This window comes from Lathamus discolor, chromosome 5 (genome assembly GCF_037157495.1).
Source record: "Lathamus discolor isolate bLatDis1 chromosome 5, bLatDis1.hap1, whole genome shotgun sequence".
Taxonomy (NCBI): Eukaryota; Metazoa; Chordata; class Aves; order Psittaciformes; family Psittacidae; genus Lathamus; species Lathamus discolor.
The window spans coordinates 105,732,170-105,854,065 of NC_088888.1; the positions used below are offsets into that span (position 1 = coordinate 105,732,170).

Consider the following 121,896-nt stretch of genomic DNA (forward strand, 5'->3'; position numbering starts at 1 on the left):
CACAACAGTATGCACTCTATTGAAGCAGCCAGCCAGACAAAACCCTGCATCCAGTTACAGTCTGGTTATCACAGCAGGTCCCAAATGGATTTTCAGGAGCTGGTTGCTGCAGCATAAAGCCTCCCATGAGCTAGTCAAAAACCTAAAGATTTTTAGCTCTTTTATTTGACACTATTGTGATTGAGTTGTCTTACTGTTGCTGGTTTCAGATGTCAGCCACTAATTTTTGTGAGTTTTATTCCTCTATTTGCAGCTTAAGTCTCAATAACTAAAAACTTTGTCTCAACTCTCCTTTTTTCTTGTAGGTTTTCACACACATTCATTACAGGGAAGAAGACTCAAATTCCTCTTAGTTTAACACAGCTTGTAACCTGAAGGAAGCATTTGTGTACTAAATTAATTCTGTCTGCTAGCAAAAATGGAAATCAATACAAGTTCAACACTACAACTTGTCTTTTGAGAGGAAAAAAGACAGGTCAATCTATCTAGCTTGCCCAAGAGAAGGCTGAATGGTGGTTTGATCACATCTGAGAGAAGGCAGCTCTGGTTAATCTCAGCAGTTTCTTCTGGTCTAAAAAATAAAAGCTTAAAAAATAATGTATCAGTGAATCTTTTCCCAAAGCAGACTTTCTCGTGACAATTTATGGCTTGGCAGCTCCTTTTAAAGTCAGTGGGAATTTTACCACTAATCAGCACACTTCAAAGTCAGCCTTCAAGTCTTGTCTTCAATAGATCTTTGGACAGGTCTTGACACATGTTATACTCTAGTAGCTTTACAGCTTACTGATACAAAGGTCAAAATCCTCTAGTCTACTAGCCTATTCTTGCTATGCCCAGCAGCTCCTACTCTTGCAGAGATAATGAGAAGATTTCTGCTGTACCCCTCCAGCTGGCTAGATGAATACCCTAAGCTCTGCAGCAAGCAAAGATTAAGATAACATTTTGTAATAATGTAGGAGCTAAGCAAGAAAACCAGCCTGTCCCAGAGCTCCCAAGCCAACCATCTCAGCAACATGGGAGATCTTCAGCTTCATCATGGCAGAAACAAAGATTGCATGAATAATTCTCATTGCCCAGAAAAAGTGAATCCTTTACTGTGGAAATAGCAATCTCTCAGAGGCACACAGCACTGTGATGGATCTGACACAATTTAAACACGTGAGAGTCCAATTCTGCTTCTAATGAGAAGCCAAGATTAACTACTGATGTCAATGGAGCGTTTCTGGAGGAAAACCACTCTAAGACCAAGGATAGGGACAAAGATATCACTCACAAATAGTAGGGGTTGTTAAAAAGGTTGGCACCAATGTAAGTATACTGATGCAATTTCTCTACCTTCATTTTCTTTACAATTGCCACCAAAGAGCCAGCTAAAGCAGAGAGCTGTGCCTGGGGATGACCACCCATAGTACTAAAAATTCACATTTGGCTACTGATAGCAAAATACTACAGTAGAAAGAAAGGCCTGGGATAGTTATTGACTGTTAAGGCCAGAAGGGACTGTTTCACAGGCAGGAGAACTGCTTTCACACCACTGTGCAGATCCCAGTAATTAGTGTTTCCTGAATGCCTTGTTTAGCAACACCAGAGAAAGGAAAGCACACTGCTTCTCAAAACACTAGCTCTCCTACTAACTTACCCTTCTTAAGGAAGAGTATTTAAAGCTAAGCAAATTCAAGCTAAATACGGTTCAATCTTCCAAAAGCCCAATAATTGTAATAGTCTGCCTGTTCCATGACCAGAGATGCTGCAGCATGAAGAAGTAGTAAATTACAAAACTCAGCTTGCACTCCCCAAGGGTTGGAATGATCATTATAATCAATCTGTTGTTCAACACTTAATCTTCAAACAGCCCAAACAAGTGATTTATTCCTAGTCTCCATCTGAAACAAAAGCACCCAAGGGGTACAGGTACATCTTTCATGTGGACTGAAGAGCTATAATTAAACACTGATGCTTAAGTAAGCAGGAGAGCACTGCTGAGCAAATAGAAGTGAAATTCCATTTACTAGTGGCAGCTAAGTAAATAAATTGACCTAAGATGACTTTTCCCAGTTGTGAAAAAGAATGACTTTTTGACCTTAGCACATGGCTGCAGTAATTAGGAGCAGATGAATCCTGTTTATAAAATCAGGAGAGGCATTCCCCTTTTCCCAAAGCGTGAACGAGCTTCAAGGCATCACTAAATACAGGCTGGGTTTCAGATGCAGTGGGAACCTGAGAGGCCTGAAGGAACACAGTGTCCAAACAAATTTGACCTGAAACGTAGATTGTATGTAAACAAGTTTCCAATTTTACACCATTAGAAAGGTTTCTCCATTACACCCAGACAGAATCTGTTCAAGAAAACTACCTCCAACTACAGTGTTTAGAGCAAAACCTTGGAAAGATTTGATTACATCAAAAGATAACAGAAATGTTCAAATTATAGACAATCCAAATAGCATTTGATATTGATTATGTCTCCCTTGAGAGAATTGAAGCAAATAAATCTGATTTATAGTGCAGAATATGTTAGAAATCATAAACTAAGTCATCACCATTGCAATGGCTACACAAATGGGATGTCTGACCTGAAGGTCAAGGAAGGAGAATACTGTTGGTTTTATAATTTTGACCTGATAATATTTACAGATATGCTAAAAATATGTTCACGTGGTACTATTAGCCTAATCAAAAACTTTGAATCTGGAGTCAGAGAAGGAGGTAGAGCTCCCAAGGGCTTTTCTCTTGGAAGCACATTCACCAGAGATACTAGGTGATTCTTCACTGTGGGGCCGGAGGTGAAAGAGTGCTGCATGTCAGAAACTGCTTTCCCCTATACCCCAAAATGAGATTTAACTTCTGGAGCATCTTACAAACCCTGCATGTCTAGCAACATGTACCATTAACACCTGAAACCAAACAGACTGACCACAGGGCATCAGACACTTCTCAACAGGGCAAAGCAGCAGCCGGAGCCACTCAATGCCTTTATGAAGGACCACAGGTCAAGCACTCGCTTGTTCTTGGAGCCATGGACAGCAGGTTGGAAGCAGGCCCAGAGCAGGCAGTGCAGAGCCTTGTGGTATAGGCAAGCATCTACCGCAAGAACCTCTTATGGGGCAGAGAAAAGGCGATAAACTGAGTGGCTCTGGAAAGGCAACATAAAACTTGCAGGATTTGAGGTAAATTAACGTTCTGCCAAGTAACTTGTTTCAGTGTCAACCCTGACACAAAAAAAGTTCAATTTTACCTGCCTGGCCAAGGAGCTGACACCTCTGCTTGCTTGGCCACATAAGCAATGCTGTAAGCCTGCAGAAAAAACACGGGTCATCCTATTAATTGTGACACCTTGTGAAGAAGAGCACTATGGATTTTCAAGTCTGACCACTTTGGCAGGGAGAGCGGAACAAGCTCCTGCACATAAAGAGGTCTGACACATTCAACACTGACATTAAGCTGTTGTTACACTGATAATTTGGAAAACTGGCAGAATTCTAACTCCAGTGATTTTCTTCAGGTTTTTTGCTAGCTGCAATAAGAACTGGGCCATCAGCCCACAGCATTTAGAGAAATACCAGTTCACAACAGGTTTCACCCCTCAAAAACATTTATTCATTAAATGCTCCAGGTCAATTTAATTTTGGGGTATTAAAAATAATGCTTCAGTGCTCATCCAAATCACATACCATTAACTGGTTCTCTGTAAGCCCTCAGTTATTCTGAGGCTTAAATGATCGCAAAACACTGGGTGAAACATGGTGTTGTGTGCCAGCTTCTGAAAATAAGCGCTATACTTCAAATGCTTTGATAAATGGCTTGGATGCATTCTCAGCAAACTGCAGATGAAAGATTTCTGGGCAAGACTCCTACTGAATTTCCTGGTATTTTGGAGAGGGTGTGTATAATATGGAAAGCCTCATCCAAGACTGTCTACAGATGCACAGTAAAGTACTGCAGTTCAACACACGTGTGTACACAGGAGAGAAGAGTAAGGTGTTAGGCTGAGGTGCTATGAAGAAAGAAATCCCAACATTTCATTATTAAAGTTTCATTGGTAACAGTAAAACTAACAAAGAAGAAGTTAATAACAAGCAAATTAAATGTGGGACTGAAAGTGGTGGAAAAGGGGGCTATTTTAAAATACATTGCAGCAAATTCAGGTGCAGAACAGTTGTTTTCTCCGTGCTGCAAACTACACAACACTGTCCCCTTCCTTCAGAGATTACAGAGGTACCTGGACAAAGTTCACGGCTGCAAAAGGCACACACTAAACACTGACCGACATCTTCACCTCACACCACACATCCTGTGCCAGTCTGAACCATTCTTTAAAATGCAGTAGCCAGTTCATAAATCAGGTTTACAATACTGCAGTGAAACAACCACCCTCCCCCACCGCCACCCGCAGCACAAGAGGCACATAGCTGTGATACTACATTGAAAAAGGTCATGCAGGAAGTTGGAGATGCTACTGATGCTGGAAAGGGTTTAACAGAGACAGCTCCAAGATAGATGTATCTTTTTAAAGGGAGGGGGAAGGAAAGGAAAGAAAGAACTGCTCTCAGCACTTCAAGAAGGAAGCTGAAGCACAGAAGATGCTGCTCAACACGAAGAAGCAGACTTTGGGGTAATGGTCTTTTAAAATTTGTTACAGAAGCATACAAGCCCCATTTCTCTCTATCTGATCAAAGCTCTCCAATGTACAAATGTGCTGTATGAAAGGAGCAGGAATAGTCTCTCGCAAAAAGGCTACAGTCTATGAGGAAAGAAATAGGGGAGGAAGACAGGAGGAAGGAAGACGTTCCTAAGGACAAGAACTGTCTCATGGCCCAGATCATCCCACCACAGACCCTGCTTCTCCCAGAACAGCTGACTGTGGGTTTTTCCATAGTACATATCCACCTGCCCCACATCCCTCACTTCATTTGCCAAGGTACTTTTCTCCCTCAGCATGACACTAAACAGTATTATTTTGATTAAATCTTCTACATTTCTAACTTATGCGAAGCCACAGAGGGGTAAGTGATGTCTGACTTGAGTAATACCAGCTAATATTAAAGGGCATTTATCTACTTTTTTTGTTAGAGGAGGATAAGGACCACTTACTAGAAACAGTGACAAAATTTCAACTTTATTTCCATCGTAAGTACTGAATCGTCCTGACAAGAGGCAATAGCATTTCTATCACAGCTTTCATTAACGAAGGGTTTCTCAGACCATGGACTGATTTTCTAACGGAACTAGATATACCACCTCACATGGATGAACCATTTCCTTTGTTCGCACACTGCACAGTACAAGCAAGATCTTCAGCCTCTTGATTCAACTCTGAAGCATACTCAAAGCTTGCTTCCCCACATCTAAAGAGGGAAGCTTTATCATTAGGGAAGCTAATTATTTGCAGAGTGCTCTTTCTTGTTTATCTCTGTCATTGTCTTGCAGGACTGGAAAGGGAATGAAAATTCTGTCCTAACAAAAAAGAGGCTTTTTACAAATCCTCTGACAGACAAGTACTGAGATGGAGAGAATAAATACTGAGGTGGAGAGAACAGCTGTAATGCAGAAATAGAATTACATTGTCCATCAGTCTGCGGGGACAAATGGAAATTATGAAAACAGTGACACCTAATAGAATCACTTTTCATTAAAGACAGCCAAAACCAGCTAGATAACACTTAACATCGGTACATCACATAAAAAATGAAATCATTTTAGAACAGCTCCTTGCTGCACTGACGTGGGAAAAACAGAAATGAAGCACTGAAATTGCAAATGAGGACAAACTCTCCTCATAGCAGTTTTCAAGAAGGTAAGAAACATCCTTTATGTATCAGCATGTTTCCTCCAAGCACTGCAGCAACACTGATGGTTTCCTGCTCCTGACAGCAAGGTCAGAGCCTTTTCTCTTCTGGTTTTCATGATGCTTCCTGTGGTTGTGCTCCAAGACAGTGCTGTCCATGCTCCGAGCTGGTCAGCCACTTCAGCTCATCTCAAACCAGGATCTTTGTGTAAGAAGTGCTCCTTTTTTCTCCTACTGGTCAAATCCACTGAAGACAACTGTCCACTGCTAGGACTAGGGGAAAAGAAATCAGCAGGTCATATTAGACATATCATCCATGAAAATGGAGGCTTCATTTCAAACGGGAGGTGCCTCAGGGTCTTGCAAGAAATGCCATTAGAAGGTAATCTTAAGATCTGATCCAGAAGAAAGGCTTTTATGTGTCTGGAGAAACTAGGAACCCTGAAGCAAGAGTCTGCATAACCCTTCTATATGTTTTACATAATCACCATTAAGCCCCCAGATACACACTCCCATTCTGAAGCTCTCCAAAACCAGATATTTTCATTTTGTGTTTTTAGCAGTCATTTCAGGTGTGACAAACTTTCCCAGCTGTCATGAGTCAAATTCCTTATTAACATCCAAGTTCGCAAAACTGGATGACTAACATTTTCCTCCTCTCTGTTATGCAATGGTAAACACCTACATATGGCCTCTTCCACCCAGGTGAGCAACAACATTGATTCAAGTTCTTAGGCACATGCAGGTTTTGCCCAGTGAGATCAGTACATACTCTAAGCAAACATTGCTGAGTCATGGGATTAGTGAAATTTCCTGCTGCTGTTTCCTGAATATTAAATTGGTGGTGACTTGAGAGAATTTGAACTTTCGAACTGTCAGTCCTCACCTAAAGCCTAGTAAGATGTGAAACATCTTCACAGCTATTTGGATCCTGGATCGGTAAAAGCAGGACTTGCAATCTCAGTTTATTAAATATGGAGCAGTTGCAAGCATTTCCTTTCTCTTTTTCCTCTGTTAGGTACAAAACAGTTTTTTAGCAGAAATCTGGGGGCTGGTCTTTTTGTTTGTTACTGGGTTTGGGGGTTTGTTTTGTTACTTGGGTTTTTTTGGTTGGCTGGTTTTCTTAAAGAGAGGACTTTCTGCACTGCATTTAAACTTACCTTGCAACAGCAGTGCTGGATGAAGCTGAAAACCAAATTCAAGAGGAAAGATGCAGAGGATCAGAAGCTGCACAAACAGGCAGCTTCTCTTGAGCCAGATGACCCAAAGCACACTAGGCAATGCTGACAGCAGAAGGGAGGTATAGTTTCCTTAACCCCCCTATTTTTACCCTTAAAGCCCACAAACAGGGTATATACTGAAACTGAAAGACACTTTGCAGCTTTCAGTACTAAAATCAGAACTAATAGTCTGAAGAAAAGCAAGTAAATAATTTTTCCAAACTCCAAACTGAACTGACAGGTTTTTTTGGCAGACAGCAGGATCACTGCAGGCGATTCTTCGTAGACAGCTAAAAGGGATTCCCTTGTGTAAGCATAGCATAAAAAAAACTGTTAAAGCCAGTGCCAGCTGGTACCAAAAGGAATCTAACAGCAGATGAAAGTTTTCCAGTAGAGGTAGGACACATTCAGTGATACCAACACACCAGTTCTGCCTGTATTTTCCTAGGAGGCTGCTGAAACAGTTTATTTTCTTAAGGTTTAAACATCTGCTTTCAATACATTACATTGATATTTATAAACACCTCAAGCTCTTATGAGTACACAACACTGACTAGCACTAAACACACTGGCTGGGTTCTGAGTGCTTTCCACCCTAAGCTCGTATTCAGCTAGGTACCTCTATTTCCTTCATCAAGCACTTGCCTTAGAAAAATGAGAAAGTAGGTAAGATTTAGTGGCTGGTTCCTTTCTTTCTGCGTACAAATCAGAAGACAACTTGGTAAATTACAATATTAAGGGGAAAGAACAAAAGAAAAGTCTTTACCTTTGCTAAACTACACTTCCGCCTTGATGAAAGGCAGCTCATCCTCAAGGCTTCTCTCGTCTGTAGATTTTAAAACACACGTTAAAGGCAACAGTTTCTCAGAGTGTAGAAAATAATCCAGAATAAGGGCTGAAGTGACCCAAGTACCTTTCTGTCCAGAAGTGTCCCAAACAAGAGGATGAAGAATCCCTGAAAAAATTGCAAAAGCGGTTAACAAAACCAGCATGACCACGTGATGTTCCTTAAATGCTTCTAGATCCTACTTTATACAGATATTGATTTCACCACTGACTTAGACAACAACAATGTGCAAAATGAGTTTATCCACCCAGGTCACACAGGCTCTCTGGGAATGTCAGGAATGGATATCTAACCCGTGCTAATTCTCATTAGGAACTGGACTGATGGGTTACATACCAGGACTTTCTCAACCCACTCAGTAGCAGTGTTAGCTAAGAAGAGCTAAGGCAGGCTGGGTATACAACAGCACATTAGGTAACAGTGGATGTTTATACTGATAAGTTAACCAAAACTATCTTCAATGCCAGTGAGAATTTTCTTCATACTGGTTAATTGAGAAGGATGAGACATCTTTGCAGTTACTGGACATTAACCAGTGTATTTTATGCTTAACATGAATTCATAGTCTTAATTCCTCATCACATTTCACACTAACTAGTTTGTTCCATTACCCATCTGAGTTTACTCTGCCAATGCAGCATGCCTAGTGCACACACCATGTGAAATAGTTGAGTCAAAAGGAAAGCTTAGATCTTGTTTTACATGCACAATGCATGCTGCCAGCCCCATTTTGACCTGCTACCTTTTCCCAGGCTCAAAATCTAGACACACACTTATGGTTTAAGCCCAGCTAGTAACTAAATCCCAACACTATTCCCAGTCTCAGAGAGTTTACCTGGAAAGCATTCAGTAGCGCAAACGTAACGTGGAATGCCAGAGAGCGACTGTCGACAATCGTTGCTAATCCAAACCCCCAGGTAAGACCCAGAAGAGGTGTCAGAAGGGCAACATTTTTGCTAATTCGGATCATGCTGCTCAAATCTTGTGACTTGCAGCCTCCTCCAACAGGGGATCGCCCAGTCTTCACCACAACCACTACCACCACCATCACATTCACAACAATGATACTCAGAGCAGGTACAACAAAGGCCAAAAGGGCTTTTGTCTCATACCAGTTGAGCCAGCAGGCTCCACTCCTTAAATACCCATTTTTTGGTTCAGTAATAGCAACAGTGAGGATAGATATGACCAAGGGACATCCGTATCCAATAAAGAATGCTGTAGCTATGAATGCAGATCTTGTTATCTTAAAAAAAATTAGTAATAATCCATAGAGAATCAAGAGGCCAAGGGTAAACATCCAAAAAAACAAGGCAAGATAAAAAAAGTGAAGGAAAAAAGTGGCTGCTACGCACAGCTTGTAGTTTAGTGCTGTATTGTGCACAATAGCAGCCAAGATGAACAAAACATCGGCAACGAGAAGTGATGTAGCAATGTTGATCAAACAAAAATGGCGCATGTAAGTTATTTCAGTTTTTGTTACATGATGCCAGACGACAGTCTCGATGATAAGGCAGAGAACCAAGCTGAAAATAGAAAGGCCTAACCCTACCCGTGTAATGTAATCCAGCACTGCATTTCGCAGCATGGTGGGGGACATCAAAATGGAGAAGGATTTGAATGTTCGATGGTGATGGTTGCAGATGCAAACAACACTGCTGATGTTGTCAGACTTCATTTTGCATGCCCTGTTATCCCATCTCCTTTCAGTAGAGTGCCACCCTACACACTGAGCCTTGACGTTCTCCAGTTTATTCACCTTTTCAAAGATGAGCAAAACGTGCCGGAGCTCTTCTGGCAGAGACACCGATAACACCATTCCATTCACAGAAATATGGTCCAACCGGTTGGTTTCTATGATGGCTCCAAGTGTTGGAAATGCAATGCTGATGGCCTTGGAAGTCTTGGGTAACTTCAAAAGCTCTTCTTCTGGAATGACCACGTGCCCAGTGATATTGGCTGTGGTATTAAACTCCATAGAAAAATGAAAGCTCTTTCCTGAAGTATTTTTATGTACACTGTAGCCTTTTGTAGAGATGAAGCGTTCCTGTATGCTCTCTGACCCATTCCGTAGAAGAAGTTTCCCAGCAAATAAATTCACCGAGTCCAGTAATATTGAACTGGCATTTCTGTCCTTTACAAAAGCCCAGTTGGAAATGACGGAGCTGTTCAAAATATGGTTTGCTATCCTGCTGTAGCTCTGAAACAAACAAGGAAAAAATTAGTTATTTTTTGTGTTAAAATAAACAATTTACTATTCTACTTACAGAGTCTCCAGAAAGGCTCCTCTAATTCAAAGTTATTCTTATAAAGGGAATAATTTTCTTCGACAATGGTCCATCCTAGTCAAACTGAAATATCTCATTGGCTTAAACACTAGCAAAATTGTCCTATTCTGTTCATATCATAGTTCAAAAGATGCTTGGAGAAGCAAGTATAAAGCAGGTGATCTTCATGTGACTTGCAGCCACCACTTCAGTGGATATTGAGTGTAAAGACAAAACACTGCATGGATGCTCTGGCAAGCTCAGAAACACCTCCTGAAAGACCATAAAAGTAAATACCTTCATTTTTCCTCTGTCAACATTCACTGATAAGAGCAGGGAAATCTTCTTCAGCAATTCCACTATGTCAGCAATATTTCCTGGAATGGCTGGTGAAGACAAGATATCTGGGATGATGCATGAAAAATCAGCTTGGCAGTTACTATTCCCAAGGTCGTCAGAACCAAAATATTTTCCTGCATCTCCAGGCTTCCCATGCACTGGCTTTCCTTTCCCTACAAAAGGAAGATGTCCTCCTGCAACACTAACATGTCCTCCAGAGCTTGGAAGGAGATCACGCAGAGAAATCCTCTGGAGGGAGGAAAATAAATTTGAGGAAAATTAATGAACAGAGTGAAAATGAAGCTATATTTATTTTGTAGCTAAACATGAGGTGCTTTCTTACTAGCACCTAAATATTTGTACATTTATTTTGCTCATTTCAACAGCCAGGTAAGAGGTACAGTGCTGGGGTATGCAATGACCATGCCAGGTGGCCTGAAACCCACCCAGAGACAAAGCTCACCTGAGAAGAATGTCTTGTACAACACACATGAAGGAAGGCGCAAGGACTAAATGCAGTGCCTCAGTCTTGAAGTGACTTGAATAAAGATCTTTATTTTGTTGTTGAGGAGAATTTACCATGAATCATATGATTATTACAGGTGTTAGCATTGCTCTCTTCTCAGGTTTATCCTAGCGTATCATTTCCTTGGTTTAGATCCCCGTGAGGAACATTAGCCAAGTGAACAAGGCAACTTCACTTCTGAATTATGTTTTCACACAAGAGTTTCCCAAATTTATTTCCTATTTCTTGATTTAAGATGAAGTCAAAGCTTCTTATCAAAGTAATCTGTGTTTTAGCATTCCCCCCTTCTTCCCTTTGCTTAGGGCTGACAGTGTATAGAGGGAGAGGCTATCTTTGCAAGAAATTAAGAGCATAGGCCAAAGTAGATGCATAACAGTTACCTAACCTGAAAAAGGGACTGAACGTCCAGGTTTGCACAGGCATCTGTGAACATTTGCCACCTTCTATCTTCACAGACAAAGCTTGTCTCCCCATGGAAGGAGGGAGAACAAGGCTGAATACAAATAGCTCCATTATCTTTGCAGGGAATAAGATTTATACAGTCTTCTGAAAAACAAATCAAGCAGATGTTGTTATAAAGTGTAAGACAGCATATCATGGTCTATGAGATATCACTGGCATAAAGTATTGATAACTGATAATATCTCACAAACAGCTAAGAAAGACACATAGCTATTCACTGTACCTTGCTGATTAGCAGTCTTTGATTCTTTACTGAGAACCTGAAAAGTAAGAAGTAGAATGAAGATTGAATGTTAAAATAAATATGTAAAAGATGACCCACTGGCACTAGCCAGAAAGATGTTTCCAAGGGCAAAATAGTCCTTTTGGGGTTCAGAAGTCTTTTCAAGGTCCAGAATGCAGAGCTCATGGCCCTTTGCTCATACAGACCAACTGACAACTCTACTAACAGTTTGTCTCTATATATTAAGCTTTCAGTTGCACTCTTCTACTGTGAAGTGACATACTTGGCTAGTGGACGGGATCACACATGCCTCCAGCAGTTATTCCTCCATCAGAAAGCCTGTATTAGGCTTAAGTTCTCCAGTTATTTCTCCTATTAATAAGAATGTGACTTTTGGTGAGAATATGCAATCTATGTGACTCTTGCCATAACATACAGTTCTACAAATGCACATACAGGCAGGACCACTTACTGGGACTGTGTGTCATACAGCCAGGCACAATCCAGAACAGGTCCCATCACTGCTTGCTCAAATCATCTACTGTCTACAACCAGCCAAACCTTGCCAGTCTAGAAACAAAGCCTGGCTATGCAATGCTTGGGAATCACACTGTTATTATTGGGTAGAGAGCAGGCTGAATAGCAGATTTCTAACATTACAAGAGTTGTGCTGGAAGTTGTTTGGCATATTGAACATATTGACTACCTCAAAGCATTTTCTCCTGTAGTAGCAGGACAAAGGGGAATGGTTTTATACTGAAAGAGGGGAAAATTAGATTAGATATAAAGAAGAAATTCTTCCCTGTGAGGGTGGTGAGGCACTGGCACAGGGTGCCCAGAGAAGCTGTGGCTGCCCCATCCTTGGCAGTGTTCAAGACCAGGCTGAATGGGGTTTTGACCCACCAGGTCTAATGAAGCTTACCCTGAGAGCAGTGTGTGATGCAGCTGGGAAGAAGTGCACAGCCCAGAGGAGCAGGCAGCGGGCTACGTGCACATCCATCACCTCACATTTACTGCTTTGTCCCTGGAAGAAAGATATGTTAAAGAGGCTTAGATATCTCTGTTTTCAATTTTGAACACAGTCTGGTTGTTAGTAATAAAGCACCAAAACCCATCACAAAGACTGCCCTTACTCAGCTGGCAAGGCGATTTTCAGACATTTATCATTTATTAATTTTTTTACTGAGAATAATTTGTGAAACTTTTATTGAAAAAGAAAATCTAACACTGGAAGTTGCTGCATTAATAATTTACTTGCATTACTGCGAGACGGAGAGCTTATTATAGCCATTCAAACCGCAGGGCCATTTTGAAGTCATTTAAGACAGCCTCCCTCTACTGGGTTCAACACTGCTACTCTCCTCAAGCACTTCCTGATGAAAGCAGCCATATGAGGTAGGAAAGCTGGAGCCCTGGGGGCTCAGATATCAAAATCTGAGAAAGAAGGACCAGGCTGAAATAAAGTGTTATTTGCTCTGCAGGAGGATTCAGGCTTCCACTCCCACCATCAATTTTCCCATGGTCCTCAGTTAAAGCTTAATATCCTGGGAAGCAACTTTTTGAGGTATATTTGCTTCAGGAAGACAATCCAGTAAAGGGAATGAGGGAAAAATAACGTGTCACATCAAATCTGATTATTAGATGCTATACATGTCCAAGGTAAGCATAACAGCTTCTGGGATTCAGAAATAGATTAAGTCGCGTACTTAAAAAAAACAAATAAAAATAAAAATAAAAGCAAAAGTAAAAATAAAAAATAGTGAGCTAAAACACTAAAGCAAGAAACAAATGCAAAGTGTCAAAGCAGGACAGTGGATGGATTTCAGGAAATGCACACATGAAAAGGCTCATCGCATCACCATGCCTTGACAAGAGCCAGTGAATTTTTCCCCTTAATACATAGTGATCAGCAGAGATGATGCTGAAATACAGGTGGCCCTGCACTGACAGAGCAAAGATGTGTTTTCCTAACCAGGAAACTCCAAGCTCTCAGTATCTGACAGCATGAAAGGGACAGGCTCACAGCTGGCTGCCCTTCATCTGTGACATCTGCTCTCCTTACTGTATTTTTAGATCGGCAGGTTTATTATTTATGAAAAGATCATAAAGGGAAGAGCTAGATCAATGTGCTAAATTTCTCTGCTAGCTCTAAAGGAGAGCCTTGTGCCAACCTCTTGAATTCAACTGGAATTAGTAAAAGCATTTTCTGGGTTTAAGGTAGCAAACATTAGTTCTTCTAAGGAAATGAAGTGGATAAGAAGTGAACTGAAAGACTCGGATCAATATTGCTTAAGAACAGGAGGTGGCTGGGAATCACCTACAGGTTTGAAGCAAAGGGTTGTATCAAATTATTTTCCAGTTTCCGCAGCCATTAAATGTTTACTGTGTGCTCGTAGCCCTAATCCCATTTCACAGCTGGGAATCCTTGAGCTCATCATGTTTCATCATTAATACATATTCAATCTGTATTTAATCACTGATGCAACTCCACCTAGGGCTGTTACCTTTACATGAGGTAGAAATCTGGGACAACTAAAGGTATTTAAGGCTCACCGAGTTACTGGCCCATGTTACCAGTAAAACACTGATCTCGCCCAGTTATGCTGCTTGACTCATTGTGGAAACCACTTGGCCTCACCACTACAAGAACATGCCAAGGTAACTACAGCACAGCAACAGAAACTTAGAGCAAAACAAGTATTACAGCAGCAAGTCACTGTTACTTCAGGGAAGAAAAAAAATGGATTTACTGACATAAGGCCATGTGGAAGCATATACAGCTATTTCTCTCCCTCCAAAACATCCAATCACAGTACTATATATATATTATATATAGATCATCCTCCCTCTAATCATAAACTACTGCCATTGATGTCTCCCTTTTCAAAAAAGCTGTAAACACATTACTCCTCTCTCCCAGAGATTTTTGTTCTATCAGGACACAGGCACATAAGCAACTAAGTTGTCAAAACCCTCTCACATGGAAGGGACTTTCTAGGAAGAGAACACTTCCATTCCCTCACATATCTTCCACTCAATTCCGGAGACTGTCACCAGCTGCCCATCCTCCTTCCCCAGCTCATTTCATTTGGTCACAGTCCCCCAGGGGGGCAAAGCCCTCAACAAGAGTGAAAGAGTGAGGAGTGAGGCAGTGCAGCTAGGCAGCGGTGAGGAGAGAGGGAAGAGCCCAATAAGCCAGTAAAAAATTAGTAAAAAGATCATGTATTTGAAAAGCAATCCTAATGTTGATTAACATATCACAGCCTGAAATTCGGAGACCTTGCTCCAGGACTTCTGTCAGTTTAAAATCAGTGGTTTGTATCACACCACAAAAATCCCTCCTTTTTCTCTACCTTAAGCACTTTCTTGTCTTTAATTCCCAGTTTAATTCACAGTTCTGAGAGGAGAGTGATCTTTACAGTAACTTTAGCTACAAAAAAAATTCCACATTTTCTTAAAAGTGACAACACTGTGGTTGGAGACCAGTTACAAAATGACAAGCAAAAGGATCAGAGGATAATTAAGATAGCTAATTATTTCCACAGACAAAAGAATATAGAACTGGAAAAATAAATGTAAATACAACCTAAGTAATTAAGTACGTTTTACATTATGAATAAATCAATTTCACAGAGCACCGATATATTTCAAGCTGTTCTGGAAGAATGTTGTTTTGGGATAGTACTCACTGTTTTGAGAAGTCTGGGTTCTGCTGTAAGCAAAATTAACACAGCCAGAGATCCTCAAGATATCCCCTGCAAGCATCTAACCATTCATCCATTGCCATCGTGCTCCAGCCTCACTCTCACGGTCTTACCCAGCATTGCTTGGGTGCTCTGATTCATTTAATTTTCCCATGAAGAAATAACCTTGGGCACCAGCCTACTTCTTTTCTTGCCCAACTGGATTAACACTGAGGAACCTTCATATGACAATAAAGTATTGCACTGCAAAATGACAAAACAAGTTACAAACACACCCACAAAGCTGCCAAATCACTGTCTTTGCCAGGAGTCCACACAGATTAATCATATCTGTGTGGTTTGTACCCTTCCTCCTGGTGGAGGCCACACCTTCTACTCTTCTGTATTTAACAGATCATAGAATCACAGAATGGTTTGGGTTGAAAGGAACCATCTAGTTCCAATCCTCCTGCCACTGAGGAAGGGACACCTTCTACTAGACCTGGTTGCTCCAAGCCCCATCCAACCTGGACTCTAATACCTCCAAGGATGGAGCAGCCACAGCTTCTCTGAGCAACCTATTCAAGTGCCTCACCACCCTCACAGTAAAGAACTTCCTAATGCCTAATTTAAATATCTCCTCTTCCAGTTTAAAGCCATTCCCCCTTGCCGTGTCACTACTTGTTCTCATAAAAAGTCCCTTTCCTTCTAAAGGCCAAAAAAAAAATCCATTATCAAAATCTGGTCAAGTTAACATATTACCCTTCATAAGCCAAAGATGACATTACTGACAATATTTTGCCCAGCTAAAAATCTCAATGAGCAAGTAATTTTGTTTAGGGGCTGCACCCATTAAAAGGGGAGAGATCTGTCTGCTGAACCTTGCGCTATGTTTGCTGTCAGCTTGCTTAATACCGACTCACCTCTAATAGGCACATTTTCAATTACCAGGAATTTACAGCAAATTGTTTATCCTAACAGAAGAGCAATTCTGAACATTCTCTCTAACTCATAGGGCTGCTTTGGAAGAGCTTTAGTCACTAATCTTTCCACAGTTCTGCAACGCGTTTGTCATGAGCTTACAGGATTTCCTGATATAACTCCCACCAGTCCTCAGACACAAGGTAGGTCTCCACTGTCAGTCCAAATGCAGATATTTACTGCTCTGTCTTGATACAGCCAGAACCAAGAAATTTTTCTGCATCGCACATTGGTATCAAGTAGGAATTAAGCACAATTAGGCACAGCCAACACAACCTGGAAAAGATATATGATCTGCGCTTGAAACAGTACTGGGGAGAGATGAATTAAAAGGTGGTACCTTAGTAATTTTTTAAGAAGGCTGAAAGACCAGATCATGTCAAGGTATGGATACCTGTTTAAAAGGCTTCTTCCCCAAACACCTAGGTTTGTGCTTCTACACAGTCCCTGAACCTTTGCTACAATGGCAAGACCGAATACCCCTCTATTCTGAAACAACTCCTCAACCTAAGCAACAGTTCCCTGAAGGACATGAAGGCTGGCATGCTTCAACACTCAGAGCATCCCAGAAAGAAGAGGTGTGAATCTGTGCTCCCCAGTGGGCTTAGAAAGAGATTCAAACCATGACTTCCAACAAGCAAGAAGCATACTCTAAAGCCTGAACCCAGCAGCAGCAGTCTCATACCTTACAAGCTGTAGAGGCAGCTTGCAATGGTTAAGGTGGTAGGTTATCTGCCTGGGCACCCAAAAGGAGTGGTGTGCCTTCTCAGCTCTTGCAAAATCCAATTACCCAAGATATATGACCAGCTGCTTTGTCACTGCTCTGAGAAAGCACTCAGCAAGCAGGAATGTCCCAGATAATTTTAGTAGCAGCTTAAAGTAAGGCAGGTGTGAATGATTTTATCATTTCCTTTGAAAAGCATTAACAGACTCCTGCTAATTTATGACTTTAATGAATATGAGGTATTTATTTGCAAGTTTAACAGCTACTTTGCTACACAGCTTATAATCAAATCTTGCTATATGTGCTACAGGTTTCCATCAGGAACTTCATTCCCCTGAAGCAATATTAATGAAAAAAATGTTATCTGCGTGGTGACTGTTTAGAAAGAAATAAGTAGACCTGTAGGATGGGGATTGTTTTTCTCCCCAAAAGCAAAAACAAAAAAAAAAAAGTACTTTATATGCAAACAAAAACTTTTTAGGGAATGTTATAAAGATTGAATAAAAACCTTGCAGTTTATAGATGCTCCATTGTTCTATTCTTCATTTTTCATTTCCTTCACTCATACTCCTTTTAAATATGCCTAAGAGTCTTCAGTTCTTCCCCACATATTTAAGAAGTGAATCAAACATGCATTTATCCCTGTTAGTCAGTGGAAATGATCTTAAAAACAGGCTCTGAAGATGCAGAGTAAGGGTAGTTCAGTAAGACCAACAATGGAAAATAAGTAAAAAAGGAATAAAGAGATAGTTTACCGAGTTAACTAAGATGTTAAGATTCCCAGTTACACTTGTAAAGAAAACCAGTAAGCATGCCATGATCCTAAGCCATCCTGACAGTAAAGAACCAAAGCACTCCAGTGAATAAATTAAAACTGAAAGTCTCAAAGGGGGACTATATAAATCATAATACATTTTGATTCTACCCCCCAAACTCCTGCAAAGAATTTAACAGCATAAGAAAGATTCCTGAACAGAACTGAGCAGACATTTCAACAGGTTTATAAACTGATTTTATTTGCTGAGTTTGGATAGCATGCATTATTTTACAGCACCGGAAAACAAGTCAGTGAAGCATACTGCTTATAGGAACTTGTCCTGTGGAATGTCTTCAAAACCATTACCCTTTACCCCTCCACTCTCGTACATAACACTAGCAGAAGAAAAGACAGACATATATGAGAGCAACTTCCTTATGGCTAAAAATACTCATAGCAGCGACTTTTAAGGAGGGTTTTATTAAATCAAGTCATTGCACTTTGGTCATTTATTGCTCTAGCTAACAAAGGCCATTAAATAACAAACATCTTTCATTTATTGTTTTAACTGATTGTCTTGCTCTGTTTGTCTGCTAGAAGCTTACACACAGACACAATTTCTGTAGAGCAATCCATTCCAAGATTTATTTCACGCTCTAATCAATCACAGTGAAGAGCTTGTGTAACAGAAATGTCTATTCCATTAGGCCCAATTCTTGCTTTTCATCACTTGACTTAGAGGCATGAATTCTAGGGTTTAGTGTCTGACAAGAAACATTACTGCTGCACATTATTCCTCAATATAAAAAGATCTGGCTCAAGTCTTCATTTATGATGCACTGCTGCAATTAAAAGTTGAAAGCATTAATATTGAATCAGCTTATTAGCAGTGTGACTAGCAAATATTACTTAATACCTGCATAGTATATGAATCAAATTTTTAAGAATAATTTATATTAGTAACTCACAAACATCATTCAATTGCCTTTTTGATGTCTGCATTTTAGGATGCATCAACCATGGAAAAATACACTCTCAAGTAATAATACTTCCATGTCACATGACATGCTAAATAATTACTATATTTATGACTATTCCCATTAATAGAAACATAATTACTTCTCTTACTGGTGAATTTGTCGAACTATGTGGCATGTTTTTGTCCTTCAAATTCTAGTAGAACAAAAGGAGATAAGGTGATTATTAACCAAAGTAATGCATTTGACTGGCTTTCTAAAGCTGTATGGTTTTTTATTCTTTAATGAAATGAATGCAGCAATAAACATTATTGTCCTTCATCACCTTTTTCTTTTTTTTCCCATATTGTTCTGGTGCACTGTGGTAAACTCAGGGGTTAAAGTTAACGGCAATCCACAAGATTTCAAAAGTTTTGCATAAAACATGAAAGACACTGTCTTGGACACTAGCACAATGCTGTCAAAGCAATTGTTCCAGTCACTCATTAAAATACAATGTTATTAAATTTAGAGGTACACAATATACGGCGAAAGTTTATAGCATAAATATATAAATATTGAGACATTTTGAGTATCAAAGTTCCAAAGGGATTTATTTGGAGACATATTATAAACAAAACCTGACTACTGTAAAAACAGATCATGATACATATTTAACCACTAGAAAGACTGATGACTTCAGTTTAGACATACAGAAGCACAGACATAACTTAAGGTTAACTTTCATGCTGTATGCTGCAATATTTTAGGCACAACAGGTTGAGTTAAGACTGGATTCTAGCCTTGTTTCTGTATTTCTCACATTTTTATGATTTTAAAAGTTAGTTTTGTCATAACTTCATGATTCAGTTCTAAATCCCTTTTTAATCCAATAGTGCAAGTTACAAAACGTTCTGTTAAACTATTCAGATTATATCATTCATTCTTACTGAAATGCATAGGAGTTTCACCTGCTTAATTGCATTAATTCCTATTTCATTACTCAGCATATCAGCATATTATTTATATTCTCACTGCAGACAGGCACAACAGCATAACCCTGGGTAAGACTGCCAAAATTATACAAACATCATATATTCCCTTTTGCGTGTAGGGGAGAAGTAGTGACTACAATTACAATACAGTTATTCAACCCCTTCCAATAGACTATTTTACAGATTAGTTGTAAAGATAGAACACCCTATTTATCGCATAGATCTCTTTAAAAATTAAGCTACAGGTATTCAATAAAAATCTATTAAGAATTCCCTCTCCTGTCTATACAGATTCAGTAGTATTTTCAAGCAAACCAAAAAATAAGGTCTGCAATTCCAGCACAGTAAGAAATAAGGCCTCTTTTATATTGGCAAAAAAATTACACCATTATTCTTCTTTGTTTTCTTAATCTCTCTGAATAAAAGATTATATTCCTTTTCTCACTATGTTTTTTTCTTGAAGACTATAAAACATCAGCATTCAATATTATGAAATAAGAGTCAGTTCTCCTTGTGTTCAGCTTTGAAATCCTGGTTAGTTAAAAACATTGAGTCCATAGCTGTCTCATGTAGACGTCATTGCTTTCTTCAGTTTTTCTATTTCAAGCTGAAAAATGGACATTTTGAAAAGAGAGAGACATATTAAAGTAATAATAATCTAAGGTTTTCAGAGCTTTCAATAAAATTACAACCTTTACATTCCAAGGACACTTAAGCAAATAAAATTGTAACACAGATATATTTGACAGGTTGATATTCACAGCTGATTTTATATTATTATATTTCTAAATAGACAAGAATTTAAAATCATTAAAAGTTTACCTATAGTTCCGGTTCATCTCATCAGATAAAGTCACTCTGAATATACCAGTCAAAGCTGGGTTGTGGAATCACTTGACATAACCCCATGTATTGCAGCATCATCACCTCAGACTAATCTCCTAAAGCAGCCTTCATGAAAATACCATGCCATGATTAATTTGTATTTCTTCAAACAGATTTAGAGGATACGTAGAAGCTGCCTCTTTTCCATTCCCAGTGTGTATTTAAGGCAACTTCATCAATTACTTTATAGATGCATTAAAAAGAAGACTCAGCAGGAGTTCTTCGGCAAGTTTAGAAAGTAACTTTGCAGTCAACAGGAAGTACTATTTCACAAATAAAATGCCTTTTTTTACCAAACTGAACTAGTTTTCTACAATGAGCTCATTCTACTAACTACTTAATGGCATCATATTGCAATGCAGGTAGCCTTCTTCATCAAATAATTGAGAGGAGTGGTGTTCATTCATAAAGACATTTTTCAGATGCATTCTGTTCTTTTGACAAACCCACTTAATAGTTAAATAGTTCATAAAAAAAAAAATCAGTAAAGTTTAATTTTGCCCTGTTTTTCTTTTATTACATAAACTTAATTTGCCCTTCAATTCTACAAAACAAAAGTATTGTATTAATCTTCTCTTTTGGAACATGTCCAGTTGGACATATTTCTAGCAAAGGGCAAAATCTAGCAACAGTAAACTGAACTCGCATCGCAACACCTATACACATATTGTCACAAATAATTTTCCAGATAAAGAAAGCTGAACTAAAATGAACTATGAATCTCCTGGATACATCCAACTGGCTCATGATGCATTCATTCAACCACACACTAACACAGCAATACAAACATATTGAGCAGGCTGGTTAAGACTGTCCTGTGAACCAAATTCCAAGAACACTGCCTACCTACTTCTAAATCTCTTTTCCCACCCCACTCCCCAAATTGCTAACATTACCTCCAGAATACTTCGCAACTGCTTCTCTTCTTCCAAATCCTTCTTTAGTTTTTCCAGTTCTCTCCTAACAGTAAAGGCAACAGAAATACAATTAGAGGGGGGAAAAACTTTCACATTACTGAGAACAGGAAGCACAGGCCTTGTATGAATTCCACTTGTAAAAATCAAACAATTCTCTGATGCTTCATCTTATAAATAAAACCTACATATAAGTACATGCCCACGAATGAACGAGTACTCCGATCTATTGGACCACAAGCTTCCACCAACTCTCAACACTTCTTGCCTATCACTATGCACCTATCCTTAATTTATAATCATAATTTTAAGTAGGCTACTTAAAAATTTGTATTGTCATTTTACTTGGAGAACTGAATTTAAGCTAAAATAGCCTGACAACTTCCACACAATGAACAGAACTTCTTTGGGAGAGAAGGTCCTTAAAAATTCCTACAATGTTTTACTTCATAACTATATTCAGTCAAGAAAGTGCTAAGAATTATCATCAAGTCACTGAAGAAAATCCAGAACACATAATTTACTAGTTTGCTTTAGAGACCAACTGATCCTTGGTTTTATAACCTCTAAAGAGGTATGTATCTCTAAAAGCTGGCTGGTTAGCACTAGTTATCATTTCAATAACAAAATTAATGCCTGTGTTGTAAAACTAAAATCAGAAAAGGGAAAATTTCCTCCAGATTGGTCTTTGCTGTTTTCTCAAACACCAATTACATTTTTATTCTACAAACATAACCCAACACACACACAAACATGTTGAGGCTGCCATGATCACAAGACAGAAAAGCTCAGTAATATCATTCCCTACTACCAGTCATGTCAATACTGCAATTACTTATGCACAGTGTTACATAAGGCCAGCACATGTACTTTTGTTTTATACCATGAAAATTATCTACTTTTCTTTACAGTGAAAGTACTACTGTTTAAGAAATATTTTCAAAAAGCTGTAATTAATGCAGGAGCACAAAGTAGGAAGGCAAAAATGTATGCAAATTCCAAGAAGACTTTGACATCAAATTTGTACTTATTTAGGATATTTACTTGGATCAACTTCTAAAGAAAGAAGTTCTGAATTAACATTAATACGGAATAGCTTTTTGTTATGAAGAAGTTTGGCATTAAAGACGTTTAGATTTCTATATATCCCTTTCCAGATTAAGAAGAAAATATTTACCCATGTTCTTTCCTCAGTGCATCTACTAAACCCATCAACTCATTAATCTGAGTCCTGAGCTCTTCCACAGAATTTTTTTCATCATCTGTTTCTCCTTTAAGTTGTATGTCTCCAGGAAAAAAGCTGAGTATAGCAGAACTTGGTCTCTGAGATGAAGATGGAGGTGGTGAACTGAATGCAGATGGCTGAAAACATAAATCAGTAGAAGGCTAAGAACTGAAATCTTTATGAACTGAACACTTACAGTGTACAGGTTGTACTGGTATGGGAGCTACGTGTGCACAAATTTCCCTAATTTTCTGCCCAAAAGGTAAAAAAGAATGTCCAGTTCCAATGGGCTACTGTAGTGTAGGAGAGTTATTTTATACAGCTCCCTATTAAGCATTTCCCTAAGGTTCCTGTAGCCACACTGCAGTTCTTTATGCTTACAAACACTCTATGTTTTAATGGAGCCCATTAGTTCATTATGAACATTATTTTGTGCACCTTTCTTATCTGCCCAGTTGTTCTGTCTGTCACGAGAATAAAGGCTGAGCTGCCATAAAGCTTATTTGAGAAATACCACCATAGTTTCATGGTATTCTATACAATCATTCTCATAAGATCTGATGTACTTTAATTATAAATGAGCTTTATACTAAAATTTCTATTATGAACTTTAAATGATATGACTCACTTGCATTTTAAGAAAACCATTTGTATTTAGATAGTTGCATCAATCTAAACTGGAAATACAAGCAAGATGAACAGAACACCCAGTTGCCTGGTACTTCTCTAGCTCCTTGGTATCATACCTTTTTTGTTTCAACTGGCTTTGGTTTGGCACTTTCTTCTTCTTTCGGGACCTTCAAATTTTTTTCTGGACTCACATTTTGACTTGCCTGGTAAACCATTCATAAAAAATGAAAAGGTTTTCAGACATTTTAAAAAAAGTAAATAAAAAAAAAACCCAAAAAACAAAAAACAAAAAACAAAAAACCTGTCAGATGTTTCTAAAGATGCAACAGTTTAAAAGCAAACAAACTCCACAAACAACATAAAACCACCCAAAACAAAAAGCCCAACAAAAAATCCCCCTCCAAAATAAAACCAGACTTAAGTTGCTAGACTATCAAAGTCTTCTTGCCCTGAAAGTCAGCACTTTCCTTCCCTGCAATATTCATTCGGCTGAATTTAAATCTAACATAGGAATCTTGGGCAGGTTTCCAATCATCTCTGCAGTACTTAAGTCCCTGATGCTTTTTGTGAGTCTGTAGGTACTTCCGTAAAACATTAACAAGGTTAATTAAGTGGCATGACTGAACTATATAACATCCCATGACAAACTGATTTCAAGGACTCTGCACCACCTGGTTCTCATGGTCTGACAATCTCGCATCTTAGCACATGAGAAGATAAGTCCCACATTACAACATTAAATTACAAATTTGTTGCGGCCAAAGACTATACATTGTTAGGCTTGTAAGGCACTGAAGGTACTTTCAGATCTGTGTGCACACAAAACACCTGTTTCATCATCTGTGATGCTAAAAGAACTGAGTACTTAACTACAGCAATACCCCACAGAACAGGAAAAACTCCTTAGCTGCAACACAGCCACATTGTTTCTCTTTGGTACACCTCCCTCCTGAGGATGGATATATTCCTGTAGACAAAATCTATAGGAACTGAACCTCATTTTTCACTCAGGCAAATGGTTCAGATGACTTTCCCAGTGCAGTCCTGTTGCCTGCGAAGTTAGTTTTTAGTTCACTACTAGGAAAACCCACCCATTATACTCACAGGACTACTGCAATTGAACCGTGAAGGTAGCCTCCTACCAGGCATCTTGGGTCGGTTTGCGGTAGGGTGTGATAGATTATCTGAGGTAGCTATTACATCATCAAAGCTTAGCAGATCTAGAAAAAGATGAAAATACAGACCAACATCAAGACCAGACGGTTTTGTGGAGTTCTTCTTTATCCTTTTGTTTCTTAATTAAAAAAAAAAAAAATCTGAATTTCAAGACAATCAGAATTGTTTCAAATATTCTTACTAATTGATTCAGCATACTCAACAGGAGCCATACAAAACAACTACATGACTGACATATCTCGAAACCATATCTTCCCCCTTGAAAACAATTCCCTTGAGAAAAAGTTCAAATTCATGTTCTGACAGAAAAATGCTGTAGTAACATGGCAGCAGAAAACAGACCTAACAAATACGTGCAGAAAAATATGACTGTTTGAGAGATGCTGTAGTCAACTATTTAAGAGAGCATATGTTCTTGTCGCTAAACTTGCATGAGAAGCATGAAAATCCAAGTTTTGGCTAAGACAAAAATAAAAGCAACATGGTAAAGTATATGTTCACACGTTGGTGAAAGTAAGTTAACAAGACATGAACAGCAAATAATCCTGTGCAGGATAGTTCTTCTACATTCAGTACTTAGTCTAAAGAAAATACATGACTCCATAAATTTCATAATATGTCCAAACTCCATTCTCATACTGTATTAAAACATAGAGAGCTCTTTGCTCGTTAGTCTCTCTATGCTCATAGCTCCAGGTAAAATCTCTCTTACATCAGCAGAAGGTTTTTATGTTATATGGGAAGAGGAAACATTAGGAAAAAAACTATTAATAGGAAGAATAGAACACACCTACTTAACAACAGAAGTACTTCATCTAGTTAACTGGACTTCTTAACTGTTTCTCCACAAAAATAACACTTACCTGCCAGCAGTTTTGTAATGAGATAGGGTTTTTATTTAAGCATCAAGATTAATGTTATTATATATCATTTTAAAACACAAATTCATTAGATTGTTCTAGAGACTCTAAATGTTTACCTACAATGCCATGCAACATTTACTATGGGCATCAAAACTGACATTGAAGGGTTTGGGTTTTGTCTTGGGGTTGGGTTTTTTTGATGACCCTTTATTTTTCAGGACATTATGATTTATCAAATAGAAGCTAAGACACCTCTTTCTCTATTTTCACATTTATTTTGAAGCTATAGCAAGAGGTCAGGTAAGTGAAAAAAAAAAAAAAGAAGCAGCCCTAAGAACACTGAGCCAGATCATTCATATCACTTCAGTGTTTGGATGATTTAAAATCATCTGATTAATCCAAGTTTTAATCACGCATTGTTAAAGCTGTATTTATAACTGTAGGAGCTAAGTATTCCACTGAATGTTTTAACTGATTTTATGTCTTCTACTCTGCCATACTATCCTTGAAGTCCTTAACATATTCATACCTTTTGTATGTCCCTGAACATACCTACTTTGTCATCTGATGCCTTATTGAAGTGCAAGCATTTATAACACTATCAGCTAACAATCAGTTTTGCTGCTTTTTAATCGTACTGGAGAGAATGTAAAGACAGTCTTTTGTAAACATGCACTCATATTTGCAATTAAAAAAAAAAAGCAGGGAAGGAAAATGAAGGAAGTAATAGAAGAGTGAATGAGTGGCAAGCAGCTGACGGACAAAGAGGATGAGTGAGAAATAGCTATGAAGATATTTCTGTTGTAGCCTGAGCCAAAAATATTTAACTTATTAGAAGCCAAGCAATAGTGACCAAGGGGTATATTTTCATGTTCTTTACTCAATCATCAGTAATCCCACAGCACTAACCCATGCCAAAACATACAACAGGATTTACATTAGTTAGTTACTATTGAAATGTTAACAAGAAGGCAGGAAATGTGCCTTTTCCCCCACCTCAGTAATTCTGGCCTGTAAGCAACCCTCCTGTTGTCATCCTGCAGAAATGGCAAATCATTTGGCATTACATTTACATAAGAATTGTAAGTGTAGTTGCTATTATGATAGTAATGCCAGCCCTGCCTCCATGAACAAAGTAAACATCAGGCATGTTAAGAATATTAAGAACATATTAAGAATAACATGCACTTCTGAAAAAAAAAAAAAAAAACATCCAAAAAACAAAACCACAGAATTTTACAAGGCTTGAAGATAAAGACTTCTACAGTCTCCAATTGGATACGATTTAAATATAGATAGTGGGATGACACTAAAATCAGGGTTTGCATTTGTTATCTGTAAGAGCTTCTAAAGGAAATTGTTACGGCACCTGAGACAATTGCTCAACTTTAAAATATTACCACCCCATTACAGCCAGAGCGAATTCTAACTGAACTTGCATTTTCCTTTTTACCTTTCCATTTTGTTGCTTTGGCATAAGAAAGAAAAAAACAGGCTGGTGGGGATTAGGGCTTGTGGGTTTGGTGGTGGTTTTGTTTGTGGATTTAAGGGGCTTGTCTTTCTTTTTAAACAGCATTCTTTGTTATTTTAGGAGAAAGCTTGGCCCCACTGAAACCCAATAGAAATACTGACAAAACCCACTGAAAGCTTATAATTTACACCCATTTCAATCAGTAAAAGTGATTTATCAGTTCACTTTCTTATGGACAGCCTGTGAGTAATTGTCAAAGGAAATCCCACCATGGTCCAAAAGAGCAATACCATACACCTGGGGATTAATTTCAGTCAAAAATATTTTGAGGCTGAGCAGAAGCACCTTTCTAGGAAGATGAGCTAAGTTTAAATGGTTACTTAGGACAGACTATTAGAAATTTCTCTTCTGCAAGCTTAACACTGATCCATAACAGAACTGTTAGGAGCTTTAACAAACACAATTAGGTGGGAGGTTTTGTTAAGATTTGTGAATGCTTCACACATATTCAAAGCAGTTTGGCTTAACAAAAATCTCCACAAAAAGAAGCAAAGCTGAAGGGGTGTCTAAAGAAATTGTGGTTCCAATAACTGATGTGGCTGGGGTTTAAAAACTTATGATAGAAATAAAACATATCCAATATTTTAGAAGACAAGATCTTCAATTACTCTGCAAAGTAAGAGAAGATGGCAGTTCTTTTTCCTATTACTCATCTTGTTGAGATTGCACTCAAAAAAATTAGGGGACAGATATAAGCTTTAGAATATTTAAATTTGCAGTCAAGCTATAGTAAGGTATTTGCTACAATTAAGCAAGTGCTTAACAACGTAATTTTCAAGAATACTGTTTTTCAAGGCTCATGATACTAAATAGTCAACATTGGTGGATTCAGTGCTGAAAGATTTCTTAAGAGCATAATTTGTGTGTACAGAAAGATAAAGCCATTCAACCTGCATACACCAGAAGTGCTATTGAACGCATTTCCCTATAAACATTAGGTTTGTCTTATCAACAGCTGGACTGTAAAGCTTTTCTTTCTTATTTTATCCCCACAAGTTCCTAATTGAAAAGCATACTTAAAGTAACTTCTGTAACAGCTAAGGAAAATAGGCATTCAAACAAACAAACAAACAAACAACAAAAAAGGCATTTTAAACTGAAAACCAAAAATTGTACTATAAATCATTGCAACTGAAAACTATGCTTACAAAGTTAAGAAGAGGCTATGTGTATGGCATAAAGCGTTTGGATTTCCTTATAGATTGTTATCTTACCAAAATGGAGAAGGGTAGGGTAATTTCCTGACACGTAAGAAGGGAAACATGGCAAACAGGATAGGAAACAAAATCTGGAAAGAAAAGTCAAGGAGAGGAATGTCTAGAAAAAGATTCTGAACAAAAAATCTATTTTACAAAGCAGGAAAAAGAAACATTTGTAGAAGAAACAGAATTGCTTTACATGTTCAGCATGCCAGTAGCACAGCTTTAGTCTTTTACAGTACTTTCATTCTAATTGAACAGAGAAACATTTATGCAACTTTTCAAATAAAGCTTCAAGAGGAGTTAGTTAAACATTATCAATATTTCTGAAAGGTTTTGAATATTTGTCCTTATCTGATGGCTGAGTGCCTAATTTTGGTGTGGGGTGCGTGTTTTATTTTCCTATAGATACAGAATAGGTACATCAGCTCCTCCGGCTAAATTGAAAGTGGTTCAACCTACACTACACTTCATTAGCCAAATAAGCTGAAAAAAAAAAAAAAAAACCCCACCCTGAAAATTAAAAAAAAAAAAAAAATTAAAAAAAAAGAAAAAGAGATTTATTTTCCAAAGATTCATTCACTTCAGGATCTCGGCCTAAAGGGGGGTGTGGAGGGAATAGACTGGTAATACAGTTGCCATACATTTTCCCCCATGTTTTAATATCTATCCTAGTTCTTGTAAGATTAAGCAATCTTGAACTTTATCTAAGGACTCAATATCTTTGGAACTTTACACAGCTGCTGCATGGAATATTCACATCTTTAGCAGCAGAATGCATACAGAGACACAAGCATTACGTTTTACTGGCAGGAGTTTGGACTAGTCTCTTTTCATAAGAGCAGTAAAACTACAGGTGCCTCAGACAGAGTGTTTTAAACAGGGGCAGTTTTGTGTAATAGAATTTTTGAAGTTTTCTGTAAAAAGCAGCTTCTTGACACTGTCAGTGCTGCATCCCTGCATGGACTGCCTGAGCCTCTTTTGCTGCTTTGCACCAAACAAGGACCCTTGAACAAACCTCTCCCACTTTCTTGTTATGCACCCCTGTCCCCTGCCCCATCTAGGTATCAAAATACTGAATTTCTCCATAAGCCTGTAATATCTTACGTTAGCAAATCAGAATTCATAGATTTATTTTTTTTCTAGATCTGTAGAAAATTAGGGGGGTTATATATACATGGATACCAAATATCACAGCTACTATGTTGTTACTCAGGTAAAAGTTGCCAAGATAATTGCATCTAAAAGAGGAAAAAAGTAGTTACATCTGTTTTCATGGGGAGTGTTTTCCTGTGGATAAATGATACAATGCTATACAGAAATATATCTAGCACAATCAGAGAGAAACACCTTGGTAGCAGGACAAAGCTGACATTTTTAAGGCTAGGTTGTGCATTGCCCATAAAAAAAAAAAGGCATACATCTCTCAAAAAAAAAAAAGAGGCATACATCTCTCAGCTTTCTTTGGCCTAAAAGTGTTTCTTTGGCACCCTCATTCAAATTCATCTTCAAATAGAGGCAAAAGTTAAACTGCCAATTAAAAACTTTTTCAAAAGGCATTTCAAGCACATGCATAGATTTTACTGGGGAATAAAAAAAACCCCAACATATAAACACTTTAGGAAAACACTGACGGTATTTGTAACATTTCCAGGATATTTTAATACCTGCTGAAGTCCAGCTTTTTGTGGCTCAGAAAAATATAATTCCATATTACATCCATATATGAAGTAACCTTTCCTTAAACAAAGTATTTAAGTTTAGAAGCACATTTAACAATGCTTAATGGAAGAATCAGGAGTATTCTTTTATATTCAGAAACTGCTTTAACTTTTTAATGCATTAGTTTTATCTCCCAAATGATTTTATTACACTTTAGGACCAACTATTCTACAAACTGGACATCATAATTGGCCTAAAATACTAAATCAAGTTAGACTATTTCAAAATCTATTCTTACCAAAACCTTTTCTGAGATGAAAGGGTTGCATTTGAGAGATGCAAGCCAAACGCTGCACATGAAGTTCACTAAAGCTTTTTCTACAGTGGTTAATCATACAAGAAAAATAATTTAGAGTTTAACAAAAATTTGCCGACAACAGATGATTTCTGCATAAAAGAGGCATACGCTGGACCAAACTCAGTTGTGCTGTCAGAAAAGGACAAAAGATAACTATGTAATAGCTCAGAGAGCCTGACCACCATTGCAGGTAGGTCAACCTGTATCAAGGTTTCTACTGGAAAAATTTAGACTCAAAAAGATGTTAGATTTGGCTCAAGGTGCATTAAGCAAAGCCATAAGAATGACATTCCCATGTACAGTACTCCATGCTGGCTCAATTTTAAGGCGTGATAAAGTCGCAACCTAGAATAACTATAAACTTAATCACAGAACGCTGAAGGTAATGGCATTACTAAAAATATGCAAGTTAGCTAGAAAAGCAAAAGTTATCTGAAATGCAAGAGCAGAACAGAACCAGTCAGTAAGGAAAACAACTTCATAAAAATGCAAGATAAAAGTGGCAGCAAAAAACATGCTTTCAAATCAGAAGAACAAACCACTACCTACATTTCTCCCTTCCTGTCACCTACTACAACACAGAGCTCATTGACTACCTCCCAACAGCCTACTTACGTCTACTCATTGCTTGCTGACTCTTACCTTCAGCTACCTACAGAAGTTCTAAAACCTCTACTTTCCACTGAACAGGGATAATTTCACTCTGTGTCATTTTAAGTAAATTACTTAAAAGGCTTATTCTAACCTTGTAAAACATTTCAATCAAAACAGAAAGGCCAGAAAAAGTATTGGGTTTGGTTTTTTTTTCTTCTCTTACCTGATTCTTTAGAGCTCTTTGCCACAAGTGAATCTACCTCTACTGATTTTGGTCTAAGTGGTAACAGTTCAGACTCTAGCTTTGGTTTTCCTACTGGCTCAACTTCAGATTTCGGTCGAAGACAAACAACTTCTCCATTAGATCTGTAGTAAGAAAAAAACCACCAAAATATACCTAGTCAATGGATTAAATAGTTACAACTGAAACATACCAAGAATTAGAAGTAAACTAAAAACTTTCAGTATATCTTATATTCTAAAGACTTGCTTAAAAATAAAGTCTTCTGGAGACCAACTCTAATTTTTTAAAAGCCAATTCTTCTGTTCCAGCTCTTCCAGAGTTGTCGAACATGCACAATCCCCTTGTAAAACCAGTCCAAAATTTTTACTACAGGGCACATTTTGGCACTTAAATCTAAAATAGTACACTACAGTGCAACAGAAATATAGTATCTTGTGAAATGTTCAGAAATATTACTCAGACTTTTTGACATTAAAATCTTCCTGTAAAGAAAAAAACTGCCAAGTTATTTCTTCCTACGTATAGAAGAAAGTAGTTTTTACACTTGGCTTTTATTCTACTGTGCATTCTCTGCATATCTGGTCACATCATCCAGGGACAAATAAACCCACCAAAACATACATATAAGAAAAGATTATCTTTTTCTTTACAATTCTTGGCGTAATTTATGTGACAGCATGAAGAAAAAAAAAAAAGACAAAATCTCTAAATCTTTACTTGGGAAACTCTCAAAAATACCAAGAGACAAAACACAATTATGTACTGAAACCCTAAACAGAAGTAATGTGGCAATGGCCTATTTCTTCAGTCAGACATCCAGTGTTCCCAGGGCTGTGCAGATAGGATCAGAGGCAGCTAAGCCTTGTTGGAGTCAACCACCCGAAGTGTGTGCCTTACCCACACTCCCTTTCCCTACTGCCCTCCTCCTCACTCTTTTATCTCTTCAGATATTCTTCCTTATGGTTCAGCTGTACAGGACCTGCTGTTAAAAAAAGATAAACCCTGACAAATGCTTGGTGCCACCCTGTATCTTGGTTGGTATTTAAGGTGCAAGCTCTCTGTTGTAGCAGCTATCTGCTTCTTTATTTGTACAAGGCCAAGTGCATCATGACATTACATTTTCATGGTTCTCTCAAGTTAACTAAGCATCCCAAAGGGATAGTTAACCATCAGCAGTTTATTTACAGTTTGGGGTAAGGATCTAGCAATTACGTTGATGGAGACAGAAAGTAAAACTTTGTGTGCGGGATTGTATTGATGCAAAATTAGTCTTTGTGAAACACCATAAGTAAATTGTTTCAAACTCATGAGAAAAACAAATAGAAATGGATGTAAAAGAAATGGTAAGCCATTACTTGCTATTACCCTCCCTATTTGCCCAGTAACTCAATTGAGAATACTCAAGACATTATGGAGATTGGATGTGGTTCTGTGCAAGTGCTTTCTTCCCAAGAAGAGCACACAAGAAACACAGGGTACCTCTAGCAAGGGTACTGACTGTGCTCAACTGTTCCTTTCCATCTATCTTACTCTATTTGAAGTGCTGAAACACTGAATATTGATGTAGCTCAAATCTTCATGTTTTCTTCCAACACAATAATAATTCTGAAGTGCCATGTCCACGGATTCTTTTACACCACATTACTGCTGTAGCTACAACTTCTTCATTATGGGGCAGGCTTAAAGCAAAGCAGCCCACAGATAACTTTATCTGCCTCACAGTTATACTAAAACATTCACTGAGATGGATTTAAAGTCTCAAGGAATTACAAAGTGATAAGTGCACACTGATAAAAGACTTGGAGAACCAAGACACTGGTTGATGTAGGGCAAAACTTACCCTTGCATCCTTTTCACCTTTAAAATATAAGTTTCTTCCCACCCTGTCCATGAGGAAAGACTGAACAAACCAAATAAAATATACTCAATGTATACAATATAAATTATACTGACTTGGATACAGATGATGGCAAAAGAGGTTTATCTGGACGTTTTGGGTGCAAAAGCCCTCCTCTAAGTAATCTGTTAGTCTTGCTTGGAGGAACAGGCTTCTTGGGTGGTACTTGAGGAGCTTGTGGCTTCAAAGGCTTCTGATCCAAAGCTCCTCTTTCATCTGATAAAATAAGTCACCACAACACTTTAAAACCCCATGTTATCTAGTATTCTTACAATGCTAATGAATTATAAAGCAACCGTTGTCAGAAATACCTTCTTTGAAGATCAATGTGAAAAATAGATTTGCAAGTGTCTTAAGTGATCCTTATCAAAGCACACAAACTACTTACCTGAACTTAAAAAAAACCCACACGTTAAAGCATAATGTCTTTCTACTGACATGAAATAGCGGTAAGAAGTTATTGATTCACATTATTGCACTACAAATGACAGCTAAAAACCAAGAATCTCTCCAGACTGCTGCTGCTTTCTCTTTCTATGAATCCAACTCATCTCTTCTTAAAAAGATTTTTATTTTATTGTAACTAGAGCTCTTCCATATACACAAGCAGCATAATTTATCTATGCGAAAAAGGAGGCAGATAGGGGAGAATATTTATTTGAATAACTGCAATTTTTTAGATAAAATCTACCTTCCTACAAATTCAGGATACAAATTAAGTACAGGTAATCAAACAAACAAACAAGTTAAATTTATTGATTAATGACTGTTTGACCTAATCAAATACTGTCCAGAAGAGCCGGAGCTATATAACTAATGGGACATGGAAAAATTCAAGCTGCTTCACAAACATTAGTTAAATAGTCTTCAATCTACATTCTCTAATCACGGTCTTTGGGATATATGGAGTAAATCTACTTTTCCTTGTAAAACTATGCTATAGCCCCATTGGGCATACATAAAGCACTGAGGATTTAAAAGATTTTTGTTAGGTTGCTGTAAGGAGTTACAGTCTTTTACAGTTACTACAGTAGATCAGTTAACTGGGATGGAAAGGCCTGCCTTCAGCTTTGATTCTCCCCATGCTTCCCTCCTATGACTTCTCTTTTAACGCCGTATTAGTCTAATTAAAGTATTTACACATGCTATGAATTTAAGGGTTGGATTGGAAATTTGCTTCAGCTCCTTCCTAGCTAAGCGCCTGATCTGCCAGCTCTATGCCTGATTTCCTTTGGAAAACTCCTCCGGCTGCTGAGTGTCAACCCTCCAATTCTAAAATGGGAAAACACTGATTTTCTTTCACAGGAATACTCAGAAAAAAAACAGACTGTAGAGATAATTCTAAAAAAAAAAAAAAAAAAAACAAAACAAACAACCCAAAACGTATGCTCCAGGTCAGGTCATCTTTCTGCTTTGGGACATCTGAACATTAGGAGGAGACATGAACAAAATAACTCTCAACTGTTTAACATTCCCTTCTAGTCTTTCATATTGAGATAAAAAAAAAAAAAAAAAAGAATACTGAAGTAGTGGAAGAATTTTGCCACATGGTGGCGCTGACTGTCCGGTGTAGAACAACCTGTTAACAGTGCTAGCCACTTCTGCCGAGGGATCCTATACGCAAGATTTTAAATGCCCAGTAAGAGTTAACATTAACTGAAGTTCAATTACCTTTATTTTAGCTATGCTGAACACAAGCTGAGAATTATGCCTTTTGTTTTTAAGAATGAGTTCATTAGCAGGACAGAAAAACCGCTGTCATCAAATCTTATTCCTGAATTGTCATCTGTCAGTTTTTCCTTCAATTACTCCCACTCAGAATCTGAATATGAAAACCCTCCACAGCTATGTAGAAAAATACCAAAGTTCAAGATTCACCATGAGCTCAGAAACTGGACAATTTTGCTGGACAAAATGGCATGTCTCTTTTTTTGGCTTTTGTTCTGCAATGAGAGATAAGGTTTGGCTAAAAATAAGCAGTTTAGTAATGGAGATAAAAAAAATACTAATCTGAAGACATTTACACTGAACAAAAAATTCTACATTATACCACTAAGTGCCCTCCACTATAAACAAACACAGGAATATTAGTTGCAATTTTTGATCACAATTCAAAGCAGATATCTTAGTTACCCAAAAGGCATTAAAAAACTTACATAGTTTGGTATGTTGTGATTAGAGCTGCTCAATTATTTTTCTTTTTGAAAATTACAGTACAATTTCACAGTTAATAGACTTAGTCACTAGTATCAACATAGTTATTTTTCCGTAAGTAAAACTGCACTGTTAAATGGGCAATTCTTCTGGTAAAACTTTAGTGCTATCTATATATGCAACATGTTAAGACCTGACCTTTAACTGAATGCAAGACAAACTCTTCCACCATCATTTCCTCATCACAGTAAAGGACAGTTCTCTGCCTTAATTATTCAGAAGCTTTCATGTTCCTAAGCATTTCTGATGGTGTTCTCTGTAGGCCTTCCCCCCCCCGCCATATTCCTTCAAGAACTGTTGAACTCAACTATGCAAAGGTTAACACCATAATATAAACAAAACCAATCTAAAATTAAACTTATTCAGGTTAAGTGAACTTAAACTTATAAACAGCAAAGTGATCAAAATTTCTAGAACCATACAGCTGATCTCAATTCACATCTGAAGATACTATTCCAACAGCTAAAAATAATTTGCTTGCTCACATGCAGAGGAAACATAGCTGATTTCAGCAAGTATCCTTCAAATGAAACACCTGAGAACATGCTTTGTTTAAAATGTGGTTTGTAAACTCTGTCCAAGGAAGCCATGTAACCCATTGAGCAGGCTTACTTGCCAAAAAGCCATGGTCAGCCACAGGTCACTATTCAGAGAACAGAGTATGTTTTTGTAATATAGTTAAGCTGCAGTAACATCTTAATTTCTTCTCTAAGACCCAGCAAGCATGTCTGTCTAAGCTTCTGACTTTTAAACACAATCAAAACAGTTTGAGGGGGATTACCTCCGAATTCCGTGGGACAGGAAAAATGGAATATAGCAAGAATTAACAGGAAAGAAAACTCAGTTTCTGTGCATTGCCACTATAGCATCTGTCAAAGGAGTGCTGTGACTGCTCTGTGTATTTCTTTCAAAAATGTTTTCCATTGGAGACTGACTTTGGCCAAAATATTCAAATGCAGCAGAAATGTTTCCATTTTTAGTAACTTTCTATTGCTATTCAGAACTGCAATAACTATCACAGAAGTATCTTTAAATCAATTCAAGAGTAAATATGTCATTATGCAGTGCAATATGTATTTCTCAGAATGTAATGCAATTACAAGAAATTTAGTTCTTGTTCTAATCACTCTAAAGACATTTCCAGAACAACGCAGACACAACAACTTCAGTAGATGGTATCAAGGGAATCTGTATGTCGTCTTCTAAACAGGTACCTATTGAACAGAGAAGTCAAGCTAAAAACTAACTCATTCACAAGACCTTGGTCTGAAATTCTCAATGAAGAAAATTGGTCTCACCTTTTTCTTCAGGCCTCAAAGAAGGTAATTTCTTCTCTCCAGTTGGCAATTCAGGCTTTGGAGCTGAATGCAAAAAGAAACCATAGACATTTCTCAAAAGGTTTAATTATCTACGTCACTAACTAAAAATATGACATATACCAATTTGTGTTTATACTCTCTCTTTTGCAAGGAGTGAAATACTATTTATAAACACTCATTTAAGCCCAGAAAAGAGTAGGCCTGTATTAAAGTGTTTCCAATGTAGGCTTCATCATGATTTTGAAAAATATATAGCAACAACATACTACTTGAAGCATAAAAAGTAACCTCAAGCTGTGACTATGGGTGGTTGGATCACTAGAAAATACAAAGTTATTTCTGAATTTTCTTTTGAAGTCATGCACTGCTTCCAATTAAATATTTCCTCAAATATGTACCACTATTCATACACTACATACCTGGACTTTTAACTGGAGGTGGAGGTTTCTTTGGTTTCTAAAGAAAAAAAAAAACAAAGAATAAATAAAAATAGTACTCAAACAAACAGATATTATCTATTGAAGACAGACTCAGGGTTTTGTTTTGCATACTGTAATGTCTAGCTTGTTTACTAGCCGATTTAAAAGTATTTCACAAAGGAGGCAACCAATTCAGACAGGAAACAGAACTCGAGGCTTTCCTCTGATATGTCCTAGCCAGCCAGTTACAAAACCAAAATGCAAATCAGATCAAAATCTTCAATCAGATCAGTGCTTCAGCAATGTGTATAAGCAGTAGAAGCACAAAGAACTAAAACCTAAGAATTACATCTTTTTTTAGTCCAAAGAGTTGTTCTGATGGCAACCATTTTGATCTCATTATGCAAACCTCAGTCTTAATACAATGTAAGCTTAAAAGAATAATCAGCTAAATTTTTGAACTAAAACTGGTCACTTTCACAGGAAAAAAGAAGTTCTAAATTAAGTATCAGAAGAACTATTTCAATTAACTGACTCCTAAATTACAAGTGTAAGGAAACAAATTAAAATAGTAGCCTTTGCAATATAAACACTGCAGGCTTTAAATACTGTTTTGAGCTTCCTTATCACTTTATATTTAAGTGGGAAAGGTGGACAAACTACATTAGCTGTATTTGTTTAAAAATTGTACATATTACAGTGCCATAGTCTTTGGCTTGCTTTCCCAGTGTGGTCATCACTACACTGTACATCGAAACTAACTTTATTTTAAAATGCAATCACTTGTCACTTTCCTTAAACTGGTAAAATTTAATTTAAATATCTCCTGTTGAAGGAGAACTGGCATCTCTCAGGGCAGGCATCTCAAGCCATCTCATTCTCAGAATGCTATTAATGAAAATGCTCTAGAAGAGCTATCTTTGTGCCTGTACTAAGGACAAGACTCACTGATAAAGCAATCACAAAAGCCTACAAAAAACCCCCTCATCTTTATCCAAATACTGCTGAAACCATATGGGCTTAGTCTAACATAGCCCCTCCAAAACTCCTTGTAGTAAGTATTTTTGAAACAATTGCTATGGGTGGATTTCACTTCTGTGCCCCTACCACTATAGAATAAAAGCTGTTCTTAACGCAAAAAGATTTTATTCCGATAGGCGAAATATAACTAAGCAAGCATGAAAACCCATATTAAATTTCTTTCTCTAATTTCAGAGAACACAAGAGCTGGTGAACTTAAGTAACAAGATCATATTTTCTTTCTTTCCCCAAAAAGTAGATACATTATCCAGCTGTGCAGCATTTCTGCCTATATCAAAACCAATTATGCTGACAGCTCAGCATCACCCTGCCATTACATGATTCTAATCTGTGTTTTTATCAAGTCAATATCAAATAGCTGATTATAATAATCAGCTATCCAATGCTTTGAACTTCAAAGCTGCTCAGTGCAGGGTGAATCCCTGTACTGAGACACAATACACAAAGCAGAATAAAGTATCAAAGCAAGGTTTGTCTACAGGTGACAATGCTTATGGTAAAAGAACAATTTCTTTTCCCTTTCTGGAAGAGCAATTCTGTATTGCAAAACAGGAATACTTCCCACCCACCCCTCAAATCATGTCATCTGTATATTACAGCATTTATGCCATTCTTGCAAAGCTGAGAATCAAGTTAAGAAGGAAATTCTGACTTGGAATAACGACTTTCTGTGTATGTTAAGAAACTGAGGCTAAATGCTGAGTTAATAACTATCTATCAGGTTATACTTAGCAACTCTCTGTGAGCATCTCCAATTCCAGATGAAATGGCACTAAATTACTATGAAACTCACTGTTCTGCTGAGATACAGGCTTCAGCATCTAGATTTTCTGACCTGGACCTGAATCCATCCCATCTGGAGATGATGTACATTTGTGAATTAACATAGCCATCAACACGAAAATTATTAAATAAGAACCAAAACTACAAGATCAGGGAGTACCACATGAAACCATGTATTTCTACAATTTAGCACATGAGATAGTGGGAAAAAGGTATTTCTAGATCGCATCCAAAGACTCATGCACTGCAGCCTACAGGGAAGTCTGAGCATGGAAAAATCCCAGTTGGTCTTACAGGGGTCATTCAGTTTTTTGCAATTATAGTTACTTACAGAACTACAGATGGAGAAGACCACGTGCTTTTATATCCTTTCAAAACAGTAAGAATTTAACGCAGTAATCAGTTAAATATTACAGAATGTTATCAGTACTATATCCTTTTCTGTATGACCTAATCATCCTCGCTAATGCAGTTAATATCAAAAACCATGCCTCTTTTTAACAACTAAGAACTTTAAAGACAAGCATTAACTTTTAAATCTACTTTGCTATAGCTAATTCATTCGAGATAAAATTAAAACTGCTACAATTGTAATAATATTCTAAGCAGCTTAATATGCTATGAAGTATTTTATTGTTTGCATTTCCATCTGTATTTTTTTTGATACTAAATGATACACATAAGAACTTACAGGGAAGTCTTTATCAGACTCTTGTATTTGAACAGCAAAATTATCTGGGAAGACTCCTTCTTTACCATTGAGTTCTCCTTTCCACCAGCCTGGCTCTCCAGTGTCCTAAAATAAACAACAGGACATTTCAATCAGGATTTACTCCTTCCCCAGAAAAGATATGGTTACAGGAATACTTTTGCTTTTATCCACAATATAAAATAATTGTGTGTCTGAAATACCACATTTATAAGAGGAATACTTTGGCCACCTTTCCAAGGGGAAAGAGTTACAGATCAGGTTTGGTCACTTTTTGTTTGTTTTCTAAAAAGCAGGAGATATATATTACATCATATATAAGATAAGGGTATATGGATAAGATCTGCAAAGGGAAAAAAAGAACATAAACCCAGTATGGCCCAACACACAGTATTCAGTACACTCAACTTCCTTAACTGGCAACTTATCAATAAATACTTCAAGTGGTATTGGTGTAACACAGAATTTTACTCAACAAAAGTGATTCTGATGTGGTGAATCAGGTCCACTGGTCTGAAAAGGGTGAAGAAGCAAGAGGATATACCCATTAATGTACAAGTTAAAATTAAAGAGTGGCAGAGGGAGGGCAAATTAATTCAGTTGCATAAAAATCCATGACATGATATTACTGGATCAAGGTGTTAGTTTATCCATAACAGAAAGTATGATTTTACTTTAATATTTAGGCAGCATAAATAACAGCTTTCCTCTGTTCCTCAGATCCAAAAATACTGCAGATATCACCCTGCATACAGCTCCAAGTGGATTACTGCTGATATGTGCCACTGTTAGCAGCATCAAGTAGTTCCTTCCAAAGTTCAGCACACAACAAGAATAATTCAGTACTCAATTTGGCTGGGACACGGAATAGGTGGAGGATTGGGGGGAAAAAGGTTTTAAAAAAATCTCACCCCACATTAAACTAAAGGAGGAATCAGCAAGAAAGATGCAAACAGGTGATACATGCTGAAAGTAAAAGTTTGGTAAAGTTTTCTCCTATTTCTCCCTCTGTCACCCTTTCAATTAAGTACTACAGAGTCCAGCTTCTGAGCAGTGAGCAGTCATGAATGGGAAAAGACATCTATTGCTAAACTTCATTTAGCCAGTGCTGAGGGTATGCTAGGAAGTCAGAAACAACTTCATGGCAAATGATCAGATGTAACACAACAGAAAATAAACAGCCAATATGGGCAGGCTTTACAAATATGTACGTACTAAAAGAAAAATACTTTTACACATGGCAGATGAAAACCCCAGATTGGGGGAGCCAACTTAAAGTCATATTAATATACTCAGACTTCAGATGATGGTTTTAGAGGGAGAGCTCTGCTCTGGATAACTTTGCTTTGCTCCCATTTAGACCAGCATATGCTTTGGATAAACTTGGGGTAAATTTAAGAGGGACAGAGAGGCAAGAGTTTCAGTGAAGATGAAGCAAGAGCTGTCATGTTTGAAAAAGTGGTTTCCATAAATACTCCTTTCCACTGTAATTACAGTCAGTAATACTGATATCAATTTTCTTGTTAAGAAAAGCAGTCAGCTTTTCCATAAACTTAAAATCCTCCACAGGAAAAAAAAAAAAATTATTACTTTTCTTCTGCTGTGAAAGCTTGAAAAAAAAAAAATTCACTTTTTTTAGCCAAGTCATTATTCCTTAATATAGAATCATAGAATAGCTAGGGTTGGAAAAGACCTTAAGATCATCCAGTTCCATGCCTTCTGCTAGACCAGGTTGCTCAAAGCCCTCTGTCCAGCCTGGCGTTGAACAGTGCCAGGGATGGGGCATTCACAACTTTCTGGTGCATCACCAGCTTCACAGTTAAGAACTTCTTCCTTCTATCTAACCTGAACTTACCCTGTTTAAGTTTAAACCCATTACCCCTTGTCCTATCACTACAGTCCCTAATGAAGAATCCCTCCCCAGCATCCCTATAGCCCCCCGCTTCAGATACTGGAAGGCTGCTATGAGGTCTCCACACAGCCTTCTCTTCTCCAGGCTGAACAGCCCCAACTTTCTCAACCTGGCCTTGTACGGGAGGTCTCCGGCCCCTTTATCATCCTCATGGCCCTTCTCTGGACTTGTTCCAACAGTTCCATGTCCTTTTTATGTTGAGGACATATAGCAGCATATAAAAATAACAAAAGACTTCAGAGTACTGGAGGGATATTAAGTATGAATAGGTTCTTTTGTTGTTTAAAATCATCTTTGCAACAAGATGCCCTTTCAGAAAGGATTTTTAAATATTCAACACAAATAAGAATATTCAGTTAAAAAACCTGGACTTCATTCTCCTGTTGAAAATACTTGCACTTTTTTTCATAATACCTTGACCAAAATCTAACTACTGATTCTAATTTCTCACCTTTTGACACATAATACTTTCCAGCCACCACCTGACAGATAGGTCTGACAGATAGGTCAGCCTGGTCTATCACCAGAGAAAAAGTACAAGTTCTGAAGGTAAAAGGGCTCTTCGCAAAGCTTTTTCAACTTCACCTCTAAAAAGGCATTTGGTTCTGGGTGTACACTGATCTGACTGGCCTTTGAGGAATCTAACTTCCTACTCCAGAACCATCTTTAAGAACATCTGTATCTCCACCAAGTACAGAAGAGTTGACTCTCACACAAGACAAATCAGTCTACAGGATTATCTACTTCAACAGACCCCGGCTTTCATATTTTACACATTATCTACCTGTGCAAAACCCACAAAAGCTACATAAATGGTTAAAGCAGACTGAACATCTTACCTTACTAATTATTTGAATGATTTCACCTTCTTTAAAGCTCAGTTCATCATTTGAGCCTTCATAGGGAAATATTGTCCTGCAATATTCCTTGGCTGAAACAAAGCAGCACAATTAACCATATTTGCTTTCCATGGGTAGTAACATACATAACACTAGATCACTTTTGCTGTCCAAAAGAAGAGCTCAGAAATTAACGCTATTATCATAATTCCCTTCTAGATGAGCCATCTGGGACAGCTCTACATGTTCACTATGTATCCATATCACAAGAATAATAACAGTCTATATTTACAGAACAATGGAGATAAATCTTTGTCATATCAAGAGTTTTTGCTCGAAAACACTTTTTTCACAACAGCAACTTAATTCAAGTACTCTGAATTCAGGAGGAGAAAAGAAGAGTCTACTGGGTTAAATTATAACAGCTTCTCTAACCCTATCCGTAGCATTATATACTCTGGTTTGAGCTACTTTAGACAAAAATTGTTTGGAGCTTTTTACTGAGAGTTTATATGATTTTTTTTTTAATTATTTTTCAAATTTGATCAAAATTTCAAATTTGCAATCCTAATTAAATCCATTCGAACATTTCAAGGTGACATCTTTTATTAAGATGTACAATTACAGAAACTTCAAACACACAGCAAATGTGAAATTCTGCTGTAAAACCAAATAACTGAAGCAAAGGAATTCTTTGGCTAAGTGCCTGAAACCAGAGCTCATCTGAGTGATTAGCTCACAGTCACAGCCTTTTCTGCAAAAGCAGACAGAATAATTCCTTTCTTTCAATTTGGTACAGTTCAATAACTAATCCATTTAAAATTGTGATAAAGTTTTCAGGTGAAAAAGCAGGAGCATTCATTTTCCTTTCCCACACTAAAACAAAAACAACATTAATAAGGCCAAAATACATTAATATAGAAGGCTTGATTGCAACACAATCCCTTTTGCACCCTTTTTAACCCCAGCACATTTAAAATAATTTATCATATAAAAAGAATATATTTATGTATCTGACAGATTAAGGAAGAGGAAGCAAACAAAAGACTCTACTGTGCTGACTTAACCTAAACACATATTTGGCACCAACAGCACACACAGGTGAGCAGCTGCAATAACCCCCAGTTAGAGCGCAGCACACCACCAAAGCATCATGAGGATCATATGGAAGTCTTAATGACTGCCTGTAGCTGGATGGTAAGAAAAGAAATGAATTGCAGCTGAACTTTGTTGTTGTTGTATTTGTTTAATCAAGACACAAATCTTTAGTTAAAAAAAAAAACCCACACACAAATTCTGTTAATTAAAAATCTACCTTGGTGAGAAACAACCACTATGTTAAAATGTAAAAGTATGCCAAGGTTAAGAGATAGATCCATCTATACAGACAGATGCAGATATGTAGCCACATGAGTAATCCCAAATACAAGAACTTGCATTATTTCACAGCCTTATTTAGTGATCAAAAATGCTCAGCTGTAGATTGACTATATTGTCATTTTACAGAACCATAGGAAGAACCATGTCACAGATGCATGTTTAAATCTAGGTCAAAAAAAAAAAAAACAAACAAAAAAAAACACCAAAAACAAACAAACAAAACCACCATCACTGACTAAAATCAGATTCAACAGATATATTACAACTATCAAATCTGGGGATTTTGTTCATTAGTAATGAGTAAGTATAAATCAAGTGCAATACATTTCTATACCTCCTGAACTTCTCCCCTCCTTACATACACCAAGCTCCACAACAGGCAGAAACAGTGCCAGAAAGGGGACCTTTCGCTCTGCTCTAGCTGCCAGGAAGGCTCAGGACAGGGAGCCCTGGCACTCTGCAGACCCCCAAGATTCCCAGCCATGCCAGACTGTAAGCACCAGCAGTCAGCACCAGCTGAGAAACCCAGCCATGTAAACTAAGAGTATGTACAATTTGCCACTTCATAACCTTAGTCTGTAAGCCCGATGTTCTGCCAGTAGTTAAAGAAGAAAACAGTCCAGTTGAGACTTCCAAGCATTTAAATCTAAAATGGTATTTACAAAAGAGTAAATCTGAACTTCAATGAATATTTTTAATAAAAGGTAGTTTGAAATTGAATCTTCTCCAAGACTTGGTACGACCAATACCGTAGAACACAACATTTGTGATTGTTGCTAACATAATGAGGGGAAAGAGGGGTCAAATGGTGATTATTTTATTTTTTAAACAAAATATTTTTTACATATTTGCTCCAGAGGCCAAAACAAGTTTCACAGAAATAGCAGAGCCACACCACAAAATCAGCCACACTAGTCTAAACACTTTGGAGATCTGCTTGTTTGCTAACATGCTGAACACAGTTTATTTTAAACTCACTCTCTCAAAACTGAGGATTATAGCTATAAACTATACAATAGTCGATGTTGAAATAAAAACACTATGTAAGAAAACCAAGCTTTCTTCAAAAGGTTGTAAGATGTTCTTCAATGGTGCCTCTCTACTGATGTTCTCCTACAGCATCTATTACTATCATATTTAAGCTCCTCTCTGACGTATTCTTTCTCTGGGAAGCAGACACCCAACATAGCTACTGGATTAGTCCAATTTCTACGTTTTTAGCATGAGATGCATCAGAAATTATGTAAAGAGCTAAATACTGAATGATCAGTGTTCAGTACTGAATGTTCAGATTTTTTAGGAAGAGTTGTGGTCAGGGTTGCACATTATCTTGGTGCACTTACAGCAATAGCACTGGAATGGTTTAAAAGCAAGATCCAAAGATTATCCCAATTTTGATGTTTAGGAAAGATTTGAAAGTTGCAAGTTAGCAGAAACTTCCATCGAATCATTTGTATCATACACAAGCTTTTGATGTATGCTTTGTAACGGCAAAACAAATATTAACTGCTCTCAACCCATTGCACCAAACATTTCTTGACAGTAATCACCTGTTTGGAAACATGGTCATACTATTTATAGCTATCCAAGTCAGCAAAACCAGAATATGGCTAAAACAGCAAGGATACCTTATACACTGTTAAAGCTACAGATAAGCAGGGCTCTGACAAACATGCTGTTTCAAGTGCCCTGTTGTGCTACATTACACAACTCCTGGACACAATTAAAGTCAATTGTTTGCTGCAGTTTTCCTATTTCTGCAAATTATGCATTCCACCTAAACAACCCACTTGCACCAAAATAAGGTATTTCCACATAAAACAAAAATATACTTGAAATTATAATACAGAAGTCAAAAAGAGTTTGCTCTGGAACCAGGCAAAATGAGCTGTCTACACGTCGTATAACTGAAGTTAATTTTTTATATGGTGTTGGCGCTCCCACAAGTTGTTTTGGGTAAGCTTAAAGATATCCCTTTATTTAAAACTATGAAATTTGGTAGTTAAATGAACTCATAAATTCTTAGAGATAATAAAAAAGACAAATAAAAAAGTTATAAACAATCACAATGGAACTGGATTATCTAGGGAACAGACTTAACAAAACATCAACACCAACTTTACGATGCAAACAACTTCAGTTTGACAGTTATGAGAGCACACTAGCAACTCCACGGTAAATCCTAAACCTAGAAACTGACTTCTGTAATCTAGTGACAGAAACCAAATTAAGGGACTGTTCCATAGCAATAGATTTTCAGCATTCCCTCTGAACACTAAAAGCTAGGCAGACAGTAAGTCTGCACAGATCAAGATAGCAAAATAATGCAAAGAGACTGCTGTAATAAAACTTCATACCCCAGCTTGATTTTGTTCTGGGGGACAATCCTACAAATATTTTGATTCATTTTCCACAGAAATGCAAGTAAAAACTTTTTTAGGCTTTTTTGCATTTGCAGAGCTCCTGAAAGGTACAGGATATCAGTTTTGAGTATACTGGATTTTTGTGTAAGACTTAACGCAAAAAATTTGACAACCAAATACTTCTCTAGAGAGCACTATCAAGTAATAGATGTAAATTTCCAGCCTTACCAAGTTTACTGTCAGCTTCTGCTTTTGTTACTTCTGACAAGTTCTCAGTTTTTGTTGTACTGGGAAAATGAACTAGCTTTGTTCCCGGGGGATGGTTAGGTAATGGCTGTGTAAATAAAAGAGAACTTTGTTAGCAAAAATTCTTTATGAGGGTTTGTTCACCCCCACCCCATTTTTTTTGTTATTAGGCTACAGAACATACTCAAGTTTTCATTAGCTGGCATGATGCAAATGACCATCTGCAAGAGATTCAGTAAGCTTTTTGCTTAAGTACTTCACTTACTGTAGTTACCTCATTACAGCTACAGCGATTAGAATTTTGTCTACTGATTAAAGATAGAGCACGGATTTGACACTGGAAGCCAATCTCAAAACATTGCCAGATATACTTTTGCAATTGTATTTCAGCAGTTCCAAGTGTTACTTTTCCATTAGCCTGAAAATTGCCTTCTCCAGCACAGAGCAGAAGCACTTCTTTAACAGCTCTACTGAAAGTAACTCACTGACCATGCTTACCGTGCTCTTGAATAAAGCAGTAATATTCAGTAGCCATAAGCCACCTCAGCTGAAGAGGCAAACAGCTTTTAACTATTCAGACAAAAGTAAAATCACATGAAAACCCATCCTAGCTTCCCTTCACTCTTAGCAATTCATACAGAACAGGTAAGTGCCACTAGTAAAGTAACAGAAAGGCATTGCGACCAGTAACAAGTTTCAAAGTCAACCTCCAACCAAAATAATTGTTCTAATGCTGATTTTTTCCCCCCACCCAGGAGATATACTGAGCTGCCAGGAAGATTCAGACAGCTTCAGCTGCATCCACTTCTTCACAGACTTATGAGCTACAAACACTGAATATGATCTTACAGTCAGTACTTACCTGAGCAGCCCTAGTAGCATTACTGATGTGAAAACTCCCATTGCCTTTAGTTATTCTGTTCATTTTCATTTATGGTTAAAACTTTGCAGACTTTCTACTGCCAAAGAAACTAGATTTACTCCTTAAAACCAGGTAGTGCCCATGAACTGGTGTTTGGTACCTCTGACGTACCATAGCAGAAGCCACGGTCACTCACAATGTTCTTTAAGTACATATGCAATTTAACTTGCTCCAGAATGCTATATGAAGTAAGCACTAAAATAACCCACCTATGGGGTTAAACAAGTCCAACATGGAAATAGTTCTCTACATTTCACTCTTCCAAAATGGGATGCAAGTAAGGGTATGAAAGGAAGTTTAGGCAGGCAGGGTATAAATAGCCTGACCCCAGGCAGGATGCTGGGACCAGCTGAAACTCCCTCTTGCAGGACCATACATACTCTAGAGCACTTCAGATACATTAGAGCTCAGCCTTCCTACGCTGAACAGTCTCCGAATTCCCCAAGTTAAAAAAAGCCCTCTCTACAGTTTCCTGATGACAGCTTTTTTCCTTACTGGCTTAAGGACTGAGAACAACCTTCCAGCATCCCTCCATCTAGCTCCAAAGTGAGTTGAGCACAAATACAAAGAAGTCATTAATTTTTGCAAAACCTTCATGAGAATTACCTTCCTAAGGCTTTCTATGTTGTTTTGTAAGTCTGTTCACCTTTGGGATAACCTTGGCAACAAGAGTAAGTGGAATATTAAGTGCTAAACTCGACTGTCTATTTCATTATCTATAAGCTATGCAAAACTGGTTTTGCACTTCATTTCCCTCTTGCTGAGAGATGGCCTATAACAACTTCCCAGGCAAGCCAACCAACAACAGAGCAACAATATATTTCAGTGTTTATGCACAGTCAAATAACACAATTCAAAATGTCTGAGCAGACTTCATATTAATTGAAAATACTTTAGTTAGGGTCTTTATACTCCCAAGTTACAAGGTAGAAAGTAAGGAAAGATGCTTTTGAGTGATCAATCTCACAACAAGAAAGCAAACTGAAAGCTAGGTCCTGACAGCCTAGTCTAACAGCATTCACAAGGGGATGTAGTGATTCCACAGAATCCTGCTGCAAGGTAAAAGCCCAGGGAGAACTGAGGAAAATCACTGAGCCTTCACAGAATCACAGAATGGTTTGGGTTGGACCTTAAAGCTCATCCAGTTCCAATCCCCTGCCATGGGCAGGGACACCTTCCACTAGACCAGGTTGCTCAAAGCCCCATCCAACCCAGCCTTGAACACTGCCAGGGATGGGGCAGCCACAGCTTACAGCTTCTCTGGGCAACCTCTGCCAGCACCTCAGCACCCTTATAGTGCAGAATTTCTTCCTTATGTCCAATCTAAACCTACCCTCCTTCAATTTAAAACCACTGTTTTTTGTTCTTTCACTACAGACCTTGGTAAAAAACCTCCCTCCATCAGTATACTGAAAGGACTCTGAAGCTGAGCAACACCATCCTTAGCAGATAAGTCCTTAGCAGATAACCAAATCAGTAATCTGCTATCTGTTTGCCAAATCACCTGATGTTTTGACAGGATCAGAAACAAAGAGAACATACATGTCTATAAGTGGATGAGCACTGCTCTTCACACTGCTATCAATGGAAAACACATTCAAGGGAGTCTCTGTCTCTACCCTCTTTCTAGGGACTCATGCCACATTTTCCCTTACACCATTACAATTATTTCCATAGCAGCAGAGGAAAGCAAATCAGTCAACAAACAGCATTAATGACCATAACCCACAAAAAAAAATATATTAAATTGTCCAAGGTTTTAAAAGCTTGCTTTCATTGACCACCTGAGTAAAAACTGAAACAGTGTATTATCTCCATTGCCTTTAATTTATCAAAAGCTGCAAATCCGTGTAGAAGCTCATGGCATAAAAAAAATGCATAAGTTCAAGATCAAGGACTGTGTATTGCTATTGTGCTTGCAAGTGGTAACAGTGCTCTCAGATCCAGACCAAAACAAAACAAACTAAAGCAATTCCATTATTGTCACATTATCTCCTGCCTCCTAAGCTTTAAGTTCAATATAAAGAATAAAAGTGCCTTTTCCCCTGCCCCACTCATAAAAAAGGAGGAAAAGAAAAGAAGATGCAAACTGTAGAACAGATTTTTTTCAGGCTTACACAATCACCAGTTCGTGTAGCTCATTAACCTAAGACATCACCAAAGCCAAAAGCTTGGCAGCATTTACTGAAGGACATTTACACTGGTAATGATGGTTGACACCTAGAACACCCATCTCAGCATCCACCAAAAATTGGGGGGAGGGGAGGAACAAAACAACAACAAAACAAACAAACAAACAAAAAACAAAAAAAAAAACCCAAAACCAAAACACACACAAAAAACCAAACCAAACCAAACCAAATCAAAAAACAAAACTAAAATAAACCCACCAAACATTGATTGTTTTAAAGGACAAGTTTCACTTGTATGGAAAGACTTCACCGCACTGTAGATGTAAGACACAATAACTTCTCAAATACATCATAGCTCTTTGAAATGACAATTTTTATATCAGCTTTGTTTTGCCTCTCTGATGCTTCAAATACCAAAACACTTGAACAGATCTTTTGGAATCAATATAACTTACTATGAGTAAGTTTGAGGGGGTTTGTTTTGTTTTATAGGCAAGAGCCCCCATAAGAAGAATATGGCCTGATTATGGAGCCATATTGACAAATTTTTAAATGGCCAGTGCATCCAGCAGCTGCAAGATACATCATCTTCAGAGCCAAGTCTTTTAAGTTACTTATATAAGAACCCTCTCCTCCTCCCCCCCCCAAAAAAAAACCAAAGACCAAACAAACAAACAAAAAAAAAAAGCCAAAGCCAATATGAATCAGTACGAACCTTATCTTGCTTTTTATCTTCTGATTCATTACTGGATAATCTTGTCTTAAGTTTCACTGAGCCTTCTTTAAAGATATCTCCAAACCCAACACCTCGGACTTTCTTTGGCTGTGCTGGTCCAGATGCAGGTTCAGTCCCATTTCCTGGAGAGGCCACAGGTGAGGTAGGACCACTGAAAACAGACTCTGAAAGAAAGAAAAAAAAAATTTGGTCTAAGATTGGAAATTATTTGCTCTTCTTGGAAAAAAAAAAAAGTGGGAATAACATAACTGCGTGCACCACTCTTGCTAAACATCATTTCCAGGACCATTATTGTAGCTGTAATACCTCACATTTGTTCCTTTTGTACATTTAACTTCAGACCATTTGAAATTACACCAGTATTGCACTAAATACTCTTGGCTACTAAGTCATTAGATTGCTCATATTGCTTTCTATTTCAATTATCACTCAGGCTCCACAGCCTGTTAACATCAATGTTTTTCCATTAGTTTTCGGAAACACTGCTTATGCATTGTCTAAAGACATGGGCTTAGTCCAACATTTAAAACTTGTCATTTGCACAGCTATAGCTGCTGAAACTGATAATCAATAAAGGTCCATAATGAGTCCTACTATGCTTCGGCAGCCATGGGGAGAAAAAAAAGAAAAAAAAACAAACCACGCAACTGTGTTTCAGCACATCATTTGTCGTTTCAGCGATCAAATGATGCCTCTCAGGGCACCAAAGTGAAATTTTTCTTTTGCTCAAAATGCACTATCAAAAATACCTGAAAAGTTCACTGCAAATTTATTTAAATAGCTTTTTAACCTGGTAACACCTAAACCCTGTTTTAAAGGAGTTCAGCATTCATATCAGATACAGTTGGCCAAGATAAATACTTGTGTTATCTACCAGTGATTAAGTATTCTTTAAATCTTTCAGTCTTGAGGGACAACATTTATTCACTCTGAAAAAGTGTAGTTAAAGAGCTTTTAAGCTCTTCTAAGATATCTATATCCCACCACCACCCCACACACACACGCACCTTTTTTCCTTTTTTTTTTTTTGACTTGGTTATTTGGTTGGTGGCTTTTTTATTATTTTTTCCTTCCTTCTCTTTTAACTTTTAAGTTGCAATCAAATCTGTTAAAACCTACAAACCACTATTCGTGGGCAAACTACTTCCACATGCAGAATGCCAGGAGATGGCAATGTGAAAATAGAGAGCTTTTAGAAACCAAATTCAAAATAGTCTCCACATCTTTCAGTTTTCCAGTTATTTTCTGGAAATTTCAATAAAGATTAAAGCCTTTTCCCTCCACCATAAATTTATGAGGTTTTCATAATACTGTGAAGTTACATGGCTCTTGACTCTTTTTTTTTTTTATCTGGCTTTTTCTCAACTGAGTTACTACTCAGTTATATCCCTCTTACATACCTAAAAGAATAGCTAGATATTCCATTGATAAGAATGGAATAGCTGCATGTTTGAAAGATCATAGCTCAGTGAATGGGATATTTACTGTTTCCCAGTGGTAAGGGGAGAACAAGCAGATACCTGAAATCCTGAGTGTGAACATACTGAAAGTTAAATATAATATCTGGGGGTGTGAGGGGCTGAAAATCATAACTGTGAAAATCATAACTTTCTGCCACTACAACTACTTGAAATTACTGTTCTGTCCCACTAATCTCTGTATTCAGGAATTAAGACCAACACATGCCCATTTGTAAATTCATCTCTCCAGGCCTCACTAATTCAAGTAACGACCTCCAAGGAGACAGCCACTGAGCTATTTGGGGCTGCTCAAGTCAAAGAGCTTTTGGTTTATGCTACTGCAATTATTTCCACAATTTAGCAATAAAAAGAAAATCCAAGCCAGACTTTTCCCCTATCTCTGAACAAACCCTTATTAGAAACAAATCAATACTGAACATCTTGTAAATGAGAGTGTGCATTACTGAAAGACAAAAAAAAAAAAATAGTCACTTTTCCCCTTGAACATTACGCAGCTGTCTTCAAGCATTAAGTTAAGATTAACTTGCATTAAGATGCTGCTCCTAAAGAACACTACCATTCTAGCAGTATCATGTCACAAGTCCCCAGGCTTCAAACAGGTCTTCATAGACAATGCCTCTAAGGTGCAGTTTCAAGGGAACAAGGAACTGCCTGTAAAGCATGCACCTGCCTGGCACCATTCAGCACTCACAGACTGTCTGCTTCTGCTCAAACTATACAGCCACAAAGAAATGGCTAAATGTAAACACTGACTTAAAAACATTTTATTGTTAGATTAAACCAGTGAAGAAACAGGGACCCCTTCTCAGGATTCTTTTTAAGTTGAATCAGAACAGTATAGAGAGCCTCAATTCAAGTTTTAATTCTCAACTGACAGAGTTAAACACTTAAGTTCTGTGTTAAAGAACCCCATGTCTGAGAAAAGCTATTAAATGAAAGAATAATTTTATATTTATTATTATTATAAATGCAGAATATGCATTTGTAAGACCAGTACCTCAACTGCAATTTTATCAAAAGTGCATTGGGAGCAGGACAAATACCTTCATAGCTAGCATTGGCATTTTCTAGAATTAAATTCAATACTTCCCATTCTTAGGAAGCTTGAATTCTTTACATCTTTTGTTGCAATACAACCATCATACTCCAAATTATACCTGAGATCCAAAATTACTTTAAGGGTTTACAACAGAATACCACCTGTGTCATCCAGAGAGTCCTGTGTTTCTCCATCATCAGCCACTTCCAATTCTTTCACAAAGTTTGAAGGAAACAGCCCTGTCCTGCCATTTAGTGTGCCACTCCACCAGCCTTCTTCTACCTGTGTAGAAATATTCGGAGCATTACTAATAAAGCAAAAGGAAGTTTTTGTAAATTCCAGCCATGCTTCCTTTATAAAACTCTACAAACAACTTTGGAGAAGTTCAAATGACCATGATTTCTCCTTAAAGAAGCCTCACAAAGATGTAGAAATAATAGGCGAAAAAGAAGAGCAAGAAAAGGGTTTACTGTCACTTCATCAATGATCCTGAAATATGAGACTAGCCCCTGCCAATTAATCCAGGACAGCAGCAAAATGTCCATCAACTTTCTCATGGTAAAACAGCATAACAGGCATTACACATCTAAGAGAAGAAGAAAATATCACTGTTTAAGAAGTAAAGATGCAACTTTTAACCTGGCTAAGGAAATTTTTGTGGATTCTTGCTGTTCATCTGTCTTTTCCTGTGTCTGTAATTTCTACCAGTGCTACTCCCAGTGGCCTCATACCCATTAAACAGTTTCAAACAATTTTGATCAAAAGACCCAAGATTCAAAGATAAAATTCATACAGGTAATATTGGATAGAACAGAGAAAAGTCCTTCAGGACATCAGAGTAACAGAAAACTAAGCAGTCCATTCCTTCTAGCAGGAGGCAACTGGCTGAATAGCACATGCTGGCTCTAGCTGGGTCATAAGGTCACACTTTCACATCAGAGCTGGCCAGTTGCTGATGGCGACAAAGATACATGAGGATTCTGTGGCGGCAAACAACAGTCCTAAGGATATAGGTCTACTGGATGCTAAATTTTGTTGGCTTTCCTAAATCACAAAACCATTAATTTTTGCACTGAAAAGAAGCTTAGCCAGGAATTAGGGAACATAATTACTCCAGTGCTCAGTTATGTGCTTTGATTCCTGTAATTCACACTGTGTCATTTACACTGGAATACTTCACATTTAATGGAACATTTATCAGGAATACCCCATGGTCCAAAGCAAAACATATAACATTTGGGCATACATAGGTGACAATGTACAACAGGGTCAGAAGACCGAGTAAGAATTGTGCTTTTCAAATTTATGATCAGTTTTCAAAGTGTCTTAAATAAATCAAAAATATTTGCCTAATGAGCACTATTTAAAAACTATAATTAACATAAATTTTCAAAATATTTCATTTTGATTGCTATTTCAGGGCTGGAAAGCTGGTTTTAGACAAGAAAGAGAAGCAACAAGAGGAAAAAACAAAAGGCAAACAGCAGTTCTTTACATTATCCTTTTTTAGCCTTGTTTAGTAGGTCACTACGCCTGACACACAGGCACAGTTTAGACACCAGCCTACCTCCAGGCAAGCAGAATGCACGCAAAACCTGGCAGCTACAGTGACAGATAGGCGATGAAAAGAGCATTGTTACTTTTAAACGCTTTCTGGTGCTCAAATATACCTTAGCTGTGGATGGTTCAAATTCAGAGTCTGGTCCTCTGAAACAAATTTTGAGCACAGATTACTTATATATGCTGACCAGGCTCCAGCAGCTCGTGCTTTACATATACAGAAATTTAACATTCAGATGCCTTGACTCACCCATACTACACCCAAGAGCCATGAGAAACGGGCTTTTAATGTTTACGATACAGAAAGCAAATGGAGCATCCATTTATTCTTCTGCCAAGAAATAAGTTCAGCAAAGCACTTCACAGACTTGCAAGGCAAAGCACCGCCAATGCAAAGAGTATCAATAATAAAACAGCAATTTCTTGCGCATATTTGCTTTTGCTTCCCCACCACTTTTAAAAAAACTTGACTATGGACAAACTGTGTTACCAGAAAATCTATCTTGAATCATCATTAAAATACAGATTAAAAAAGTTCTACATGCTTTGGTGGAGAGTATCTCTGCATCTCTGTCATCTGTATTGCTAAGGCCCAATTTCACAACTCCTATCTTCCATTTCAAAATCTTACCACATGATACAATTTCCACAAGAGGGAGTTACAGCTTTGGTACACACACCAGTACTTTAGTGTGAACTAAATTATTTCTGTAAGATAATGAAAACTCAGACTTATAAGCAAAAAGGGGAGCGAAAAAAAAAAGAAAAGCTAAAACTAGCAGTTCTGCAGAACTCTACTGACTGAGTCATGTGAATTTTGAGTATGCTTGATAACACAGCATGCAAATACTACAAAAAATTCTGTTATTTAGCATTGCATCTGACACAAGTGGGAGGAAAACAAGGGAGAAATAAAGGTTTTACAGCAATGATACATTTATCATGTACACTTTGTGCACGTAATTGGCACTCAAACCCCACACGTTCTTGTTTTCCCCATTTAAAAAAGTGACCAAACAATCTTTGCTTGATGTAACAGTTATGCATTACCTGAGAATATATAAATTGCACCTTTTACACAAATGGAATTGAATTGTCTCATAGCAGTGAAGGCAAGATATCGAGACAAGGTATCCCAGCATACCACACAACCAATAGAATGTATTTCCTATCTTTTTTCCCCATTTCTGTTTTATCAGCATCCAGTTTTGTGAAGCATACCTAAGCTACACCTGTCAGGTCTATTCTACACCATCATAAAAAGAGCATGCAAGCAGCATAAAAACTACGAGTTAGCTACAGTATTTTTTATACCTCGTAGGATTTGGGGGAAGAAAAAAACTAATACAAGAATAAAATAAAACTCTTGTTTCCTTAAAAAACCAGATGAGGAAATGCTTTGATCTTTTCATTCTGTTTGACTATTTGATCATCTGTATTGCTTCACACTGAACACCCCTCCCAAAATCATTCCAGATGTTGACATGTGTGACCCAAAGAAGCAGCTTCCACAACAGCTTACTGCACATGCTACCTCTCATAAATTCTTCCGTTAGACCATCTGAAGTCATGACTGCTGTGTACGGGCACTATTCATAAATCAAGCTGGTGAGGCTATCCAGGAGCACTCAGTTACAAAACATCCGCTCACAATGTTACTTACGAATTTGTGATTTTGATGAGCAGGTTTTACAAGTCACTCACTCTGTTTATTCAGTTCTATAAACCATTAGCACAAATGCATCTAAAGGCATAACTTCTTCCTTGCTAGGAGAATGGAAGAGTCCTTCCTGGTAAATGTCAGGATCCTGAAGAATTAATACTCTCTTCAAAAGATGTCAGGAATATGAAAAACAGTCTCATAAAGCTACTTAAAAAGGACCCCCAGACACATGGCCAGGAAGAAATCTACTTCTGCAGACCCTCAGGAAGGTAGTGAGAAGAGATGGTGCAGTGAAAGTCAGAGCATGCCACAGAATCATAGAATAGTTAGGGTTGGAAAGGACCTCAAGATCATCTAGTTACAACCCCCCTGCCATGGGCAGGGACACCTCACATTAAACCATGCCACCCAAAGCTTTGTCCAACCTGGCCTTGCACACTGCCAGGGATGGAGCATTCACAGAAGCTTTCCACCTAGCTCTGGAAAGGTTTCTTCCACAATCGCTCTGGTCTCTTCCGCAGGCTCCCTGACAGATTTCACTCTTGTAAGAGGCACTCTTCCCACATATCCAAAAGCTTCCCACAACACAAGTTGCTGTTGAATAGAACAACTTGCTATTGAATGGAACAGATACCAAGGAAGCACGTAGGTTGGAAAAGAAACCTCTACCCTAAACCCCTACTCAAATACAGAGGGCCATTGCCATCACAGTGTGAACATCAAGATATATCTTTAATTGTATTTCTTAACCAGTGAAAAAGGAAGGCAATAGAAAAATAACATGTTGAGTGCATTTGTATGCTCCATATTTTTGTGTAAGTGGCTGATGTATATCATATTACAGATACAGGCTTCTGTGCTGAATGCTGTTACTACATCAGTTCAAAGCTTCAGTGAGTTTGCAAGAAAGCATGAGACTGGAAAACTCAGGTCAAATAACATTTTTCAACTAAACTGAGTTAAGAGTATGTCAACTTAAAGGAACAGTTTTAGCATAAGCATCCTAAAGAGCAGGATCACAAACAAGGCCAAAGAACTGTGAAAGTCTTTTGAAAAAGGAAACTGTAACAGATAATTTATTGCTGTGATGATCAAATGCTTCTCCTAACATCTAGCATTCATTGATTTAGGATTAGAGACTGAAAAAACTCCTAAATTTATCTTAAAAAACACTAATTCCCATGCTATTCTTCTAACATTCTTGTAATTCATTTAATCAAAGAAGCAATTTGCCTTTTGGACATATAAAGAGACTATCAGCTCTGTAAAACAGCTTACCTCTTCATTGATGTCAATCACATCCCCCAGCTTGAGTTCCAGCTCATCCTCATTCTGTGGGACATATTCGAAGAGCACTTTACACTGCCGCTTCTTTGACTCTGAATTAAAGGAAATGGCAAAAGTAAGAACTCTTCAAAGGAAAACTAGATTTCTTCAGCTGAGGATCATATCTGACCAGGAGACCAACAAACCAACCTGAACAGCTATGCAGATTTTGCTGCTGGTTTTCCAGCTTGCCTGTGTCACTTTAGGCTAGCAAGCCTTATCTTAGAACTTGAAAATCAGGGAGCTTCACAGGCTGTCGATTACAAACTAACACTATGCTGCCAGTTACAAACATGCTACAGAAAACATGTTCGCACAAACAAGTCAGATAAACCCCGCCCCCACTACAATGATTTTTCAAGCTGTTTCCTGAGCATAATCTGCAGGAATGACAACCACTGCCAGTTGCAGTGTTAGCACCTGCTTGGAAGAAAATGGGCAAGTTTGAGCCTCCAGTCTTAAGCAATCCTTGAAAGAAGTGACACATTCTGTTCTGCACAACAGAAATGCCAACAGCCTTTCCGTCCTCTAACAAAGACTTTGCTAACTACAGCTCTGAGGTAATGCTAACATTTGCTTGGCTCGTATTTCAAAATCCAAACTCATTTTTATCTGTCAAGGCAAAACCCCTCCCTTCTCTCAGTACCCGGATGGAGTTGAGAATTTCAAACTAAGCTTCAATTAGCAGTGCTTAACAAAGGCAAAATTAAAATACAGTACAGTCTTTAGATGTTTACCACATAACATTAAAGCTTCACAGGCAGCAAAGAGACAAAATGACATCCCAAGAGAGGAGAGCATAGATGTGGCTTCCAACAATCCCTCAAGCCAGAGTGGTGTGAATCTACAATTGCCCAATTACTCTGGACATACCCTGGAGCAATGCTACAGCTGAACCCAGAGAGCTCTCCTTCAAACAAGCAGCCATGCCTTCAGACCTTTTCCACAACAGAGCAGCCAGAATGATTTTGAAGGCAACTGTTATTCTGTGCTATGACCCACACAGGATCTCTAAACTCCTTAAAAATAAATCTGCCACACTTTAAGTGAATATATGAAATAAATGTTTGAAGTGACAAAGCTTAAACTTGTAGAAGATGTGTAGTTTCCATACTCTTATACTTTGCCCTCCTTCCATACTCAAGCTTCAGCAATTAAGATTAGCTGGGTAAAAACATTTCAGAACACAAATACTGCCTCCAAGATCAATCCTTGTCTTATTATAGCAGCATTGAAATTCCAAAGTCATTTAGAAGACTGCCTTACCCAGCATCTTCAGTACAAAACACACCAGGCATCTGAAGAATATTCAGCATCTAAAATTTCTGACAGAGGGCTCACCAAATCAAGAATTTACTACATGCTAGTATATGGTCTATGCTCTAAGGAACATAAAAGGGGCAGGAAGCAAATAAACCAGGAGAATGAAGCTCTATGGGTTATTTCTAGTAACACATACTTGCCCACCTAATACACCCTTCTTTTAACTCCACTGAAACTCATACATAAGCCCAGAAGGATTGTTAGGTTAACTGTAATTGCAATAAATGGTTCACTGGCCTTTACTACCTCCTACAGCACTTTCAGGGCTCCTCCTTTGTATGAGATTAACTGATACCAGAGAAAAAGACAAATTAAAAAGCCATGGCCATTTGGTATAAATCTGATCTCAGCATTCCTTTCCATATTGTAATTCTATCTACATGGGGAAGAGGGGGAGAAACCAAACCCACATATGCATTTCACCTGCAGAACTCACCCGAGGTCTGACTTCAGTGATATATAGTTCAGGAAGTACTGCCTTCCAGTTTTGAAAATCCCTAGACTAACCTTGAAAGCTAACCAATCTGCTTGGAAAACACCACTTCAGCTTCACATGGTGCTGCAGGACTACTGGGCTGCAAGCCCTCAAGCAATTGTTTCCAAAACAACTTGTCTGGCTTCAGGATTTGTTTTTTATGGAGTAAAGCAAATTCATCCCTTTCTTACTGTAATTTAACACACCTCCTGTATTTTCCTTTTTGTGAATAAAGGCAGCCATCTAACTGACAGGAATAGAGCCTGCAGTTTACTACCCAGCTGATATAAAATACCCAAGAGAGCTGCACATGAGGAAAAAAAACAAGGGATGCCCTAGGCAGAGACAACCTACCTCACTGCACACTGGCAACTTGCTGTCAAAGAAGCTTAACTTAGTTTTTTAACATTGTAAACCTCATTTTCCCAGGTTAGGAACCAGAAACAGGAAGACAACAAAGCACTGGGAACCTTTTGAAGGGAGTGAATGATTGCCCAGACAGACAGCAAACAGGATCTGCAGGAGCTGTTTAAGCAGTCTTCCAGGAAAGAGTGAACAGCAAGTAAAATGGAAACAGAGATTGTCATTGCACCTAGGAAACAGTGGTATGCTTAAAGGAAGGTACTTGAACACGATTTTCTTTTAGAATGAGACTAGCCAGAGAACTGCAGAGTTTGAGACCCAAGTTTTACCTACTACCCTGGCCACAGCCACCAGCACAAGACATGCTGTATATGAGATCATTCCAGGGTTTTGGAGACAAGCAGAATGAGCAGGCAATCTCTGAACAAGTATCAGATCATAGAATCACAGAATCCTAGTTGGAAGGACCGATAAGGATGATGTTGATTCCCTTTCAGAGCCTTGTTGCATTAGTCTAAGAACAGCATTAATCTTTCAGGATAGATTTTTAAAAGCCTGCTGATGCAAACATCTAACAGGCACTCATAGGCTGTTGCAAATATACATATGGAGATCAGAGTCAAAGTGATTTTTAAGATAATATCCTTAGTTGCCTAGAAAATGGTTCAACAAATTTGTTAAACTGGTGGTCCCATTTTAGGACTTTAAAAGACAGTTACTGGTTCTTCTCCTTTTATGGGCAAAACTTCAAAGTATAAACATACCAGAAACAGTAAGTTCTCAATTCTTTCTTTTAAAGAAAGCTTAAATCATAAATACTCACAATCCCTTGTAAGAGAAAGGAAGCCAGAGTAATTTAAACCAGTGTCTCTTTTAAGACTGAAGTGTCCAAGTATAAATAACAGGCCAATTTTCTGGATGCAGGGAACACTAAGTTTTCTGCTTTAGGTTTTAGTCACCTTGATTTAAATACAGGCATTAAAATGTAGAAGACCACACGCAGAGTCACTAAGTCTGTACTCCTGACCATCCTGAGGACTGCACTTACAACAAAAGGAAGGCCATCACAATTTTTCTTTGACACCACCAACTCCACCTTATTTCACACTAAAAGCAAGCCTACCAAACAAGAGGAACCTGAACTGCAGAATGTTTCCTTGTCACAAAACCTGGAATTCCCAACAAAACTTTGATGTTTAAAAGAAATGTCCACAGGAAGATTTCCGATTATCATGAAGAGACCTTCAGTTCTCATTCAGGTACCTGACACAATAAAAGCACAGCTCACATGAAGTTACAGATCAAGTCTCTGGAATGTGGAAAGGGCTAAATCCTGCTCCCAGGAAAATTCATCCTTATTGTTGCTGTTAAGAAGTACATGTAAGTTTTCTGCACATGCATCCAGGAGCAGAATTTGCTTAGAATCAAAGCTTTTCCTCCTATGTCTCTAGTTTTCCATACAATCTTAACACTAAGTCAGACATTAAGTGATTCATGTTTATTAAAAGAAAAAAAAAATGCACATCAGCAGTTTACACAATTGAAGGAATTGGAAGGACTACGTACTCTTCTTGAAGCTTTTGGATGGGGGATGAGGCTGAAATCCTCCTGCTGGAAGCCCATAACTGCTCATACGCTGCACAAGACTGGCCACATTGCCAGCTTTCTCTCTCCTGACCGGTACGGCATCATCCTTGGGTTCTACATCCTTCTTAACTTCCTGAAACAAGAGATTTAAAAGACTGAGAGGCCACTGAAATTACCCAAGAAGTCAATGTTTTTTAGACAGGTACTCCATAGGCTAACAGATTTCAGATACTTACAGTCTGGTGTGTACTGATGTCTTATACTCAAAAACCATGGCATTCCTCAACTAAACATACTAAAGGCCTTAAAATAAACTTAACCCTTCCATACAATCATGTTAGTAAACAACTAAGCTATTGTGCTGAGAAAACTGAGAAACAGGCAGTATTTTAGCCATCCACTCCAACCCTAAGTAGCTTTGAGCCCAAAAGTCTCTTATTATAACTCTTCAGTCACAGCTCATATTTGAAAACCTTTTTAAAAATATAAAGATTACTTCAATGACAGACCCATAGGATAGGGCAGTAAATAAAATATTGCAACATATAAAACTGTATTGGGTGATCATCTGTGCTTCAGAAAGCTCAAAGGTTTTTGTTATGGAAAAGATGCAATCGTACTGCTGAAAGACATGAGTGGAAAAAAGTGAGATACAAGAAGCAGAGTGGGAGGAACTGAGAGGAAAGGTGTAAGAGGAAAGTAACAGACAATTTTTCTCAGAATTGTCTCCCACCTTCTTATCTTTCTAAATTAAGGTGTTAGGATTGGAACTGAATGTGCTAATCAAGACTAAGAAGCCTAAAAACAAGAAATTACCAGTTCCTGACAGAAAAGGCACTGTACACAGCACTTACTCTGCTGCATCAGATCGTTAAATGAGATTCCATGAGAGAACTGATCCTCTGAAAGAAGGAAGTCACCACTTCGCACAAGAAGAAACCCATTAAGTTAGATCAATGGCCCACCTAGAGCACAGCGACTCTCAGCAGCTGCAATCTCAGATGCTCTTTACAGAGCTAGCCTGCAACCGAGACCCTCCCACATCCCCAGAGCATCCATAAGGGTTTCATTAAGGAGATACATCCTCTCCATTCTCCCTTTCAGGTCTGCAGATAAAGCTGTCTAATCCCTTTTTGTACTCAGGGTCTGGTCTGCCCCACAGCTTCCTTAGGGATAGGCACCAGATATTCACCCTCTGCTACTTAGAGAAACTCCTCTCATCTGTGTTAAGCTGCCACTTTACTAATCCCAGTGCATGCTCCCCATCACTACATTTAGTTTATCACTACCTTCATGGCTGTGTAAACCTTGATCATATTCCCCTTTGCCTTCACCCTCTCAACTGAAGAGTCCTAGTGTTGTCAGCCCCAATCTCCCCAAGGCAGCTGCTCCATCCCCTTAACTTTCTAGCTTCTTGTACCCATACTGGTCTCAGCAGATCTGATGACACCTGCATCCTGCTGGTGTTTTGGGCTGTCATTGCACATTGTTCTTTCAATTCTCCTCTACATCCTTCCAGGAGCTGGGGAGGAAGAAGGCGGGGGAGTGAGGGAACAGCTGCAAGGTTCTGAGTTACCAGCTGGGCTTACACCACAACATTGTTGAAAAAAGCTAGTACCACAACTGGCTCCTGCAGTATCCCATTGCTGACTCTTCTCTACCCTGATAAATTAGTGGTAAGTCCTTTGTTTCTTGTTCTTCAAGTACCTTCCAACCCATAAAATAATTCTTTCTTCAGTTCCACAGCAACTTCATTCCTTCAGTAACTTGGAGAGCTTCAAAGACTTTCTGAAAACCCAACTGTGTTACATCCACTGAATCTCATGCAGCTGTGTGCTTAGCAAGACCCTCAAAGTCCATCAGCTTTTTCACTGCAGCAGTACAATGTCTTGAGGAAAGCAAGCACCCATAAGGACTCTTTGTGATCCACTTCAGAACAATTCTTGCATCCACCACCAGCAGCCACTGGTTAACAGCTCCACTGGTTACTGCAGCTGTAGCTGCAATAAAATAATATTTGAAAGCAATATTGGCAATGTGTATATATATATGTATATATATATATATGCATGCTTACTAATGTTATGTGAATGTGAGCTTTAAAAAAAAACAGAATCCATGCATTGGTGAAAAGTCAAAAACAAGAGAAACATTTACCAGGACATATATGGTGCTCTCTGGAACATTAAACCCCAGGTTACTTAGAGCAGCTGTCCAGCTGAAAAACTCAGCTGTCTAGAATGCTACTGATGCTTTCAAACTTACTGCAAACCTCTAGCGAAACAGTCCAAAGCACCTTCCTATTTCCCAAAAGAGCAGAGCAAGTAGAATAAGCAACACTACAGGCAGCACAGTTTTTCCTCCCACTCACCTACATTACATAAAGAAGCTTTTCAGAAAATGTGAGTAGTTCCTGCTGTTACTCACCATCTCCAGGACTTCTATCCTGGAGATCTTAGCTCTGCTGAGATCCATCTTCCAAGTCAAGCCCCCTTCCCCCCAAAACACGGGAAAGCACAGCATCTGGTCTACCTCCTATTTAAGCAGACATTTTACATTTCAAAGACTTTGTCATTGTCAGTCTTACTGCTGTTTATTGGCTGGTTATTTGCAAGTCTGACAAACAGCTGAGAAGTGTTCCACCTCCAAAACACCCTTCAACAAGCTGCCTTACTGCAAGACCATTGTGCTCAACTGAAAAACATATTGGTGCTTGAAAACTTGCCTAGAGTGGTTCGGTCCCTGAATTTTCTAAATTATAATCTTTTGCCATGCAATTTATACAGCCTCCAAGAGCTTCCAGCTGCTCCAGGAGCTAACGCCTCCCCAGTTAACCAGTTTCTTAGTCCTAACACTTGCTAGTAAGGAGTCAGCTCCAGGCTCCTTTGCTGGGTCTGCACTTCACACAAGACTTCAGAAGCAGCTGCTTCAATAAATTTGTGAAAAGCAAAGAGATGCAAAAGGGAAATGGGGATGGCATACACTGGCAGTCCGGTGAAAAATATCACCTCCCTCTTTATTTATTAAAAGAAAAAAAAAAACCACAACAACAAAACCCCACCACCCATAACTTCTAAGTGCTACAACAAGCTGTAAGGTAAACATCACCTTCACCAGTAATTTGAAGTAAACAAGCAACACACTTTTAAGTCCAGAGGCAGTATCAAAGGCAGCAAAGTAATTTACAGGTTACAAGCAACAGGGAACAATTTGAGACAAAAGCAATGACCACTACAAAAGACTGAAAACCAAGGTGATGTTGGTTATGAAGTTTAACCATGCCAAGTGCAAGGTCCTACACCTGAGTTGGAGCAATCCCAGGCATAGCTACAGGTTGGGCAGAGAAGAGATTCAGAGCATCCCTGCAGAGAAGGACTTGGGGGTGTTGGTCGATGAGAAAATGAACATGAGCTGGCCTCAGTGTGTGCTTGCAGCTCAGAAAGCCAACCGTATCCTGGGCTGCATCAAAAGGAGTGTGACCAGCAGGTCAAAGGTGATCCTGCCCCTCTATTCTGCTCTTGTGTGACCTCAACCTGGAGTGTTGTGTGCAGTTCTTGTGTCCTCAACATAAAAAGGACATGGAACTGTTGGAACAAGTCCAGAGGAGGGCCACGAGGATGATCAGGGGACTGAAGCACCTCCCGTATGAAGACAGGCTGAGAAAGTTGGGGCTGTTCAGCCTGGAGAAGAGAAGGCTGCGTGGAGACCTCATAGCAGCCTTCCAGTATCTGAAGGGGGGCTATAGGGATGCTGGGGAGGGACTCTTCATTAGGGACTGTAGTGACAGGACAAGGGGTAACAGGTTAAAACTGAAACAGGGGAAGTTTAGACTGGATACAAGGAAGAAGTTCTTTACTTTGAGGGTGGTGAGGCACTGAAACAGGTTGCCCAGGGAGGTTGTGAATGCTCCATCCATGATGGCATTCAAGGCCAGGTTGGACAGAGCCTTGGGTGACATGTTTTAGTGTGAGGTGTCCCTGCCCATGGCAGGTGGGTTGGAATTAGATGATCTTAAGGTCCTTTCCAACCCTATTTTATTATTCTAAAAATAGAGAGAGGAATGCTTGAGCAAGCATCTTCTTTGCCAGGCTTAAGTCAGTAATCGAAGTAGTGATGGGTAGGAAACTCTCAGTAGCTTAACACAAGACTAGCAATGGCAAATTTAAATAGAAAGCATAGATTTAAAAGTAAGAATTAAAATAATTCTGTGAGTAATCTTGCAGTCAGATTCAAAGGCTGAAGACTTACTGACAAAGAATTTTGTCAGAAGAAGACAGAATGATCAGACAGAGCCTGGTAGGAACAGACTTTATGAAAGTTGAACACTTGAATATGCACTTGAGAAACCGTCCTAATCCGAGACATACATAAGAAAAGAGGATGCAAGGAAAAGATTAAGGTGACTACAGCAGCAGAGCTGCAAACAAATGAGATTTACAATGAACAGACCTGGGTAATGGACAGACCAGCTTTGCTTGAATCAGACAACAGTGACATTTTGCTTGCTCTATCAGAAAGCACTCCGACTGTAGCATCACATGAAGGTGCTTTGCAACAAGGAGAGGACAAACAGCCGCACAGGAGTCTAGTGCTGCAGCAGCTAGTGACAAAGAACTACAGAAGAAGGGGTTAGGAAGCAGGGCATGGATAAGCCAGCAACTGTATTTTCCATATTTAACCTACTACTCTTCAGAACAAACTTGTAAAGCAAGCAATACTTCCCCCCCCCACACACTTCTTGTTCAAGAGGAACTACAGCATTAATTATCCTTCCTCAGGGCATTAGAAACCACATTATAGCCAAACCAAGTTAAAACAAATTCAGGAATCCCTGGTCTCTGTACTTGCATGTGGTCCACTATACCACAACCTGTATGTCACATCAGTCCTCAAACAGTAAGAAACTACTCTAAGATACATTTAAAAAGCACCCACCAGCACTGCCAGCAGCTTCACCCCGAGCATCACTGTTATGACTCTGAGCTTTTGGACACATTAATATTTTACAAAAGACGTAATTTTGAAACAAGACACCAGTTTGGATCTCTGAAAACGGGCACTAATTGATGCAAACATTAATAAATGTGAAATAATAAATAATAAAGTGAAAATCTGACATTAACTGCAGCTGCAAATTTTAATATTTTTATGATGGGAGTCCACTGCAGTTCAAGCCTTGTCAGTGTTTCCATTAGCAACACAGATTTTATGCATTTATGACCTGGCAGTAGAAGGTCGCTACAGACTGTCTCTTGGCATAAGACACACTCAACTGGGAAGTAACCACCCACCCCTTCTGTTGCAAACTACAGCACAAGTCGTAAAGGTCTGAAGTTTTCATAATCTCCACCAGACACATTTCACAACACTTTTGCCGAAATCGCTACAGGCTGATACACAAAAATGTGTACAAAAACCCCATTGTGCTAATCTTAAGGGCATTAAAACTGTTTTAATTGTACCTGTCACAGTTTAATGATTTCTCAGGGAAATTTATATATTTACATAGAAAATTTCAAAATCACTGAAATACAGCAATGTGAAACAAGAATTAATCTTCCTTACATGCAGACAAAATCTAACATCTACACCCTCATGATGCCTTTTAAAATAAAAGAATAAGCATGCATTCCTGACCTACTTTAAGCTAGCAAGCAAGCAAGCAGCCTTTCCACCATCAGCCGCTTGCCCACACAAGGCTTCAGCAGGCATGGCAGGATCCCCCCTGCCTCCCTCGCCAGAAGCAAAGAACACTAAAATCGGCAGGGCAGTGGAGAAAGAGAAAGCAGGTCAGATCACCTGGAAGGACACGAGGAATAAATAGATGGTTGCAAATATGAAGTCTATTCCTGAATTACAAGGCAAAGCAAAATCCATTATCCAGCAAACCTAAATCCTTAGCTAGATTCTTCAAGCGTAAATATTAAGACTTCAGTTGGCATCTCCTCCTATATTATACCAAGAATAATCTGTAGACTTACTACATTTGTTCCACTGTAAACTAGGAAACATCAGCTTGTACAAAAGCAATGTGCATTTCTATTACTGACCAAGTATACTTTAAAGCAAGATCAAGCAGCAGAAAGTGGTCTTAATCTCTAAAAGATGTTGAGATGAAGGATACAGAGAGGTAAATGACTGAGCCCTCACATACGAATTATCTCATTTCCTTTCGCATCAGAAAAGCGATAAAGAACCAAAGGACTGGCAAATTAAGTTTAAGATTTTTTTTTTAGTGGAAATAAGGAAATCAGAATTCAACTTGTCACTATTTTAGGGGAGAGAGGAACTAGAAGCTTGTGATAGATGTACAGGCCATGGTTCTGTGTATACAAGTGTACCTCTTCCCCTCACAGCCTGCAAAACTAAAAAGCTTGTCACTGAAAAGTAACACATATGCAACTGTATATAAATACATACAGAAATCTGTACAGCTGCATACAGATAAGAGCCAGCCATAATCTGCTCAAGTGCAGTGAAACACCATGGCTCCTAGAAGATAAACTTCACATTGCTAATTACTTAAGCACCAGTCACTTCTCACATTTACAATCTCAGTTACAGCAGGACACAGGAAGGCACAGGGCAGATTTAACAGCTCCAGTTTCTTAAACCTAAGATATCCCACATCCTTTCATTTCGCCAGTGTCTCCTCCTTGAACAGAAAACTTGTTTTCTCATCCTCAGTGCAGGTGCCTACAGAGGCTAAATATTTAATACAGGCAAAGAAAGAAATATTAATAAATTGCAGCTATTCCTGTCTGTCTCATTCCTTTGCCACACTTGCCCTGAACTAAAGGGACAGATCAAGAAAACTTATGAACCAAACTAGCTGTGAAGATCCCAAGCTCTTTCCCTGGAGCATTCAGGAGGTCACAGCAGGTTCCACTTATCAGGAAAGCTCAGCTGGGAGAGGTCACAAGCTGACCCTGATTCCCCAGAGAATTAAACATAATTCTTGAAAACAGAAACAAATCACTTTAAAGATGAAAGTAGCTACCATCTGAAGAACAGTAACTTGTCATGGTTTGGAAGACAAATTACCTCCTGGGCAGATTAACATGTGTCATGGGTTGATTGTTTTTTTTTTTGCCTAATTTATGGCCAAAGTAGGGACTCCTTAACAGTAAATCACTGGGTTTATTTTTAAGCACTGACCCATGATCAGGCTGAAGCAACAGCAAAGCAGCATTATGCCTCATATTTTTGCCTCTTTGAAAAATGAAATTGCTTCATATTCTGATTTTTGTATGCGCCAGTCAAAGGCATTTCTGTTCAAGACTAAGGCTAGCAAAAAGGCTTCCAGCTGACATCAATCCCCAGCAGTTTCCACAGCAGCTACAGAAACATACTGCTATGGGAGCAATTTTGCTGTAGCTCTTCCATAAAGCCCACCATTTACTCAAATCACGGAATCATAGAATAGTTAGGGTTGGAAAGGACCTTAAGATCATCCAGTTACAACCCCCCTGCCATGGGCAGGGACACCTCACACTAAAACATGTCACCCAAGGCTCTGTCCAACCTGGCCTTGAACACTGCCAGGGATGGAGCATTCACAACCTCCCTGGGCAGCCCATTCCAATGCCTCACCCCCCTTCCTTATATCCAATCTAAACATCCCCTGTGTAAGTTTTAACCCATTACCCCTTGTGTCCTGTCACTACAGTCCTTAATGAAGAGTCCCTCCCCAGAATCCCTATAGGCCCCCTTCAGGTACTGGAAGGATGCTATGAGGTCTCCACGCAGCCTTCTCTTCTCCAGGCTGAACAGCCCCAGCTTTCTCAGCCTGTCTTCATACGGGAGGTGCTCCAGTCCCAATCATCCTCGTGGCCCTCCTCTGGACTTGTTCCAGCAGTTCCATGTCCTTTTTATGTTGAGGACACCAGAACTGCACACAATACTCCAGATGAGGTCTCACAAGAGCAGAGGGGCAGGATCACCTCCTTCGACCTGCTGGTCACACTCCTTTTGATGCGGCCCAGGATACGGTTGGCTTTCTGGGCTGCAAGCACACACTGAAGCCGGCTCGTGTTCATTTTCTCATCGACCAGCACCCCCAAGTCCTTCTCCACAGGGCCGCTCTGAATCTCTTCTCTGCCAAATCTGTAGCTGTCCCTGGGATTGCTCCGACTCAGGTGTAGGACCTTGCACTTGTCATGGATAAATTTCATAAGGTTGGCATCAGCCCACCTCATAAGCATGTCAAGGCCCATCTGGATGGCATCCCTTCCCTCCAGCATATCAACCGAACCACACAGCTTGGTGTCATCGGCAAACTTGCTGAGGGTGCACTCAATCCCACTGTCCATGTCAGCGATGAAAATGTTGAATAACACCGGTCCCAACACCGACCCCTGAGGGACACCACTTGTTACCGGTCTCCAGCCGGACATTGAGCCATTGACCACAACTCTTTGCGTGCGGCAATCCAGCCAGTTCTTTATCCACTGAGCGGTCCACCTATCAAATTGATGTCTCTCCAATTTAGAGAGAAGGATATTGTGTGGAAGAGTGTCAAAAGCTTTGCACAAGTCCAGGTAGATGACATCAACTGCTCTACTCCTGTCCAGCAGTTCTGTAGCCCCATCATAGAAGGCCACCAGATTGGTCAAGCAGGATTTCCCCTTAGTGAAGCCATGCTGGCTGTCACCAAGCACCTTGTTGTTTTTCATGTGCCTTAGCATGCCTTCCAGGAGAATATGCTCCGTGATTTTACCAGGCACAGAGGTGAGACTGACTGGTCTGTAATTCCCTGGGTCTTCCATTTTCCCCTTCTTGAAAATGGGGGTTATATTTCCCTTTTTCCAGTCATTGAGAACTTCACCTGACTGCCATGATATTTCAAATATGATGGACAGTGGCTTAGCAACTTCATTTGCCAGCCCCTTCAGGACCCACGTACGGATTTCATCAGGTTGGATGGATTTTATCAGTTGAGCATGGCTTTGGGAGTTCCCCTAAATGTTTCTTATAAGAGTTTTACATAGAGCTATCCGTTTATATTTAAATGTTTGCATGCTTCAAATGTAAGAGTACATAAAGCAAGGATGCAGAGTCCTCATGGATAAACTTCACTACCAAGGAATGCCAGAAGACATCTGTGAACTCTCTGCACAGCACAATTTCGTAAATTTTTAGACAAATATTCTCAGAATATTGAATTATTAATATTCATGCCTGCTGCAGATTCAAATCATAATTTTTAACTTTTCCCCCCAAGAATAAAATATAACCAGCTGCAGAAGAACTGACTCAAGCCAGGCTCACACTTGTCCACTTTGCAGACAGAACTCCAGCATTTCTTTCTATTAAATCATACCTACATCACATCACTGGTTTCTTGTTAAACAAATTCAGCAGAAGTTTAACAAGTTACCAATATTTTTACATATATTATGATCTATGCTAAATATAGAATCATTTCAGTTGGAGAAGACCTTTGAGATCATTGAGTTCAACCACAAACCTGATGCTGCAAAAGAAGTGATGTGGTGACCAATCATACTGCCTCCCTGTTAGAAAGAAAGGCATCATTAGTCAGGCAAGGTATCACTTCTTTCTCATAATGCATAAACAATGTGGAATAAGTAAGAGCTCTGGGAAACATTAAAAAAAAAAAGGAGTTAGAGTAATTTCAGATTTACAGATTAAACCCTGAGCCACTGAATAATTGTATTATTTGAAGGTGAAGAACAGGCAAAAAAATGGACTTTCCTAAATAAAGAACACAAGGGGAATGTAGAAGCAGGCTTGGAGTTTCAGATCTTGTTACAGGTTATATGTGTGTGTGCTTGTGTGTGTATATATGTTATTATACATGTATATATTTTAGTCTACATATATATAAACAAAAATAACTATTTTTTTCTATTGGGGAGAAATGGGTACCTCTAAAGCTTGTGCCAAATAAGTGTCAAAGATTCTGATCTGTAGTCTGTTAACATTGGCAAAATACAGAAGACCTAGAAACATGTAGCATTTTAGCATCCTAAGCAGCTTTTGCCACGTTAAAAAGACTCTTTCCACCTGCTTTTAACAAGGGCCTAACCCCAGATGCATAAAAGCACAGCAGTTAGATCACCAGGCCTACCAACAGTGGAGCAAAGCATCCTAAATCAGCAGGAGTAACTAAAGGAAGGACAGATGTTTACAGTGTTTCCCAACCATTTAATTAAGAAAAAAGTCTCTTAAAATACTTCTAAAACTAATACCTAAGTATTTGATAGTGCTGCCACACTCACAGCCAGATAAAAACCATCTTAAAATGTTAATTGCATTTCTTTTCTATTCTAATTGCTTACACCTATGAAAATTCAATTAGATTTCTTGTAATTGTTCTATAGACTAGCAGTTAATGTCCTGCCAACCACTGGCCACAAAAGTAGTGCATTAGATTAATGAAACCAAAAATCTCACATGGCACAGGGCAAGACATAGATCCAGCTTCCCCAGCACGTGGTGTTTCATCAAGTTTCCCCTACAAGGGAAGGCAGGAAGACACATTTCTTCTCCTTCTCCCGGTTAAGTGTCTATTGCTAGTCAAGAGAAATTTGTCATTCATTAACCAGTATGGGTCCACTTTCATGTTTGGTTCAGAACATCCTTTGCTCCTTCTCACCATCATCTTGGCTTCCTGCAGGATGCTGTACTCAGCTTTCTTCTTCCCTGCATCCCTTTTTCAGGGCATCCATCTCTTTCTATTCCCTGTAAAGCCTCCAGCACTTGTGGCTACCTCTTCACAAAGCTTAAAGCAAGTTAAAACATTACTACATCTGTGTCCCACCATAACTCTTGCCCAAAATACAGAATTAAATGCTTAAGAGATTTCTTGAATAAGGGCTAAAAATATAAATCTTAACACCTCAGTGGAGATCAGAAGTGTTTTAAAGTCGAAGTTTAATCAAAGATTCACATGTTAATTAACATTTTAAACTGAAAAGGCATCTTGCTTTCTGCTCCTGTTTTGTAAGCAGACGGGTGACAGGGCAACTGCCCATCATCATCAGTTTCTAATAGTCTTAAAGCTTATTACACCAAATACAAATGAACTCACACACATTCACCAGAATAATATTTTTAGGAAGAGAAATATCCAAAAGGTTGTTATGCCTTGAAAACATTTACCATATCTAACTTCAAAATCAGCTCATAATATGAGATAGAGCCCAGGAAAACATACATTCAAAAATAAACTTAATACTGAAAACACGACAGTAGAGGGGAGCTAACTTCCCTCCTCCAAAACAATGACCCATCCAAATAAGAAGACAACAGAATTCTCAAGTGGTGCAAATGTTCTGGGATTACAGGACAGTCAAGCTAGCCTCACACAATAACTTTCAAGTTCACAAGTAGATTACTTCATTCAGCCTCATAAAAATAAGCAAAAGAACAGATTTAATATTAACTGTGCTGGGTGTACACACGCTGATTTATTAGACATATGTCTAAGTACTAAAAATACAGCACTGAGATGCATGCCTAGAGCCTCCAGGATGTAACAAACATTACATCTTACAGTACCCGGATAACTGAACTTTTTGGTATTATTCCTCAATTACCTGCTAATTCCAGAATACATATTTATGGCTATAACTTAGGCTTCTGTATATAGTGACGGTCCAAACTTACTTTTAAGTTTTCTGCGCATGCCCAGTCAATTGTCACTGATTGAGACACTGGCAATGCTTTGCGTAGTTTACCCAATGATGCTTGCAAATGCCATCTGATGGAACACACCCTGTTTGCAAGCTTCCAGCTAGGGAATGTTTACCTTTCTCCCATGCTCAGAGAGGAAGTTATAAAACTAAACACAAATCAAAAGTAAAAACTAAATAAGGAAGGGCAAAAGAGCAGATGTTTCATGTGGTTAAACGAATAACTACTTGTACATACCTGTTGCTTCTTCCTGACTAGCTTGTGCAACAAACCCTTACACCCTAACCAAGCAGCACTACTGGTATCCAGGACTGTGCAGCTACAACAGAGTAACAGCCGAAACTGATACACCATTTAGAAAAGCAAAAGGCACATGTACAATCAAGGAACTTGAATAAGTAAAATCAGAGAGTTATCAGCATTTTAAGCAGGATTCGCATAAGTCATTAATTACATTTTAAACTCCATCCTTCAGAGCATTACTCCAAGTTCCCTTCCATACCTGTACTGCCACTGAGGCAAAATGAAGGAGTTATTTTTAGTTCTCACATGCTCTTAGAAGCACAGTATTTATAGACTCCCTATTTCCAAATGTATTTTAAATTCTAAATATTAAAAGCACCACCAGTGTTTTCTTCATTCTGTGTTCACATTCAATCATGGAAGACTTCACAATGCTACAGATTTTTACAGTGAAACAGCAGTTTTCAAATGCAAACTGAAACCTTCTTGACAGGTGATTTTTTAAAACATGTGCTCATGTGGAACAAGGCAAGGGCCACATTTTCTTCACTGAAATAGTTAACTTAAGGCAAGAATCTGTGACATTTCAGATCTAATACTCCATTAAGATAAAGAATTCACATAACCACATAACTTTCTCATGTCATATCTTCCTAATCACCATACCTACACTGCTTTGGAATATGCAATAATTCACATACCCAAAACCAACACAGCAAGGCAATGAAATCCTAGTGCTATACCATCCCATCATAGAGGTGACACAAAAAGACAACCTGGCACACAGGTGTCCATGAGCTGTGCCAATAGTAGCAGCTGTACAGAGCAAAGTCTCAGACCATCTGCAAACTCAAACCAACCTCAAGATTTTGTTTTTCCTCTCTTCGCACCAAATAGTTTACGGAACTCACAGGGTCAGGGCCCGACTGATCCAAGCAGTCAATTCAGCAATTCAGTTCAAAAGTCATAGGAAAAAGAATCATCCATGATGGGCCATTTATCCCAACAAAAACTCATATATGACTTTACACCTACATATCAGTGCCTTGAGTATAGCTGACAAAGTTTTCAGCTAGATTTCTGGGGTTATTTTAGTATTAATTTTAGACACAATGGTTGCCCCCATCATAAGTAAGGCTCACCCAAGCCATTTATCCTGACATTCCGGTTGGAAGAAAGTTGTTTCCTTGTTTATTCAGGACAAAATAGCTGGCTAGTACAGATCTGTCTCTTGCCCCACAGGCACAGAAATCATTATCACCATTCTCGCAAATCCCAGGCATGTACCAATGGATGGGATTAGCAGAAGCAGCTGAGACAAACCCACATGGCACCCCCTGATACCACACTCTGCAGCGGCACTATTTTCTCCAAAAACCAGAAGGAACAATTATTTGCACCATCCTGTCAGCAACAGGTCTTAAAGCACCAGCCAGAACACTCAGCTTCATTCCTTGCCAGGAAAAAGAGCCACCTTACACCCATCATTTCTCTCATATACTCAGTACTGAAACCCAAATTGCTTAATATGGCTTTCAATCTTGCATGTTATCTTTGTTTCTGAAAAACAAGAACTGCCAGCTCTGAAGCAAGTGTTACCTTCTTACCAGCAGGGCTGCCCACCTCTCCCTGGGAAGCCAACAACACCTTCAAGCTCCTCAATCTCACCACTCTATGCAAGCCACTGTGATTAAACTTTCCTCAGAACAACAATAAAGCAATGGAAAAAGCTCTATAAGCTATAATTTGACTGACAGTAATTGATAAATAAATGCATATCTAATTTTCTCCAGACTCTACCCGTATGCAAAAAATTCAGACAGGACACCTAGTAGAGGAACAAATCCCAATTCTGGACACAGATGTGTGTTTTATTCCATGTTACAGACATCCCAATTACTTCAAACTAGATGTGCATGGCTTATCTTATATACGTTATTTAAAAGCTTAGGTACAATTACATGCAGTAGTAACATTCAGAACAACCCAGAAGACAGGGACACTGTCCCACCCACAATCCCTCCCAACACCACGATTCCTGTTTAAAGTTCTGGGTGAGGTCAATTTTCTATTTTTGAAAAGGAATTACGGAAGGCACTATGCTAGAAGGAGTTCTCAGCCAAAACTACTCTCTCCAGCTCACAGCATGCTCAGTGCTTAACAGCATCCCACCAGCAAAAATGTAGGAAGGAGGCAGCAAAGACACAGCCTTAAGAAGATAGGTCAGCAGTGCTAATACCTAGTCCTAGTGTAGGGAGGCTTTTAAGGGAAGGAAAAGGGGATTGGGTTTTGTTTTGTTTACACAGACAAACACAGAGACCAGGAAGTTGAACAAGAAAGTACCCCTTAAAATAAAATCACCCTTTTTAAAAGAACTTCATGCAAGCACCATTGTGGTTTGCAGTTCTTAAGGGTCTCTATACACTACAGAAGAGTAGATAAGCTAAACCAAACCCAAGTAATTTTATTACACAACCAACTCTAAGGCCAAGGATTCACACAGTATATTAAATAAAATCTAAAACTTACACTGCAGCTACAACTTTCACATTTACATAGCTGTTCACATTCATTACCCTGAAACGCAAAGTCTGCTTATGATATTTGCTGTTAAGAACGTACGGAAAAATAAAGCAAGCTTACCACTTCCAGGGACATATTTGCTCGAACACACCCAGTGTTGCAGAGCTTTTTTATTCTGGGGAAGGAAGAAAAATGTCACAGCGAGCAAAGTTCACGTGCTAACCTGAGGAGGACCAAGGCTCGGCGCTGAGCTAAGTGGGAGCAGCTGCACACACCTGCACAGGCAAAAAGTTTTCTCTGAACCAGCTCTAGAACAGACACATCCTTGGCTGAGCAGGCAGCTGAAGAGATGCATATCCCAAACATGCTTGTTGAAGCGTCCAGTTTGCTCACCAGAGTGCCCCCAAAGGCCACCAGCAAACTTTTCTACCTTAACTGATGAAAGCTACTAATTAATCTACCCCCTGCTCCTCCCTCCTTCAAGTTACTGCCTTGAGCTCATGATAGAACTGGTTTTACTACCATGAAAAGCTGTATTACTCACAGTCTAGCCAGTTACAAAACTAATATAGCAGTGAATAAAATTAAACAAGGAACTTTAGTGATAACATTCTCAGCTATGTATGGACACAAACTTCAGAAATGAACAGAAGGACAAACACCAAATCATCCCTTCCAGCTGATTAACACAATAGTTGGCTGGAAAGTGAACAGAGCTACTCAAATACATAGTCCTGAAAATAGAAACAAACAAACAAAACAAACAAGCAAAAACCCCACAACTCAAAACACCTTCCTTATCCCACACACCTTCACATCTCCGAAAATCTCACACACTCACCCTAACAGTGTTATTGTGCTACTCTAGCATATAATGGAGATGAATGTGTGTGCGCACATTCCATGCTGTGATGAATTTTAGGAAGGAAAAACCACTCTTCAGGAAAACAATACAAGTTTCCTGGGTTTCCACTGCTAATTCTTTTCAGGAATTTATCAAGTTGTTGACTTTAAATTGCCCATACAGGAAGAGGGAAAAAAATAGTGATAATCACAGAATCACAGAATCCCAAGGGTTGGAAGGGACCTAAAAAGATCATCCAGTCCAACCCCCCTGCAAGAGCAGGGTAACCTACAGTACATCACACAGGAACTTGTCCAGGCGGGCCTTGAATATCTCCAGTGTAGGAGACTCCACAACCCCCCTGGGCAACCTGTTCCAGTACTCTGTCACTCTTACAGTAAAGAAGTTCTTCCTGATGTTAACGTGGAACCTCCTATGTTCCAGTTTACACCCATTGCCCCTTGTCCTATCACTGGATATCACTGAAAAAAGCCTAGCTCCATCATCCTGACACCTACCCTTTACATATTTGTAAACATTGATGAGGTCACCCCTCAGTCTCCTCTTCTCCAAGCTAAAGAGACCCAGCTCCCTCAGCCTCTCCTCATAAGGGAGATGTTCCACTCCCTTAATCATCTTTGTGGCTCTGCGCTGGACTCCTTCAAGCAATTCCCTGTCCTTCTTGAACAGAGGGGCCCAGAACTGGACGCAATATTCCAGATGCGGCCTCACCAAGGCTGAGTAGAGGGGGAGGAGAACCTCTCTTGACCTACTAACCACTCCCTTTCTAATGCACCCTAAGATGCCATTTGCCTTCTTGGCCACAAGAGCACATTGCTGGCTCATGGTCATCCTCCTATCCACCAGGACCCCCAGGTCCCTTTCCCCTTCGCTACTTTCCAACAGGTCAACCCCCAACCTGTACTGGTACATGGGGTTGTTCTTCCCCAGATGCAAGACTCTACACTTGCCCTTGTTAAATTTCATAGTGTCAGGAACAAGAACACTAACTCAAATATTTCAACCTCACTAAAAGGGCATATGCACACAGTTTAAAGAGGAAATTTCAAATCAGGTTTGGTTAATAGAACTGGATATTTATGCACCCAAATCCAACACTGCGTTACAGGTAGAAAAATCTTCAAAAGGCCTACTGCTGAAAAGTGAATTCAAGGAAATCAGCTTCACAAGTAGGCAGTGTAATTGCCTGTACTTCCTCTTTTTTTGTTACTTGTTTTCAACTACACACTCACCATAAGCTTCACCACCACCCCTGAGCTCTGGTTTCAGAACTGCTTTGGACATCCCACCCCAACTTCTCTCCCAACCTTTACAATATTCCCGTTCTCCATCCAAGGCATTGTCACTCTAGTACCTGAGGATGTTTTGGGGGCTTTATGGGGTTACCCTGAATCAAGTCCACCTGTGCTCTGCTAATGCAAAACAGTGCAATTGGAAGTCAGCACCAAGAACTGCACCTTTTGGGACAGAATCTCAGGATGCTGGTTAAGCCAACAAGTGATAAGCTTCCAGAAAATCCTGGGTCCTGGCTGGCATTAGGAACCAGGCACTGCCAAGCTCTGATCCTTCTTCAGGATCTCACCATCAATGGGCAGAAAATTTGGGTAGAAGCCAAAAAAAACCCAACTAAAATCTTACCAGCAGATGTTAAAAGGTGCCAAGCATCACAGCAGCATCCACAGGAAACTTCCATACATTCACTTCTGCATTTGAGTATTTCAAAGTCATAAGAGTGCTTAGCTGCTCTACTTGCCCGTGCAACAAATTAACTCATTTGAAAACAGTGTCGGCTTCCTTTGCTGCACTTTTAACAGCAAAGACCAAATTGCTATTGCTACACAAAACATAAACCCTCTATCACTACATGCAACTATTCTGCAATATTTGGAAGACTTGAGAAAGAGACAGACATAATCAAAAGGTATTTCCTGCATGACTAACAATTTCAAATGAAGTTGACAGCATTTGTTCAAACAGAAAAGACACATTTGTCAAAGCATGCAAAACTCAAAGTATGAAAAGTAGTGCAAAATGTCAGTAAATCCTATGTATTAGCAGACCCAGAAAGAGGAAGCAGAGGTAGAGTCTGAATCTGGGGCACTCAACACACCCAGGCAGCATGAAGTGATAATCCTCCTGTTGACCTCCAAATAGGCAAGAAACAGCTGCCTGACAGCCAAGGGCAGTCTGCATCTTCCCACAAAGGCAACAAGCTCTGTTCGTGCCCTCAGACAAGATGAAGAGAAACCAACAAAATGAGTGAAAACCCAACTAGCTGGACTTAGCACCTCTGCCCCCACCCACACCCCCAATTCTCCTGTAGTTGTCTGATGAAAATCAAAGCCTTCATTTAAAGAACTCATTTATCTTCTCTAAAAAGATCTGTCACTTGAAAAAGAAAACATGCTCATCTTCACTTTATTTAATCTGTCATATATTTGTTATGCTTTTAAATATTTTGTACATGAAGAAGACAGGCAGATCTAGTGGATAACACATGTGCTTTCAGCTTCAAATGCTAATCTCTTTCAGATCAGCGCAGATTATAATTTACCATCCAGATTCTGCAAGGGGAGGTTATACTCTGGCCTCAGTTCAATTCTTAACAAACCAGCATATATATATATATATATATATATATATATATATATATATATATATATATATATATATATATATATATATATATATATACACACACACCACAAAATCCTCAAATTTATCCATATAATGAATTCAGGCCAGATCTCCATCTAATGCATGAAATTACGCTCATAACAAGAGAATAAGAAGATTCTTTTAGTAAGGAATAAATATTCAAGTGCATTCTCAGAGATTTGCATCTAAATATGCAAACCTTGGTGCAACTTTTGGTTCTGTCTGGAGTAATTTGCTCTTTCCAGCCACATTTCTACTGACCTGACCCAAGATATCTACCCCATGCACCCAAGTTTCCCCCAGTTTCCTCACAGACTAGTATTGTTCCAGACCTTTCCACCTCACTGCACCCTTCAGATCGTTAGTCTCCTTTCCCTGCCCTGTGTGTCATGAGAAATTAGCAATATCTGTCCTTCTTCCACATCCTTCCTGTCATTATCCCTCCCAATGAACTTGCTACACTTCCCTACTCTTAACCCTGCAAGCCCTTGCAGGAGCTGTTCCTTCTTTGACTGGCAAGACACACCTTCTCACAGAAAGCTCAGTGGCGGTGGCCACCACCACCTGGTGATGCTGAGCTACTGGGTAAGGCAGCAAATAAGTAAATCCAGTTCTCAAGGACCTTTCCTTGTTCACAAGGCCAAAGTACAACCTTGCTTCAGCTTATTTTCACATTCTTCCGGAAGTTCACCCACAACCTGCAGGTGTAAACACTGCACCTGGCCAAGCTGAAGCATTTGAGTTCAATTGTTGAGGCCTGGTATTAGCATCCATCTGGTCATAGTGGTGTTTCACAGATCCTGGCCATTCAACAACTTAGAGCACCACAAAGTGAGCTCATTTGAGGGAGGAGGCAGAAAAACCCCACTTCCTCAGAAATGTTATCTCAAACAATCACTACCTGTAAATTAACTTTTAAGAAGAAACTATAATCAAATTGGCCATGAAGAAAACCACAACTTCCCTAACAGTTAATGCTTTCCCATCCTATCATCACTGCATGACAGTCTTCCAGCCTATGCACACCATCCTAAAAGTTCCCAAAATCAGCCTCATAACTGCACTCAGCTCCACACCAAGAAGGCAAGTTATCCCCTGTTGTCATGAAACAAGAGATAATTTCATTCTACACAGTTTCCTTTCCACTTTGACAAATCCCTATGCCACCTAGAAAACTAATTGCCCCCTGTAATTCAGGATATTCAAGCATGCCATACACACACTGAACAGCTGTGTAGTTAAAAATACCTGGAGCTGAGATGCATGAAGACTTTTTAGGATGGAAATCATTTAAAAGCCACAGCTGCAAGAGGGCAAGAAAACACCCAACAAGTTTAGTATTTAACATGGAAACAAGTCACAACTGACTCTTCTTAGTTGTTCAGTACCAAGCAGACGATCTTAATGACACAAGAACCAGGGAAGAGCCATGTTGGATGCTTTCTTCCCATATGGCACTTGAGTGCTAATTAAATATATCAACATAGTAATCACTGAAACACCACTTACAGTAAAATTACTACTTATACAGGACTCAAACCCAAAATGGATTTTGAACTAAACTATAAACAACATAAAGTAGACAAGTGAAAGGCATTCATAAAAATTCTCCCTGGTAGCAGACCCTGAAAACAACTGGATTATTCCCATCAGTTTTAAAAGGTAGATGCTGAAACTTGTCTGCACTAAATAAAAAATTACTAATTTGCTTTTTCAGGCAGATTAACAGAAAAATTGTCAAATTTAATATATACAGTGTAAAGAAGTGTTTATAGCAATGGACAGACTTTCCCTTAGGTTTAACAATCTGAAAAGAACACAGATCCATCAGATAACTCCATTTTGTAAAGAATTATTTTCACTTTAAAAGAAATTGAAATATCTAAATTCTCTTTGATTTTATGGAAGCTACACTAAGGAATCCTTGGAAGCTTCAAAAAAATGTTAGAAAGCATAAAGAAGCAAAACCTAACATCTCCGTAACATTTGCATAGTTTAGGTAAGAAAATATCTGCAGCTCAGCAGATTTCAAAGTAGAATAGCACACTTAGCTCCTTTGCAGGCTTCTTCATTGTAAGTAACTAATAAATAGGTGCATACTCAATATTACATTTAGAAAATCTGCAAAGAAAACAGAAAAAAGCTTGAACAACATGAACAAGAATTTTGATTAAAATTAGGACACAAACACAGAATAAATATAAAAGGTTAAATAAAAGGTTTGAGAAGCAATATCTCGCAGCAGAAAATTGGCATAGAGTTTGTCACATGGCACCTGATGAGACAGAGCTCCCACAGAAGAGGCTCGTCTTCAGTAAGATTATGACTAACCCAAAGATACAACAGTGCTACAACCCTGCAGAGCACTTACTTCACCCTTCCTGTTTCAGACACTTGCTGCTGGCAAATGGGGAGCCCAGCCAAGAAACCAAACAAGCTGAAAGCCAACCTGATTCCATAGTTACCTTTCAGCTGGGTACATTCCCTGCCCTGTCCCTTTGCATGGTCAAAAATAGGCAGTGCTAGCAATGGGGAGTCCACAGTAGAGCTTCAAACAAAGCAGGCTAATCCAGGCTGAAGTACCCACACACTGTAGCCCAAGGATGTAGTTTTTCATTATAGCTGAGATGACTGGGCTGTGAACCCACTTTCCCAGCTCTCATTACTTCCTGTCTTCTGCAAGGGTAGGCTTGGAGGGTTCTTGTGGTTTTGGTTTCTTAATCAGTTCATCTTACTAAAGCAGGTAACTATGGCTACAGAGAACTGTTAGTGTGCTGCAGCAAGAGGGAGACAGAACATACAGCGCAAGGGTACAGACCAAAGGAAATGCTGAAGTGAATGAGAACAGCAAACAAACAAAAACAGCTGTATGTCTTTGGCTTCTTTAGTATGAAAAAGCATACTAAAAAAAGGTAATAATTTAAAAGGTCATCCAGTTAAAAAAAAAAAAAATCATCTTGTTACAAATACAACTGATGTGTGTGCTAGCCATTTCAACATAGTTTCAGTAGTAATTAGCCTGCCGTACAATCACAGTAAAAACAAGTCAATACAGAAAACTCACCTTCACAAAATTGTCAGGGAACATGCCCCTTTTGCCATTTAGCTCCCCTTCTAACCATCCTTCTTCTTCCAGCTTTTTCACATTCTTGATGATTTCCCCAACTCGGATTGTTAACTCATCATTATGCACGGCATCATAGTCATATTCCACAATATAGTCCACTGAAAAAAAAAGAAAAAAAAATCCACAATGAATGCAACTCAGACATGGAAATGCAACCTGAATGTCATGCATGTACAGAAAGGCAGACCTAGCAACAAATGCTAAGAACAAGTGCTTCCATTGCTGCACCACTCATTTGGGAATTGTAGTGTTTCAAGCAATTTTGGACAGGGGAAGAAAACTGGACAGTCACCTGTTCAAATAAAGTAAATTTAGGAATATGACAGAGGGTCATATGTTGATGGCGGTGGGTAGGATTTTGGACATGTGTGGTGGAAGGGATTGCTGGCAGTGTTTTTTTTTCCCCTGCCGCCTAAGTCCCAGACTAAAATTTACCAATTATGAATCACTGCCCACAGGGCAATCATTTGTTACTCAATGCATATCTGGGGCCAAGGAAGGAGAAAGGTTCAAACTGTGCACATACGGTACATACATGCAATGTTTTTTTAATTCTCATACTTGCAACTGCTACTATATGTGCAAAAATCTGACTGCTGCACACAGAATAGTTTTGCCTGACTGAACCAAGAAATGTAACATAGCCCGAAGGTGTCCGATTGACAGTATCATACAACTTAAATTGCACAGACATATAAAAGGCACCATCTTTCAGATTTATCTGGTTTTGAATGAAGAAAGAATAAGCAAGAAAATTTGGATTTTGATATAAGAAAGTTTACCCAGAGGAACATAGCAACATATTTACATACTTGTCCATCTGTTGCACAAAATCCATGAAAGTTGCTTACTGACAGCTCAAGTCTTGTTTGGCAATAAAGGCTCGCTTGTTCATCAAGAAATTCTGTTTATGCCAGAAATTTCCACAGACCTGTAGCAATCAAATTATCTTCCCTCACTCAAATCTAGTTAGGACAGCCAGGCACTACCAAGCGTAGCACTGTGCTCACTGAAACCTCCCTCTGCTCCACACATCACAACAAGCATGCAAAGATGAGAGCGCAACATGGTTAAAAGACAGAAATCCTGAATGGTAGTAAAAGCTTTTTCCCAGATTACTCTTTATTCTATCAGTGCATAATAATATCCAACAATTCATTCACAAATTAAGGAATCAAATAGAAGAAAGTATTATTTCCTGGTACTGAACTTACAGCTTCATTAAATCCATGTATAATTCTGATCTGTGAACAGTTTTGATCAAAAGTGTTGCTGCATGAATATTGTGATATATCCTTTATCCCCCTGTCCCTGTTGCCTACAGATGAAGTCAGAAAACCTTCAGTAAAAAAAACAGAACTACATCATGGTGCCATGAATACAAGAGAAGCCAGAATGATTTGTTTGGCAAACTATTTTCTGAATACATTCATTGACAAAGGAGCTCAAAGGAGCCAGTTGAATATAAACATGAAGACTTAGTTTTGATTTTTTCCTTTAAGAAAGAAGATTTTTCTTCATCATGAACAGAAATCATCACCAGATATCTGCTCATGATACGCTATGGAACTCCCCAACACACGCTTTTTGTACTGTATATATCTGCTTTTTGTAGTGCATATATTTATTCTTGCCAAATGTATTCTCTGAGCTTACTTCAAAGCATGATTTCCCCATTACTGCCTGCAGCAAGCATAGTAGTTTTGTCTTGCTTCTGCACTGTCTTTGGAGTTGCTGACATGAAATATCACCTAGATAGAAAATTCTGGCAGCCACAGATCATAAAGACAACAGCCATTCATCACTTACAGTCTGGAAACAAAAATGTCATCTTCTAACCAACTTAACCCAAGCATTTTAGAAACCTACAAATGCACGAATAAGCAAGAAATCGACATGTTACGTATTTCTCTGCTTTTAAGCATATTTCAGTATCACACTACAGGACAGTTTTACAAATTTAAACATGGAAAAAGGCTCAGAACACATTGTCAGTCATGGTAAATGCTTACAGCACTGCAGACTATGACTCAAACTGCCGAACACCTGGTTCTTTTTCCACAGAAGCAGTAGGTAACCATACCCACACTATGTCAACATGAACTAATTGTTCTGAAAGTTCCTTTATTTTCTCAGGGGAGCATTTCTATATTTGTGCTTGAAATGCACAGCACATTCATTTTGGTCACGTCACCTTTGCTGACTGTAAAACATTGATTTGATCATGCCAACAGCAAAAGGAGGATCTCAAGAACCTCCCAGTCATCATCTATGTGTCTTTGCATTCCAAAGACAAGTAGCAGTAAATTAATATCAGCTTTTTATGTTTGAAATTTAGATTCTGGATTTCCTCTTATCAGTGCTACTTAATACTGCCCTCACTCTCATGGACACACATACAAAACAGATCTAAACTTTGTTGTCTCACCTGTAAATTGGAGGGGTCATGGGGAATGTTAAGATTGTTTCATCCCATACTTTTCTACAAATTGGTAATAGAAACAGCAAGAAACTACACATCTCACTACTATGTGGTCCTCAAGAGGAACACAAGTTTTAGCAAGTAGCACTGAATTAACTGTCCAGGTAATTTGGACTGCAGTGTGATGGGCAAAAAACCATTCTAGTACCAAAACAGGCCAGTTTAAATAAGCCTCTGAAAGGTCTTCAGGCATAATATTTACCCAAGTGAAGACATTGCCCAGTGGTGACAGAAAGTGTTTCTAAGGAATTACACTCCTTATAATAAGAATAATTAGGAATCATGGCAGTCCACAGTTTATACTTCTGAATGCTTGAAGTAGTTCTGAATGCTCCTGAATTATACCTCTGAACGCTTCAAGTTCTTGCTTAAAAATTTTACTCAAGAACAGATGTGACACTAAAATCATTCAGCAGTGAGTTGGACTGCAGTAATATAAGCTGGTCAAAACATTTAAAAATCAGAAAGTCTTAACTGGTTGAAGGCGCAGCAGAAAACCTCGGCAACACAAATTACCAAACACACCTATCTTACCTCCACTCTGCTTTTTACACAGCTTTCTCAATTTCAAACTGAATTCAGATCCATTATATGTAGCTTAAAAGTCTATAATGACCAAGTACTGACGAGAAAATACTCTTCTCAAGCTTGAGTATGAACACTGAGAGGTTAACCACGCTTTGCTTGCACAGCCAGCAGGATTAAAACTCACCTAAGACAACATTCTCCCAGTATTTCACAGGCAGCATGGGCCATCCCAAACCACTTCCTTTGTCCTTTTTGTCTTTATCCTAGATCTCTAGCAAATGACAATCTTGTTTTGGCAAGAATTCAAATATAAATATAAGACAGCACCTGGCACATGCTTCCAATCAAAGGAAGAGGGAAGGAAACAAAACCAACCAACCAAAACACACACAAACCAAACCAGAGTCAGGTCAATTAGGATATTGTAGAAAATAGATTGTAACAGATGAAGACCTGACAGAGCATATTTAGAAACACAGGACCACTACATTTAGCACCCTGGTAGCAGTCATATAGTGCCCTTGTAGCAGTCAAGGTGCTGGAAGCTCTGTTGGATGAGACAGAGAGAGCTGGACCAGTGCCATTCAAGAGTACCAGGGTGGTGATGGTGAGAATCAGCAAAAATATATGAAGAGAAAATCATGCCTGACCAACCTGACAGACTTCCACAATGAAATCACTACTTCACTAGATGATGAGAAAGCAGGGGATGCTGTTTCCCATAACATTCTCATATACAAACTGATGGAGTACAGGCCAGATAAGTGTAAAGTGAAATGTACTGAAAACTGTCCAAAATGCCAGGCTCAGAGGGTTGTGATCAATGGCACCCAGTCCAGAGTCACCAGAGCTGTGCCCCAGGAGTCAGTGCTGAGTTGTTCAATATCTTTATCAATGACCTGGATGAGGGGACTGGATATATGCTCAGCAAGTCTGCAGATAATTAAAAAAATACTTGTAAAGTGGCTGACAGAGCAGATGGGTGTGCTGCTATTCAGGACCTCAAAAGGCTGAGCAAATGGGCCAAGAGGAACCTCATGAAGTTCAAAGCAAAATGCCAAGTCCTGCCCTTGGGGAGGAACAACCCCATGCACCAGTACTGGCTGTGGATTGCTTGGTTGGAAAGCAGCTTGGCAGAGAAGCACCTGATGGACATGAGCCAGCAATGCACCCTTGCAGGAAAAAGCAGCCAACAGCATCTTGGGCTACATTAGGAGTACAACCATCACTATCAGGTCAATGGAGGGGATCCTCCCCCTCTGCTCAGCTATGGTGAGACCCACCTGGAGTGCTGGTTCATGTTCTGGGCTCCCTAGGAAAAGGCAGACAAACATACTGAAGTGAGCCCAACAATGGGTGACAAAAATGACTAACAGACTAGAGTATCTTTATGAAAGGAAAGGCTGAAAGGGCTGGGAGAAGGATCAAAGTGGTCTTACTGATAAAGGAGTGGAGAAGACTGAGCACTGCACAACAAAAGCATGAGAAGCAGAAGGCACTAGCTAAACAGAACAAACTTCACTTAAGTGTGTATATATATATATATATATATATACACACACACACACATACATAAATAAATACACACACTGAGAGTGTGATCAAACAATGGAACAGTCTGTGCTGAGAGGCTGCATAGTCTTAGAGATGCTCAAAACCCAACTGGACAAGGTCCTGAGCAGCCTGCTGTAGCTGACTGCTCCTAGAGGAGAGTTGGACAAGATCATCTCAGACACCTTCCAGCCTTAGCGATTATGTTACTGATTTGAGCCAAAGATATACCTTTAGGTGGCAACTTTCTGCCATCCAGCCATCAGAGCTTTGCAACATAACCAGAAAACATCCCAGACCATGTTTTTTGAAGGTTTTGACCCATTTTCAGGGGCAGGGGATTGATATTAAATCAACAGTGTTAAGTAAAAAGGTACTGATGGGACATCTTTCAGAGAAATGTGGTTATAGCAGGCTTTATGGGAGCAGCCTGTTCAGCTCAAGGTTTTGAATAAGATGACAACTTGACTAATGAAACAATAAAGCAGAACAAACACATCAAAGCCAGTCAGCCCAGTCAACAACTACAGACTACGCTGTTCCCCATGGCAAAGATAAAAAGCATCTTAACAGAACAGAACTGCCTCCTTGGCAGAACAGCTCCCACTGTTAGCCAACACAGCAACGCTGCCTGCACAAGGCATTCAGTCACTGCTGGCACAGGTGGACTCTGCTTCTCCAAAACTGACATAACCGGCTTTTCTGCCAGCCACATCCCCATGCCAAAGCAGAGGGCAAGCCTCCTGATAAGCATGGCTGCATAATACCCACCTTCACTGATTTTAAACAGAGGAAGTCTTCAGCTACTCAGACTGTTTCTGAAGGTGGCTGTTATAGGTAACTAAGGCTCTCTGGAGCCCTCCAAAATCTATAAATAAATGAAGGAAAAGTGGAAACATACTGAAATTCTAGAACTCCTGTGCCTTTAATAAGAATAACCAATTGTCAGAGACTCATCCAGCAAAGAGCACAATTTCACATTCTTGGTACTTTGTTTAGGATGTTACTATCAGAATCCAGTGACCTTTCTGTGGTTGCCAGAAAAAGATACAAACCAGATACAAAATAAATCCCATGAAAACCCACATTTAAAAGCTTATAAAATGAAAAAAAAAAAAATAAGATTATGGTATAACTGAAATCCTTGCACATAACTCTCAAGCTATTCAAGAAGCCTTGCTGAAACTCGCTGCAGACCTGGAAGGACAGAGTCCAGCATTAAACAGCAAGAGGAGCTTGAGGTGCATGCCATGCTGTATAAAGGTCTCTTCAGGGATGTTTTAAGTCAGTTCATATTCTAAATCATTTATTGGAACATGAACTCTGGAAAGTTGTGTGGCCTCCAAAAGCATCTTGCCAACAGAACTGCAGTTACTGAGAAACTGAGATTTTGCTTTTCCAATTTATCATAACACACAGTTGCTAAATGCCCAAACCAAACTTTATTAGTACTGTTACTTCCACTTATCCGTCACAAAAACCCCAACAGTTTAGACTCCTATAAAACCAATTTACCATTTGTTATTATGTATGAATACATAGAGTTACTAAGGTATTTAATTTTTACTAAGGTGTTTAGGTTTATAGCAGATAGCAAGCTTACAGTGGACACAAAAGACAACAGAAGATACAATCTTGTCCTTGTAACTATCATACTTTTCTTCACAGCTATCTCGAAATCAGATGTTGGTCTGAAGGAGAAAGCTTCTTCCAATTATTTTCCCCCAGAAACATTCCTACAATTTGTGAGATATAAGTGTTCCAGCTGTTTTAATACCACTACCACAGTATACATTTGGCCACTGAAGACAGATCTTAACACTGAAAAAGCAGTTCAGGTGTTTAAATGCTGAACAATGGAAACACCTCCAGAAGTGTTAAACATAAGTAGTGGTTATAAGAATTTTTTTTCCCCACTTCAACACCACATAATTAATCCTGTTACCTGACCTGAGTCACTGGTGACAACCCATATGCTCAAATAAGGAAACCTGGTGGACTCCCATTGCCCTTAGAATTCTATACCCTGCTTCCATGGTCCTTGCAAAGCTCTCCTGGTAAGACATGCGCAAGGTGAGCACCAGGGTTTGGCAATAAAAGACAAATCCCTTCCGGCCAAGAGCCTCCACTGCTCTGAAGCCAAGCTCTTTTGCTCTGCATCTGCTCCTGAGATTCACTGTCTTGTTTACACAACAACCCACGATGGCCACAATAACCAGTTCTCCAAAAATCAAAATATGCTTTTGGGGTACAGATGTGGGTTTGGTCTTCCTCACACTGAGTAGAGAAGTGCCTCACATCTACCAGTATTAGGGAAACCACAGTGACCACTAGTATTGTCCAAGATGTTTCTTGCCTTCCTTTCATGCCCCAGTAGCCATCAGCATAAGCAGCAGCCTACAGACTGAACCCTGAACAGATGGAAATATACAGTATTTCCTACTTACCCTCTCCTGGTGCCCAAAACAGCTATATCACCAACTCAAAGTGGGAAACCTGTAAAGCTGCACTTCTAAGACAACCCAAGAATGCTGTGATCCCACCCCCTCTTCTGTGTACATTCCCATGCTCCCTTCCCCCTGCTCTGCATTTAAATTAGTACTTATTTATACTCCTGCTGACTCAGTTTAAGAAAACTATTTAGTGCCAACTTTCTGCAGGTTTACCTCCCTAGGATGGCTCACTGCAGGGTCAGAGATGCAGGACTGCATCAAACCCAACTTAGATCAACATCTACATCGTTGCTACAGCCCAGACCAGGAGCAGTCTTCTTAATGAAACTTAAAATCGTTCTCATCTATTGTGCTTCAGTTCATGGTGTGGAGCAGTCTCGCATCAAGAAATCTGGATTTACTTTCACTGAAACTAAATCAAAGATATGTAGCCCAGAAACATTCAATGCACACTGATCTTTAACTGGTGTTAAGTCCATGGGATGAGACTAGAATTACAATGATATAAAAATGCCCAAAACATGCACCACAAATGCTAGGTCCCTAACACCAGCAGTTTCTTCCTATGGATCCACTTAACTCACTCCCCGGCACTTGCTGCTTTGCACCAAGCTGGCGTCTACCATGAAACCACATGCTAACATAATGCATAAACAATGAGGCCACTGGATTCCTGTCAGATCTGATGGCAGGGCTGCAGTTCCAAGATATTAAGAAATTAAACAAGGAAATAGTGTATTTAACTAGCAGATACCATACAGTCTACAGATATTTTACAGTACAGCTCACCACAGCCTTCATTAAGCCAATAGTTTTAAGTCACGCTATATAGAACAGAAGACACTTAACCAAGTTGAGCCATGTGGAATCATCACATTCACGTTCCACGTGGAGGAAGTGCAAAACAGCTGTGTTACAAAGACTACTGAAAGCATTGAGCATCACAAGTAAGATGTTCCACCCTCACAAGTAGCTCAGAAGGAGGTCAGGTGCCTCCTGCTTGGGATCATAAATAGCAGTGACACATAGGACAGCCATTTCTACCTGTCCCTACTCCCACATGAGCCATACCAGTTTTGCCAGCTCCAGCCCTGATAAACAGCTCTCTACCAAGGCAGACACATTATTTCCTGCTCCTAAAGCTTTGATCTGCTATATGCTAGGCAAACAAACTTCTGCCACAAGGAAGGGATGTGGCAGAGGAGGGACTCTGCAGTTTAAGATAATGCCAACCTCATATACCAAATATTGACTTAAGGTCCTGTTTTAAGCAAAGTTCCCTGAGCCAACAGGGTTCTTGCATTAGTTCAAAATGTAACAACATACTGCCAGTGGAACCGAGAGATTTCCATACTATTACATGCACATTTTCTTTAAAGTATACACAAATAGTTCCCAATCTGCTGTAAATTGATTATTCCTGTAGTGTATTATTTCATCTAGTAGTGGATTATTTCAGAGTCAGAGAACCTAAACCTGTAGAATTTATTGGCTCAGGTGCTGGGCAAATGAAACTTGCTTTCAAGCACTAAAGACACCTTCAATACGAACAAACACACACTGTTGGATCCAAGCTGATTCTACATAAAGACAGATCAGCTGTGTCCACCCAAACTCAGGGAGCACCACAAACATCCTGCTGCCACCCAGCAGGGACTTGATTTGGATCCCAATAGGATTTGCTCCATTTGAAGCAACAGCCTTCATAGACTTAACAAAACACCCCATGTCTCAGTTTTTTTAAGTTCAGTGCAGCAGTAGATGAGCAATGGCAATCCATCTCTACAGAGTCAGGCCAGATTCCCAGCAAGCCCCCTTTCCACTTCCCCAGCATAACAGCTGATCAGACAGACCTGTCCCAGCCCGAGCTTGCAGTCACACAGTGCTGTGCTGAGACAGCTTAGCCTTCCAGTCCCTGTTCTCCTTCCTCTCCCAAATTAAAAACCCAGTCTTTTTAGAAGGGAGTTTAAAAACCAACTCTTTCCAAGCAACCAATTTTTCTTGGTTATCAAGAAAATATATCATTCTTCTGGAATACAGTGTATCTTTTCTATCACAATTCACCAATAAAAAGCTGCTGGATATATGTGATAGCTTACATTAGAAACTTAATGAGTACTTTCCAATGTTTACAGTAAACTTATTTTAAACTGTTACAAAGATAACTTTTAGGAAACAATAATAATAAAAAAAAAGTCAAAATAAACACATATGGGGACCCACACACCACCCCCCCAAAAAAAAAAAAAAACAGAAACAAAACCACTTTCAACCATTGTTCAAAATTCACAGCCTTCAATATTTCATTTGGGACTTGCCCAGACTTCAGCCCAGATACCATCATCTTCCCATTTTGATTGAATACTATAAGCTTAAAGGGAAAAGAAAAACTACCATTGCAAGAGGGGAAGAAATAAATAGGAATAAAAAGTAGTTCTGTTATTTCCACTGAAGTATGGGGTCTCAGAATATTTTATACTTTCTAATGATAATGGAGACCTTATTGCATCCTTTCGGCATATAAGGAGGGCTTATAAGAGAGATGGAGAGATACTTTTTACAAGGATATGTGACAGGAGAAGGGGGAATGGATTTAAACTGACAGAAGGAAGATTTAGTTGAAAAGAACTGCTGCGGTTTAAGCCTAGCCGGCAACCCAGACCGTCTTCCCCAGCAAATTCTTTGTGTGCACCACAGAATCTTTATCCCCTTCTACAGTATGCAAAAGTTCTGACTGGGCTGGGCCAGCCCTGTTGGCAGATCCTCTGGTGTTGACCAACCAGGTGGCCTTTGGTAAATGTGTATCCCAACGTTCAAAAGTCCCACCACCCATTGCTCTCAGTGTAGTTTTTAACAGTCCATTTTACCATTTAGCTTGCTTAATTGCAGCACATTATTCACAGTCATGAATAAGCTGGGCTATAGTGTCCATTGTTAAGTCCACCCCTCAATCACAAGCCCATCTGTATGTTGCATCTCTGCCCTGATGACCTGAAGTGTCATGGGCCCACCAAACCAAAAGTAATTCACTTTTATGTTGCCAATCTAAGTCCATCTGAGCCATTTCAATCTTAGCAGCTTTATCCACTTGTTGGCTCCAATACTGCTGCTGCCATAGTTCTCTGCTGTGAGGGTGGTAAGGCACTGGCACAGGTTGCCCAGAGAAGCTGCCCCATTCCTGATAGTGTTCAAGGCCAGGCTGGATGGGGCTTGGAGCAACCTGGTGCAGTGGAAGGTGTCCCTGCCCATATTCTCTTTCAGGATGTTTCACAACAGACATTCTGTGACTTTCACAGATTTCTTGTGATCCACAAGATCTGTCAGATCCCTCATTAAAGTTTCTCATATTTACAATTTTACATCTGCAGCTGACAGGCAAGTCTCCACAATTTGGCCAAACTAAAATTAATTTCAGCCACTGAACACTCCTCTCAAAAAATACATTTTCACTGCTATGCCGCTGACATCCCAATCACAAGTTCTCAGGCAGTACAATCACAAGCCAGCTTCAGCTACTGTCAAAGTCAGTGGTAAGGTAATCTGAGTAAATTTTGCTTTTTTGTTCTTCATTTTCCTTTCTACCCTGCAGTGGCTGCTATTTTTCCTTACTCTTTTTGCAACTTACTTTATTCTGCATCACCCCTTCCTAGCACAAACATTCTCTGCTTAGAACAATAATCCCTCTACACCAATAGCTTGCCTTTAAAAAAAAAAAAAAAAAGGAAAATAAAACCAAAAATAGCAATCTACCCACAAGACTGTCTAAAGGCAGGAGCCTTGCTTCTGTCAGCACAGAACTGGTCCATCTGAAAGCTGCCCTGGATCCACCTGTCATTTTTAGACTGGGCAAGTCAATGGTGCATTCTCCAAGAAATGACTCACGACAAATTCTTAATGAAATATTATGTCTAATTTTACAGCCCAGTAAGACAGGCTGAAATAATTAGGACAATGAACAATTGAAAACTGTGAAGTTTTTCTCCCAAAGTGTTTCAAGGATTGAGAAACTATTGCATTCTAACAGTAATCATCTCAAACACCAGATTCTCGAGCTGGCTCCAGCACAATTAGTAAGATACTTTGTGAAGGAAATAAAACAGTGTAGCAGAAATCCTGCCCGGCAGTCTGCCCTGAGGCATTAGAGATGTCAGACAACCATGCCTCATTTTCCTGCTTCAGGCTCCCGTAATTGTTTAGACTGCGTTCAAGTGGTTACCACTGTGTATAATAGAACACACTTTAAAAATTAAGCATTTGTCAATTTTCCCTTTCCTAAAGCAAATCATCTCCTCTTAATTTTACAACATACCCTCATAATTTTACAACTGTATCCTGTAGAAAAGTCATCATTACTAGCCAGCTGGGAAACAAAACATTTTAGTAATACATTCCCCACTGCAGGTATATTAAACCAACTCTACAAGCACCATCTGATCAAGCTTTCACCAACATTATCAGAAATACTTGTCTCAAACTTAGTTGCAGCTTACAAAAGGTTAGAATTGTGGATTTTATTTATCCCTTGCTTTTAGGAGCAGGAATTGCCAGACTCCTCCCTTCACAGTAAAAGGCAACATGAAATAGGAAGAAATAGAGTAACATCTCTACCACACACAGGTATTTAGTACTACCTTGTAAGGAAAGAAGAGGACAAAATGTTTTTTACCTGGGAAGTTATGCTAGGAAGTAGCACAAAACATCACTCTCTGATTATCTCCTTCAGTCTCACTAGAGCTCACTGCAAGAAATTAGCCTGGAAACGAGAGGTAAGACCTGCAGGAAAGGTAGCAGAAGTCTTCACAAAAGTGAAACTGCTATCAATTTAATATGCAGAGAAAGCCAGGAATCTTAGAGGGCACAGGGGGACATATTTTAAATAAAGCAAACTATATTTTCTGAAATCATGACTCAGACACCGCTCCATATATAGATTTACACCTCTTCCTCTCTTCCTTCAAGTCAATTTTATAACATTTGGCAAAACATTAAAGGTGAGTCATGAAACAGAAAGTTACAAAAGCTGCTAAACCAAAGCCATGCCAAAAAGCTCTGAAAAACAAAAAGACCATAGCTCATTCAGATTTAGTTCAAATCCAAAGCATCAAATAAGCAATAAAAGTACCACAGGGTCAACACCTATTCACAGGTTTTTCCCTTAAAATCTCTAATAGACAATTAGCTTGAAGATGTTTGAAGCTGAAGACTCTGTCTTATCTTAGTTAAAATTCTTTCTACAGTCACACCCTAAAAGAACCCAACCAACCAGACAACCAAACAACTGCATTTGAATCGTATAAAAGTTTGCCTCCTTGGATATCAGGACCTCATGATACTACAAAAGCTTCAACTCCTCCTGCAGATTTTTTTCAGGACTCTTCTAGCCAAAAATGACAGCATAGTCATAGCTCCAGGTTACGAATTCACAAGAAACAAAAACAAGAAAGTCTCTGAAAGCTTTGGGTTTAAACCAAAAGAAAACTCCTCTCACACTCATTAAAAAAAAAAGAAAAAAAAAAAGGGGGGGGGGAGGGGGAAGAGGAGGAAGCAGGTTTGATAGACAGCTTACAATTTGGCACATATCTAATTCGGAATGACAATTAGTATTTCTGCAAACATGGCAAGAATCTGGCTTTGAAATACATTTATGGAAACTTAAAAGCATCATTGGAAGCATGCACAAAGTGTTCCCTTCATCTTTAAAAACAGACATGATGCAACAGTCTAAATGGTCCCAGATTGGGATCTTGCAAAAACCACAGAATACGCTTAGCATTAAAAAAAGGGACAAGTGTTTCTCCCCGACTTCATGCTGTCTGCTGTCAGCACAGTACATACAAATTATGGCATTAATAAATTTAATTTACTTTTTAGTGTGGACATTTTAGTCAATACAAAAAAAAAAAATTAATTGATGATTGAAATGCATTGAGAGAAATCCTTATGCAGTGGATTTTTACAAAAGCCATTGTAATGGCAAATATTCAAGGGCACCCTACGATCTCATTCAGATAGTTTTAAAAGAGACAAAATAGCTTCATTAGCTCAATTATTTTCTAAAAGTTCAGAGATCAAGTCCTTCAAACATCCATTTGTAACTTGAATTTAGAAGGATTTAAGCATATATTGAGATGATGATTTAAACCAACATGGCTTGCAATACTTCAAATCACAATAAAACAAGGTCTGAAAGCGAAGACACTTTCTCTAGGTTACTTACTCCAAACTGGCCAGAGCAAGGCTAACCTCAGATCACTCAGACACCTCAAATCACTCAACCTCAGAACCTCAGGAAACTGCCTACCTTAAGTTTTTTAAGTCTTCAAAGGATGGAGATAAAACAGCCACCCTGGGCAACTTCTCTGCTACTGAACTCTCTTAGTAATCTTTGCCTATTATATCCAATAGGAATTACCATTGTTCTAATTTGCAGCCACTGATTTATATTTTTTCACTGTGCCTCCAAGGAAAGTGTGTCTTTCTCTTCTCCAAGCTAAACTAACTCCTTGCTCACTATATCCATCAGCCTCCTAACCACACTCAACTCATTGCTTTGTTGGCATCCCCTTTGCATTTGATGGGAGGGAGAAGTAAAACCAGACACTGTGCTTTAGAGGCAGCCTTGTGAGTGCCAGGTAGTGGGGAATACTCACTTCCCATGACCTGCTAGCTACTATCCTGCTTCTGCCACCTAGTAGACAGTGAGGTTGTTCTTTCGTGGATGCTGGATTATGCATTTGTCTTCTTGGAACTGCAGGAAGTTCCTGTTGGCCCGTTCTCCCAGTACTACTGCAGCACATCAGCCATTCCCTCCTCATTCACTGTGAGGTTTTTTTAGGTACTTGAACATAATACTGAGCACTTGAAGAAAACAGGCTTGCATGAGCATCCGTATCAGCCTATCCTCCTGCTCTGCTCCCAGTAATTCTTCCTCTGTACTCCCATTTGGTTGAGATGTGCCAGAAGAGTAGCATCTCCAAAATAAAAGCTGTACTACTTTTTTTTTTCCCCACAGAGTCAGCACTGAAACATCAAAATCGCCGTCCTCCCGGAGCAAAAGATGGGAGGACTGCCCCAACACTCTCACTCATTTAACCTGATGGTTGGCTAATCACCAAATATGCAGCTTGGAAACAGCTATAGAATGTGCTATGTCTTGCAGAGCTAATTGATAGTAACACAGAACAATCGGTATTTGAAGAATTCAGGAAGGAAGCAGAGGCCTTATGAGGGGTTATGAAAAGCTGTCTGGGGTAAGGGATACCAATTGCTGCAATCAGAAGATGAAGTACCTGAACCCAAGTTCATAGAAAGCTAACCATCACCTCCACCATTCTCAACACATTCGCTTGAATTAGTACTTTGGATTTCAGAAACATGGAGGAAATTCCTTTGACTGTCCCCAAATATTTCACAATTACCAGGCATAATGCTGAAGACCCAACTATCCACATAAAGTAAAATCAAGAGGAGAGGAAAATCAGCAATATAACCTCAGCTTTTAAAAAAACACAGGTCAGGATTTACCACTTCAACCACTGCTCAGAACTGCAAAAGCATGATACAGCAGTGCAAAGCAAGACACGGCAGCTCTGTCTTGATAGGAAATCAGCACAGTCATCTTGCTGCATGGAGATGGTAGGCTGTGTCTTATTCTACTGACACCACATCTCACATTTCATAAAGAGCTTTATTTCATCTGCTCTGCATCCAGCCTGAGGCTTCCTGTTACTAGGTATCTATCAGGGCAGGTTTCTACTACCCTCACATTAGGAGCCATTTACATTACAATCGGTATATATATTTTATGATTCTCTCTCAATAAGGGTGCAGCATTAAAACTGAAAGAGCAGACCCTCTTCCCACAAAATGAGCATCTAGTAAGATGATGAATACATCAAAATTGAAGGAAGCTATTTTATGCACTCTCAATTGTGCTTTTACTTCCAAAGAAACATATTGTTAATTCACATACAGCCCTATATCTCTTGCAGCTACAAGAAATGCCTTCAAGCTCTCTTCAATTTGCAAAGGGCTGCATCCAAGACTGTTTCTAATGTTCTTACTCCCAGGCACCACACCTTCATATCTACAGAAGACTTACTTCCCTCAGCACTTCCACTGCCCCCATTTCAGAATGGCATCTCATTTTACTGAGCTTTAGAACAGCACCAGCTCTGCTAAACACAAAAAGAAATGTTGCTTGGGACACTGAGGTTTTAAACAAACAGCCCATGGCCCGCTCTTCAGATAGTCATCTGAAACTCTGCCAGTGCTCCCAAGCAGCTTACAAATCTAGCTAAATTTGTATGAAATCTTGTACTAGAAACTCTGAACCAAAGAATATTCTTCAATTAACCACTTCAGAAAACAAACAGAGGGGCTCTGCTTTTCAGGAATGGTTGCTTCAGTCATTTACTGAAAATAGAGTTTCTTATAGCAATTCCAACAGTCTGAGGATGAAGGAATGACCCTGCATGCTCTCTCCCTACTCATTCCCATACCACTGCCTCTTCCCTTGTGCTCACAGCTATGCTGCTCCAGGGTGTGCCTGTTTAGTTTGCTGCCAAATTAGCCAGCTGGTTCCCTTCCACTTGGATTCATCTCTGGCCAGTGTCTTGAACTAGATCATCCCATGGACACATGATCACTAAATCTGCCAAAAGGGAAGATTAAAGAACATAATGAAATGGGCATCATCCAGGAGACTGACCATATCAAGAGATGATGGATCTAGCACTTCCCCTGGCAGCTTGTTTTAGTACTTAATAACTTCCCCAACAGAAATATTTAGATATTAAGATGGTGCAAACAGCAATATAATTTACCTTAAGTTTTGGGCAAGCTTGTTCTAGTTAATCTTGCATTTATGGATTCATGACAGTACTAAGTAAGAAAAATTCCATAAAAGCCTTCAAGTGATGGGAACATTAAAGTCCAGCCCAACTGCAGAAAACCAGGAAGGACAGAGGCATTTTTCTTTTTTTTTTTTTTTTTTTAAACATACTGGGTTCAGTTGTCTTCTCGAAGCATACACATTGCTGAGGACAGCCAAAGCCCACAAAAATACAAAAAGCACCTCAATAACAAATTCTAGCTTTATAGAGACTATTTTCTTTTTAAAGGTATCATTATACCAATTAAAAAAAAAAAATAATTTAGAGGCACAGTTTAAAAAAGACACTTGGCTTAAAATGGATGGTGGAGGATGGCAGGTTTAAAAAAGCATTTTAAAGATCAGGAACAAGAAAGCTGTGAAATAATCAGTTTGCTGGATCCTAAACACTTAGGGAGAGCAGTTAACAGACACTCAGAAGAAACTTATAAAATTTCAGTTTGGATCAAATGCAAGGTAACTGCAGGCTAAAATGGAAAAGAAGCAGCACCCTCCATTCCCTGGCTCATGAAATAAATTCCACTCTCTTGCACAGGAGCTAATGGCTGTACAGATTAAGGTCATTCAGACTACTGACATGACAGCAAACCTGGTACAAGGGTTTCTTACACACCAACAAGCTTGTCAGCTCTTACCATGGACTCACAACCCCTAGAGCCATGGCAAACGAGGAAAAGGCACCACAAAGCTCTGGCACTTTTTAGCAGCAGCCAAAAGTTATCTCTGCTGAAGCACAGTATGAAACTGCGCCACAGGATGACTTCAGGAGAAGAGAGATTACATGCAAAGCAGCCTCAAAAATTCTATTATAACTAAATATAGAAGTTCAGAGTTGAGTGATGTGATTCTCCTTTACTAGAGAGTGAAAACATCATGAAACTAGCAGTTTCATTTCTTCAAGCAGCAAAGATGGAGACTTTTCTCCCCTTATCCCCAAAGATATATTAAAGGGAAATTACTTTAATATTCTGAGAAGTTTGCTTATTGTTCTGTTTTTGTACTTTCCTGAAATGAAGAAACAATGCAGCTTGGGGGAGGGTAGTGGGGGAGGATAAGAAGAATTTAGGTAAACTGGCTTGTTTCTTACAAACCCACAATTGAACTAAAGAGCTAAAATAGGAAGACAATTTCTATAAGGCAGAACTTCAAGACTGCTGCTAGTGTGCTGTGGCTGACACCACAGTAAGTAGCATCCTCATCCTCTTCCTGCTTCCATTCACTCTTCCTGCAACCATAAGCTTAGCCTCGGTTTCTGGAGAGCCAGCCTGCCTAAAAACCAACCCAGGAAGATGGGAGAGTTTTGAAAGATTCAGTTTGTAGAAGCAAGGGAAGAGGACAACACTCTCTAGCCAGAGGTGAAGGATGAGACCTTATTTCCTCACCAGCTTAAATAGACCAAGCTACACATACAGTAAAAAAACATCTGACTAAGACTGACCACTTAGTAATTTTATCCAAGAGGTAGAAACTGATGACTTAAGAGACTTCTTTAAATGGTAAGTCAGGAAAGTTTCCAGGAACTTAGGCAAAACTGCCTTCCTTAAAACTAAAATAAAAATCATTAATAAGTCCAGTCCACAAAAAATCTACTCATAGCAGCCAAGACTCAGCTGCTACAGAAGAAAAAACAAAAAAAACCCAAATTAGATTACTTAGTAGTGCTTAACTCAAAACCACTTATGTATTCATCCATTATCAAAAAGTATCATGTTCATGGTTGTTTAGGTACTATTAAGAAAAGAGCTTAAGTCATTTAAATAATTTAAAATAAAATTTTATCTGGTTGAAGCAATAAAGATGATAAAATTAATTTTGAGTTTCTGTTGCAATAATGTTAAATTTAAAAATCAACATTTATAATCACAGAGCTCTTCAGCTCTAAGGCACACAAGCAGACAAAGCTCTGCTTCCTTCTCCAGAGATCAGTGGATAGTTCCAACTGCAACCCATCACAAGTCAGCACTGTCTACATTGCTGAAATGGCTCTTTTTTTTTTTTTAATAATTCAAAATATTAGATTCTAATGTTTTTCACTGATAGAAATCCTGCCTAATACCTTGAACATGTGTAGGCAATATATATTCCTTTAAGAAAAGTTAACTTTATATGCTAAATGACCTCATATTATATTCTCTTCAGCATAAATCACCCCAAAAGGGAAAAGATTTAACTCATCTGGCAAACAGACACATACTATGACTTATCTTACAGCCCAATTTAGGACTCTGGTAGCGGCAGGTCTTAAATTTTTCAGGAAATGCAGATACACTGTTCAGAACTATCTACAGCACTTTGTTTTCTTCATTCAAGACTTCTGAAAAAGCAACATTTCATACTGATTTTATATAAAGAAAGTCAATTCTGCATACAGCTAAAGCAATAAAACATAAGCCCACCTAAAAAGACTTGCTATCATTAGTAAAAGAAAGTAAACAGCTGTACTGACACCACAGCATTATTTAAACAAATTGAAGTTTACGCTAAGAAGCATAGAATAGCTTAGGTAGAGAGGAACATGAAGAGGACATCTAGGTGAACATCCTTCTCAAAGCAAAGCTACCATCAAAATTAAATCTTTGGTATGACTTTATTTAACATAGCAAAGGAACACTCTAGAAAATAGGTGACTGAACAGGTAGTTTTAGGTTCAGTCCTGCTAACAACCACCACAACAGGACAGCCAAGTGCGTTGCACAAGCAGGGTTATACTCACACCATCACAGCAACAAAGTTATGTAAAATTATTTCTCATCACTGCATGTTCAAGACAATAATGGACAGCAAGGTATAGGTGTCCCCTTCACAGCAAGCAGGGCACATCCTACATCACAATTCAGAACAGAATCTAAGAACCTAAGTCACTTCAAGCACCTTCATTGCTGCTCTTTCTTACTTAACAAATAATTAAGAAACTGGGTTAGGGAAAAACCAGACAAGCAGTCATACGTGATGGCATCTCCAAAGAAGCAACATGGATGGGAAGAATAGAGCAATGACAACCAGACCGGAACCGATAGGAAGCCGCCTCACTTAACCCCAGACAGTTCAGTGCTCTGGACCACACATTTCCTGTGTTTATGCAACAAAAACTCACTAAGGGACAAAAAAAAAAAAAAAAAAAAAAAAAAAAAAACTTAACACAGGCAGAGTGCAGAATGCCAGTGAAGGTGAAAAGATTTCAAAGACCATACCTAGCTGAAACAGAAACTCTAAGAACTGTTAGGACAACAAAGCAAGTCAAGACAGCAAATTAAATTATACCCCTCCATAGTGTTGAGTCCTGAATAACATGCAGAGTCCTGAACAATTCTCCACAACAAGAGGAAAGTGTTGAAAAAATTAAGATAATCATCCAGTAAAAGTGACCAGCACTCAGAACGGCTGGCACAGGATGAACGTAGATGTAGAGAGTCTTTCAGTTTGAAGTCGCCAATCATCTACCATTTCTCAATAAGCAAACGAGTCGGACAGAACAAGCAGTAGCTTTTGGGAAAAAAACTCATGCTGAAAAGACGTATATCCCACACACCCCACATTTATGCTAAACAGACACTTGCTACCACAGGCAATCGTGGAGGGTGAGAGCCATGTTTTTCTTTGTCCCCTTTTGTACAGCTCCCTAATGCTCCATACCCATGCATAAACAGGTCCAGTGAAGCTATAAACACCTTTGAGCAAGTCCATTAATTATTAATTGCCAGACCATGGTTTTTAATTTTACATATAAAATAAGAATTTTCCACGGTGGACCTGCTTTCCATATCATTTTCCTCCCTACCTGCCTCACAGACAGGACTCTTAGCCCAGCAGCTCTTACATTCTTGTTAAAAACAGAAAAGACGAGAGCAGAGCTGGTAGAATCACTCCACCTTTTCATGGTATTTCTCCTCTACCTTGACCCAAACCTAGCATCCATCAATTCCTCCCAGTTACTGTAATTTGGTTTCCCAGCAGCTTAGGCACCTCTCCTCCATAAGTCAACTTTCTATCACCTCTTCCCTTTGCATTTTGTCTTGAATCGAAAAAAAAAAAAAATATAAGAAAGCACTTTGCTCAACATTGCCTGTACAAGAACAGTTGGCACGTCAACATTAGGCTCATCAAGTACCCTAGTGCAGAAGGGTTGCAGTAACTTCTACTTCTGATAAATAATTACTATTTTTTTTTTTTGGCAATTTACTGTGAATAAAGATCAATATACATCACATCCTACCTATTTCTTGGTAAAAACAGTAGTGGAAGGACCCTTCATCTATCTTATCCCATTTGTTTGGGAATGTTTGGAGTGGATATATTGTTTTGGGGCATTGTGGGTTTGTTTCGGGTTTGGTTTTTTTTTGGTGTTGGTGTTGTGGGTTTTTTTTGGTTTTGGTTTTTTTTTTTTTTTTGTTTGGTTGGTTGGTTTTGTTGTGGTTTTTTTTTTTTTTAAATCAACAAACTTCGAAGTAACATTTTAACTGGATCTGTAACACTCCTTGAGGAAACTGAAACTATGTGTCACTATCTCTGTAACAACATGTTAAAAGTATCCAGTCTGTTTCTGACAACACTGTAGACTTCTATTGTCAAAATGAAGGTGAAGAAAGGAAAAAGCTTCACACAAATTTCACAATGAACTAAGTAGTTTCTATAGACCTAATATATTTACACTCATTCTGTTAGCAATGAAGAAATGTGTGGCTTCTTAAAAGTATTCCAAAGTTATAACATTTTCCTAAGATAAAATGAAGCAAATTCAAACATACTAATTCATGGGAACCATACATCAAGGCTTGCACAAATTTCTGGAAATTAAGAAAAAGGGGGGGCAGGAAATGCGTATAGCTAAGAAGATACTATCAGAAGCCTGGTAGATTTCAGTGCATTAATGTGGGAATTTATCAACTGTTGCTGGGATAGTTCATTCTTAGTTGTGAAGCCATACAAAAAACTAGTTGAATACTGCAAATTTAGCTCAACCTTTGTGTTAACATGCAAGCTGTTTAGTCAAATTGTTTCTCAAGTATAATTAGGAAAATTACCTGCTATTGAGCCATAAAAGTAAACCAGACACTACAAAGGCACCAATACATGGAACTCTACCTCCTCTAATTGGATATCAACCCCCAAGGCAGCAAAAAGATATTTCAGTCAAATAGTTTTTCCAGAACAACAGAATATTTTTTCCTTCAATTAACCCATTATTCAATAGTATTATGATTTTTCAATGTAGAGCCATTTATTGAATCCATGTTATTAATATAGTACAGAATGAAAGAATTAAAATGACTGAGCTTAAGCACATAACTGAGCACTACTAGTACCTAGTACTGTCTAGTGTTTGTCACCTCTGATATCCTCAACATCCTTTAAGTACCTGAAAGACAAGTGCGCTTGCAACATTAATTTCCATCTACTACAAGAACATAAAAGAATCCACTCCAAAGCATTTTGATCTTCTGCCTTTCCCCTTTTGGTTCCTCCAGAGTCATATAGCTCTATTCTTACTTCTCTGTAGATCTCAGAAACCCTTGAGCTTGCCAGATACCTTGACAGTCCCCCTGAGCCACCACTTACATGTAAAATCTATTCCATGAGCTGACATTAAAGACAAAAAAATCTCTTATCAAGAGCTGGCTCTACCACGATGTCAATAATAAAAGAATCAAATAACAACTTCTCAAGGTAAACACGAGGCCATCACTAAACACAGTGAGTGCAGTGTGAGCTAAACTTTGCTCTTCTTCCACTTCTTATTTTCAGAGCTGTTTTACTGTACATTCCTCCCCACTTTCAATCACAAGACAGTAACGCTTAAAGATCTGAATAAAGGATGAAACCTTCATAGAAAATCTATTTCAAAGGCTATGGGATCATTCTGCAATTGTTTATAGAGGCTTGCCAGCGCCCTGGCAGAAGCAGTTCTGTCACTGCACATGCACACAAATTGTCATGGTATTAGCCACACATGCAATAACAATATTTGCTACAGAGTGCATGCACCCACTTAGCTCACTTACCTCTGGAGCAATATTAACATGCTTACTACTGTGATCAGAAGAGAAAGAGAAAGAAGCCGCTCTTAAGTATAGGAAATTTAAGGAAAAAATACATAATGTAATATAGCAATCAGTCACAAACAGGATTTGGTCCTTTATTGACAGTCTTATACTGTATTCCTAACTGTTTACTAATAATTTGAATAACTCAGACATACCATTTGTAAATCCTCAGGTATTTCACATTTCAGCATTACAGGGTCTGAGTTTAAAATGTTTAATTAGCACATTAAACTTCTACACTTTAGGAGCTATCATCACAAGGCACCACAGTGATCTGGATATACACTTCTTCCTCACAAGTGAGAGAATGCAGCCCCCAGACAAAGAAACTGTAATTCTTACCTATTCAGAACAGTCACAAGCGCCATCAAAAAGTGAGGGGTTTAGTTTAGTTTGTATCAGAACTAAAACACTGATTTCTCTTTATATTTTCAGACTTCATTTTAACTGTGCTTTGTCCACATAAAACAACTTTCAGTGAAATGAAGACATGCATTTATAATCAGGAAGAGTGTTTAGCACTTCACTTAAGTGACAGCTTGATCTGGACACCACACACTCCTTCCCTTCTTAGTCCAAGAGGGAGGAAGCAAAGCTATCTGAAACCCAGATATCCTTCCACTTAAAAAACTTAAATCACACCCAAACGTGGCACTTTTGCACACAGCAGCATCAGCACACACACACACACACACACCCCAGCACAATATACAAAAGCCACCGTCACACGTTCGTGCACACACCCCTCCAGAAGTACAGGACAGCAGAGCAAAGGATGCAATACAAGCGAGATAGGAGGCAAACAAAATGGTCAGCCGACCTTTTCGGACCACAGTGGGGGAACTCTGTGTAAGGAAAGAGTGGTGTTTGAGTCACTGTTTCATACTTCCCTATGCACTCTCTTACATTAAAAAATCAGACCCAGCACAACTGGCTGTTTCTAGTGTAAACCTGAACTGGCACATTACCATAGAATCACAGAACGGTTTGAGTTGGAAGGGACCTTTAAAGCTCATCTGGTTCCAACCCCCCTGCACATGCAGGGACACCTTTCACTAAACCAGGTTGCTCGAAGCCCTGTTCACAGGAACCGCTGTAAGCTTGCTTTTAAGCCAACAGCTTGGTGGAGAAATGCATGAAGATGCAACCCAAACTGAAGCTGGGTAATAAAAAAGACAAAACGGCTGACTTCCATCAGAAAAACTTTTACTCCTCATCAAGCCGCTCCAATCAAGCTCCCTCCAACCAGCACAGCATCAGTGTTCACTACACGTCTGGAAGCCACGCTCCCCCCATCGAACACCACATAACTCCCGGCGCTGCACCCCGCCGCCTCCCGCCCCGGGTCCCCGCCGCAACCCCCAGGTCAGGCTGGGCGGCAGACAAGCGGCCCCGGCCTCTCCCAGCCCCGTCACCGCTCTTCGTCCAGCCGAGAAGCCGGCGTTCACCCGGGCACCTGCGGGCACCTGCGGGCACCTGCCACCGCCCGCCGCCACTTCTCCAGCCCCGCCACCGGCTGCCGTCTCCTGCCACAGCACCGGGTACCAGCCACGCTCCTGCCCCAGGGTCTGCCCGAAGCGGCGCTCCCCGGCACCGCAGGTCCGCGCTCTCCCCTCAGACAAAGGGCAGCGGAGGTGGCCCCCGGGCAGCGGGAAACGGGGACCCGTCTCGGCGTTGCCGAAGCCCTTCTCCACTGCACTCACCCATGCTGCGCCCTCCCGGGCTCGGCGGAGCGGCCCCTGGCCCCGCCGACACGCTCAAGCCGGGCACAACAGCTCCATCTGTGCCGCCTCGGTCTCGAAGGGGACCGCTCCGAGCCGCCGGCGGCCCGGGACAGAAGCTGCCGCAGCCTCGTCCGTCAGTGCCCGCCAGCCCCGCGCGTCGCCTCAAGTGAGCTCCGGCACCCGCAGCCCCGCCCGCCGCGGGGGTCGCCAAATCCCGCGAGATCAGAGCGCCACCGCCTCCACGCCGTGCCGCCGTTGCCAGGCGGGATGACGTCACCGGCAGCCGCCGCCGGTGCGGTGCTGTCCGCTGCGGTGAGGTGCCCGCGGCCGTTCCTGTTCAGGCCCGTCTGAAGAAACACCTTGCCTTAGAGCGGCCATCCCCTTCCCTCACAGGGTGTCCACGGCCCGCGCACCCCCAGCTCCCCTTCGGCAGAGCCCCGGCCTGCCCCGTGCAGCAGGCAGCTTCTCCAGTAGCCTCCCGGCTGTGTCCCGTGCCCGAAAACACCCGCCCTGGGGTCGTTCCGGGAGGGCCCCTTTGGACAGGGAAGACTGGAGAACGGGGCCGGTTATGGCGGAAGGATCAGGCCGTGCTTCCTGGCCCGGAAAGGCGGCAGGGTGCGTGGAGGGAGGGTCGGGGAGGGAAGCGGGTATGTCCTCTTGGCCGATGCGGGAGATAACCTGCGGGCTTGTGCATTGCTCTTGGAGAGTTTTATAAGACAAAAGTGTTTGGTTGGTTGCTTGCTCGTCTTTACTTAAGAGGAAAGTGTTCAAAGCTATAGCAGGCTGCCACTGGTTAGGGTTTTGTGGGAAACGGGAATGAGTGGAAACGACTACTTTTAAAGACAAAACTGACCCCGAGGCCAAAAGGACAAGTAAACATGGTCTGGGTTTGATGAAAATCAGGGAGTATAACGCAGCAGGCCTCTCTGAAATGAAAATACTCTGCCTTCCCTGCTGCAGACATCCTTTTATGAGTGGTTCAAAATGAGCCATTGCAGCCAAGCTCAGGACAAAATTAGCCCAAAAAGAATGTCAAGTATTTCCAGGAGTCAGCTTTTAGTTAGCATCTTTCTCATGGCGTATAAACAGAAAATGAGTCAAACAGTGAGTACTGAAGACAAAACGTGAAGTCTGAGGGAGTAAACAAGCATATAATGTGTTGTATATTTTATAGTATGATATTTTATCTCCACTGTACTTTGAGGCAGACTCTGCTTCCGTATTTTCATACAGCAGAACTGTACAAGTAGTACTCAGAATTTCCTTGGTGCAGGTATAGTGTTTACCACTGCTAAATGGCACCATGATACTGCCCTTAAAAGGAGAATTTCTTTTTAATAAAAATACAACTTCCCTGCAGCTCCCGATTTGCAATAGTTAATAGCAAGGGGAGATTTGGGACAGAAAGGGAACATCCTTGGGGGTCTGAAGTCACTCCCAACAGAAGAATTATCCTCATCTGTCTTCCCTATATTTTTTTACACTTCCTCTGAAGAGCTACATGCTGGGGAAAAAGAGTAAATGATGAGAGGAATTATAAATTTGACAATGCAGCAAATTATATCCTTTTAAACCATGCCACAAGGCTAAGTATGCATGAAAAAGAGGTGAGAAATAAAATATTCCTAGTGTACACCTTTACAGAGGGTTGAAGGAGCATCAAGTAGCCTTCTTTCAGGAAGCTGGTCTGGACTAGGGCAAAAGATCATTTCAGAGCATATTAGTTAACTTTACAAAACGTTCATTTGAGCATCATTGCTACCACTGGATGAGCTCTGATGCTGACATAAAGCCGCCTCTGTTCTCTTCTTCAATCTGGAACATGCTGGAGAGCAAAGCACTGGTTCTCGGTTCCTATGCTGAGGACTAATAAAACACTGGTGCTCTCAAATTCTCTTTTTTATTTTTACGTATCTTGCTGACTGTGGCCAGGGCTGACTCAAAGCTTCTCAGCAGTCCGAGTACAAAACCTGAATTGTATTTAGAGCCCATATGCTGTGGTGATAGTGCACCAGCATATAGCCAGTCCTCTGCTTTAGCCTTCCTCTTTGAGTACCAGCAAGGCAGCAATGGGATGGTTCCTGAAGGAGCCCAAAAGTGCTTTTCTCTCTGGATGACTGGCTGCAGTGCTGCTGTCTGCAGCCCTGTACAGTTTTCTGTTTTGCCTGTGTCTTCTTTAGGGCTTTGGTCCAAGAGTTACGTAGCGCTGAATGGCTGCATATCTCAGAGCAGCACAGGAACCTGTTCTAGCATTCTTATACTAGTTGACCATTATAATACATATAAAGAAAATATGTCTGGGCTAGGCTATTAAATATTAACTTATGGCTCAACTGTTTAGCCATGTGACTACTTTGTTTCTTTTCCATATGCTGTATGTCTGATGTCATGTGTTGAATGCTTATTTACCAGTCATTACCTTCTGAATCACCTCAAATGAGTTCCTTTGCTTTCCACTTTAGTAAAACTTGATAACATTTATTTAGCCATTTTCACTTGGAAGTTATGCAATAATTGGTGTTCATGTGGCCCTTTGAAAACATAACCTAGCTGTTATACTGATAGGGATACAGGGAACTCCAGATCTTGCTTTTTATTCAGTCATATCTTTTAGTTCAAGCAGAGTGTAGAGCATCAATACTCTTGACTGTCTAGAATTATAAGGAAGAGATTCTTCCCTGTGAGGATGGTGAGGCGGTGACGCAGGTTGCCCAGAGAAGCTGTGGCTGCCCCATCCCTGGCAGGTTGGACGGGGCTTTGAGCAACCTCGTCTAGTGGAAGGTGTCCCTGCCCATGGCAGGGGGATTGGAACTGAATAATCTGTAAGGTCCTTTCTAACTCCAACATTCCATAATTCTATAGAAGTGCATGTTTGTTTCAGGGTGTCTTCAAATCCAGTTAGGTTCTGCAGAATAACTGATAATTTTCCTTTGGGGTGGAATTTTTCAGCAAAACTTTTAAAACTGAAAGATTATAATTTTAAATGCATTATGATTGAGCTTAATGGAATATCTGAATTTCTGGACTGATTTTGAGAGAAGAGTTGTGACTTTCACAGAAAATATTCACTGTTAACATCAGTAACTGCTATCATTTAGAAGAGAGATCATTGTAGAGAGCCTTCTATATAGGTTTATAGCTTATAAGTTTTGTCACTTCTGGAGATGCTTTTTATTTTTTCTCACACACACAAAAAAAAAAAAAAAGAAAAAAGGATTATGAACTCTCTTCCTAGTAGTGCTACAAGTGAGCATTTCACTTGAACTTTTTTGCAACTGTGGTAGTCTTAAAATTACTCTGTTACTTCCAAATAAAGAAACCTAAACCCGGAACTTTCAAAACTTCTCCATAGAACACAAATAATAAAGGAACTGACTGTTTTTTTTTTTTTTTTTACCAAGTTATGGTTTCATGCACACTTGAGTGGCACATGTAGTGCAGTAATTGTACATTCCCCTTTAGCCAAATAGTTTGCTCCTGAACACTCCAGATAAGTCAATTTTTCACGCTTTTAATACTCTGTTGCTTTTTTCACAATAACTTTTTGCACAATAATACCTGTAAAAATTGTCTGGAAACATACACCCTCCAGCACTAAGGAGTTAAACAGTCTTGGCTGTAAAATTTCACCTTTTGTTTTCAGTAGCAGTTCCTACCAGGTAACCTAACATTGCTAAAAAAAGAAAAGACAGGTTTGTGCTTCGGAAGTTAAAATATTAAGTTTCTGAAGTTAAAAGATGAGAAAACTCCCTCTGCTGGTTTGAGGAAGCAGCAGATACATTTCCTTTTAAAAGAAACATAAAGTGTGGGAAAATACTCATTCAGCACACACAGTGTTTTTCCCTTCACTTGCATAGTGGAGAATGAATCTGCTTATTCCACAGAATGAGTTAGAGACAAAATATAGGAAGAGCAGTTGTGTAAGTAAAAACTGTATCAAAATGTAGATTTTCAAGGAGCAGGCAAGTTGAGCTTGCACACTAACATTTAATCCTGTTATTTCTTTTAACTGTTTGGGAGGGTGGAGGTCAAAGTATTTTAAGAAGCAAAACCGACTTTAGCTTTGTTTTCTTCCTGTCCCCATACAGACACGATGTTATGCAGCACCTTAACAGCTATGCAGGGACAGAACCTTTGCAAATACTGCACAGCTCCCTCCATCCAGGTCAAGAGGAGTAGTCATAGTCTTTCTTGCAGCTTATTGCTAGAGGAGGATGATGTAGTGTGTCACTACAGGCAGCTGATGATACTTGGGTTGCCGCTTTTCAGGCTTTTCAGAAAGGATCATACACTAGTGCCCTGTTTTTCAAACTGGGGAGTGTGGGTCAGTGATGATTTATGAGAACTTAGGAGCTAGTGTGCAAAATAATTGAAAATGGCTTTGTAAACTAACTACACTTGCATTCTTACCCATCAAGAAAGCAAGAAGCCAAAATGAGAGAAATAATACGGACACTGGAAGTTTATCCTGATTTTATTTGCCTTTACCTGGAAATTGTTGTGGCAACACCACAAAAATTGTTTGTTGTTTATTGGTTAAGTTCTTGGTTGAAAAGGTTGAGGAAAATGAGCTAGTGGAAACAAATTCCTCTGTCCTTTGTTTCAAGTTTAACCACTCTTGATCTGTTTATTTCCTCAATTAGTATCAACCTCTAATCAATCTCATTCTTTTCTCATAATTCTAGCCTTGACTAGCACATACTGTTTTTTTCTCTTGCCTTATTCTTTTGCCTAATGTCAGAAACTCTTATACCTTACTCCTTCCTGCTGGGCTGAGCACAAGACAGGGAGCCAGGACAGATTTCAGTTCTGTGGCCCCATTTTGTTGTATAAAACTGTGGGACCCAATGGTGATTAAAACATTATTGTAGGTGACAGCTTGTCCAGCACTAAATACTTTTAAAGTCCTGATTGAAGTATTAGAAATGTCATTTCTGTTGCACAGGGATGAAATAAAGTACTTGTAACTGTTGAATCGTGAAAGAAAAGAGCTGGAGAAGAGGGAGAGGTATCTGAAATTTGGGCTAAGTACAGGCAACTATTAATCCTGTTTCTGCCATAAGGCTGTTATAACTGTAGCCTGAAAGCATAGTTACCTACCCTGATGGCAGCTATTATGTTTATTCTTTGACATCTCTTCTGATGATTCAGTTTGTTTATACTGAGCTCTTACAACTAATTAATTCAAAGCTGCAAACAGCAGGGAGTTTGTGGAGAAACTCCATCCTCATTGTGCTGATAAAAACCATTTCATGTCGTCATTAACGGTATAACCATCTGTGTAACCATACATGTAGTTTTAAAGATACTCTATCTGATTTAAGTACAGGGGAGTTTTCATCTCCACAGCTTGGTTGTAGTACATCACACTACTTAAAAAGAAGCAGAAGAAAAAGCAAATTGTACTTTTCACTAACATAGCCGTTTGGGTTTGTTTGTTTGCTGGTTTGGGTTTTTGTTGTGTTTTTTGTTTTGGTTTGTTTTGGTTTGGGTTTTTTTGTTGTTTTTTTTTTTTTTTTTTTTTTTTTTTTTTGTAATAAACAGTCACCTTCCTGCTTCCCTTTTAGGTACGTTTGGTATTTTGCATTTGTATTAAGTCCCTTTGGCAGCCACGGTTTGGGATTTCCTTATGTTAACATCTAGCACAAAGAAATCTCATCTTCAGGGTCCAATGGGCTAATGGTTTCCTTCGGCATCTGAATAAATCAACAGCTGTGGCCTTCAGCCATTTTGTCTTACGAAAATAAGAGTAACGGAAAAATGGCTTGTTGTTGTAACAGTTCTCACACATGCTCCGGGAGGGGGATAAGAAGCCTTTTCTTTGCACAGATGACTTCACAGAAAATGTACAGTATTAGCAATGTAATTTTCCCCTCACTCTGTCGGTAACAGCAATGTAGTCCAAAATGTAATCATCTAAAGACACAAAGTTTGCTCAAAAGGTAGTAAGTTTGTTAAAGCATTTGATACATCATCCTGAATACTTCAATCCCTGTAATGCACATGCATTATATATTGGGGTGCATTTCTGTGCCACAGGTAAGTCCATGGTGTCAACTGTAGTGCTTTTATATTCAGTGGCAGTCACCGATACCTGTACAACCCCTTTGTGCTGTAAGTGTGGTGCCAAAAGCAGCTGAGTCACTGTCACAGCAATTGGGAAGTGTCAGGCTTTGACACTGCGCTTCTGTTTCTGGCTCTCACTAGTTCTAGTGCTCATCCGATGGTTTTGCTCAGTCAGTTCACCTTCCAGATCCAGCAGGAAACTTTTAAATCGGGGAATAGTCAAGTCTTCAGAGTAATTTGGACTTGTAGTTAAACTGTGTTCAACTGTAAGTTTAAGAATTTCAAATAAAAACAGTCTGTCACCAAAAAGACTGCCCAGGTGCAGAAACTACGCAGGTGTTACTTGCACTCAGGGAACTATTTTGAGTATGATTGCCTTGGGGGCTTTTTGTGGGTTTATTGTGGTGTTGGGTTTTTTTTTAATGAAAGTACAGCAGAGCCACACCCTGCAAGCCCCACGACATGAAGACACAATATTCTCTGTAGTGATGTGTGACAGGGGACCCTTAAAGCCTTCTGGGGAAAGGATATGGAGTTATCTGTATGTTTACATTTTCCTGTAGTAATTTTTCTAAGCTGACACGCAGTGAGTAGTGCATTTTCATTAATATCACAACCTTAGAGAGGTCAAGACAAAGGACTGCAAACATACTTGTCTATCGCTTCATGCTTTAAGCTTAACACAATGCCTCTTGTCTCTTCATTCCCAAACAATGTGAGATTGTCATTAATTTTCTTGAAACTGGCAGCCTTTTTGTGAGTGCTGCTCAGCCGCTTTTGAGTTTATAAATAGCATTCCCAAGGGGCAGTCTGTACATCTGTGGAATCACGAGAGTTGACCAAATACCCACTGTTCAGAAAATTCTATAATAAAATATTATTACTCCTGATAATTACACAGCCTAACCTTCAGTTATACTAACTGAACAATAGGATGTGTTGCCATACTCTGTAGATGCTCCTGTAAAGGGTGTAACTATTTCCAGCAAGCTACTAAACTTTACAAGAAAGTTGGTTTCCTGCATTTTCAATTCTGAAAGTTATCAAGTAAATCACAACTGACAAAACCATTAGGCGTTACTGCAGAGATGTTGCCCAGATCAAGAAAGGACACACATTTCTCGCTCACCACCTGCAGACAAACCAAACTCGGTCAATTTTGGTTGTTAAAAAAGTCAGAATTTTGATTGGATCTAATAAATATGAAATATTTTCAGTATAGAAGTGTTAGCTCTTGTCTTACTAAGGTACTCGTGACTGTGAAGAAGGGCCCCTTGGCAGAGCTTTGAGGCTTTCACTGATTATTTTTTTGTTGTTGTCATGCAGAGTAAGAACTTAGATATTTATCTACATTCCTGCAGGCTTGTATATCCTCTCCCTCAGGGCATTGATGCCTGCTGCCAGCAATGCGCATTAGGTTTTCTAGACAGACAGCAAATTCAGCCTAACAACAGACTGAGCACTTCAGAAGCACCTGATAGCTTTATATTTTCCCTCCTTTAACTTTAAAGAAGCTAAAGTATTGGGGATTATTCATTTTACCAGAGCATATTCCCACAAAAACAGCAGAAGATGAGTTTCCTGTTTCATTCACTGACTACAAGTGGAAATTTTTACTCTATTTCCCCTTTTTACAGTTATCAACATTTCAGCCTCAAGGAGGAAAAGCAGTTTTTATTCTGCTTGCAGAGATAATGAAGTTAGAGAGACAAACAGAAGGTTGGATTTATGTCTCGACAAGTAAAATATTTTTCAGTTCCCATCTTAGTTGGGGCAGTGAGCTGAGTTTATTTCTACTTTTCCAGATCAAGGTGCAGAGAATTGTAGGCTTTCAGTGTGCAGTCAGAGGAAAGCATCACAGATTAATTACCCAGAATAGTTTGTTGCATAGTTTGGACTTGCATTTGCCCACCTGAAAGTGCACAGAGGGATGTGTGACAGAAAAGGGAAGTGTGCTCCAGCAATGGGATATCACCAAGTACACTCACAAACCTAAGTGTTTTTCTAAGGAAGCAACATTCAGCTATCTAATCAGCTGCTGTGTGAGTTAATTAACCATAGACATGAGCATGGATAATTCATACTTTTCCTACCAAAATTAGGCACCCTCCCCAAACCCCCCCTCAGACAACAGTGCAAACACCATGTTTTCTATTCTTTTTCACTTCTCCATCTGTGTTATTTCTATCCCAGTCTACTTGAAATGTCAGTATCCCTTCTTGAATATAATTAATCCTTATGACTTGGCCTTTCACATCAAATTCTTTCCTTTTTAGAAATCCCAGTTTATAATTGTTCCAGAGTTCCTGCTGTACTCAGGAACTCCCAGTCTGTCTTCATGACCTTTTGTCACAAACAAGAGCAAAACCAATAGTTTTGTTTAGACACACCGGCCTGTTAAAGACTGTATTTTTTTTTTTGCGAGAGAGCACTTGGAAAACAGGATCAGTCTGATATAACGACAGATGGTAACATCGGATTGGTCAGAGGCAGTTTCCCATCTCAGCCATTTTCTACACCAATTAATCACAAATCTCTCATGGGAAATCAAAATTCCAAAGCTTATTCTTGTTCCAATTTAAAAATACAGTATTTCTTGCAATGAATGTTCCAGAAAACGCTTGCTTCTGGAAACAAAAAGTGGCTTAAATATCCTATGTTTTCCTTTCAGTATTTATATTTGTCTCACAGCATGTCAGTAATGACCAGATTCAGTGAGTTTAGTCCTTTTAAACAGTTCTCTGACACCCCAGGTAACTGATCCATTTTCTTCTCAGTGCATGAAAAATCCAAGTGCTGAAGCCTCAGCGTTTTTAATTCTTGCCGATTACTCTACTCCTGTGTTATACTGGAACATTTTGTTACTCTAGAGCTAGTGGCCAAAAGGAATGCAGGAATACCCATGCATGAAATTCACCCTTGTTATAATATTGAGAAAAGAGCTAATGTAATTCTAGAAAAGTGCAGCATGATACAGTTCATGTACCCAGACATTTCAGTCACTGACTGGAATATTCTTCTGAATTTTAAGATAAACAGTGAAGCTCATTTCACCCGATTTTAGCTGCATGTTTCAGTTACTCTGCTGATGCAGATTCATTTGATAATCTTTGGAAAGAAAGAAGCAGGCCCTGATTGGAAACATTTCATCAGATCCTAAAATAAGTGCCTAAGATATGAGTGATAAAAATCCTGGAGAGGTGCCAGCATCTTTCTGGTGGCTGTAGAGAGAATCCATACAACTAGCATAGACTTTGATGACTAAATTTTGATAAAGTGATGGGTGGATTACATGGATACATACTCCTCTTACAGTATGTCTGTATTATTTTCCCCTTTACATTCTACTAGTAAAATGTTTCCCTTGCAAACAAATTCAACAGTGCATTTTGGACAATCTAGAATTAGATTAGTTCATGTTTCTGGAGATTGCTTCATATACCCAAAAAAGTGAGGCAAGACCTAGACACAGCTGCTTAAAGAGGAAGTCTTGAAGTGGGAAGTAATAAAATACTGGTCTAATCCAATTATGCTGTTACTGGTTTTGAGCCTCTTGGGGAGAAAGATAACCTTTCAAACTGCAAGGTCCTGCACTGGTCCTGCATTTAAGCCAATGGTAAGGAGTTGTTCTAAAGGAGAGGTGTTGAAGAGAAAAATCAGAGTATACTCCCTAATATGATGCAGCCATAAAAATGACAAATGTGGTTCTTCAGTTTATCGGGAGAGGTGTTTCCTTTATGCTGATGCCATTATTTAACTAGTAAGACCTACTCTTGAAAAAGGAATGCAAAGCCATTCAAGAAAAGTAAATTCAACATGGAATAAGTATGGAAAAGGTCCATTTGAACCACACTGGAGTGTGTGCAGTCTAAAAGAGCTTGTTTGGTCTCACAAAACAAAGACTGAGAAGGGGGGTATTTGCTCTCTGTAAATGCAGATCTGAGGGAGAGGAAATGACTACAGTTTACAAGCAGCACTGCTCAGAATTGGTGGATGAAGTATGGTGGTAGTTGTGCTTAGACTGGGATTTAGAAAGGAAATATTACTGCAGAACATAGCCATGATATTCTGAAACAACATTCATACAGAGTTTGGAGAGAAGCTACATTAAAGGTTCCTAGGATGAATCTTGCTCATTTTGTGTAATGGATTATGCTGTTTGCTTTACTAGCAGGAAAAAGGATTTTGTCACATTACTTCCTAAGGTCATGTATATACATGCACATATATATATAATGTATCTTTGTGTGTATGCATACATGTGCTGTATGTACATATACATATATCGTAGAATCACAGAGTGGTTTGCGTTGGAAGGGACCTTAAAGCTCATCCAGTTCCAACCCCCTGCCACGGGCAGGGACACCTTCCACTAGAGCAGGTTGCTCAAAACCCCATCCAACCTGGCCTTGAACACTGCCAGGGATGGGACAGCCACAGCTTCTCTGGGCAACCTGTGCCAGAGCCTCACTGAAAAGAATTTCTTCCTAATGTCTAATCTAAATCTGTCTCTTTCATCTTGAACCCATTCTTCCTTGTCCTGTCACTATATTCCTTTGCTAAAAGTCCCTCTCCAGCTTTCTTGTCAGGCCCTTTACATACCAGAAGGCTGCTATAAAGTCTCCTCAGGAGTCTTCGCTTCTCCAGCTGAAAAACCCCAATTCTCTCAGCCTATATATTTATTTTTCAAAAATTCTATACACAAGAGTCAAGTTCTTACCATTCTATGGGAAGCAGAGTGCAAAGGCACCTATATACATTTATAGGCTGGTACAGTGCTTTGCAGAGCATGGTCTTCACTATTACCATTTTTCCTTTGACATGCAGATATTCATGAGTGACTGCAAAATAGCACACAGATGCCAGAGCAGTCTTAGCATCATCAAGTCTGTGTACTGGTGACAGCAGTCAGTATTAAGATCACAATGGGCTAGGTAGCTCTGCTGTCTCCAGTGGGTTATCATGGTCCCATTTGCACTCTGTGTCTCTCTTTTTCAGGATGAACAGTCTTCAGACTGCAGAAGGGCATTCCTAAAGGGGCAGGCAGAGGTGCAGACTTACAGTAATAAGGAATGAAACTATCTCTCCTTCCCTAAAAAAAAAGGAAAAGAAGACTGAAATAAAGAACTGAAATCTTGTATCAGCTTTGGCTGTACTCCCATACATGAACCAGGTGAGCTACCACGCCAGCCCAATAGTGCTTAAACAGTTCTATCTGACAGCTGCTGATTAACCTGCATAGTCTAGCAACAAAGTGAGAGGTGCCATACAGAAGCCAGACGCTTGAACTGTCACCACTTTTGCAAGCTGGTGGCCTGGAATATCTGTTTCTGTGGGGCTGTCAATCCAGCATCTGTCACAAGCATCTAGTTCTAGTGAGAAAACAAAGGGAAGCCTGAGTGATACATCTTCCAGCTGCAATCCCAAAGAAGTGTCATAGGAGGGCAATAGAATGCCTTTTCTGCAATGAATGAGTGGGTATTATTACAAGGCACATAAAATATGCAAAAGGTTGAATTTCACCTCTACCAAAGACAGCAGACACCAAATATATTTAACTGAAGGAAGCTCTGCAGTTTTGCTCTAGAAGGTCCTTGAAGAAAGCCATAGTAGGATGTCATGGCTACATGTGATAACAGTGTTGTAACTTCTATTAGGCATGATAATGAATGCGACGTAGTAACCTCATTCTTCTGTACTCCCATGCTGTATTTTCAGAGAGTGAGATAGAAAACAACAAGAGGCATGACATCATTTTTACATGGTAGCTTCTTGCCTTAGAACAGAAGATCCTTTTTCTTTCCATTTACTTATTTTTGTAAGTACAACAGCACTGCCCTATGCAGTTCACCGTCTCCTATTCCTCTACTTTGTCTCCTTTCATGTGTATTTGTTGGTTTTTTTTTTTAACAGAGCTTATTCCCCCTTGGCCTGCGCCACTTTTTCTCCTCATCCTCACCTCCACACAGACCATTTATTCTTCTTTAAATTATTTATTAATTTTATTTAATTCTGTAAGGCCACTTGCAAAAGAGATTGTATTTAATCCACAGATTTGTTCTGTATATCTTACTTGTTTGTAGAGGATGCTGATAATCTCCTTTCTAATAAATAGGCTTTAAGATGAGGATTGTAACTACATGATCTTTAAAGTCCCTTCCAAGCCGAACCATTCTGTGATTCTATAGTACTTGTTTCTGGAGCACTAGCTATATACCTGTTGCCTTAAAAAACTCAAATCATTTCCCTGAAGCAGTTCTAACAGTCACAAATATATTTTAGTTGCCTCTGGTTTTGCCTGCCTAATTTGTTATTTTATAAATCACCTAGGTTTCATATAGTAACTTCCACAGCCAATTTAAGACAGTTTGGACATCAGGGCCCAGTCTGATCAAAGCAGCAGAAGGGCATTACCAGAACAGGAGAGTAGGAAGTCCATGGCCTGGGAAGGCAAATTAGCTCCAGGCACAGAGGTAAACCTGAGAGAAGATGAAAAGACAGGAGCCTGAAGTTAGAGGGAGGAGAAGGCTGATAAGGAGTTGTAGGCAATACAGCACACACAGGCCAGGCAAACAAATGTCATTTCCAGGAAATGAGCACAAGCATTCAGGAGGAAACTTGCCTCATACATAGTCTTTGCATCAGATACATCTGACCTGAACCTCGAGCTGTAAGCCTAATGATTGAGTTCTAAGGGAGAAGGGCAACCCCATACAGAAATCATTAAGAGGATGGCTGCTTGGAAGAAGGGAGCAAACAGCTGGAATCTGGTAGCAGAGAAGGGACCTAGGGGAATACATTAAGTCATGTTTGAGGCAGGCATCTGAAAGATACTGGATTTTCATTTAAGTTTTTCATATATGGAGCATATATGGTAAAAAAGCCCACAAAACAAAACAAAACAAAATCCCAGGCCTGTGAAAGACTGAAATTACATAGTTACTATAACATAAGAAAAAACTGAGCAAATCAACCAAGCCAAAACAGGCCTGAAGTGACTGGTCTGTCTGATCTCTCACATAGCTTGTAGCTTTAGTCCATGAAAGTACATATTAAAAACAGAGAATGAAGGAACCACAGTCAAGAGAATCCTTTGGGAAAATTTGGTCTTGGGGAGGAAATCACTGATGAAGAGGAATAATGGTCAAAAAGGGACAGCTTGCTAGAGAAGCCAGAAGAGAGAAAGAGCTCAGGGTGGCTGAAGGATAGTTCAGACTTGAGGCATCAGCTTTTTTATACTGGGAGGAGAGGCAAGGCTCTCAGGCTGCCAGTATGGGGTGTTAGTCCTGGAGGCACAAACCAGCCTGCAGTTTGTTTGCCATGAAATTATAGAGGAAAACTTCAAGTTGGCTTACTTTGTTTATTGCTTGACATTGTGGAAGGTGCACCCAGTCATTACATGCTATTGTGTTTATCTTTTCTTCACCTTTAATAAGCTACTACCATTCTAAACACTGACTCATTATTGTGATAGGAAAGGAAAATTTCCCAGGTGTCTGGGCTGGGGCTTAAACCAATCTTCACAACAGACCTTTAGAGATCATCAAAGCCGGCCCTTATGGCTGCCAACCAGGGTCTTCCAATAGTATTGCAGAAAAGCTCACAGTACTTATGATTGATTTGGCTGTTGTCAAAAGGCTGTAGCTGTGCTAAGTGCTGTGAGACCAACACCTGTCCCCAAAAAACTTTGAGTCCAAATTTTGGGAAATTACCTGGGGCCACAATTCTGCCCAGGACCAAAAATAATCCAAGAAGCACAAGGAAACAGTGCTAATTCAGCTGAAGCACAGAACCAAAAGGACTTAATGAAATAAGAGGGATCTAGCCACAGGCAGATTTTAGAAAAGCAAAGTTTAGCCCAGTAGGATCTGAAGGCTGGAGGCTTCTCCTTCAACACGTAAACCAACAGCCTCAGAGTGCAGTTCTTGCAAAGTCTAGTAACATTATTTCCCTATGACGGTGTATCGTTTTTCTGACAAAGCTTCTTTTGTGTCCCTGTGGTTTTTCTACAACAGATATTTATAGAAACTGTAGTCACAAAGCTGCCAAAAGCACTTCCTGTAAATTACATAAAGTGTCTGTCTCCCTTCCAGTATCACGAGGACCTACTCACAAACTTCCCATTACTTTGAGACCTTTATTTTGCAAGATAGAAGAGCTCTGACTGTTACCATATGCTATATATGTGCTCAAAGAAAACACTGCTGATCGAAGAGGACTGAGGCAGACAGTAACAGGCAGAGAGTAACTGGAATAGTGACAGTGTTCATGTTGTCATAGGTGGTTTTTTGGTGGTTTTTTTCAGATCTATAAAATGTTTTCTTGAGCAGATTTTTCCTCTGAAGATGCTTAATCAGATTCACCAGCATGCCCTGTATTGTGCTGCTGATGTGTCCCAGGGCAGAAGTGCCTGTGACTGTAAACTCTCTTTAGTATCTATCAAAATGGCGTATTCTCCCTCCTCACCCAGTATCTTCACAGTAAAGAAGACGTGCATTTCCCCCAGTTAGATCTGGGCTATGTTCATCTTTATGGGTGAGGACACCCTTGTGTATTCCCAGCAATAAGAGGTAGTTTAAAATACACAACATTCTGAAATAAAGGTGATTTTCCTGGGTTAATTTTACATCCAAGTGAGCATAAAATGGTTGATTATAGTGTTCGAGAGGAAAACATGAGATTAAAGAATTGATCTAATCTGCATTGTACTTAGTACGAAAACATCCACTTATTTTAGTGGGAGTGAGTTTGGGCCCAAATGTGCACGTTTCTTGGAGTTCAAAGGAAAATGAGATCCAAGCAAAAGGTATAAAAAATGTGGAGAGCATGTTGCATAGTAAACAATCCCATGAGCTCATGCTGTGTCCTTTCTTTGCCTGCCTTTGATGCTGGAGCTCCCATTTTATTCGTACAGACTTGATCCTGCTGCCTCTGAATTTAGTGGAAAAATCTCTCACTGACTTTATGCACAAACTGGCTTTATATACTTACATGGCTTTTATAGGGAATGAAGCAGTTTCGTGCTTTCATTGTGTGATAGGATCCTAAACTCCCCCAGTGGAGGAAGGAAACAAGCAGGGCTGTATGACTTACACCAGCTTTCAGCTCCAGGCAGGCCCAGGGACTGCAGAGGACCCACACCCCCATTTTCCATCTGCTGTCCTTTTTCCTGTCTTCAGCAAAATGCCAAAGCAGACAAGAGCAATGGTGCAAAAAGGGATTAGTGGGGTTCCAAGCACGAGAAGGAGCAAAGGAAAGATGGAAGGAGAGGGCTGTATGGAGGGATATAGAACTGTAGGATCACAGAATAATGGTTTGCATTGAAAGGAACCTTAAAGATCACCTAATTCCTGCCACGAACAGGGACACCTTCTGCTAGACCAGGTTGCTAGAGCCAGGCCTTGAACAGGTTTGGGCCATCCACCACTTCTCTGAGAAGCCTGTTCCGGGGGCTCACCACCCTCACAGTGAAGAGTTTCTTTCTAATATCTAAACTAAATCTCCCTGCTGTCAGTTTAAAGCCATTTCCCCTTCTACTGTTACTACAGACCTTTGTTAGAAGTCCCTCTCAATATCTCTTGTCAGCCCCTTTAGGTATTGGAAGCTGCTGTAAGGTCTTCCTGGAGCCTTCTCTTCTCCAGGCTGAACAAACCACAGCAGAGGTGCTCCAGCCCTCTGAGCATCTTTGTGGCCTCCTCTGGCCTTGCTCCAAAAACTCCAAGCCCCTCTTATGTGGAGGGCCCCAGAGCTGGATGCAGTACTGCAGGTGGCATCTCGTGAGAGTGGAATGGAGGGGCAGGATCACCTCCCTTGACCTGCTGGTCACGCTCCTTTTGATGCGGACCAGGATATGGTTGGCTTCTGGGCTGCAAATGCACATTGCTGGGTCATGTTCAGTTTGTCAACCAACATGCTCAAGGCTCTGCTGCTTTCAATTCAGTCTCTGCCCAGCTTATGTTTGTGCTTGTGACCCAGGCTCCTGCCAGCAGCCACCTGCAATGGTAGCCTCCACCAGATGAGCAATCACTTTTCTAAGAGCCTGGGGCAATGATTAACAGAGGATAAAATCCTGCTGAGGTCACTCACTCACTGAGATTGGTCCTAGCCTGTACAGCTCATTTTTTGAGTAAGATTTACAGCACTATAGCAAGGGTTAGGAAGTGCCAGTGGAGGCTGTCATGTGCCAGCCCCAGCCGTTGTTATCCCACAGGACATGGAAAGGTCCTGGCTGTGGAGTGAGCAGAAGGCTGCAGGCTCCTGGGAATGGAGACTGATAGTGGAGGGCATTCAGTGGGAGGGGAGCAGA

At 39.5% G+C, this 121,896-nt stretch overlaps 2 protein-coding genes across 3 annotated transcripts; both read right to left on the reverse strand.

Annotated features, from left to right (window-relative positions):
- Nucleotides 1-5,095: 5,095 nt before the first annotated feature.
- ADGRF4 (adhesion G protein-coupled receptor F4) lies at nt 5,096-15,472 on the reverse strand. Its single transcript, XM_065679208.1, has 9 exons — nt 15,359-15,472; nt 12,592-12,693; nt 11,670-11,706; nt 11,370-11,530; nt 10,417-10,707; nt 8,688-10,052; nt 7,919-7,960; nt 7,772-7,831; nt 5,096-6,058 (listed from the first exon to the last, which is right to left on the reverse strand). Exons 2-9 carry the CDS (start codon nt 12,667-12,669, stop codon nt 6,053-6,055), a joined length of 2,040 nt encoding a protein of 679 aa, XP_065535280.1. The 5' UTR covers nt 12,670-12,693; nt 15,359-15,472; the 3' UTR covers nt 5,096-6,052.
- A 2,574-nt stretch (nt 15,473-18,046) lies between these two features.
- CD2AP (CD2 associated protein) lies at nt 18,047-105,805 on the reverse strand. Of its 2 annotated transcripts, XM_065681778.1 has the most exons (18): nt 105,504-105,805; nt 81,790-81,950; nt 60,755-60,908; nt 56,980-57,080; nt 52,640-52,760; nt 49,938-50,122; nt 46,151-46,256; nt 42,180-42,271; nt 39,411-39,515; nt 36,896-36,932; nt 36,456-36,518; nt 33,000-33,159; nt 31,026-31,168; nt 24,524-24,639; nt 23,536-23,622; nt 22,742-22,926; nt 21,547-21,610; nt 18,047-20,372 (listed from the first exon to the last, which is right to left on the reverse strand). In XM_065681778.1, exons 1-18 carry the CDS (start codon nt 105,505-105,507, stop codon nt 20,331-20,333), a joined length of 1,926 nt encoding a protein of 641 aa, XP_065537850.1. In that variant the 5' UTR covers nt 105,508-105,805; the 3' UTR covers nt 18,047-20,330. The 2 variants fall into 2 exon arrangements, with proteins under 2 accessions (XP_065537850.1, XP_065537849.1); XM_065681777.1 differs by lacking the exons at nt 81,790-81,950; nt 105,504-105,805 and adding an exon at nt 75,323-75,352.
- Between the last annotated feature and the right edge of the window lie 16,091 nt (nt 105,806-121,896).

Bases quoted from the DNA above. Each gene is read 5' to 3' on its own strand.
- ADGRF4 (XM_065679208.1), bottom strand. From the start codon at position 12,669: ATGGATGTGCACGTAGCCCGCTGCCTGCTCCTCTGGGCTGTGCACTTC. The intron at 10,053-10,416 runs GTATTTACTTTT...TGTTTGTTTCAG, and splicing joins TTGACAGAGGAAAAATGAAG to AGCTACAGCAGGATAGCAAA. The intron at 7,961-8,687 runs GTAAACTCTCTG...CAATTTTTTCAG, and splicing joins CGCTACTGAATGCTTTCCAG to GGATTCTTCATCCTCTTGTT.
- CD2AP (XM_065681778.1), bottom strand. The intron at 50,123-52,639 runs GTGGTATTCTGT...TCTTTCTTTCAG, and splicing joins GGACTCTCTGGATGACACAG to AGTCTGTTTTCAGTGGTCCT. The intron at 39,516-42,179 runs GTAAGATGTTCA...TGTTTATTTTAG, and splicing joins TCATTCAAATAATTAGTAAG to GACACTGGAGAGCCAGGCTG.